This window comes from Lagopus leucura, unplaced genomic scaffold (genome assembly GCF_019238085.1).
Source record: "Lagopus leucura isolate 7727_CA_CO unplaced genomic scaffold, USGS_WTPT01 Super-Scaffold_100159, whole genome shotgun sequence".
Classification (NCBI taxonomy): Eukaryota; Metazoa; Chordata; class Aves; order Galliformes; family Phasianidae; genus Lagopus; species Lagopus leucura.
The window spans coordinates 30,777,720-30,921,898 of NW_024962335.1; the positions used below are offsets into that span (position 1 = coordinate 30,777,720).

Consider the following 144,179-nt stretch of genomic DNA (forward strand, 5'->3'; position numbering starts at 1 on the left):
GGATTTGAAAAATGCAGTTTAGTAGCAAGCTTTTAAACAAGACTAATTGCCAATTTTTGTTGGAAAGAAAGAAGGGGCCAGTAAGTTTGTATGGTGGTAATGACTTGTATTTTAAGACTAGACGAGAGCTTTCCGACCATCTAGTCGGACCTTTGAATAGCTAGGTCACAGTATTTCACCCAGTAATAGACACATCTGTCCCAGTAACTTCCATCTTGAACTACAGCAGATCTTTAGAAAACTATCACCTCTCAGTAGAGGGCATATCACAGACAAACTGTATTACCCACTGCTTGGAACAGCTGAGCAGAAGTCATCACTTTGGGCTTCTTTTCTTCATTCTGATTCTGACTCACTGTGTGGTCGTAGGAAAGTCATTTCATTTTCTGATTTCTCCATTTTTCCATCTTCCACAATGAAGAAAGTAATATTTAAATGTCTCAGAGAGAAGGTGGTGAGATGTAATAAATTATTTGAGAAATGCTTTGAACTATTCGGATTAAAGATACAATTCTGTAAAAGTAAAGAATGCTACTACTATGTATTCAAATTTGAAAACTGATTACTTTTCATGATGTGCTTTCTCTCCACTTATGTCATGTTAACAGCTAGCATGTAACAAACCCGGTTCTGCAAAGTACTGATTCTCACAGTCCACTTTTAAAATATTTTAGAAAAAAAATGGAGTAAAAGGTTGATTTGGGTAATTTCATTCAGCTTGTTAATATTTTTTTCTCATGGAAAAGTTGGTTTTTGTTATGACCAGGTTTTGTCATAGTTTCCTTTGGATAAGGCAGCTTTCAGTGGGAGTCTCTCAGGGACACAGAAATGGATCCTTTTTGGCTGTCCCAAGATCCAGAAGGAAATTACTTTCTGGAGCACAGTAGCTACCTCTCTGAAAGCAGTGGGGCAGTTTGCACTCTGGACTGTCAGTTTGGCTGTACATTCAACAATACAGAGTCCCATCTTTCAAGAGCACGATGGTAATGATTGGCACTGGCATGAAGAATAATACAAAGCATTACAGAGCACTATGCCTTAAAAAATATCCATCATCATTCAACTGGAATATCTAGATCTTTTTTTTTTCAGCATTACTTTTACACTTCGTGGCTTTATCTTCTCTGATAAAAATATCTGCTTCAAAACCTGATGCTACTCACACTAGAGGTGCAAATGGCCTGAACATACCTTGAGTATTCACGTGGTTCAATTTGGCATCTTCGTGTCTCTCAGAGATTGTTATTTCACTGACTGCTTCAAAAAAAAAAAAAAAAAAAAAAAAAAAAAAAAAAAAAAAAAAGAACAGGGTATGCAGTCAGTAGTAGTGCAATTTTAGTGAGTTGCTCAGCACAGTAGAATTAGCCTCCAAACGACCATCACGCTGAAAATCTTAGAGATGATGGGGACACCAACCCAGTGCATCTTTGCTGCTGGCCCATCCTGATTCACTTGGATATTTCCTGTGCAAAAGGTCACAGTTGGGGCACAGTGACTCTAGGAGTGTTGTCTTAGTGAGGATCATGGAAGAGATGGAGAATTCACTGATGTGATGAATGTTGCAGTGTGGTCAATCACTGCCACACATAGTGACTTGCAAGGGAAAAAGTATAGAAGGAATTATCAAAAAATAATGGTAAAACTTTAGACTTACAGAAGTAGTAAGTTGGGATCAAGGGAACTATGCATCTGGTCTTAAGTTGCTTTCCAAGGTCTATACAGCCAGGTGCCTTAGAAATAAAATTTCTACTGTAAAAGCCTGTGTTCTTTCTATCTGTGTTTTTCCAGCCAGGTTGAATTAGAAGTTCAAGCTCTTAAAGCCTTAGTAGTGTTAAGAGAAATTTGTGTAGTGGTCTGGGAGGTCTTAGGCTCTGAATTCTGGTCACAGAACAGAACACTATACTGAAACCCAAGTCTAGGAATGAGCCATAAGCTCCCAAGGTCAGAATAAGTGACTAGGCTCTGTCCCATCTGGGTGGGCTGAGCTAACAGTAGAGGAAGAGTGGATCAGATTGTAGAAGTTGCACTGACAGCCTAACACAGATGAAGTCAGTCTTCACCAGTTGAGACTGACCCTTTGTCTACAAACATAAGAAGAGAAAGAAAACTTTGTTACTTTTTACTTTGACTGGACATTCTTTAGCAAGCACAAGAAATAGTTAGATATCTTAACTGCATTTATGAGTGCTTTAACACCTACAGCAGTACTGCCTGGCTCCATACAACAGCTTTAGGAAAAGCAAAGAAATGGGGTCAAACCCATTAAATAACAGTTCTGATAGTTAAATAAGCACAAGTAGCATTAAAGGGCTACGTGCCTTTCGCTGTGCAGACCTAAGCCAATTGCAGTCAAAGAATGTCTCCATGCAAGAGATACTGATGCTTCTTGGTTCTGCGTGGAACATCATACAGAATACTTCTGGGGCAGCTGGTGGTGGATGAAAAAGGTAATCTTTTATACTACTGAAAACTACTTTTTCAGCACAACGATGATTCTTGTGAGAATGATCTGTTTGCAGTGATCATTTCCCATTTTTGACTGAAAAGCCCAAACCTGAAAGTTTTAAGACAATACATAAAAAATGCGGGACTTCAATTGTATTAGTCATTTGCTGGATATTGACATTCTCCATCCAAGCTCCATCCATCCCCTCACATCTCTTCAGCTCTCTGTCCAATTGCTGTCAAGAGCAGAGTCACAACTTGAGCCATAGCTTAAGGTTTTTGTAAAACCCTTTGTTTAGAAAAATATCTGGAGGAAAATAGATTCTATTTTTAAAAGGAAAAAGAACTGTCAAAAAAAAAAAAAAAAAAAAAAAAAAAGGAGAAAATGGAATAATTGAAAGAGAATAGAATAAAATAGTAGAGGTACCATAAAACCTGCTCCTTAGCCATTTGAGAGATGTCTCCTTATAAGCCTTATACTTTATCACTGCATTTGTATATTGCTTAATCTTTACTTCACTGCTTTGAGTACTGAAATTAGACATTAGACATCTGGTGATGATAAACAGATGCAAGACTCTCTGTGCAGCTTCTGACCTGGCTGGAGAGCAGCATCTCTGATTTAGAACCTGGGTTGGCATGGTTTTGCATTCTGAGAAGTTTATTTTGTCTCACAACAAAACTGTCAGGAAAGAGATTATTTTGCACATAGCACGTATGACATCCAGCATGACTAATTTTGGTTGGCCTTGCTAGTTTGGGTTATACAAAAATAATATGTATGATTTTGTTCACACTCAATGTCTTCTAGCAGTTTAAATGTGGTTGTTATTAGCAAGGACTGAAAAAGAATGAGGAAATGGCTTCTAAAAAATGCCTGTTAGCAGTGAGAATCTCTTGAGCTGACGAGAGATTAGACTACTCTCAGGAGTTTGATTCAGGACGATGTTAAATGTATGATTAAACACCCTACAGACCATGAGTTTAGCAACCACTTAGATACAGTAGACCAAATTAATTCCTGGTGCATTATAGTACTTCAACGGGGTTGTACCAAGAGGTGAATTTACAACATGCAGACACTGCTGAGTGAGAAATCCATAGATGTACAATCAACATCATGAAAGTACTTACAATTAGATTTCTTGGACTGTTTTCCTTTTTGGCGCCACTGACCAAAAATACACTGGAACACAGCTTGTCAGCAAGGGTTGCAACTATAAAAATATGAAGGAATAAGAATTAAAAGCCTTTAGTCTAAGTGACATTTTATTGTGCAACTCTTCATCAGTTCTGAGTGTAAAAAGTACCAGAATTACTTTTCTCTATGGCTCACCTTTGTCACAGATAATGTAAAACTGTAAACTGCCACATAGTAGTAATTCATTGCTGGCTCACTGTTGAGCCAATATCATTTCCCCTTAGCCTCTGGCACTGAATGGCTTGTGAACGAGGTTATTCATATTGTGGTGTTGGGACAGGACATGGAAAAAGGAAGTGAGTGAGAACGGTAGTACACTGAGGGACAGGTTTCCTCATCTACCTCCTGACTTGTCAGTTGGTTGCTGCTTGACATATGCCTCATATTTCAGAGTATGCCAAACTGCTATAGAAGTTCTGACAGAGGATGACAGTGGCTTTCCTGAAACCCCCTCTTCCTCTGTAGGGACAACACAGGGTTCCTGTAAACACCACCTTAAACAGGTTTTACTCCCACGGTCAGGAACTGTGGGCAGTCAATAGCTCCTGTGTGGGCAGCACTGCAACATCAGCCTCACAACAGCAGCCTAGGGAAGCACACTGCTTTCAGCCTGAACTGATGCAGTGGAGCGCTGAATTTTACTCCCTTCTGTGTTACAAATACGGAAATTAGCATTCCACTAAGCCTTCATAAACCAATGTGGAAAGTGAAGACCATTCTGTGTATTATACAAAAATGTGAATGTTACTACACAAATAGATTTACATCAGAGTAAGACTATTTGCTGTACTATGTCATATTAACCTAAATTCAGTAATCCCATTGAAGCAAACTGTTGGCTACCATGTATTCTTTTAGTCTGGAGAGGAAGGAATTTATTTTTTACTGCACTCAGGCTTGTAGGTAGAAATCCCACAAACCTTTCCAATACTGGAGAGTAACTGTTTTTTCTTGTATAACAACATGCTGCAGCAGATGGCCAGGAGTAAGTGGGAACCTTCAGGGCATCCATATGGGAAGGTAACTGGACAGCTAACAAAACATGGCAGCATTGATGAAATTCTCTTGATACTCAACAGCATTTATTCCCCTGTGACAGTGCTACTGATCTCGACAGAATTAGAAGCTCCAAAGCATTTTGCCAATGATGTGTGGCACAGAGCTCTTGATACAGATGCAGTCAGCTTTCCACAAGCATAAGCCACCCATGTAGCCGAGCCCACCACGAACATGCAGGGTGTTAAAAGCCCATCATGTTGATTAGCTCTGAGCTGAAGCAGCCAATCATTTTGATCTCCTGGCAGTGTGTCAGGCAGATGGAATATTAATCTTCTGAAATATCATACCCTGCAATTTATAATAATCAGGGGACTGATGATAAAAATCTAGACCGATATTAGGGAAAATGGGCCATTTAATAATCTGGTTTAGGCAGACTTAGATAAATGGGTAAGAGATTCCAGACATATTTGAAGGCTTTGAAGGCACCAAGGAAATAATCCATTTAATTCAATAAAAGTCCAGTCTGAAATTGCCTCATTTGCAGCTTGCTTGACATTTGCTGAAATTTTTGGTGCCAGTACAATAAAATTGTTCTCACAGTACAATTAGAGCACTCAGTGACATATTATTGAATGAGGCATTCAGTGTCTGACTAAACTTTTTGTCTCCAAACTACAGACATAAAATGTTTTAACATAAATTGGACGTGAGAACTGAATAGCAGTTTAAATGCAGAGACCGGTCAGGGTTCCTCTAACTCTTTTAAGAGCATCCCAGGCTGGATTCTCCTTGCATTATAGAGGTACCAGATGACTCCTGCTGTGTTCTACACTATTTCAAAATCACACTGAAGAACTGCAATTAACAGGGTATTATTTTTCAGATGAATCGCTACTGACACACAGTGACACCTCTGTCCAGAATGGAAGCTTGTTAGCTATCTTATAAATCACATCACCACAAAAGCAAGTGGTCTGCAGGTACATGGCACTTCACACACTGTTGCTCCCCATGCAGTGGCTAGCTGGAGGACTGAGCTGTGACACCATATTAAACTGCCCAACTAGTGTTTATGACTTTATTTATCTTCCTGGACCAGTGTTTGCACTGATGAAATGCAACCCCTGATTGGACAGTGAAAGGGAGTAACACAGATCTTCTTCAACAACTATGCCTGTAAAAACCTTACTAACAGCAAGGAAGGAGTCATGATCCACAGCTGATAAAAGTCAAGAGCTTAACATCTCACACAAACACAACACAATGGACTTCCCTTTTACCTGTTCAAGGCACTGGAGACAAGTATTTTGTTAATATTGCTGCAGCTTGTCTGAGAAGTGACATCCGAATACGGCTATCTGGAATTGTACAAAGCAGAGGCCACACACAATCGCTTACCTGTTTTTTGCTAATGCAGTGGTTTCACATTAGTTTTCCAAGCTATTTGTTCTCAAATTGGTCTCTTGCTTTACCACTGAAACTGAAACGCAAATCAGTATTAGTAATGAAAGCCAGGAACGTGCTGAGTTTAAAATCAGGGCTGTTTGTTTCTTTCAGGTAAAAAGAATAAATTGAATAAAGATTAAAGAATTATTCACTGAAGGACAAAGATGACAAGGAACAATACAGCTCGTTTTATTTACCTAAAAGGGAAGTGCTCCTGACAGGGAAGCCAAGATAGACGGATTTGCTTTTACTCAGAAACACTGTCCAATTCTTGAAATGCCAACAACGAAAAAAAAAAAAAATCAGGAAGTAGGAATGTGGTCTAATGTCAAACAAAAGATGTAATTTCAAGCCATGAAACAACAGATTTCAGTGGAATGGCACATCCTTCATTTGGTCTGCAGATTGCACCACACAGCTACAAACAAAGGAGTCCCTAAAACTTTGTGGGTGGCAGCACAAAGGAGGCATAGAGACCCTCTGGATATATTACAACATGATGGTAGAACTCTGTTTATGAAGTCAATCTTTCATTCTCTGCCTTCAAATGTCTACAGTTATTCCTCTCCTCAGTTGTACAAATGGATTATTTGGACAAGACTAACCTGGGCCACCACTACAGCGCTGAGGCTGAAACTCTGCCCCTTCCTGGGGAACTGAAGCAGAACAGTGATGTCTGCAGCGCTTGCCTCCCTGCCAAGGGGCTCCTGAAAAGCAACTTTAAAAAGTGATGGCTACCCACTGGTATATTCTGCTCTTGCTGGCTTCTGACTGCTCCCACTCAAAGAAAGCAAGAGGGTTTGCAGGATGCCTTACCAAAGCCTCAGTTTCCCTTCTGGGGATCGCTTCTGTTGATGGAAGGAGGCTGGCACAGAGCTCTGACATCACTATCTTGTTAACAGGAAGCCACAGGAGTTAAAGACCACCCCACAGGGATGTCAGTGACGGGAGGGGCTGAACAACTGTACAGAAGGACTCAAACTGTTTGTCCTTAAGACATGTCAGCCCCTCAGCCACACTCTTTCATATAAAAGAGCCATGAAACTACACTCTATTTGTCCTTATTCTTTCTTGATACTCCTAGGTACTACCTGTAATTTCATTTTATAACTTTTAGCATTCCGCAGAGGCATAACTCACGGCCTTCCGAGATACAGTGATTAAATTCACCAACAATGAGATTTCTATCTTTCATGGAATGTTTTTGCTGTCACACATGGCTCATAAAATGTTTCATCAGAGTTTTCTGTCATAATTCTCAGAGGAAGATGAAACAATTTAAAATCAGAATAATAGAATGATGGTGACTGCAGTGTGTTGCTGGCCTGCTGTGAAGCATTATTTCTTAAGTAATTAGAGCTCCATAGTCCATCTTAGGCTTTTCTGTGCTTCACAAGCACTGGTACAGCACTGCACCCTGCTCCAACACTAACATAAAGATAATAATATTTGCAAGACTAGTTCACTAGGCAAGACGTGCTGTTTAAAAAAATATATCTCAAACATCATCTTCATCTCAGAAAGTGACTAAATGGATCTCAAAATGCACATCACCATCTGGATCAAGAAAGAATTATTTTTGGTTAGCATTGCATGCCAGAGAATTGCTGGGTTATAAACAAAACTTAACATAAATTAGCTATCATAAGGAAAGGTCAGGAAAAAAACAAACACTTTAGACAGATGTGCTCCTGTATTCCTGATCTTTATGCTTCCAATACAAATAAAAAGAGATGGCTGTAATTTGTAGTCTCAGATATTTGAGGTCAGAAGCACAATAAAGAATGTGTAATGCAAATTTGGGTTAATTGCTCTATCTGATGCTGTCAGAACCCACAGCCTATTGCAAGTACAATAATTCACTTGTTGGTTGCATGGGCCAGAATATTATCTGTAGATAATATTCTGTAATTCTATAGATACATTAATTAGAAAATTCAAAAACCTACCTGGTGGTTTCTCATTCTGACAGCATTTGACAGCTCTGTTTGCATCAGCCTCAGGAGACCATTGAGTCCATTTGGAGTAAGGCACAAGACAATGCAGTGGATTATTTGGGGCTCAGCTGCAGAGCTGTGGTGACATCCTATTTTAAGAAAGAATACAATAGCTTCAAGTGAGTGGGGGGATTTGACACTTTCACAGTGACCAAGGCAATTACATTTTGTATCTGTCTCTCTTCGGTTTTCAACCCAATGGTAGGAAAATGCCTTTTGATGTTGTTTTTAGAACAAGTGAACAATAGTAAATTATCTGGAACACTCCAAACAGCAAAAGCCAAAATTAATATGTACTTGACCGGGTTGCAGAATTTTGAGGCTGAACTTAATAAGGCCAGGCATTCATCGCTATCTCTTCCCCTTCTACCCACCCACAAAAAAAAGGATGTTCTGATGGGTAGAGATTGACAGGATTGACAGAGTGGAGCACAGGTAGGGAGTTAAAAAAAAAAAAAAAATCCATTATGCCTTAATAAGACATTCTTATCATGTTGTTTAATCAGAATTGGTGATCTCACTGAAATATTCTCTGCAGTTTTAAGTTTTTCAGGAAGTAATATATAAAAACACACTCAGCTAACTTTAGAAATTGCCTTCAGAAAGAACTGCACAAATATTTTGATTAGTCACTTCAGCCAGCGTATTCATAAGACTACTAGCAGAGGTGTCAGTGCACGCAGTCTTGGTCCTGCGGCTGGAATCCGGTTGACCATCCTAGTGACGCTGCAGTTGGAAGACAGCTTACTTCTTCACTGTGTTGTCTAAACAAGGCTGCAGGGAGTATAGTTAACATGTTTTCATAGCTACTTTAAAACCACAAGTTTCCTGAATAATGTTGTACACTTTGCATTAATTTGACACAGTTTGAGTTATTGTTATTAAAACGCACGGAAATTGCCTTGAAGAGTTAATTAAGATGTGTCTTTCAGATGAATACAAATTTAGGATTAGTTTCAGTCTCTGAAAGTTAACAGTACCAAGCTTAAAAAAAAAATTTAAAAAAAAAAAAAATCAGGCTAGCAAAAAGCAGCAGAGCACAGCAGTGTATCTGCAATGCTATCAGACTGCTAGACAGCTACTACAAGCACAGCAGCTGATGGATTTACATAATTTCAAATGTAAAAAGTCATACCTTTATTCCAAAGAAGTGGGACGGCATTACAGCTGTTAATTGAACCTCATGACACTGCTAGGAGTCAGTAAAATGTGAATGCCTGTTTTGTAGATGCGTAAATTAGCCCATTTATCACTTAATATTTGAATGCACTTGATCAGGGGAAGGTGAACAGGAGCCTTACTATCTATTGATTTTAGAGGATATGGTTTCTCCAGAGGTTTAGAGAAGGTGAATTCTATTTCAAAACAATGAAATTGCTTGGAAGAGTAAAGACTGTTTAGTCTTTTACATTTTCCCCAAAAAACTCAATATTCTCCTTCTAGTGTACATAACACTTCAAAAAATGAAATATATAGGTTTAGGAAGTATGAAATAAGCTTCTGCTTCTCTGCTCTACTTGCCTACTAAATGTTTCCAAGAATCCTTCTCCTGTAGATTTAATTAAAGATAACGATGTTTAAACTACCAATCAAATTTCTAGTCAGTCATTCCTAGAAGCAAGGAAGTAGCACTACAGCATGACGACATATGCCTGTAACTTCCAAGGAAGGGGGAAAGACAGATGAGAAGAAAGCAAGTTGAACGAAGTAAGATCTCAATTTTCAGAGAATTTAGAATATCTCAAGTTTATTTGCTCTAGATGACAAAATTCTGTCAATAGTGGATTCTGTCAATAGTGTCACTTTTTTCAAAAGACAAAACACATTGAAAGAATAGATGGAATGAAATATTTTGTGTCGTACAGACTCAGTGTCGCACTCAATAAAGGTTAGTTTAAGATGACTGCTCTGTGAAGTCAACAGACATGTCAATGAATAGTAAAAGGACTGGTGGTGTCTCTAGCATATGGCACTTCTTAGAACTGTTAAGGAAGGCCTGATCTTGTAATTCAGTGGGCAGAAAAGCAGCTGAAGCTAAGTGGTCCTAAGGCTTTCAGCTCTCTGCCCACTTCCCATCTGTTCCAAAAAAATCAGGACTCAGCAGAGAATACATTGCAGAATAATCATGTTACTGATCACACAGAATTACGTGGTGCCTCCCTTATTCTGACTGCAAAACCTTTGAGAAAGCAGAGCAGATGCTGAACAGGTAATGGAAAGGGACAATCAAAAATGTTGGCAGAACTGTAGAAGCCTTAATGTGATTGCCGACAACATTACAGCTGTAAAACCTATAAAGACAGGCGTAATTAGATCTCACATTCCAGGCAGAAAGCTGAGTCCTGCGCCACCTAAAGTGATGCTTACCTCAGTTCTCTTCAGCGGTAGTTAGTCATGCCTTGGCTAGGTCAACTTATCCAACTTCCTTTAAAGCATAATGTCCTGACAGCTGCTAGGAACAGGATATCTGACATGATAGGTATGGCAAATCCTAAATTCCTGGAAAGGCCTCCTTTGAGCCCACTCTTTGATATTTCCTTTCCTATGGAAATGGGCAGAACTGTCAACATCATTGGAAAATGCAATTAATCCAGGGTGAGGAGATCACTGCCATAACAAAGATGCAGACAAAATCGCTTTTTCTTCTCAGCATATCTAATATTCAAACGTCCTGGCCAAGCAGTAAGTTAGGCTTACGAGACTGAAGCCAGAAATGTTCCAAAGCTTTGCACTTGACTTTGATTCCTACTGTGAAGTGCTACGCTAATAAATATCTGATATATAACCAGGACTTATTCACTGGAAGGATCCCAAATTGTTCTTCATGCTATATATAGGAATAACTTCATATGTCACTGAAATGTGGTTACATCTGAAGTGAAAGGGAGGGCAGAAAACAGAAATATTGCAGCAATGATGTGAAAAAAAAAAATCTGTTAATTTTAAAGGCAGATGAATTGTCATTTCTTGAGCCAGAATCAGAGCCTTTGAAGCCCACTTATTTTACAGAATCACAAAATGTCTTCAGTGATGCCCCAGCATCAGGTTTCTGGCTCTCCGTTACTGCTGAAACACAGTGATCCTGTGCAGCAGCTCTCTGCATTTGTTCTTTAATCATAATACCATTTTAAAAAATATAATTGCAAACAGCAGGAGGACTTGGCATGATGCTATCAACTCCAAACAGAGAAGATAAGGCAGCACAGAAGGAAAAACAGATAATAAATTACCTGGCAACAGTACCAATAGGACATCCCAGTAGTTCTGGTGCATTGCAGTCACTAATACATTCATCCTCACAGCAGCCTTGTAAAGATAATCAGTTGTTCATAGGAGGAGCCAAAGGCTCAGGAAGGCTCACGGTCTCTGTACATAGCAGCTGTTCTTCAGTCTAAACTATAGTGTCATGGCCTCACCAAAGCCTCCATGCAGAGGCTGTGGGTTGGCTCCTCTCTCTGACTACAGTGTGAAACTTGGACAAGTTCCACCAGAGTCTGGAAACTCAAATCCTTGGACCTAAAAGACTCTAAGAACATCCACATGGTCATAAAGTATGGCCAACAGTTTGGTGGTTACTTTCGGCTGTCGCTGCAGAATTTGTGTTCTAATACATCTTCCTATATGCTGCTAGGTATGCTGTGCCCAAGCTGTTTATCATTCATTGACCATGGAGCTGGAGCTCTCCTTTGGTTCTTTCACAAGACTGTACACTCCATCTTACCCCAAAGCTGCTCACCATAACTGCTGGCAGAGCAAATAAGCATCTCCAAAGCAAAAAAAAAACAATGCTGATGTTGGAGAAAGAAGTCAGTGACTCACCACAGCTTTACAGGATGAATGGATTAACTTCCCTGGTTAAGACTAAAAGTTGCCCATAGGTGCAGGACAATTCTCTTAATTAGCATGAAAATTTCTCAACAGAATAGCATTGTTAAGGTGCACTGAGAGTCGCCTATTTCCCTAGAAAGACCAGGAGCAAAGGGCAGCCATAGCACCTGGTGGGCAATGAGCTTATCAATCAGGCAATCTCGCAGTGTTGGACACAAGCAAGCAGAGAAGGGTGGTGACAGCAACTACCTAGGAAGCACTAGGAAAGGCAACAGGCCAGGTAGGTCCAAGGTCAAGCTAGGAAATCCAGATAGCACAACAACACAGCACCTGGTCCGAAGGCCCAGCTGGAGCTGAAGTGGGCAGTGGATGCACGAGGGGGCTCCAGGCAGGACCTGTCAGGGCCAACAATGCTCAGGTGCTGCCCTGGAGCAAATGAGTCTGTTAGCCTTCTCAGGGCTCTGGCAGGTGTTTTGGTTGACTTGTTTCCTAAAGAAGAGTGTTTTTATCAAAAATCTGAAAGCTTTTCACACAGATCAATTTTGAATTTTCTTGATAAGGGGATTAAAAAAAATCTATGTGGGTAATAAAAATGCACTATAGTTTTTAAGGCTGTTACCTTCAACAGAATTTTACAAGGGATAAAAAATATTAAAAGAAAAAATTCTAGATAGAAATGATGTGGGCACAAAATCTCAGCTGAGGCACCAAGAAGAGTGCAAGATCTTCCATTCCTTTCTCCACAAGACTAGATGTGGAGCAAATGAACCTGTGAGAACAAATCGCTGAAAATCCCCTTGTCTTACCAGGAGTGTTGGATGTGCCACACTGAACCTATTAATTGACTTCTCAAAGGAAAGGAGTGTTTTTGCAGATAAATGATTCTGCAAAGGAGCTGAGAAATCTTACTTGGGATTCCTCTTGTGAAATGAATTTCAGAGGCAGGCTGATACCTATTTTGGAATAGAATGGAAGAAATAAATGCTGTTCCCAGTGATGAGATGCCTCTTCTGTAGATAAAGCTAACAGTTGAAAGTGACAAATTCTGTTGCATTTAAAAAACAACGAAAGGGAAATTCTCACATTTCTCTGAAGGATGTATTTAAATTAATCTGCTGACTAAATCTTCCTGGCTCTTCTGTACTGCTTTTATTTAAATCATTTCTGCCTCTGGTTTCTAGCGAGCTTCTCTAAAAATACAGGCAGTACAGAAGTTACATGTAGTTGAGTTTAGTGAATATGTGGCTTTTCGAATGTCCTTCAATATTTGCTTTTTTTTTGCCCACAACACAACTTTCAGGGTCATCTGGTTATGTGAAAATGGAAAAAGCAAAAAGAAGTAAGTCTTTAGCCCCTATTACTGCAGAGAAACATTTCAAATATATGAATTGTAAAATCTCACAAGCCAACACACAAATAAAATGAACCTTACGCTTATTAATTTTTAAGTGTCATGATATTTAAGCCAATCACATAATTTTTGAGTGTGTGTGCTCCATGATATTTGAATGTCTGGTTTGAAAATGCTGAACTTTATAGTACTATTATTTCCTACCTATTTTATATTTATATTATTGAGGCGTAAAATTCCAAGCTTCAGCAAACTAGAATGCTTTCTTGTCCTGGGGTGATAAATCCCCTCAAATAATGAAAATACTGACAGAACTTTAACTGTACTGTCTCAAATGAGACATAATGATTTTTAGCTTCTAATTAAATGCATATTTCTTTCAAAATCAGCTCTTACATAACTTGTAAATCATTTTGGTGGCAGCTCAGAGGGAAATAAGGGGAATGTTTACATTGGCAATCTTTGTCTTGGCAAGAAAAAAAGAATTTTTATCTGAACATAAGATACATAAAATACATATACACATATATTTATATATGCTGTGTAAAAGAGTTCTTAAAAAAAAAAAAAGGGGGTGGGAGTTGGGGAGAGGGAAGGGAGGGAATCGTGTCACTTCAAGTTTGCAGACAAATTAACAGGTATTCTGCTGCCTCCCTGTGGAGGCTGGGATGCCTTCATCTACAATTTCTCCTGAAACCAGCATCAAGCATAAGAACGTTTTTTTAGTTCATCCCAAGTTGCAAGAGTATTTTTAATTATATGTCTGGTTAACGAGTACAAACATTACAGTGCATCAATACAAATGAAGGCTCAAGGATATCAACATATTGGCCAGCCCACGAGAGGAAATACCGTGGAGGCATAGTCCAGTCACAGGTGGCTGCACAGTCCATGAGCTCAGTACCTGGTGCTGGACTAGGAGCTAGGGCTGCAGTCTGAGTGAGCACTAAGAATAAAAAAATGTATATATTTCTACTGATTTAACCCCAAATTTTCTCACTAGAGGGTAAGTGTGGAACCAAGGGAAGCAGTAAGCTGGCATCAGTGCTGACTTAGGTGGGCTCCAACTGCTATAAAAATGTAATTTCTAGTTTGGGTTTTCCTTATCCTTGTAGGGCACAGAAATGTTTCTGTTCCATGTCATTTCTGAGGGAAAAACTATGTTGACAAGTAACTTGGATTCTTGAGAGTGGAAGACAATACTCATTTTATAGGGAGAAAAAAAAAAAAAAAAAAAAAAAAAAGAAAAAAAAAAAGAAGAAGATTAAGTCCTCTGGTATTACAGTGGAAGGGTATCTAGAGCTGAAGCCTTCTGTGGGGAGTGAAGTTGTCCTGTCCTGGAATGATCAGTTCATAGCAACTACAGAAGGGAAAGAAGATGGAGCATCAGCTGCGCTTCTTGGGAATCATTCCAGGAGATATGAGCCACTGTTGATTCAGCAAGCACTGCCTGCCAGAATAAGGTCATGTCAGCAGGCCAGCATTACCCTGTCCTTTAGCATTGGAAGGACTGATCACTTTCCACAAGATCTTTGCTACTCCTTGTCTCATATGTCTATTTCCTAAATTTCTTCAGCAACACAATTGCAACAAAGTCTTCACTGGTCTTTCCACTAGGAAGAAAGTAGAGAAGATGATGAGATTCCACCTCATCTGAGCCACTTGAGTCCAACTATCCTCTGAAGAACTTCTCCTTACTTACAAATTAAATTCCCCTGAGGGAAGACTTTTCCCCACTTATCATAAAGGAAGCTTCTTGATTTATGTGCCTCTAATTAGAGGGGACTAATAGCAACCTGATACACAAGAAGCCTGGCAACAGTGTACTGACTCACAGAGCATACCTAGGACATCATGCCACTGACTGCATTAGCTTCTCTATGAAGCTTTTCCCAGGAACCACGATACAGCCAGCCCACAGGAGTTCAGGTCCAATGGAAAGCCATGCTGTTTTCCCCTGCCTAGAGAACAGCCTGCTGTTCAGCCCTAGCCCAGGGACTGCAACTGACTGAGATCGCTGCCTCATATTCAAAGTGTTCCAACAAATCTCAATGAAGACACCAAAACTGGAGAAGACCCTAATGCACATTTTGCCAACAGTTAATAAAATACCATTAGGAACTGGTGTTACCAATACTTTCCTACAGAAAATTTCTGCCACATATTCCTCATATGGCTCTAAACATACAAGGGAATGCTCTGGTCTATAGACCAGGAACACAGATCATGAGATACCCAGTCTGGAAAGTAATTAAGGAGACGTTACAGCAACATCACTGCAGAAGGAGCTTCACCTTCAAATATTTTACAATCTACTGTTTTATTAGCTTTAAGTGCTGCAGCAGGCCAAAGAGTTATCAACTCCTACGAACATAAGATTTTCTTTTTTGGAGCAGAGGCACAAAGAGCCTCAGTCTGTACTTAACTCCTTGTCATACCTAACTGTGCTGATGGGCAGACATTGATTTCCCTCTTTGCTTCTCCCTTTCCCTGATCTGTTCTTGGGTCCTATGAAGGTGGCACATTCTCACAGTGAGCTACTTTTTCTCTCTTGGGTGGCTACATGTCAGGGCAGACCTGGTCAGTCCCAGAGCAGAGTTTTTAGCCAGTGACCAAAGACTTCCTTCATAGCCCTGTTTAGCTCCTAATTACCAAAAGTGCACATAGGACATGGGGTCTCACCTGATTTACACCCTGTACTGATTATGCAAATTTACCCATCCAGACCAGATGTCACTTGAGCAAGAGACAGCAGCTCCAGCAATGGCTCCGTTTTTCACTTCATGTAACTATGGAAGCTGGTTGGCAGGATTTTTTTTCTTCCTTTCTGCCAAGCTTCTCACTTTTTTTTTTTTTTTTTTCTTCTGCTGAAAGAAAATTTTGGTTTGCAGATTTTGACTTAAAAAATGAAACAACTTCCACAAAAGAGCAGACACTTCAGGGGAGGATAAAGTTACTTGAAAACCTAGGAAAAACACCACTACCATTCTTAGTACTACTTTTAAAAGCAAACACTTTTAGCATTATTTGTTATCTTATATCTGTCTTACAGAAGGAAAATGCTTTGTGAAAAAACTGGATTTTTAGAAGGGGTTTATTCCAGTTCTGCGCTCTCTAAACCCCTTCTTCTCAAAAAAAAAAAAAAAAAAAAAAAAAAAAAAAAGACATAGAACTTGAAATAGAGTGTGTGGGAAGAAATGTTCTGTCACCATTTTTCTTCTTCTGTAGAAAAAGAAGAATCAAACAGTAACAAAGTTAAGTAAAGAGCAAAACCCCCTACTTTATTTTGTTCTCACTCTCTCTCCTTTACCAAACAAATAAAAGCTGGAGCTGGAACATAACCTTCCCCTCACATTTCAGGTAAAACAAGGGAGGCAAATCCCTTTCATAAGTGAAAAGATAAACCATGAAGAAAAATGCTTTCTGATGTTTTCAATTGCTCACTTTTACACCTGCGTGTAAGGAAAAGGATACTGTTAAGAAACAGGAATTCTGCCTCCTTTGCCAAATAACACGACTATTTTGAGGAGTCAAAGGTTTCTTTGACTTTTTCTTTTTCAAAATGCTTGAAAGCCACCTCAAAAACTAAAGTAACAATTCCCTACATTTTTCAATGCATCACTAGTAACTAACGAAAAACCAAGAAGAAAATCCCATCTAATGACTGCTCGATCAATCTACTGAGCAATGTGTTCAGCTATCTACTGGACTCGCTCATCACATATCAAAGCGCTGCCCAGATCCAGGTGTTCCTTCAGCCTGTGGCTGACGGAACAGACCGCCTGTTCAGCTTTCTCACCCAACTATTCGTAATAACAGGCGTACGAGCTGGGGCTCCCAATGCCCTGAGCGGTAGATGAGCTGTTATGTCCCAAGGAGCAGGGCGCATCTCTCCCCTCAGCGCGCCGCCAGGGGGCGCTGCCGCCGCTCGCCTCGACCCTGCGGCCCCCGACGATCTCCCGGGCCCCCGGAGGGAAAAGGCGACGCGGCTTCTCTGGTGTTTGGCGCTTGTTAACGTCAGTCGTCGCTGGCAGGCGGCGGGCCGAAGGGGAAGGAGCTTCTCCGTTAGCTGCAGCACCCATCCGGGCGGGTGTCGTGGAATGGCGGGTGCAGCCCCTCGGGCAGGAGGCCGTGTGCCCCCGCTGGTCCTCATGGCAGCGGGAAGAAGCGAGCCGGGCTGGAAGCAGAGATGGAGGTGTCCGTGTGGAGGAGCTTCTGCCCGCCCCCTCTCTGCATACACACACGCATGCTTCCTGGGTCAGAACAGAAAATAAATATCGTCAGGACCTCTCAGAAAATACCGTTTCAGTGCCTCTCTCCCAGCTAAATACCTTGAAGAGTCTGTTTCCCTCCCAGCCCCTCAAAAATATCCCAAAACCGAACTGCCCAAACCAGCAACAACGAAGAATGCCAATACCCTGAACAGCATTAAGACGGGAAATACCTTAATTAAACGAGTTTTATTTATGGATTTTTCTTAGTTTTGCCTTAATCCAGGGCATTAGAAAGAATGTATAACGGGAAGACTTCTGAGTTGCCACCGTGCTGCAGGAGATGAAATTCTGCTTTACTTCAGAAATAATTAAGAGCAGCTATTTCTGAGTTCTGGTTGAAACAGGTTTTTGTTTATGTTTTAATGAAGAAATGACATTTTGACACCAGGCTGAAACAGGAAACAAGTTCTGTGAGTGCTTCTGACTTGTTTTGAAATAATGATACACAGAAAAATGGAAAGGGGTATAAAGCTGGGGAGGGATGGGTAGCTACGAAACAAGGGGAAATGGCTTTAAACTGGAAGAAAGTAGATTTATACTAGGTTTTAGGAAGAAATTCTTTACTGTGAAGGTGGTGAGACACTGGAATTGGTTGCCCAGTGAGGTTGTGGATGCACCCTCCGTGAAAGCTTCAAGGCCAGGCTGGATGGTTGCTTTGAGCAACCTGGTCTAGAACTAGGTGTCCCTGCTTATAGCAGGGGGTTGGAACGGGGTGATCTTAAAGGTCTCTTTCAACTCAGGCCATTCTATGAATCTGTAAAATAAGCCTATGAAGGAGATCCTTGCATTTTTTCCCAAAGTGAGAAAATCATTCATTAAGTACCAATGTAAATAAAATTAACCTGAACTTAATGAACAGTATTAGCTTTTTTTTTGGAAGTAGCTCTCAAGTGGCACATTTCTGGTCAGTCCCACCAGTTTTGCTGAATGTGATAGTTTGTAATGTAATGTTTCAGTTTCACCGAATGTTCTGTTATTTCTTAGCATTATTGTCTTTTTCTGCCTAAATAAGAATGCATCAATTGTGAAAATGGTTATTTTGAACAGCATGGTGGAACATAGGCTTCTTTAGTTTCTCTGCTTTTCCAGCAGTACATTTCCATCTATACATCTGTGTGTGCAGGTGAGATTAGAGGTCCAAGGAGCTTAGCTGAGATGGGTAGATAAAGAACTCCTGGTTCCTATCTTATTTCTCTGCTACATTAAGGCTATGCTTCCATTGCAGCATAGCAAAGCATGCCTGTACTCCAACTAGCTTCAAGCAGCACTACTTTTAATGACTTCAAGCCACTCTGCAAAGAGTAATTGCTAAATTCTGCATAGAACTACTTGGAATTTTTGTTTCATACCTTTCCTGAAATAAAAAGTGGTGTTTAAAAGAGAAAAAATGTTGACAGAAAAATCACCCAAAGCACCAGTGTTTTTTCAGCAGAATCCCAAAGAATCATCCAAGAGATTAAAAACAGTGAGTTGAATGAGTTTATCTTCCCCCATTCCTTTTAAGTAATCATGTACCTAAAACAAAAGAATGAGACCTGCATAAAGGGAGATACTAAAGAATCAAGGCTGCTTTTTAACTTGCCTTTGATTTTTGAACCTTTAGAATTTACATATCCAAACTATTTTCTGCAATCACAAAAGCTGAACACCAGCCTTTTTTGAGGGGGCATAATAATGATTCCAGGAGCTGAAGCTACAAGAAAAAATGCTATGTATTGTGATGAGGTGGCAGCCCTTGTGAGGGGATGCTTAGATGGTGGATGCTCAGCAAAAGCTGTGGCATTACCAGGCTTCAGTAGCTGCAGTTGAAGGGACAAAAAAAACCAAAACAAAACAAGGAAGAGAAGACAGACGGGGTCAGTGTTGCCCTGTGTTGCTGGTGACCTCTGTCACCAGCTCATGGTGACAGGCCATCACCAGCTCTTCCCCACAGAGTGCTGCACTGAAGGAAGTGGCCCCTGTGCCTTTTGCTTCTTGGCTGCTGTTCCCTAAAATGCCTGCAAACTTTGGAGTTATTTAAAAGCACCATTGCTTTCAGCTGGGGTTGGGGACTGCTGTTGGAAGAAATTAATACATTATTTAATTTGGAAAGCATACTAAATTCCGTTTTTAGTTCATTACACTTCACTCCCCAGTGAAAGCAGCCATGTCATTACAAGTAAGATTGCTTTGATATTTACCTGTGCTCTGAGAATGCCATTTCTCAATCTTACTGAAGACGACAAGCAATAATTAGGAGGGGGAAAGCTGTCTGAGGAATAAAGGATAATAACAAAGGCAGCATTGCATCTGTTGTTAAAATACTGAAATAAAATAAGACTAGGCTTGTACCTTCCCATTTTCTTTTACAAATGGTAAGGATTTAACTCCGATTAATCTCGTTTGGTGTTGTCACCAGCTTCTTTCAATGAATGTTCTTGCCAGGTCAGGGTTGGGAGATGAAAGGAATATGTATGTTAAAAAATGTGTTTTTAAAATTTCTGTCACAACAGAGTTAAAATCAACCAGGTATTGATGCATGCTTCTTCTAATGAATCACATACTACGCTCATCCATTGCTTTTGCTGAAATGCGTGGACAGAAGAGAAGATACTTTCTGTGCAGTCACAGGGAGAGAGAGGACTCTCCTACCATAAGAAGGCAGCACATTTCAAGAGAATAGGGAATAGGGGGTACAACAGACCAGAATCTTAACACTGACTTTGTTATGTTCCATGTAAGAGGTAAACAGCAGTACTCCTCTGCGACCCTGTTCACTTCCTATCATTTGCCATAACTGCTTTATCATAACTCTGTGTGCAGTGACTGTTCTTTGCCATGGGTACACATAGTGCTTGGGATGGCTGAGTTTTAATGCCAGCCTAGGCTTCTGTAATACAAATAATTGGAAAGCTTATTGTACCTTCATGCTAAAGACAGTGCTTCTAACAGAATCATGATAAATGCAAAACAATCTTTCTCATTTTAACCAGGTCTCTTTTTGTTCTGTCAAAGCCACAGACAAAGCAGGGAAAAAAAGGTAAAAATAGTACGTTTAGTTTTGCATTCCTGGTAGGGCTTTGATGACAACCACACACAGTGTATTATATATACTTCACTTCCCAGCTAATAACATAAACCATTCATTCCTTTCCAAGACTATACATTCCAAAAATGTTTCATGTATATTTAATATACTGATTATTTCCTCCATTCCGTTACTAAAGGCAAATTAAATATACCTAATAATCCCTTCTATTTCTATAGACCCTTTTATCCAAGGGTCCCAAAGCATACCCCAGTTGTTAATTTGCCATGAAAAACACCCTGCCATGAAGCTGTGAGAATAAATGATTTTGGTAGCTGAATCTAATATACTTTTTGGTTTCAGTATGACCTACAATTACTTCTGGCTTTAGTGAAGGGGAAAGCGTTCCATTTCAAGTGAAAGGAAACATTCTGTTTTACCTAAAACACTTTCAGAGCATTTCTGGAAAAATGAGAATTTGGAGAGCAGTAGTGAGGTTCATAAGGAATATTGTTCAAATAGAGTCTGTTCTTTGCCATTTGCAGTTTGGTAGGGTAGTTGGGGAGAAAAAGTGAAAAATAAGACCCATATCCACTGTGCTTTCTAAGAGAATTCTCTTCAGGCAAAGCTTTTCCCAGAACATGGAAGATGGGTTAACTTTCCTAAGAGCCAGACATTGTGGGCTGTGAACTAAGGGTTGCCCCACAAGTACTTGCAGACAAGACACTTTAAGAGCACATCTGAACATTGCATCAAAGTCCTTTGTGTTACAACCCAAAGCACACACTGAATCTCTCTTCTATTTAGATGTATTTTTGCTTGTTCCAGTAGTTTATTTCCCTTCTTTTTCCCGTTCCTCTTAGAAAATGATTTTGTGGAACAAAAAACCATTCAGTTTTCTTCATCCAATTCCCTTTTTTTGTGTGTGAAAGTAAATCGAGGCATAAAAAGACTGTGCTACTCAAGTCACTAAACTCAGTGTGAGTTTTAACATTAACATCAGTGAAAGCTGGATGGCATTCAGAACCATTTACTGGCAGATCTGAGACTGGAGCCCAGGAGTCCCCACTTGTGGCCCTGTGCTGTGACCTTGCTGCAGCACAGATGCCTCAGCGCAGCTGCAGAATTAGCAGACTTAAGTTTAGTTATACTTCCATTTGGATAGCAGTAAGTTGTATGCATGTTCTAGATTTATGTAGTTTAACACTGTGAGAAGTAATGGAACAAAATTAAGAAGTAATAAGGAAAAATGTAAACAAATAATAACAAAGAAGCTGGAAATTATTGCCTAATATGCACATAGAATGTAATATGGATTTGGTTTATAAAGCCCCCAACTTTGTAAGATCTTTTGACTAAGCTACCCTTCAGTGGATTTAATTTTAGCATGTGGTGTGTTTGTAACATGTTTAATATCATTTTCTCTCAGATGTCTGTGATTTGGTAAACTTAAAGGTTCATTTATCTTCTAATTCTCCAGAGACGTGACTGGAGCCCTTTTGTTAACCCAGCACAGTAAAAGTGCTGAGGAAGAATCAGATCCTGTCCCATGGAGCTTACATGGACACTATAGCTCCATCTGATTTTCTTTAGCCCTAAATTTTATATACTTATCTCTCTTATCTAAATTTAGACAAAGCTAATTCTGTAATCCATTACAGTAAAATCCAAACAATGTGAAGGTTACAATATGCACATAGACTTCAATATTCAACACTCAGTCCCATTTCTAGTTCTACTTTCTTAGTATGACTTAAAAGCCCCAAAACAATTAGACATTGAAAGGATGTTTTTACACGAATGTCTTTTTGTCTATTTCAGAGGGTTCATTCAAATCTCTTCACCTGCTACAGCTTTGGAGAGTTGCAGCGTACTGAGTTCTTGCCTTTGAAAGATTTGCCTTGGTGGTACTTAGTGTAGATTCTTCGGGCTTACAGATTTGTTTCAGCAGCTACCCATTTTTATACTGTCCTGCATCCTTTTTGCTTTGTGGTTTGAATAATATCCAAAGTTCCATGTCTTGAGTGAGTCTTTTTTTGTTGTTGTTTAGTCTTGCTTTTATGAAGTAGCCAACTGTGCTGCCAAATTCAAACAGTTTGAGCCTTGCAGAACCTTTAATAGAGTGCCTAAGTTGTGTGTTTAGACGTTATTAAAGCGCCTTAATTTGCAAATTGGTCTGCCACTCATGAGAACTATATGTTGAGAGCTTACCACTATGCAAAATGCAGACACAGATGTGACCTCTGCCACCAGCATCCTTTATTCTTTCAACTAGAAAATTATGAAGCTTCTCTCTATATATGCACTGATATAGAATTGTTTTATCAATTTTCTTGTGGCAAGTTAAAAAATCCTCAAACCCACAAGCTAGTAGAACTTCTTGAAAACAGTTTAAATATGTGATTTTGCATATGTAAAGGGTACTTACATTGCTTTCTTCACAGAAGTCTTATTTTTACATATGATTGTCTGAATAACAGAGAAGATCAAAACTCCTGATGCCACCTATGACTTTACACCCATGTAAACTTAAGCGAGGTAATGCCTATAGCAGAATGCATGATGCCTCATAAAAGGTATAGTAGGTGAGGCAATGTTATCAGAAATGACCGGGTAACACAGTGAGAAAAAATAAGCAACAAACACTAAGAGTTTGAGATAAATACCATGTCTACAGACATTGGAAACTTCTTTTTAGGCTTTTTACCTGTGCAGAACTGTGTGTTCTCAGGGTGCACATACATGTGTCCCTCCCAAAATACCCTAAATTTTCCAAATGGTAGGAGTTCCAAACTGAAGAACTGAATTCATACAATTAGTGAATTCAAGTGACCTGAAAGCCTACAATTACTCCTGCTGAGGAATAGTATCACGTAGAGTAAGATCTTTTTAGCTGTCAAGTGTCCATCTAAGAGACCATACCAAAACCACAAAAAATATTTGTGTCAGAGATTGCTCTTCCTTGGACACCAGTGAATGATGAGATGTACGTATCCATAAAGCACCACAGCAATTTTGTTTTGATATTTAAGGAACAATGTTTTGGACATTAATGTTACAAATGTCAAAGTTGCAAAGAATAGAGAAAATAATGGAGTGGAACTGAGGAGTGACCTGAGGGTAAGTGAGACTGCAGGGCACAGCATCCGCAACAGTGGTCTGGGCATACAGGTTTGCTTAAGGGGAAGACAGAAGGGAAGGAAGATGGTCCCTACAAGTTTGTAGGAGTAGGATGTCTGCTGATTTCAAGCTGACATACATCAGCAAATGGAAGTACCAAGTGACTAAGTTATAAGCAGTCAGTTTCTGCTTGGTGTGAAATGAGGAAAAAGCAGAGATTTAAAGTGGGAAGGGAAAAGAGAGCCTGAATTACAAGACTGGCATGCAAGGACTGTGGCTTCTAATGTCTTAGCTTGGAGAAAGTTGAGTTTGTAAATGCTGAAAGAGAACAGACTAGTATTTGTGACATGGCAAGAGAAGAAAATTTGACAGAATACCCCTGTACTTGGGTAGCATGGGCAGGAAGGAGAAGGAATGAAGTGCCAGACAATGGTCTGATAGCTGTGAACCCACTATACTAGTTTGGCTGCTGTTTCTTTGTTATCCTGTCTCTGCATGTAATGTCTTTCATATGATTAGCAAAAGCAGCTACAGCACCTCTGTTCAAAGGGAAGGAAGTCAAGCATGGGACATTCCTCTCAAAAACAGGAAGGCACCTAACTCGAGGGTACGTTAATCATCTAGAAATACTACCAAGCCCACCTTTGCTAGCAGGCAAAGGATGATTGCTTTGCTAGAAATGGAAAAGAGGATATGCAAAGAAGAGCCGCTTAAATTCAGTAGCAAGAAGACCATCTCAGGTACAATTTGTGAAGAGCTGCAGCATTAGGAGACTACCATGAGATTAGGGATTGACACAACTTCCACTTGGACTTGAGTGCCAGAAGCAAGTGGTCTAAGTGCAATGGTGGAGATGTATGTCATATGGCACGGGTCATACCAGGGGCAATAAAGCAACCAAAGCAGAAGGAGCCAGCTGAAGAACAGAGCCTGTGGGAGCACAGAACAGATTTAGAACGATCAGGGTTAAGGATAAGGGAAATGGAAAGTGCTGAGTGTTCATTTGCTCTATACCACAGGAGAGTGCAAAAATAAGCGAAGGTAGATAAAGAAATGAAATTCTCCCTGTAAATAAAAAAAAAACAGTTGAAAAATAGAAATTAAAAGGTAACACATGAAGCAGAAAGGGAACAGGTATTTCAGCATCAGTAAAAAAAAGAAAGAAAAAAAAAATTCGGATCTTATTCTGAGAGATAATTTTTATACGAAAGATGGAGCAATACCTGATGTGAGAGCAGTTTAAGCATAGCAACAAGAGCCAAAGTTTTCACTTCAACACCACGGGTAGGATCATCTGCCTCTTTGATGAAGTAATTCAAGTAATTCATTTGAGAAACACTAGGTCAGGCATGAGAAGTGCAGATCTGAAATACATGTGGTATTTTCTCTTACAAGACAGTTTTCAGAAGTGCAAAACTGTGTAGTTAGCATTCTCTATTATTATATAAATAAGATTGGCTTGCCCACTTACACATAGTACATTTAACATGTTGAAGATGAATTGACTCAGTAAATTCTCTTGTCATAGAAAATAGTGAGAACAACATGTAGATGACTCTGGAACAGTAAGAGTTTGTATTCTGAATGTTCCAACATATTTGACACATTATTTCTGAGGTTCTAACATCACTGGCATGAAACTTTTCCAAGCTAATAGTATCATATTTCATGCTTCTGGCACCGAACAAAAATGTTCCTTCTGTGGACTTTCCTCTGCCCCAGACTCTGAAATTCAGTGTGCAGTATACACCTTTCCTTGTGCCAATAATTTCCACCAGAACCCCGAACTACTCTCCATTTGCAACTGATAAGATTAAAGGCTGTATGTGCTGAAATATTTTCTAAGACATGACAACTATTCTGGCAAGTAATACATGTGTTACCTCTTGCCTGTTGAGTTGCAACTTTGCAAGCTGAGGGCATTGCAGGTAGCTCTGGTTAGGAGAAGAAATTGGAATAGAATCAGCTCTTCCTCTGACATCAACATGTTTGACTAGACAAAGGAGGAGTCAAATAGCATGAGAACTGTCTACTCTCATAACTCAATCATCTGGCACATTATTCAGCCCTACAATGCTTCACTAGCATTGTTACAACAACAGCATGCTCCCATTGCTTGCTCATTTTACACTTAGCTTTTTCTGTGTTTTTCATACATACAAACTGCCCTCCCTTCAAACATTGTACTACAGACCTTGGTTGCACTCTCTAAATTCCCGAGCAGCTCTCTGTATCTTTGATTCCTGGACCATGAGTTTTGGATTGAAGTCCCAACACTTCTGCTGCATAGTTTCATGAGGGAATTTTACAACTTCATATAGCTTACTGGAAGTAAAAGGCAGTAATTAGCATAACCAATGCAGCTCAAAAACACATCTGTTACTTACTCATCACTGCTGATCAGAATAGGCCAACAACTTTAAGCCACTTCCAAAAAGAGTCTTCATAGAAGAATGACAAAAGGTAGAGATAAGACACCATCATGCCTTTCCATTAGGATGTTCTTGTGTGCAAACAATTTGCAAACCAATTACACTTCATTGCATCTGTCTTTGGAGCTTTCCACTCCTCATGCAGATTTCTTTCAGGCTACTCAGTGACATCACTTACAACAGGCCCTGAGCAGTGCCTGCTGTGTGAGTGGAAGTTGCTGAGGCCTCCATGCTTTGTGTCCTGGTGGGGTCGGGGAGGGCCTTGTTACAGAACTAGCTTGTGCAGTGTTGAGTCCAACAGATATTTTTTCAATTTTCTGATGGTAGATAGGGAAGGGGATAACCTTAACCCTCGAAAAACTGTCATGCCTAATGGAGATAATATTTCAAAGTCTGAACCCCAAATTATTTTCAGTGATAGCGCTTGCATTCTCTTCAGCTCTATCTAAGGTCCCATACAAGGTTTATCCAGTTTAAGGTTTCCGATCAGATCTGGTTCAAAAGCAAAATTTTTGGTTCGGTGGAAGTTTGCTGGGGCTTTTAGGATTTGATTTCAGTCCAAATCTAAGTGAGATATTTTCAGGAATTCTTCTGAACTGGAAGTTCCCCAAACCATTCAGCTGCTCAGTGATTATTACAGCTAAAACAAGCACTGACTTCACAAAGCAGTGATAGGGACTCAAACTCCTAGTTCCAAGTAGTTCCATCTGTGATTTGCTCTGTGGGGAGGACATGATAGTCTCCAAAATTTGCCAGAAACTAAGGAATTGTCTTAGATCCAGTGAAACTAAACAAGACTTGAGAGGTTTCTAACACATAATGTTTATTTCAGTGGCATAGTTGCTATTGGAAAAAAAAAAAAAAGTCTGATCGATGGCATTCCCCATCCCTCCAGTGAGAAACTCTTTCCTAGTCCACATGCTTAAGCTTCCCTTGAATCTGAAATTGGTTATGTAGGAGGGATGGTGGACTCAGCCTTGTCCGAGCACAGCCCTCAGACTGGGGAAGTACTCCTGGCTCACACACAAGAAGAATCAGTATTATGTAGTCCCAGTTATCAAAAGCTGTATTCAAATATAGCCCTGCAAATACAAGGTACTTCAGTTTCCCCTTTTGGACTTCAAAACTTCTTACTGACCAAAAGTGTCATTACTCTACAGGAGCATCAGGCAGAAGGCTTGCAGAAGTCTCTAACTCTCAGCCAAGAATAAGGAACACTAGCCCACACTCCTCCAAGTTTAGAAGGAATAAAAAATGTTAATTCTTGCCTCTTGTTGAGAAGAACGTCAGCTGAACTGCCAACTGAGATGGTAGTTATTTAATAGATTTCCTGTAGTTTCCCAAATCTATGATTCAAAATTTATTCCCTGACTCATATATGACTCACACAAAAATCCCAGACCTAATTCATTCTCTCTGGTAGAGTCTGTTGCAATTCATGTCTGTCAAAGAAGGTAAGTGCGCCACTAGCCAATGGGGATCCCAGGACCATTAGGGCAGAGGCCTCACTTGCCAGGACCCACCCCACAGCACCTGAAGGACTGAACAGAACAAACTCTGAGAGCAGTCAGATCCCACAAAGAATCCAGATTTTAAGGCACTAATATGGTGATGAAGCAGATCTAAAGTCAAGCTAGAAGTTCTGTCCTTACGTCAGAGCTAAAATCACGTCCAATGATCTTGACAGAGGTCCACGCAAACAAAGCTGGTTCCAGATCAAGGCAGCCCATGCATTAACGCCCAGAGCGAGCAGAACCCCAGTATTGGCCTACCACTGCTGCAACACAGCTCAGACAAGGAGTAAAGGCACAGAGCTGAGCTTAGATAGAGCTTCTGGTCCCAGGAGCATGGGTGGAAGCCACTGGTGAAGATGGTCAGGGCTACTAAGGCCTGGCACTGCACTCAGCGCCCTGACAGTGCTCAAACGACGGTCATGTCAAGCAGATTATAATTACTAGTTTTTATTGAAGAGTATAAGAAAAATCTGCTAGGAAAAATAGTGCCCCACAGAGATTTCCCTTGTCTCTTAACATTTTAGAGCACTTTTTCTACATCTATTTTGTAACTCTTGCAACAGAAATTGTATCATGTTATAAGCACCCAAATATCCAGCTATTTACAAATGCTGACATTACACTACAGCCTTCTTTTTCAATTGATCTAAAATTAGCCAATAAAGCTTATCACCTACTGCTTTCTTCCCATCTTCTATACAGAATTTGATGTCAAACTCTGAGCCATTGCACTCTGAATGCAGAGGTCTCACTGAGGTATGCTAAAGGAGAGACTGTATTTCAGGATAGCTGTTGCCAATTGCATAGTGCTCTGGAATCACATTCTTTCTGTGGGAATGACTTGGTTTCTCAGGAATACTTGTAGCCACTGTTCCACTGGATTTGAACTTCTGCAAGATATAGAAAGTGGGGAAACCATCCCAAACATGCTAATTCCTATGAACAATCAATTATTTGCTCCTTGCTTGTTTATACTGGCATTTGGAGTCAATTGCACAATGAAGCTACATAGACCAAATGTCAGTAGCAATCCATGCTAAGCCTGAATCCATGCTTTTGGGTTACTACAAACCCACTGCACTGCCATTTTCCAATCTGTTGTTGGAATGCATTGCCCTTCTGGTTTTGTATCCAAAGAACTACTGCTGGGATGCCTGCTCCACTATGATCACAGCATCTTTCCATACAAGTAGTTGTGAAAATATTTTATAGTTTGAATCCTTGACAAAGCGTACAGTAGTTTTTCTCAGGACAGTTTAGCCACTGACTTTTAATAAACTATCATCCTCTGAGGTGATCTGCATCTCTGTATCAATATGTAGTCCACAATCTTTAGCATTTTTGTCTAATTGAAAATGAAGTTTGAAGCCCTGATAAGTTAACACACACACAAAAAAAATAAAAAAATCAGAAGAACTTTTTCATCTTCATTTGCTAAATCACACACTGACCACTGAAATAACATTCTTTTCCTACCCTTTTTATGCAAATGGCATCTAATATTATGTGAAACACACAAATAAACCTCCTCTAGTAGGATTAAAGTCCCATAGAACTGCACATCTGGTCTTCAAAGACTTAAGAGGAGAATTTCCCTCCTTACTGTTCTGTGTGCCAGCACTAAATTCATTCTTCTTAAAATAATTCCTACTGCTTTGGGTATGGTTTCAGACCAGCAGCTTAGGCTGATCCTGTCCTATTTGTAAAGATATCTAATTTTGTTCAAAGATACTAGCATGTGCCTAGGGTATTATCTAGGTAGAGTGAACAGGCCAGGAGGAACTCCAGGCCAAAGCCTTCTCTAGTGGTATCTCAAATGTACCTGCTTATTCTGAAAATCAAAGGCCATCACATTGAAATGACACAAATATTGTCTGCAATATTGGCATTTTTGTCATCGTCTGGGCCAATTTCTATTGCCAATCTTTGCTTAATATTCAGCCTGAAAAATCAGATTAAATTGTTACAGGGTCTGGGGAATCACCTCTATTCATGGTGACTCAGAGAAAGCCTTTTAAAATGTTCAAGGTAGTACATACACAGGAAACTAATCCTCCATCATTATTTTTCTATCGAGAGTTATTGTTGATGCACAAGAAAATTCAAGGTTCAGTTATGTTATTCTGGCATGTTTTTCCATGTCATTTGTGGCTTCTTCTTTCTTTGCTTGATGGCAAAAACAGATGAGGTGGGTGTTTGAGGTGCTGGCTCTCCCCCTCATGGCCGGGAGCTGACTTGGAACACCACAATCTCAGTCTTTGCTGAATCAAAGAGAAAATCATGATGCTTATCCAACAGGTCTTTTGGGGCCGTATCAAACTGTATTATATCAAAGCAATTCTAACAGAAACCTTGAAAATCACCCCTTTAATGTTCCTCCTGCATTCATTCACTCCTGTGGTTTTACATGTTTACAGTTTAAGTGCATCACTTTTCTTTCCCTTTTTATTGTTCATGACATTTTAGTCATATTATCAAACATAAAAATTAACTCCTGCTTCAGACCTACTCGAATCTTAATGTATCAGATCCTCCTGCAAACTTTATTTAAAAGCTGTTTTCAACCAAAGATTCCTTTGAGCACTTACCATATCATACTGCATTTATTATTGCAGAACTGTTAGTTCACGCTGGCAAATTACTTGCTCCACACTACCAGATCTTCAGTGAATTTGGCAGAGGCTGGATTTCTAAGGTACCACCTGTCAACTAACAGTCACTATTAGTCACCAAAATTGCATAAGCAAACATTTGCTTGAAGTCTGCTCAGCCAGGCTGGCCTAATGATTGTCAAATTTGAAGCTACATCTATTGTGGTCAGGAACAACCAAATTCCCATTCTTGCCGCTCAGCTACACACTGGGGAGTTCCATCTTTCCCCTCGTTCCTGGCTAGCTGTGTAATAATCTTTCCTTTTTTTCCCCCTTTGCATTTATTTAAACTATTTATTTGCATTACTGTAAATTTTCATTGTTTTATAAACCAGTTGTGTTATTTTTGATAGCTTGAAAAATTAGACTGTCATCCCCTTCCTAGCATGTATGCTAGCAGAGCTGCTTTCAGGGGTCATGGCAGTCAGTTCTCAGACTCCTTACCAGCATTTGTTTCCTGTCCTAGAGCACTGCTGCAACGAGGGAAAGCTTTACGGTTAAACTCTGTTGCCTTTCTGCAGGCCTCTAACTTCTGCTTTGCTTTGGTCTGAAGAAACATAAATAAATTCATGTGCTCATAAATTATCTACCACAGAAGTGTTCGGTGATACCTCTGCATTTCTACAAGCCTCCCTTGTCCTCTGCAAATGACTTGAGGACTGATTTCTCCCTCTTCCTCACACTCCACTATTCTCTGACCCCCCCACAGTCCTTAAATCCAAAGTGCAGGACTTCCTCCAGGATCGGGATATTGCCATCTTGTTCTGATGGGTGAGTTGTGTAATGCCATTCTAATTGTGTTACATCTTCTCTGTTCCTTATCTAGCTGTCTCCTACCAGGGAGATCATTCCAAGATCATTTCACGGAGATCATTTCAAGGAGAAGCTAATTATTTCTTTTATGCTTAAACTGAAGGTGCAGCAGAAGAAGAAACACTTGATGCCTTTCAGCAGGCTGCAACAGAGTGGCTACTTATATGTTGGCCATATCATCTTGCTGAAGGTCAAACAGTGCGGTCACTGTAGTGTTAGGAAAGGAAAGGAAGACTCTTTCCTCACGTTTTTTTCTAAATGTTAGATGCGCGCTTCTCTTACCTCTGAATTTCCTTGTCATGATGGGTTTATTTGACTGCATTGTGTGCTTCTGTGATTTAATTGTTATGTTATTAGGGTGAGTAAAATAAAGCTGCAGCTTTTCTTTTGCTGTATTAGTGCAGTTTAATTACATTTGGGAAAGGCGAAAAGGAGAGTGGGAGCTTGCCAACATTAATGCTGTCTGTCATTCACAGCCCATTGATGACAAGGAGTTGAAAGCTTGGCAGTTACTCTGGTAATCAGCAACCTGGCTGATGACGAATGGAAAAGATTATGTGAAATTTCCTGAAAGAGGGAAAAAAAAAAGAGTTCTCTAAAGAAATAAAAATACAAAACAAGAACAAAGGGCAAAAAACCCAAACCCCATATTCTAAATCCTACAGTAAATTCCTTTTATAATGCTTACATGAAAGACACTACATGAAACAGCTACAATTAATGAAAAATTCCACTACTAAACAGTTTTTAATGTCTATAAAAGGGATCTGTGTTCCTAAATTAGAAGCACAAATACGTCCACTTGATTTTTGTTAAAAGCAATTTGGAAATGGACGTTTCCCCCTGAGCTGAAGGATACGTATCACTGATAAAAAACAGCAATGAAACACCTTTCCTCACTGGAGATGGCATCTCAGTTACATTTGTTGATTTATAGCGTGGAAAGCAAACTAATCTTTAACGCTGTTCCAAACATGTAACTCCTGATCTTTCAGAATATAAATGCTTTTTGTTATCCTTTTTTATTCACTCCACTTAATTTTTTCTTTTTAATATTGGAGAATGCAGAGATTTCATCTTACTATTAATAATATTAGCAATCATTACTGTTCAAGCTTTAGAATTATTTCCAGTTCTCCAGCTTCCAACACGGTAGTAAACTCCAAGACAATCTACAGTAAAATGCAACTAGGAACTACACTGGTGTTTAAGAAAAAAGGAGTACTTCTACGGTACTTATGTAGTTTTGCTGTGACCCATATTGTGGATGACTTGTGACATTTCTCACTTGTCTTAATTAAAATTAAAAGCAGAATATTATTCTGAAGCCTTCTTTATTTTTTTTTTTTTTTTTTTTTTTGGATATACCTACTCACTTCACACTTCTCGTAATCGTGTTTCAGGATTCTGGACTTAGGTCTTCTGTTTTGCTTGTGATGGGGAAATTAAAAGGTCCTGTGCTATCCATACTGTTATTAGACTACAGTTTTAAGAATAAGAGAAGCCTGTAGAATTGGTCAATGTGCAATTGTTTGCTTGGTATGCAAGCAGTTGTGAGCCTTTTCTCTCTCCTATTTTGTCAAACAAATTCAGGCAAGAAAAAAAAGTCTTTTAATCATGATGTCAGGCAACTCAGGCAATTTGAAGTTTACCAGCAGTAAGTCTGACTCTGCAGGACTGTGAACAGGGAATATCTCTTTCACACTGTCAAACAGATACACCACTACGCGTGGCTTCAGGCTTTTTTCCCCAGGCAGAGTACCGTAGTTCCATATTTTATGAGGAGTAGGAGGGAATACCTCAACAAAATTGAAAGATCACTGAGGTTTACTGGAAAATTACATATGAATGAAAATGATTTGACTGATATATTTTGTATTTAGAACTAGCTACATATTTATTAGATTAAAAATGTAATGCATATTAAAGACCTTCCTCCACTCTAAAAAATGACAATGGAATATTATTGTCATGCATCAGACCCAGTTTTAAATTTCTGTGGAGAAGATGTAAAATTTAGGGGAAGAAAAACCATAACATGCTTTTTGTGTTAGCAATGAAGTTCTGCTGCTCAAGTAACAGGTTTCTCCATTGCCTGAGAATGACAAGGTAAGGCTACTTTATGGACAAGGCCTCCTACATATGCTACATATCCCTGTGGTAATCAGGTACGACTTGATGTTCTTCCTTATTTGCTGGGGTTTTACAGTCATAGTGCAAAGCAGCAGACTGCATTTACACTGACTCACATGCTATGTATTCAAGAGTCCTGGCTAGGAGCACAGTGAATGTGTAGATCAGCTGTACTTGCCAAATGCAGTAAATCATATATTTCAGGAAAGCATCACAGGAGCCCAGCACAGACAAGCCTAGGAAGCACTGACATAGCAGATATGTGCAAGCTAGCTTTGCAGTGCATGTGCAGGAAGTCTGATATGTCAGACAAACACAGAGGATGAGCACTGGATAACACCAGGAAGAATGGATTGACGATGTGAGAGCTAGAGGCTGTCACTCAGCACTGGTCTGCTGCTCCTCTTCCGAGGTGACACTGTACTGACAGGAGTCTGTGTGAACCCTTATCTGTAAAAATCAAACTACTTGAGAATCAAAAAATCTTAAAGTAGATCAGATTCATTTACCCACTGAAAAATGGTTAAGTACAGATTTAAATTAAACTAAACATAAATGATTGTCAACTATCAAAAAGGCAAATGAAATACAAAAATTCAGCAGAAATAAAGGGATGCACTTTCACACAGAATTATCTTTACTATCGATTTATACCTTCCTCCTGCATTCTCCCAAACTTCACTTGCCCAATGATCTTTCACTTTAGATAAGGGGATCACATCCTCCACTATTATTTGAAATTCATTTTGTCAGTTGCTAAGTAAGTAAGGGTTCACATATAGCACTTTGTCATTATAATAAGAATCTGAAAATAAGATACATGAGTTCTTTCACCTTAACGTAATGATCTCTTTGTACAACCAATGGCAACTGTTTAGAGGTTCTTTGCATCATTATCTCATTAATTTGATCAAAATCCCATTACAAGCATTGTCCTAGTATTATTCCAGCACACTTCCATCCAAAATTCATTTGCTGTATTACCTCTATCTCTTCAAATTATATTTGATATTGCAAGTAACTTAGATCTTACACTTGCTGCCATGTACTGACATGAGTTAAGACAGCTAATCAAAAAGATGTTTGCTGCTGAAGTTTTGAAGGTGATGCCACTGAATTGGCTGAAGTCACTGGATAAGCAGATGGAGAAGGATGTAACTGATGCAGGAAAGCAATTTTTGAAAGCTGCAGTTTATTCCGCAGGCGGGCTGAGTATCTTTGTTTCAATCCATTCAGGGCGTTCTGTTAAGAACTATTTAACTCAAAGCTGAAAAATCAACGCAAGAGTAGAAAAAGTAAGATTGCCTATTTTTTTTCTGTCAATCTACAACAATCCCAAATATGAGAGGATAAGATCTGCTTTCACTAGGACTGTGAAGGTGATGGCTACCAGACATTTCCCATTGAATTCCCATTCATTTGTCATTATTTCAGCTGTTTCAAGAACTATTTTAAAACGCAAACATGCTTTTGAAATGCATCAAGCACACTTAAGGTAGTCTTAATTAATGGACAATTTGAAACTATGCCACATCAATTTTATCTGAGTGTCAGTTTTCAGGCAAGCAGAACTTGACAGAAATAATAAATAAGCAACTAAAATAGTAAAGTATTCACTATAAAATATTCACTATTTTGTAACAATAGAGGCTAAGAAATTAATATTCTGAATAAAAGGTTTAAAAGCTAAAATGGAATAATATAATGTGTATGAATACAACGCAGTCTCTTAGCTGAAGAAGAATCAAAATAGCCAGACTTGTTAATAACAATCAGCTGCAAATTTATGTATATGTGTTCACCAAAAAAAGGAAGATCAGTTACTCTTAGGCAACTAAGATTTTTAAAAGCAAAATATTTTAATTACTAACGCCATTTTTTTCACTTGTTCTTTTAAATAATAATTAAAATGAAGGTTTTACTTCAAGCCATCTCTACCGTATCTGGAACATTTTATCAACAATGTCAATATTAAAGACAAAAATAAAAAAAGAGCATTACTTAGCAAGCACATTTCTTTCTTTCTCTCTCTCTTTCTCTCTCTCTTTCTTTCTTTCTTTTTCTGAAGAAATTTATTACTCGTATTTCTCATGGGGATCTTACCCAGCCTCTAGATTTCCAAAAATGGGTGCCTATAATTACTTTTCTAAGCTTGTATTCATGCATCTGAATAAGTGCATTTATTGTGAATACGTTCTGCAGCTTCTAATAGGCCCTAACCATTAGGCTGATCAAAAAATTTTCAAGCACATTTATATTGTTGTAAAAACGCTGACATGCAAAAATGTAAAATTTCAAGATAAATATGTTTTGCCACTAACAGAAATAGTGAGGGAGGGTTCTCAGGTCCATTTATTTGCTTTCTGATACAGCCTGGCCTCCTCTCCACCCACAGATAATGGCTCAGTGGGTAGCGGAGGTACTCGCCCCCTGTGAGAGCCTTGTGCTCCAGTTTGGCCTCTGCTTTGGAAATAGTTTCACTATTGAGCTGGTCTTTTTTTTTTTTTTCTTCTTCTTTCAGAAAAAAACCCTCAAACGCTGTCTGTTTCATTCTTACACAAAACAACTGCCCAATCCCAGTTCTCTTTTAAGGAATGGATGTTTTCCAGCACACCATTTTTTCAGGGACTGTTCTATTAGTGATAAAGTCACCGTGTGTGCTAAAAGCAGACATAGCTCACTAATTGTTGCTGGCCATCCAGCACGCTTCCTCCCCTGCTAGGTGAGACAGGAGCAGGCGTGCAGGAATTAAATTTATTCTTGGAGGGATTTTAAAATATTTCATTTCAGAATCACTTGACGACTGTGCAGCAAAGCCCTTTACATGTAATTTGCCTCTCCTCGATGTATGCGTTTAACTCTCCTACTCTCTACTCATAATATCATAGGAGTGCAATATTATATATTTATGATTTGATGATCATGGCCTGATTTTAAAGCTCACACAAGCCGTGCATGCTCGGTGCCTCCGGGAGCCGCACCGGGCGCAGGCAGGAAGAGGGCCTTCCCCTCACACCCCCAAGTTCCCGCTGCCCCACCAACACCTCCCAACCCCCCGCTCTCGGCCGCGGCGGGGAGCGGCTTCCCCGACCCCGAGGCGGGGGGCGGTAGGGAAACCCCGGCCGCCGTGAGGAGGAGGGCAGCGGGCCAGGGCCGGCAGCCGCGGACCCCCGCTGCCGCCCGCTCTCCGCCTCACGGCCGGCGCGGCGCGGCCTGGCTGCAGGCGGACCCCCCGATCAACTTCCCCCCGCGCAACGAAGGGACGCGGGGGCAGCCCGCACGGAGCTCCCGCCTAACCCCCCCGCTCCCCAGGGGCTGCAACAGCTCTGCCTCGGGGCGGGCGGGCTCCGGCGTGCCCCTCGGGCGGAGGGCGTAGAGGCGCGGGGGCGGGCCGGGGGCCATGGAGTACCGCGGGCCCCGTGCCCAGCCGGGCAGCTCCGACCACGGGCCGGGCCGCGGCCGCTCGGCGCTCCGGCGGCGCGGGGCTCCCCGGGCGGGTGGGGAGGAGGGGAGGGCCGGCGGTGGGGGATTCCTGGCCCCCCAAAGGAGGTGGGGGAGGCGGGGGAGGGGAGGCGAGGGGGAGGGGAGGCTGGGCTCCCGGAGAACGAGACGGGCACTCGCGCAAAATCCTGCGGCTTCAGAGCAGCCCTGGCGGGCAGGGTAAGTGCTCTGGGGAGCGCCCCTGCCCCGAGGGGTGGGAGCGGGGAGGGATCCCGGCGGCCGCCCCGGGCGGGGTCTGCCCGCGGCTGGGGCGGGGGCACCGCGAAGGGCCCCACTCCCCGCTGCGGGGTCGGTTGGAGGCGGCGGGGTTCTAGCCTCGGCGCTGCCTTCCCCGGCTGGGGACCGCGGAGAAGGGGGGATGGGTGTGCGTGCGCGGCCGTGCCAGGATCTGGATCCCCCCGCCTGCCCACCCCCGAGCGCGTCAGGGCTTCGCCTCTCCCAGCCGAGCCTCCCTGCGGCTTCTCCGCGCTCCTTAAAAAATAGATACGTATGCCCCGAAGCCGGAGAGAGTGAGGCGGTCCGGCAGGGGGAAGGGCTTTCCGAGGAGCAGGGGCTGCCGAGAGGTGGAGGGAAGCGCCCCGCGGCTCCCCGCGCCCTGCCTCCATGCCGCTCTGCCGCCGCTCGCCTTCCGCCGGGCCGGAGGAAGGGCTGCGCGAAGGTAAATCCGGGCTGTCAGCCGCCGAGCGGAGCGCTGCCCGCCCGGCCTCCGCCTCTCTCCGGCCGCGGGGCTGAGGGGGGAAGCGGCCGCGCTCCCGCCGGGAAGTTACTTTGTTAGCGAGTTCCCGCGGAGGCTGCGAGCCGCGGGTCGGAGGGAGGGCGGCTCCGTCGGCCACGGGCAGGTGCGAGGGCACGGACCGCCCAGAGGGAGCCCTGGAGCAGCGGGTGCGGCAGCTCGGCCCGGGGAAGGGGCGGTGGGAGCGGGAGAACTTTGCGGGGTGGTAGGAAAGGATCTGGTGACCTCCAAAGTTTTGTTCCGGGAGGAGAGCGTTCAGTAAGTTGCTCAGAATTCGTGCTGATCTTCGTGTCGTGCATCTGGCTGCTGCTTGGTACCCGGCACGCTCCGAGCAGCGGAGCGAGGAAGAAAATAGAAGATTGAAGAGAGTTAGGTAAAGGGTTCGTTGATTTTGGTGTATTTCACTGTTTTCTTTATGTCTGCGTTTCTGCGGTTTGCACGTTGAACCAGCAGCATGAAATACATTTTTAAATACATATATTTGTGCGTGGCCAACATAGGAGATAAGAATGAGAAACGTGCAGAGAGGGGGCAGGTTTCAGTTCTCTTTGGCAAATGATCAGTAGTTGAAGGTTTCTGCGTACACCACACATATCTTGATAATACCTTAATTGAAAGATCTGCTGATAACGTCCAGTATTGATAACCACTTCAACTTCAGTTAATGCCTAATGAATTTAGAAAGTAATTTAGGCTACAGAGCAAAGGAGCTTTAGTTATTCTGGATAACTGGGCAAGATTATTAAACTTTATGATAAGCTCCTGGTGAAGTGAGCTCAGTTTCTCAAGAGAGTATCAGTAGGTATTTAAAATGCAGGACTGCATAGAAAGTGTGTATGGCTGGGATTTGGCTTCCAAAATGAGTGCATCTTTTGAGAAGACTGTTCAGTAGTCATTACAGGGCTGTAACGTGTGCTGGACCTGCGCGTGTTAAACTGTGCCGTGATGTAAATTTGCTGGCAGTGTAGGTATGTATTTTTTTATTTTGCATATGATTTTTTAAATTATTATTAAATACGATGGCTATCCTGTGTATGTTACGTAAATGAACTGATTGATTGTAATCATTAGCCACAGAATTTAAATGGTGTGTTTAAACAATTACAGCTTTGCTTTTCTCGTTTCCTTGGTTGTCTCAGGCTATTTGAGACAGAAGAATTTTAAAATTTCTTGCTTGTACACCAGTCTGCCTCTTCTCTGTGCTTTCCTTCAGTCTAATTTAAAGCATTGTAACTGCTGTGAATACCTGTACAGATTCACATGAAGAAAAGCACCTGTGTTAAAGATAAACAATTGTTCCTGTTAGACTAGAGCAAACCCTTCGTGCCCTGCATGAAAACTTGTTAAAGTGTTATTGTAGGATGCTGTAGTATTAGTTTGTGATACCAAACAACAAACAAAACCAGAGAATGCACAGATAAAGCTGGTGCTCTGATCTTTGTTTAAACAGGTCATGGTTTTTCTTTAATGCTGTGTGCTCATTACAGGAACTGTCAGCAGGAATGTAAAGCGGACCAGAGTTCTGATTTGGAATACATTGCCTATTCTGACATTGATGTTTCTGCTTCTTGGGTTAATGATTATTGTGCCGTTTGTGATCATATTTACCTAACAGAATTCATTGTAAAGAATTAGAAAAAAAGTGCATATTATGTCCTCTTAGGAAAGGAATGTGATTGGATTTGCTGCCTCAGATGCAGTCCCTCTCACCTGAAGACTTACACAGGAATGGGCTTTTCTCTACTGTAGTAGAGCATGCAGTGTTATATGGAGAGGTTTCTGTTTTTTATGTCAGCTAGAGTTTTGCCACTGAATTATGAGGAACCTCAAATTCCCTAGAACCAGCTGACCACTTAATTGATGCAGATACTATCTGCGAGAAGAAACAATCAGTGAATAAAAACGTGTATTTAAATTTGAGGATTTCGGTATTTTTGTACATGAAATCAGTTTTCATCTCAAATGATTAATACACATAGTGGTAATTCCCTGCAGTTCATCTGATTCCTGTTAAACTGTATTTCAAAGAATTGCAAGCAGCCAGATTCAGGGAGGATATGTAAAATAATCTGAGGGAAGAGTCTTTCCGCATGGTACTGTTACATTAAGATGTATTAGGCTGTTACAATGTACAGTTTGAGGTCTCCTGAGAAGACCAAGGGTAGTGGTGGAAACTGTCATTTGCATATACAGCAGGTTGGGTTTTGTGAACGTTGTCCATGGGTGAGTTGGGTCTGTGCTGCAGTGTATAAAAGTGATATGGTCTCTAATCATTTCTAACTTAAATACACGTTCCTGTTTCAATCCTGAATCTTCCAGGTTTGTTTTGAAATATAAAACAAGGCTATTAATGTAAGGGAGTCCTTTAAGGACACTGGACTGTTACTGTGTGACTTCCTCTTAGAAGGTCATCCTTAGAGGCTAATATTATTATAACTAAAATACATGTGAATGCAATGCTTGGGTAAGGTTACAGAATGACAGTCCAGTGTAAGATACATTGCAAAAAGGAGCAGAGCTCTTAGTGTAATGACTATTCACCAGCTTCTGCAGTGACCATCTCCGGAGGGTGAAGCAGTTCATTCTCTTGTGACTGCTCACTGCTTGACCTCATTGTTGAAACTGTCAACAAGTGTGACAGTTTTGCTGTGATTTGATGTGGCAGTGGGAATTATATTAGGATAAACAAATAACTATCATGCTGTATATGTAGTAACTTGCAGTTGTAGCTGATTTGGTCTTCGTTATGCTAACCTAAATACAGAATGTTTCACTATTTAAAATACCAGTATTTACCATGGGAGTAAAATTGGGTTCATAATGTCATTTAATTGGTCATCTTATTTAGATTTTCTTTTTTAAGAGTTGTAATACATACAGTACATTTCAGTTGCAAGTATTTGCCACCTACTGATTATGTCTTTTTAGTTTATACATTTCTGCTAATAAGATTACTGTATTAAACATATATGACTTTTTTTGCAAGCTGTTTTGATGCAGCATGCTCTCCTGACTTTTCAAGTTCGGTTATGTACCATGCATGTATTCCAGCTTCTCTTACAGCAGGTGAGGGTCTTGCCATTCAGCCAAAGACTGGAGCCAGCAGAGCAGCTGTAGAAGCAGCGTACGAAGGAGACCAATGGTTACTGATTTATATGACTGTTTTTTCTTTGCCTTATCTTAATTGGTCGCTTTGCTCAAGATCCCTCTTTGCCAGCTCTCAGTCGCTTTACTTTGTGTTCTCTCTGGCTCAAGCATCCTACATAGCACTTAATTTTCTTTTTTCCTCTTCTCACCGGCTTTATCATACCTTTTTTCTTTTTCTTTTTCTTTTTTTTTTTTTAATTTGTGATACTAATCCTGCTTATTTTTTCATTGTCTTCATAAATAAATGGAAGGAATGTAATGTTCTGTCGTTGCGTTGATCATTTTTTTCTACATTGCTGTATCATTTTTTTCCCACATCCTTTGTTGAGTTTTGGTAGACTGTAGTCTCTTTGGGGCAGAAGCTTTTTGCTGCTGTTTGATTGTACAGTACTAACGTAGTTTCTCCTTGGATTTCAATTGGTTTGTGGACACTCGTGTAGCAGTAAATAATAATACTGGAACTATGTCTTGTTTGTGTGACAGCCTTCCTTCTGGTTTTGCGGTAAACCAAAAATATGTTGCTCAAAGCTTATCTTCACAGTATCACTCTTCTGAGATATATCTCAGTTTTTCCCTCAGCACATGTACTGAATCCCTAGTGTGAGTTGGTTTTGGTAAAAGTTCAAGATACCTTGCCTGCTGGAGCGGGAGGAGGATGGATTAAGACCCAGCTACTGCCAGTAGTTAACCAAATAGTAAAACCTGAATACTTAGTAGAAGATCTGACAACAGCAAAATACGTTCGGGCTTTACCAGATTGATCAAATAAAAGGTAGAAAGAAAAAGAAAATCCAGGAATGTATAGTAGTTTAATTTCACTGCTTTGATGTTTTCCTCCTAAATATTTTTTTTCATTTTGATCTCCCTTTACTTTTCACCACTGGCTTTGTTTTAGCATCTTTTAGGTCAAATGAGGATTTGTAGTCCGTCCAAATAAAATTGTCAAAAGAGTTTTTTAAACAGCCAGCAAATGAGGTGATGCAGTGTGTGTATGGCTCAGAGCCACAGTTCAGCAGCAGCTGGTCCAGCACTTTGCAGTGCAAAAGCTACCACCTGAGTTACCTCAATTGGAGTGAAGTGCTGTGGATGTGCTGTCTTGCTGTAGGTTTTCTCCTGATTTTTGTTTCTCTCACAAATAGCCTCTTCAGTTTTAGGGAGAGCATTGATTTGCAGCATCCTGTTGTGGAAGAAGGCACTGTAGGACTGGGTCTTCCTGATCTCCAACACTCCGCCTCAGAGCTGTGTACCTGGGGCTTCTGTGTTATCTATCCTCTTTCCTTAAAGGAAGAGATTTAGTTATCTTTGTCTCAGTTTCCCATGGAGCTTGGAGGGGGGGCTCTATGTGGGTGTGACCTCGTGTACAAGGAGTGAATGGTCCAACTTCTGTGTTATTTTTTTTCTATCAGTCCTGGGGAGGGTACTTGGAAAAACAAACAGGGCAAACCCACTGACTCCCTTCCTGGACGGTCAGACAATCATCAGATAATAATCAGATGTCATGAAGGATTTCAACTGAATAAATAAAGCTGAAAGATTGAAACGTATAAACAATTAAAATAATAGGACAATGTACTTAATTTTCAAAGTTTTGTGTCCAAATATACATATATATATATATAATATATAAAGCTGTTAAAAAGATTTCTTGATTCCTTTTAATAAGATTATCCTTAAGGTAGTATCACTGAAGGTATATTTACATGTGAGCTGTTGTATATTCTGATTTACACATGTTTGCACGCTTGTACTTTGGCATTTCATTCATCTTCAGCTACAGGTATTAGACTCTTATTTTCCCATTCTTGCATATTGACATAGAGATCAGCAAACTTTCAAGACTGTTTAGTGTTAGTTTTTTTCCTGAAATCAGAGGGAAATGTCAGCAACAGAAATTCATCCAAATCTGATCAATGCTGCTGGACAAAAAGGGAAGACTCTGTGAGCTGTCCTGCTGGCATCAACATGCCTTTGTGTGAAGCAGCAACTCTGTCTCTGGCTGCCCTCACAATGTGGGAATTGCTGCCTGTTTTGCTGTCTGCTACTTCGGTCCTCAGCCACCCTAGTACCAGCACTGTGCACTGCTGGCCCATGGGCTAATCCTGCTGGTGGAGGACGCTATTTTTGAGTGCTTGCTTTAGAGTGGCTTGAACTGACTGCTAGGCATTTAGTATTAGGCTTTGTTATATTCTGATAAAATACTGGCATCGGAGCAAGCAAGCTACATCATTTGGATTTATTCTGCCCTCAGGTGTGAATGACCCAATCAGCTAAATTCTGTGCATTTATATGCTATTTCCATGGAAATTAGTTTGGATAAATTCTGTGGCATAGGTAACTTGAATTTGACCTGGTGATGCTTGTCCAGATAAAGGCTAAGAAATTAATGTTAGGCAGTTCTCACAAAAAGGTAAAGAACAAAGATCGTCAGTTGCAGATTTAAACCAAACTCTGTCTTCTTAAATATATTTCAGTACTTATATATTCATTTTCTAAGCAAATATTTTAAGAGATTCGAGAGCTTCGTCAGATGACATGCCCAAATTGCAGACTGAAATGTGGAATCAAAGCACCGCAATCTTAGTTTACTCCTATTGAAATGTCTATTTTTGGTAATGTTTCCAGATATCCTGTATTTTAGCTTTATTTTTGCTTTTTTTTTGCTTTTTTTTTTTTTTAAATTAAGATGAGTACTGTCATTTTGGGACTTGTAAGTTTTCTTGTATGAGCTTGGGATCTTCAGTAGCATAGCAGATTTTGAAATACTACCAGGGATGAGAGCTAATTTTTTAGAGTGAAGAATGAGTTTTGTGGCTTTTAGATATATTTATTTAAAATTTCCTTCCTTAGCGGTAATTACTTAAATAGATAAGCTATGTTGGCAGATATTTTGGGATAAATAGAGCAACATTGAGCAAAGCAGTATATTTTTCAGGGAAAAGATTTTTCCTTAAGAGAAATGAATTCATGTAAATATTTTATTCAAATATGATGTTTAATATGTTCAGGCAAGACTGTATGTAGGGTTACTCTAAAACATTTAGCCTTGGCAAATGTTTAGCCTGTTTGTTGATCTTAGAGTGTTGCAGTGTTTAAAATGCATTTGGTGTATTGTAAAGTCAACGCTTAAGAAAAAGACAAACGCATATTATTAGTGATATTTTTAAAATTTAATTGAATAAATTAACTGTTATTTGTATAGATGAGAACTTGGTTCAGAAAATGATACTCCCGATAATCCCAAATAAAATAAAATTTTCATAAATAGAACATTCAGTCATTGTGATTTTGTTAAGCTTGGTAAGTAAATTAGCACATGTAATTTCAAATCATACAATCATCATTCAAAATAAGACAAGCTAAGAAGGTTTTAAAGTGATAATTGTTTTAAATCAACACAGTTACATTTCATAGGCAAATGTCTAATTTTGGTGTTTTCTGAATCCATCCGTCTCTTTTTGTGGATGCCAGGTCAGAACTTGGACACAGAGTAGATACAGTATTTCTTCTGAGGAAACTCCAAAGAAGTGAACGTAAGGGCGTATTTCCAAAAGACAAATTATCTAATTTCCTACTTGCTTTCTCTATAAAATATTTGCATGACAGTTAAAGCTAACAAGTACTAGCAAATAGTGTTTTTTATTTATGAAGTAATGAGAGAAATGTGTGTAATACTTGTGCTTGAGAGCAATGGAAGAAAACTAATTTGGAGTAAAAGTTCATTTCAGTGACGAATGTTGTCATGCTGTGTTTGACAGGTCATTGTAATCAGCAAAGAAGAGGAACAATGTAGTTTTGCATGGTGAGGGATAACTTGGAGGATTTGTTTTTATTTTTTCCTAATGCATGTTAAGGCAATTATAATTACAGAGAAATAAAAAGTCTCATATAAGTAAACGAATCTTTTCACATTACGAAACAGGTTGCTCTGTGACTTGCAGATTTGCAGTTAAGAAATAGATGGTATAAAGGAAGAGACACCAAAGCATTCCTTGATAGATGAAATACAAGATTTGATAGATCATGCGTTTCTTCTCATTGAAGTTGGTAGGATTTTGAGGCATACAGGTAATTGAGAATTATGTCTGCTTTTTCTGGTTATTTATCTGGGAGTAACTCTGACATCTGGTGAAAAGATACAGTCACGGAAATGAGTATTATTTGATAACTGTTAGCAAATTTAGGTTCGCTAGTGCAGAAGACCATCTCAGATGTGTTCTTTAAGATGGTCCCCTTAATAAATTACGGAGATGATTTAGCTTCTTCACACATCTTCTGAAGAGAGCTGAAACTGGAAGGTAGGATGCTTAGGATGTCTATCCATTGAAGACAGAACATAAGAAAAAGTTTCTAAAAATGATGACCAGAGCGTAGCAGAGCATATGTGCTCTAGTTAACAGGTGAGCCATAGCAGAGAGGCATTTTAAAGGTTTTATTCAGATTCTGGACCTTTAGACAACAAGCCCAAACATCAATCAGTATCCCTACATGTTGTGCCCTGAGAAGCAGACGAAGCAATGTATTTTGCCGCCTCCGGGCCCTCACAGAATTAACTGGTGTGCTCGTTCCACTTTTATTCTGGTGATAAACCTGCTCTACAGAACTCATTCTAATGTACACATCTATTTGCTGCTTAACAGCAGGGATTTCTTGAAACATGTGACTTTGATGTGGTGCTACTCTTTGGTCGTGGTCTCTACTGAGCAGATCTGAGGCACAAAGGCAGCCCGGGGCCTCGTGCCAGGCCTGGTGCTTGTGCCAGGCCCCTGCGTGTGCCGTGGATCGAGGTCTGGAGGCTTGAGGGCTGTCGCCTTGGCACGTTGCACCAGAGCTAAACTGACGTTTAGGAAAACTAACAATTCTCAAATGCTGTCCTGCTTCTGGACGCTAGCAGGGCTAGCTTTCCAAGCAGGATTTCTAGCTCCCTGTATTCATAACATAGAACTCTGGGAATTTGGTAAGGGTTAAGGCACCGTAAATGACATCACACGTTATAAAATGACAATTCGGATATCCTTGAGGAATTTGTTGGTTTTTAAAATTTTGTTTCATACTCATTGTTACAAGTTACGTATATGTAAAGCAGTTGCCTTGGGGAAAGGAGGCTTGTAGGTGCATATTTCACTTTAAAACATTGCACTTTCACTTGTTGACTTTTTAAATGCAATTGGTACAAAAAATTGTACTCATTTAGAGGGCCTAATAATCCCATCAGTAGAAGTGACATGACCATAGAACCTACGAGTGTCTCTATGATGATGCTGCCTTCACTTCAAAGTCCACAATTGTGTTAAGAGCATTCAGATTCCTCATTTGTCAAGTGAATTTGCTTGGTCTCTTAAGGGAAGACTCGGCGGTTTTTGTTTGCCAGGACTTGCATTTCATTTCAGAAAATGAAGAGAAGGAAGAGGAGAATGTATCACTTTGGAAAAGCTTTTATCTGCAGAGTGATTTGCTTGGCTCATCCTTTCCCACAGAATAATGTCTTTTTAGGATTGTTTCAGCGTTCATTTTCTGATGATAGAACTGGAAATAGCAGCCCAATTCCATCGATTAGTATGGACTATGTGAAATGGATATTTTCAACAGGAAAAAGAATAGTTTTCACCCTACTTCTCATAGTAATCACTTTACTGGATCCATTATGTTCACTTATTACTGGACAGTCTATAATAATCTGTTTGTGTTGGGGGGAGGAGGGATTTAAACCAAGAAATAAACATCAGTAGTTTGTTATCACAAAGCCACTGGGGGTTTTAAGAATGTTACTATGACAATTGGTACCACTGCTGTTGAATACTCTGTGGCACTTTCCCTCCCCCCATTTTTTAAAAATAAAGAGCTTGCTTCTCTTTGTGTAGAGGATGACCTGACAGCCTGTGAAGAACAGTCTACCCTCAGTATAGGGGGCAGCCTGAACTCTGAGTAAAGCTCTAGGAGGGGTTTCTGCTTATCAGTTTCCAAAATTACCAGTATTCAGTTTCTATTGGAAAGTGTTCCCGTGACAGGGAGTTGGACTAGATGGTCTTTAAGGTACTTCTCACCTCAGACCATTCTACAATTCTGTGATTTGCACAAGAAGCACGTGTGTGACTATGTGGTCTATCACAAGCTCTCATGTGCTTCGTTAAGGTGGTTTACTGCTGTTGTCTCACTGGCTCTCCCTGAAAAAATATAGCTTTCATGTTTTATAGCTGCATGAAGGTGCCTTTTTTTTATTACTGCATTTTATTTCTTCATTGCGTCCCCAAATCCCAGCTCGTCATACTCTGAACAAAATGTGTTTTCTTTAGCTGCCTCTGCCACTGACCTAGTACAAGCTTCTCTTCTTACTTCATGGTATCTCACTGTTGCTGATGCAAAATCTGGCAGCTTCCCTCTTCAACTTTGTTGCTGTGATGTGCTCCAGCCATGTTAAGCCTTTTGATCACCATATTTTTTGTATCCTGGCAAAGTTCTGTGCTCAACAGGTAACTCCATCAGAGTTTTATTTCTTAATTTGTAGCTTCTTCGTTTTTATCATCAATGTCATCATCACCATCAGTATTTTATCTTGATTTCTAATTATTGTTTCAGTGACATCTGCTTGAGCTGTGTTGTTCTTAAGTCTGGATTCTTATATCCTATTTCTGGAATAATTGTCAAGAAGTCTTGGTATTGTTTGTAGGCTTGAGACAAAGAGTAGATGGTAGCAATAGAGATGATGGAATAAGATCTGATGAGAGACAACGGACAAGAGAATGAGCTGGAGGATGAACATAGAATGAAACAGAATCCGGGAGTGAAGAAGTGAGATTAAAATAAAATACTACCCTGGAGTGGAAAGGGAAGGGAAGGGAAGGAAAAGGGATGGATAGAAAGGCCGGAGAATTGATGTAAAAACAAATAAGCTGGCTCTACTAGAAATTTCCAGGCTGAAAAAGTAAGAAAATCTTAATGCGTTTTTTTGTTTGTTTTTGTTTTTTTGTTTTTGAGAACTTAATTCTGCAAATGACTTAAATATATGTCTGAATTGAAGCACCTGCCTGGTCCAGTAATTCCTCAGAATAGATGGTGACCCATATAGTTTATAGCCTTATGCAAAGCCTGCTGAAGGCGGTCTAGCAGTGTCCGTTGTATACAGCGGGCTTTGGATCAGGCTTCTGAACCTCTGAGCACGCATTTAAGGAAGCACCTGAAAGATAATGCATGGAGAACATTCCTGACATCAGTAAGGAAATGGCGTAGCTGGTTTAATAGCTTTTTCTCAGTCTGTGATTCTAACAGCCAGGTTTGTGATATTTATTTTAGTATTCATGTTCTTGCAGTCCTTTTTACATTTCCCTGTTTTTCTCTGGCAGACATCCCGCAGCTCCATAAGTCTGGGGGAAGAGGATGGTTAGCACGTTGTTGCTGTGGGGATTTGAGTCTTAGTGCTTTGTGTTGGTAATGCTGGGCATATAAATTTTAAATCTTGCATACTAGAGATGCAGATAATTATTTCCCCGCTACATTTCATACTCTGGTCTAGGCAAGAAAGAAATTTCAGAATATTAAAAGAAGAGAAAGTTATGATTGTGGGGACCATTGGAAATGGAAACAGCAAGAGGGGTGTAATGGATGTAAGTCTAGTTATCAGTCAAGCTAGAAAAAGACAGCTTGTTCTGTTGAACACCAAGAATGTTCGTAGTCAGCCAACCACTTATGCAGGAAAGCAGCCCTAGACTGAAAGGTAAGGTTCAAAGACATCTGTGTATGTTTCTGAAATGAGCTTGAATGAAGCTTGCTATTGAATTATGCTTACTGATTATGCGTGTTACAGTATTTGATTTTTGTTTAGCATAAGCTATTCATGCAATTGCTAGTTATCTTATTTTTATTGCAGTATCTGTCTCTTTTTTTCTCCCCACGCCCCTTGTCTTGGATGCTTTTTATGTGTCCAGAGTTGACACTGGGTGACTGTCGTTGGGCAGAAGACTTAGCAATGCTGTGGTCTCTCTCTTTCTTTTTTCTTTTCCCCTTAAGTGAGACATGCTGCCTTCCAATTTCCTACATGTTCATGTGGTGAACTTCTTGCTGAATGTCTGTGGCTAGCATCCTCACAGGCTTGCCTAATGGTGTGATTCACATGCTCTCCCATGTGCAAGGATTGATTCCCTGCTTAAAGGAACTCTTCAGCACTAAGTGGTGTATTGGTGGTGCGCTTGCCGTGCTTAGTTTTTGTTTGCAAACAAAGTGGAAAAAAACGTTATTTTGAATTAGTTGGTGTTGATAAGCACTGATTTCCCTTCACTTGGAAAGAGAAAGCAGAGCTTAAGAGTTGACATTGGGGTGCCAGAATCCATCTGCTTCTCCTTTCCTTTGATGTATCACTTGAGAGCAATCGTAGAAGACAGGACTAAACAGAAGGGTAACAAAAACATGTCTCAGCTGCTTTGGGCACTGAGAGTTTCCTAAGGCCAATGGGAGATTCTAGGTCCCATCGGGCAGTGCCTTAATGCCTTTGCAGCTTCAGTTCAGCTATGTCTAAGGTGGGCGTGAGCCTTGAATTATAAAACACAGGGTGTTTTTTAAGGTAATCTGAAATCCTCACATGGAGCTGTGGGCTCATATATTATTAATCATACTGGAGAATATTTCTAGAAGTCTCCAGTCCTAATGTTTTCTCTCAAACACAAGTAGGTTCACTAGGAGCAGTTTACCCCCTATAAAATGCCTGACCGTGCCCATTCAAACTTCTTTACAAATGCTTCATTTGTTACAGGAAGCTCCTCAGGGAGGATTCTTCACATCTGCCATCATAATTTCTTATTTCCTAAGCGCTGCAATTTGTACTTGATTATTCTTACAAGAATCGTGCCTCCCTTCCCTCCCCCTGCTCTGGCACATTCCATTGTGCTGCTGCTTGTTCGTCTAGCCTGCACAGAGCATCTGAGAGTGTTTAAATCCAAATTTTTCTTTGCTGTTATTCTATCATTTCTTTACCCCACTCACTTCTGGGGGGGGGGGGGGGGGGAGGTGGAGGAGGGGCAGCTGCTTTTTTATTCTCTGACAGCTTTCCTGCAGGTTGTTAGCGACAGCAAGTTGTCATCATTTTGTAGCCATTCAGCAAGTAACAAAAACGAGCTGAATCTCTCATTCCAGTTTTCTAAGGACAGAGTTTCCCAAAACAAAAATACACCACCACTTCTTGGAGCACTTAACATCTCCAATAGATAGAAGGACTGAAGCCCGGGTTTTTGAAGATACTTCGGTGAAGGTACTTTGGTACTTTGGATACTTCCCACTAGAACTGAATTAGACCTAAGTACCTATAAATAGCTTTAAAACTTTGAGTGACTATGAAGGCCTTCCTCATCCATCACTTGGCAATGGTCCCATCAGAATGGAAGTAATTCATATCAGCAAGGTCACATAAAAAACCTGTAGTTCTGCTTTTCAGAAACTGCTCATATCAGACGGATGGCTGCATTCTACCATAGCTTTTCTTGAAATACAGCTTCCGAAGCAGATTACTTATATTTGCTAGAGGAAAAAAGCCCTTGCTTGCATTAAAGTAAATATTTAAGGCAGACAACTTTTAAAAAAGACACAACATTATGCGGCAAAAATACCCACCTGTATTCCTTATAATCCATTTTTTATTAAAACTGAGAAATAAAAGTAAAATTCACAATTTAATTGCTTTCTGCTGTTTCTAGGGGATACTCTTTACATTCCATTTGGTTTCACTTTGCAGTTCCTCTACCCCATTTTCAGTGCTGTTGTTATAGACATATGTAACCTTCAGAGAACATTTATTCCCAAACATAAAACCTCTATGGATTTTACTTTTTGATATTTAATAACATTTACCTGTGTGTTAGCCTTCAAATCACTTTTTTTTTTTTTTTTTTTTTCCCCATTGAATCCAGATTTTGGGGCTAGTGCTAAGAAGAGAATGTGTTTGAAATGGGGAGGTTGTCATATATATATCAGGAGGTCCTCCAGGGTCTGCAGAGCCAGGATCACGTGTGTGGAAGGTTGAGTTTGTTTTATTCCTTGGGATTTGAAGAACAACCATTTGTGTTGCATCCCATTATTAAATGGCATAGACCAATTCTTAAGAATTGGTAGATCTCATTCTTTTTAATTAGATCTCATTGTAGTCACTCACGGATGTGTATTCAGTTTTAGGTTTGGGGTTTTCTTGGAGGAAGATGGGATATAAGCGTTCAACAGTTCAATCAGGAAAAAAAAAAAGTAGATGTGTTGATGAGACATTAATATTTGACGCACCATTCTGTTTTAGATCTGTATTAAATGTCTGAAATATTTGAGCAAGTTGTCTCCTGTATTCTGTTGCAAGCTTACTTCCCCCACCCACTTTCCGCCCTCAACTGAAGTATGTTCATCAGATTGCTGAATTGGAAGGGTTTGTAATGAATTCTTTGAGCTCTGCCTCTTCCTCCTTACTCCCTCCTTGATTTTCATCTCATAATAAAGCAAATCTTAAAACAGATTAACTGTCAAATAGTTATGCTCCATCTCTTCCATCTACTTTTAGGTTTTCCAAAGAGAGGTGTGCTGATTGGATAAGATGTCATGGTCTTCTCCCGTCGATGTAGGAAGATAGCAGATATGATCGCCTGAGAAAGCAGAGCTACCCAGTGCAAGCATGGCTTTCGCCCAGTCACACATTATGGCAGCTAGAAGGCATCAGCACAGTAGACTCATAATTGAAGTGGATGAGTACAGCTCCAACCCCACACAGGCTTTCACGTTCTACAACATTAACCAGGGACGTTTTCAGCCCCCACATGTGCAAATGTAAGTATTATAGTTTTGTTATTGCTTTAGCACAGCCTTCTGAATTGTTATTGCCTTGTCAATGTGGTATTTGATGGACCAGTCAAAAAGAATGCAAAGAAAACTGTTTTGCTGCCTTTCTAATAATTACTATAATGATACAAAGTCAGTCTGTTTGGGAAGTATAAGTACTTTGATAGAAAGATCACTCCACCAGCATAACTTTAATACATAATAATATTAAAAAAATAAATAAACATCAAGCCATGGTAATAAAACAAGAAATTCTACAAGGCTGATACTTTCTGCAATCTTAATAGTTGTTTGCATTGTGCGCTTGCCTATTGATGGAAATAGCTGTTGAAATACCAAGCTCATATCTGTACAACAGATATTGTTTGGTTAGTTATATTGCAGACATAGAAGGAAAAAATGACATCAATAAGTAAAATGGTGTGGGCATCCATCCGACAACTTACTTTCATACCAATGTGCTGAAGATGCCAAGTGCTTAAAGAGTAATTAAAATAATGTGTTTGTTTCTGACTTCTTATATAATGACAGCATCAGTAAAATTAACTGCTCTAAATGATTTACTTGTAATGTAAAGTGGAGAATTATAATTACGAAATGAAACCTGCCATAAAATTTAAAGCCAGAAGGAAGAGCAAAACAGTAAAGCTATTACAAATAAATTAAGTATAAAATTCTACTGTAAAATATTTTTATAGGGAATAAAAATGTCTGCACCATTTTATTGTGTTTATTAAAGGAAAAAGCAGCCTTATCTGTAGATGAGAAGACTGGTGTTCACTTTTTTTTTTTTTTTAAGGAAAGTTTTTTTTCTTTTACGAAGTCTGAATAAATTATCCCCTCATTCACATTTTTGGTATTTAATATGAATTTATAATTTCCAGACAGAGACCACGATTTCTGCAGTTGAAAATGTCAGCAGTTATGAGTGGTTGAATGCTGTGTGTCTGTTTAGTGAATGCTTATGTATATTTTTTGGCATAAATAGATACTGTGTTAAAAAAAAATAATCTGGAGACCGACATAGAGCAGGGTGATGAGCAAACACTTGCTTTTTGGGGGCAGTGTGTTAGCTTGTAATCTGTGTTGGGGTTTTTAGGTACTATTGAAATGCAAACAGTAGAATGAGTTGAGTGTCAGCAGTGGGAAACATCTTTTGTTTATAGAGTTGGCAAATGTTAGTAAAAGCACAAACAAACAAGTGTGGGTTCAGAAGTACTTTTATAAATGAAAATACTAAATGCAGGTTGCTTTATTTGTTGAAGCTTTGCCATTCTTCATGTACATTCAGGAAGTTCCTGGGCACTTGTGAACTTGTTCTCCAGATTTAAAAGCTGTGTTTTGTTGTGCTGAAAATGGGTTATTTATTAGAATCACAGAATCACCAAGATTGGAAAAGACCTCCAAGATCATCCAGTCCAACTGTCCACCTACCACCAGTATTTCTCACTAAACCATGTCCCTCAGAACCACATCTAAATAATTCTTGAACACCTCCAAGGATGGTGACTCACCACCTCCCTGGGCAGCCCGTTAAAGCATCTGACCATCCTTTCAGAGAAAAAATTTTTCCTAAAATCCAACCTGAACTTGCCATGGTACAACTTGAGACCTCTCGTCCTATCACGAGTTACGCAGGAGAAGAGTCTGACCCTCGTGTCGCCACAATCTCCTTTCATGTTGTTACAGGAAGCCAAAAGGTCTCGCCTGAGCCTCCGCTTCTCCAGACTAAACAAGTATCCACTTGGTACTTAACAATCCACAGCTTGAATTTCTAACAAGTGAAGAACAAATCATAGTACCAGAGAGCTGAGAAAATCATCTGCATGATACAAGTTCAGCACCTAAGCAAATAGTTGAAAATAAGCTATTCTTAGAAAATTGTTCCTTAGGAGAATTTAGCACTCTCTTACAAATGATTAACACCCTTGAAGAAGCCTGTGCACATAGGTTAAATAAATTAAAATGTATACCACAATCCCACCTGCTCTTTTCTTGGTACAGAAATCGTAAAGAATGTTTTTGACTACCAGCAGCATTGCTTTTGCTTCCAATCGGTGAATAGAACAGTGACAAAGAAGGGGCAGGTATATACAAAATATATTTACAAAGGTCAAAATACCTAGGTTGCAGCCAGTCGTAAACACTCTCCAGATAGATCCATTAACATTTGAACTTGTGGTAAAATACTTGTACTGCAGTTATTTCTGGTACTCATCTACTCAGTCCAGCTCTGGAGCTCTTCTTTGGTCCTTGGTGCAGTTCTACTTAACTTTTTGGCATACTGACAGCACTCTCCTAACCCCATCTTAGTCCGTCATTCCCATGTTTGTGAGGTGACTGGATTGCTGCTGACAAGAGGAGTGGCAAATTCTGACAGTGTTCTCAGGTTCATCAGTCACTCCTAAGAAGTTCCCTTATTCTGTTTTTTGGGAACCTCCTCTAAAGTCTGGTCTAAAAACTCACTGTTCTTATCTGTTGATTTTTTTTTTTTTTTTCTATGAGGTTTTAACTTTGCTTTTCAGTTTCTTTGCAAGTTTACACGTTGTTTTATAGAAAAATAGCATTTTGGCAAAAATAATCAGATCTTTCTTCCTCTGCTTGTGCTGCAAGCAGTGCATTGGGTGTTGGTGTGACAGCTGCTGTGGCAATGTGTTACCCAAAAATATGGGGATCCAGCCTTCAGAAATCATTTCTAATACAACTTAGATGCATTTTTGAAATTTGACACATGTTTTTACCTATATATGGCCTCAGTGTGTGCATATCACTTCAACATGAAAATGTGCATCTCATTTATTTGTGGGGTTTTTTTTTGTAGTATTGGTATCTTTTCTCCATGAACATTATCTGACCCACTGCACGGGCTCTGAAAGTTAAGTGTACCTCAGCAACCAGGAAAATGCTGTCACACCTCCCCCCTCCCTATCCAAACTATAAGAAACAGCAAATGTATTGCACACTTGGTTTGCTGTGATAAATCCCTTGTTTTTCCATTTGGTTCTAATACAGGGAAATACACGCTACCCCTGAGGAGGAACTCTGTGAACTAAATGCAGTACCCTTCATGCAGATTGCACCTTAAGACAGCCCTTACTCAGTAGTCCAAAACCCACCATTCTCCATCTTTTGGTACCTCCCCTCACAGTCCATAGAGCTCCCTCTGTGGCAGCTCTCATCCCTGGGAAAAACAGAGGCATTTTTAATACCTAGTTGCAATCATCTAACTGCAACTGTTTGAGGTTGTGACCTCTCATACTCCTTAACCCCCATCTAACTCTTATCTGTGGCCCTCACACAGCCTACATACTCCCTCAGCCATGCACATCATGTTTGCAGCTTCTGTGTCTCGGGGTCCAAATGTTTCACTTTTTCAGCTGAGTTTTCCAGTTTCTATTATGCGTTGCTTAGATGTACCACTGACGTGCGCATAATGCTAGCTGCTCATTGGGTAGGATCTGATTGTGGCTGGCTTTTCTCCTTACTCACATTTCATTATTTTCTGCTCAGAAACGGGAAGTTTGGAGAGTTGAAAGGTACTCATAATGGTTTCTCCAGTATTCCAGTAAAAAAAAAAAGTAACAAAACCACCTCACAAGTAGCTGATGCTTATTGTGCTGGATTCAAAACAAAACAAAGCCACTCCACTTCTTCCTAAAACATGTAAGAAAGATGAATACAATGTAATTTATTCAAACTGGATTTTTTAATTACAAAAAATAGAATATTTTACATGTATTTGATATATATGAAGTCTTAGATTTTATCCATTTATCATGTGAAGTTGTCAACAATATCTCAGTTTATCCATCCAGATTTAATAGAATTCTTCTTTCACTTAGGGAAAAGATTAGAAATGATTATCTTATGTCTCTCAAGTAATAATATGTCTTTGGGAAATTTACCCAGTAAACCCAGGGGCAGTATCATTAGTAACAAAGATCTCTAACTTTTTTCTGTGTTTCTTTATATAACAGTAAGATCCTGAATTGAAGCACAACCAGCAAGGAATATATTATATATGGCAATAGCGAACAAAACTAATTTTGATTTTCCTTTCAGGATAACTGTTTTAAAAGTAAAATAATCCAGAATATTTCTGTATGCCTTTCTGGTTCCTGGTGACATAAATATAACTCTTGCATCTCTGACTTTTTGATTTTATTCCACCAGAATTCCCAAACTGGAATAGCAGATATGGTATAGCTGTATACGATACATTTGCTTTTGTATGTTCTAACAAACTATAGCTTGAGGGTAAAAAGACTGAATGAGCTGGAAATAAGTATGCCTCCCATAGCAGAGAGGTGTTCTCTGCTTTCCTCTTCTATTCATAAGTTGTAAGTCTCACCAAACTTGGTCAGATTGTTTCTTTTTCTCAGTTCCAAATAGTGAGATTGGGTTCTGAACAATGCATACTCACCCCTCACAGCATCTGATTTCTTTTAGTATAATTAAGCCCAGAAAGTTACCACATTTATCCTGACAATAGTCAGACTTGAACATACATTTACAGCTGTTGTCGGGAGGATTCTTATCTTGCTTTGCATTAACAGACTGAAACATATCTCCAAAATGTGTTAATTAAATTTGCTGGAATTATATAACTTGCAGAAAAAAAAAGTTATAATTAAAAAAACGCATTTAAAATGTATTTATGTATCTGAAATGAATCTTTTTCCCGTGTACCATGTAATCATATTTAAACAGTGAAACAGAATAGCACCATTCCTTTGAATCTCTCGATGCCTTTGATTTATTTGTAAGTATTTGTTTTAGAGTTGCTGCCACAGTTCAGTCTCTCTTGCTTAATCTCTTTAAATTAATCCAACAAATACTGAGAATGTTGTGATGCGAACATCAAGAACTTTTACACCTCCCATTAGCGTTAGATTTGTTTTAATAAATCCCTTCCATCAGACAGATCTATAAGACTGTGTAATCTTTTGTAAAGGTAAAAATTAGTATTAGAATTACAAAGTAGACGCTGGAAGTTCATAAGTACTTTATAACCTTGTTGTGATGCATTTCCTGCAGGGTTGATCCGGTGCCCCATGATGCTCCCAAACCTCCAGGGTATACTCGATTTGTCTGCATTTCTGATACTCACTCGAGAACTGATCCCATCCAAATGCCATATGGAGATGTGTTAATACATGCTGGTGATTTCACTGAGCTGGGACTTCCTAGTGAAGTAAAAAAATTCAACGAGTGGCTAGGTAGGTATTGAAATCTGTGTGCATTTGAAAGTAAATTTGTTTACTGAATGTATCTGCCCCTTCTGCCTCCCAGTAAAAACCACCACGCAGTCAGGAATGATGAATATTAATTTGTCTTAAATTTGAATGGCAATGAGCAAGAATCAGATATTTCTTTTTCTTTTTTTTTTTTACAAGTTTTTTTTTTTGCATTTTTTTTTTTGCATTTTTCCAACGGAGCAAATAAGATTTGAGAGACTATTCATCTGTTCTGCCTTCACACTCTCAAGTGTACATTAAGCAACTTCGTGGTGTTAGCAACAATTTCAGTCAGTAGGCCTTTAACGATTTACATAAAACCTCCTACATACATTGTTATGGCTTTGCTTCCCTGCAAAAAAAAAAAAAAAAGTTGTTGTGACTGAAAACATTTGTCTGTTTAACCCTGGAGGCTTATAGTTTTTTTATCTGGGGCTCAGCTGCACCACAGCAATGAATTCCAAATAAAGCAAAACGTGTGCCCGTGGTTGCTGTCTTGGATGTAGCAGACCAGATGTAGATGCCTTCTGTAGGCAACTGTTGGCATTGTAACTGAAATTCTGTTCCACTGGGCAAGAGAGTGGTGATTTACATGCGCTTCTGCAGTGTTCTGTATATTCTAAAAAAAAAAATGTCAGTGAAAACTGGAAAGCATTTCACTGTATCCAGACAAAAAACCCAATCGGTATTGTTTAGGCTGCAGCGTAGATACCTTAATTTAGAATAAAAACAAATTCTTGCTTCTGATACTTCATTATCCAAAAAAAGGGTCAGAGGACTTGGGAAGTGGAAAGACAGAGTTTAATGGGTTTTGGTTTTTAGACTGATTATCTTCCCTCTAGTTTATCTTTTGTGCACTGTCCTTTTTTTTTTTTTTCCTGCATGCTACAGCGTTCCTCACAAAGAATGCACAAAGCTGACAAACACACATAGGCTGAAAACGGATATAAAAAAGTCAGGGCTACACAATTTCAACAAATATTTACCAGCAAAAAAATCATCAATTAAGGCCGATAAACATTTATTTCAGCTTGGAAACCGCATGACATGCCCAGCATGAAGAAATTGCATTGTTCTGTGGTCACTCAGTTAGGAGCAGCCTGTGGAAGTCTCATACTCTGCTATGGTGCCCTCTGCTCTTCTCGGTCCCCAAATGGTCTGTTGTGCAACCAAAAGCAAATTTGAATCTTATTTTGTAGATCTCTATCGTATAGTGTAACAATGCACTGAAAACAGCATATGAAGATGATGCCTACCATATGGTTAACTATTCTAAATAATACTTATTTTATTTGTCTGCTAGTGTGGAAAAAAAATGCCTTGGGACATCACTAGTGAGCAAAGACAGGGCTACACACATTGCTTGCTGCACAGTTTTTGTGTCCTTAGTTCTCCATCTGCCTCTCTGCTGGTCATAGCTGTACAGTGTTCTGAAGAAGTCCTTAAGCTAAAATCCTCTCAGTTTAGTTGGGAAATTTCCCAAGGCATTTCTGTGATGGTCCCTTCATCATTTTTGTTCCAAAAGAAGGCCTAATTATCTGACTTTTCCAAAGTCTGATTTCATGGTAGTGTATGGTTTGGGAAAAGGTGGTCTTTGCATTTTGAGGTGTACTGTTGCCAGAGCCTCTCTGGGACTGTCACGGAATTAACTAGATCAATCTATGCCCGTGACAGGGAGGCAATAGGCCCTTGGGCCCCCCTCCGCCTCCACAAGATGGGAAGGAAAAGGGAAAAGGATAGGAGATGGGAGCTGGGCTCGAGGAAGGAAAAAAACAGTGGCAACGATCTATGGAGGAAAGCTTATTTTACTAACTATGATATCGGAATGCAAGATAACACAATTTAATACAATCAAATTGAAATTGAGTCAAACAAATCAAATAAAATAAGAGAGTTCCTGAGACCAAGTTGAACCTGAAAAGCTTGATATGGTTGGAAAGCACCCACTGCAAGGCAGTAAGAGACCGCCCAGCCAGGACGGGCCAGATCCCATGACTTCTGCAACATACAGGGACTGGTACCTGGAATTGGAGCATTAACACTTTAACTCCCAGTGCACTACATGATGTTATGATGTAGAATACTGAAAACGAGAAACCACAAAACCATGACAGGGACATGCATATTTAACAAGTAAAAAACCATACATACATACATACATATATATATATATATATATATATATATATAGGCTTATTGACAATTTGCAGAAAAAAATATATATTTTTTGAATTAATTCTAAAATATCCAGTAGAATAATAGCTTGGAGTTGGTATGCAGGTTTCATTTGACTAGCATTAAAGGCTTTGTTTCAGTTAAAAGGTGTAAATTTTAATAATTATGCTCAATTTGATTTCAAAATGAAAGCATTAGCTTTTATTTTGAAAGGTTATTTTGTTTTAAATGAACAACTTATGAATTAATAATGCACTGAATGTTTACAAAATCTGTAGTAAATGATAAAATGGTTAAAAGCCTTCTCTTTGAAAGGAAGATTTTTCCAGACTTTTTGCTGGTAGCCCGTGTTGTTGGGAAAGGTTCTAGTCTGTGACAGTTTAGATTTTTCTAGATCGTTTTGCAACTATAATGCCCACAGCCTGCCCAGCCTTATCCTTCTTCCTTGTCTGAACATTTCACTGGTGTCTTGAGAAAACAATTGATGCATTGACCAGGACTTTTGCTTACAGCCTCATTCTTAACTGTCACCACCAAATTTCCTTGTTTGTTGCTTCTTCCCATACCAGAGGACTGGCTTTCCCATTTGGTTATTTTGTTTTGTTTCAGTAACGTGTCTTCTGCAATCAGTAGATCATAACCTATTTATTAATGCCTCAAAATAAAGAGTAGAATATTTGTTTGTTATGCCTTCCCTCTGCTTCCTCCAGGCAGTAGGTACACACCCTACTTCTGCTGTTATGTGAGCATTTATTCCTCCCTTATGGCATTCAGTTCTGTCACACCCCCTTGGGTCTCTGCCACTCTGGTCTGTCAGCCTGTTTCATCTTATCAGGAGGCCCTTAAGCAAGTTCAGATTTTATCTTTCTTCTCTACATAAAATTTCTGTGCCTTTTTGATGCAAAATATATTTTACATTAACATCATTAACTTCCGTGGAGCTTATGCTTCTATCAAGCACATGCTCAAGTGTTATGCTGATAGAGGCACATTGGGCTGCTGAGTCATACCCTAAAATATGTTCTTTCTTTTTTAGGCTAACTGTATGTGGGTACACAGGAAGGCCAGATGATATATCTCTGCAGCCCATCACTGCCTTTGTCTGCCCCTCAGTCTCCTACTTTAAACTTTCAATCCTCTCACTCCTGTAGCCCTTTTCTGCATTTCATTTCAGTTCTTTTTGGTGATCAGTTGTTTACTTTCCCTGGTTTTGTTTTCTGAAGACTCCTCCATTTTTCTCAGGAAGGGGTTTGAGGTTTTACCAGTAATAGGTTGATGCTGAGCTCCGAGGGAGAGAAAAAAGGCTGGTGATAGCTGAGCATGCATATTTTCCCAGCTTTCTCTGATAGGCAGTCCAAGGACTTCCTGGACCACACCATTAAATACACATATAGTGTATTTAATAGACATATATAGTATGTGACTGTGTGAAGAACTTTGCATATTTTGAACTTACCATTGACTAGTTTCATTTGGTATTTCCTAATACTAAATGAGGCAAGTGAACAATTCCACTCTTCATTCTGCTCCAGAATTTATAGGCTCTTCCCATATTTACCCTTTCAATATTTTTCAGGCTGAAAGCTGTTTAGAAGTCCTTAGATGCCTTTGATCATCTTTGTCTTTCTTTGTACCTCTGCTTGTTCTTTATTATTTTAAAAGGTGGAGAGACTGGAATTGCACGTGCTCTGAACACATCACAGATTTATACCCCAGCATAACGAAATTTCCTATTTTGTTCTCCTTTTCTTTCTAATGTTGTGAATTATTGTTTTTATTTTTGTTGATGACTGAACAATGAGATTTCATAAAATTGCCTACTCTATAAACTATTTCCTGAGCAGCAACATCCAGTTCAGAATCCATCACTTACGAATAGTTGGGATACTTTTTCCAGCAGTTACATTATTCTGCATGAATTTCTGTTCTGTTTCATCTTTCCTGTTATTGCCCAGTCGTGCAGTACTGTCATGTACTTTTGTAAGTCAGATTTCCATTTTGTACTCTTATTCAGGGTAGCTTAGAAGAAGAAGGGGAAAGGCTATGAATAGTCAAGTTTATAGAGTGGTGCTAATGAGGTCATTTCCCTCCCCTCTTTTTTGCTGAACTGACCTTTCTCCTATTTTTATGATTCTCTTTTCCCTTTTGCTGCTGAGTTTCTTTTCTGACTGTATTTTTCTTCCAAATTTGCAAATGCAGGTATTGTGAATCAGAAAAAAAAAAGGAAGAGCAAAGCATGTATTACAGTAGGTGCAGTTGGAAGGCCATGAAGGCAACAAAACTTTGTAGTGACATTTTAAGGACGGATCGTGTGACAGCTTTGGACATACACTGGTTTTCCAGTATGCCCAGGGGATTTTAGTGGCATCACTTTAAACAGCTGAAAATTATTCAGGGGAATTGTAATAAATACAGATTAGTATGTAATCACGGCTAGATAAGGTGGATTATATTGTAAGGTGTGTCATGCTTCGTATGCACTGCAGCTATCCGTGTAGTCAGATATTTCATTATTTTTGTTACTTAATCTCAACCTGCATATAAATCAAATGTGCTGTGGGACGAACACAAAGACAAGCTTTCCTGCACTCATCAGATAATGAGTCTAAAACCATCTCTATTTTGTGCGTCCCATATTGTTGGCACTGGAAATTGCTTGCTTGGTTCAGTTGCTCTTGCAATTCACTTTGCTAGAGTCTGTAATATCATTTCCAAATTTTGTATGCTCCAGGACCCGCTGTCACTTTCAGCTTGTGAGTAACTTTCCTGGAAGCGTAACTGAATAGCCAATCTGCAGTGTACGCTGCAAGCATACTTTCATATTCTCTTTGAGAGCTGTTTTTTGTATGTGGATTGAAAAGCTTACTTAAACCAGCACATTTTATAGTGCTCATTGTTTCAGTGTGTTTGCTTGGGATTTTCCAATGTCAAAAACACTCTTATTGAAATTCAAATGTAAGCTAAACTTGAAATAAAAAAAAAAAAAGAGAAGGTGGCTTTACGTTGTAGTGGAAAACAGTAATTAGCTCTTCAGACTATTTTCCTGACAATATTAATCTTGCTTGTGTATCATACACACAGACCCACAAAAATTAATTAAATTATTTGACATGCACTTCTGAAACGGACCTGGGCAGACTCAGTTCAAAAGATATCATTTTTCTTTTAGACCAAAAAAAAATGTTGTAGAGTGAAAATGTCTGCCCAGATTTAGTAACTACCAGCAGTGGAATTACTTGTTTCTGGTATTACACCAAAGAACAAAGTCAGCTAATTTTGGTCAATAAACATCATCCCTCTTTTTAAATTCTTAGTAAAAGATATTCAAAAAAGCTTAAAACATGAGGCTTAGTTTTACTTTTGCTCATGTTAAATCTTGTGAAATGGTGGCAATTATTTATCTTCCTCTCTTAACAGGTATTTTGTATTTTTAAGTTCAATAATACTCACATTTTAAACAGATTAAAATTGTGTTGAAGAAAGAAAATCAGCTTCAGAGCAGGAAAAGAAATTAGAATTTATAAATTGTAGTCATGCCATTTTGACCATCGGTAATTACACTATTTTTATGTTAATGTAGAAACCTCTTGAAAGAAGTATTTAAGCACAAATTATCTATTTACAAAAGAATGGCTTTGGAAATGCTGTGAAAAACATTGAGCTGTGTAGGGATTTAGAACAGATGTCATTTTTAAAAGACTGGGCATACTAAAAAAAAATCATTTCTTAAATGTATAATGTCTCAGATGCGTTGTACATCTAAGCTTCAGACAGTGTGGCACAGAAAAGTGTACTGCAACACTCCCTTCCAGGATTTATCCAGTTCTGGGGGTTTCATATATCCTGAAGACTTCTGAACGTTAGACTGGGAACTAGGAGTCTCAAGGAATATTTAAGCTACACTCCTTTATAGGGAAGATGTGCCAGAGCAGCTGTTTTCCAGATTTGCTCCTCATGCTAGTGATGAGAAGCTGTAGGAACCCTAGGAATGGTAGATGCTGAAGGAGTTTTCCTGCATTCCCTCTTTCCAAACACACAAATGCTTTGGGGTTTCTTTTGCACTTTGTTCTTAGATTGAGTGTGCTGCTTTCCACTGATGGAGTGGAAAGTAGTCAACCTTCAAGATTCGGAGCCCTGCGGATGGCTCATGTAAAAATGTCCTATGAATTTTGTAAATAGTGAGATGTCTGACTCCCAGTTTAAGTAAGTGGGTAAAATTACACAATGTTATTCTGGACTAGCAGACAAGCATCCCTTCAGAAGGGCAGCGAGACCCAGAAGTACATAGAGCAACCAGGGAAGTGAAAAATCTGGAATATATTTCTTCAAACCCGGATTGCCCCTGACTGAGATATTTGAAGGAGCCTGTGGAAGGCGGGCAATCAAATTCGACTTAGTCCTCTTTTAGGTTTGACAGCCTCTTCATCGTTCCCCCTTGTAAAATTGTGAGAACGATGCTTGATGCACCTACTACATGAACGTGTTGGAGGATTAATTATTCTCAGTTCAGCACTTGGAACACCTATTGCAAAGCACTGTGCACAAACATTAAATGTTGTTATTAGTGCTGTGCACCTCATCCAGTGACGCAACACGCAGCTCCACGTAGTCTTCCCTTGCAGAAGGTGACAGCTGGGAAATAGCAAAAGCACCTCTATGGGATCTGAAGATCTGAGCAGGAATCTGTATCAGTGCGCAGAGACATCTATGCAGGAAGCTTGAAGTACTTTTATTGTTATTTTTCAACATAGTTCTCTATCTCCTTTGCATTTGTTGTCTCCAGATACATTTTGTATACCAAAACTACAATATTCTGAAAGGCTTAAAACCTCAGAAAGGTATATTGTTTAAAGTAAAACTTTTCCAGAAGATAGAAAAAAAAAACCAAAAAAAACAACAATTTATGAAAATGAATGCCATGATTTGTATAGGTGTGAATTGGAGTCCATCAATCACCATAAAGTAAGGGAGCATATCAAGGAAAGATTCAGCTTGGGCAAACCTTGCAGTTGGGCAATTTTCTCTGCATCTGTTACTGACCACTAGTGGACAGAAGGTACAGAGCGACAATGTTTTGACCTGACTCCACTACAGCTGCTCTCAGCGCCTAGTTTACAGCATGCATGGGTTTGGTTCCACATAATTACTCGGCTAAAACAAAGCCACGTTTCCTTTAGAAGTAATTTGGGCCAATTATTATTATGTGCATGTGTATAAAACACAATTTATCAAAGAATATAAGTTGGAGAATTATCCAATTTTGAATTTTTCTTTTAATAATTTTTTAATTCTATTGCCTTTATCTACTATTTTAAGAAATCCTGGTTTGCAGATGTGAGCATTATTGTATGTGTTTGTTGTTCAAATGCTTGATATAATTACTGGCTTTTACAATGCAGGAATGTCTTGATCTAGCAGGTTACAGATGACTTAGGAAGGAGTGTTCATTTACAATGTTATTCCAGATTACACACCATACAATAAGTATGTTAATGTGAATTTCCCAGACATCAGCCCCAGTGTTTAAACACAGAACTGTCAAAGAGATGCTAAAAAAGCAATCTGAGACAGTTATGCAGTCTTTTTACTATATCACTCACTGCTGTGTTCTAAAAGGTTGAAATGAGAGGGAGAAAGCATTAAGTGGGCACTTACATGATTGTCACTGCTTTTAATGAATACTAAAAATTCTGCTTGGTACAATACTGGGAGAGAAGCAAAGCACATCTGCTCTTCAAGTTTGCTTTTTATCTCTTGAAGTTGCGAATTGGTAACAATTGTAAGCAACAAAGGAAGTCACATTGGTAAAGATGCCTAACCTCTTAGTGCAAGAGGAGCCTGGAGTATAAACATCCTGCGTTTGCTTTTGACGTATTTGCATTGTTTATCTAATATAAGAAGAGGAAGGCTTGCTGATAGAATGGAATGAACCTCTAAGTACACAAAATTCTACTTCCAACGAACTCAGATGTGGGGAAATGGCAAAGGCACATTGTTCAGTGCTTTGCATTACGCAGTTTGTAGTTCAAGTGACAGTCCCCCAGCATTTCAAATTATTTGGTAGAAATTATGTTCACCATAAAAAGGACCTGCTGTAGTTTACAAGTTAAGAATTGCTGTAATGATTTTGTAACTGGTGCATAAAAACACAAAAAATTAGATGTTCAGTTGATTTTCTTAATTAGTAATCTGCAGTAATGAAAGAAATAAACAAAGATGTTACTAGCTAAACAAATATATATGTACATTCTCATTCACACTGTATTACCAGAGCTATTATCAGATTCTTGTAGTTAGCAAACAAAGGCTAAGAAACTTTCTGAGGAGGCCTTGCCACAACTGACAAAATCCCTACATACCTAGTTAAGAAGCTGCCAAGGTAAAGACACCTTTTGGCTACACCTAAGTTAAGTATGATATCCCAGGCTTTTCAGTAGTTAAAAAAAATCTCAAAGAATAATAAATTAGGGCTGCTCCAAAAGTAATGCTTGCTATTTTATTAAGTTGGCCCACGATGTCAGAGGCAGATATCGGTGGTATGGCAGTAGAAGTTGAAGCTTTCTACCTATATTTCATTGCATTTTGTTGTTGTGCGACAAATGGGAGCAGAAAGGCAGTCTCACAGAATGAAGTCTGACATGGAAGTGCACATGAAACAAAGGGGCGTCACTGAATTTCTCTGTGCAGAAAAATGGTTCCCAGTGATATTCATCAACACTTCCTGAACATTTCTGGAGACGAAGCAGTGGCTGTGAGCACAGTGAGGCAGTGGGTAGTGCATTTCAGCAGTGGCAACAGCGATGTGGAAGTGAAGCCATGTTCCAGAAGACCATGCAGATCTTTGTGAGCATGGCATGCCAGCTCTTTGTCATCGCTGGTGAAAAAGTATAGTTAATGGTGGTAGCCACTGCTGAAAAATAGTGCTTTGGAGTTGAGATTTTCCTCTATCAAGTAGTGTTATTGTGCTCTTTGTATTTGATGTAGTTTCCATGGAAATAAATAGGAAGCATTGCTTTCGGAGCAACACACATGTTTATTCAGGAGATTTGGGACAGATTTTCTTGTGTGATGAGTTGCTCTGGGAGTAGAACCACTGCTGCCTGGCTTCTTAGATTTTGTCTTGAAGATTTTCTGCGGGATCTTAGGGCATCTCATAAGAGTTGTCATCCTTCGGAAGCCTCTCTTCCGGATTGTACATGAGTCTTATTAGGCACTTACTTCCAGGAAACTCAAAGGAACGTAATTATTTTTGAGGCCTCCACTCCTCTGCCTATTGTAGTAAATGACTTTTAAATCTGGTGGGCATTTTCAGAGGGATGCTGAGAAAGGTACAGAATTGTAAGGTGCAATGGTTTTGTATTTGTAAAAGAAAGAAAAATATACCCTTTTCTGAAACTACTAAATCAAGTGCATGAAAATGCGACTCTGGCATTTTTCTGCATACAAAAGAGAATTGTAAAAAAAAAAAAAAAAAACAGAAGGAAAAATGAGGAAAAAAGATAAAGAATCATGTAGCAGAGAAGGGAAAGGAAAGAAAAATAATCTGTTAACTCATGTTTAGATAGTGGCTGAAAGAGTGGGTCATTGCTTGGAGCTCCATTCCAAATTGGCAGAAAGCAAATACTGGATGTGTCCTAAAAGAGAAAGCCCTGAAACCCAGGACTGAATTGGAGCCAATGTGTTTCTGACAGAATTTTGATGTCTAAGCATTTCTGTTGATTCCAAATCCAAATAGGATGAAAAGATTGATTATGGAGAAAAATACTCTTTTATTTCTCACAAGTTAGGCATTCCAGGAGAGGGAAAAATTATTTTGAAGAAAAAAAAAAAAGTGAAGTTTTGCTTAGAAGTGTAATTTTTATTCACCCCAAAATATTTTTAAATGACATTTTGTTTCATTTTGTTTCCTTGGTAATGTCAGAACCATAAAATGAATTTCCAAATATATCTCATTTCATCCAAGTGGTATTTTAATGATTTTAATACAGAAAACTATTTAGGCGAAATTCTCCAACCAGTCTAGTTGTATTTCCTCTCCAGGCTATGCAGCTATTTTAGCAGAAGCTTTTCAGGTGTGAAGAACTCGGTAATCCCATGTCTTTGGCAAAATCACTTGTCTTGATTTGACTAATCAAAATAAGAAATCATGAAAAAAATACATATTTTCCCCAAATTCATAACTTTTTTTTTTTTAAATCATCTTTGACTCCCATAGCATATGTTCTTGCATGTGTTTTTTGGCACTCCTGAAGGGCAGATCTATTTCTTATATGCTTGCTGACTTATTTCACAGGGGAATGAATTTTGTCCTGGATATGTGTGCAGAACTCCTGTGACAACCATAAGTTTTCTTTAATATCTTTGTATGCATAGAGTTCCTGTGCTAAAATGAAGTTTGCTACCTGCCCACCAGCAAAGCCATATGCTAGCATCAAATGTTAATTGGCTATCAGTCGAGTATTTAGTCCTTCTCACCTGCTAAATGGATAATGCGAGAAACTTATACAGAAGTTAATGGAATATACTTTCTAGTCCTTGTTAAATTGCTTGTTTGCTATAGATTTGTTTCATTAGAATCACATGGAATGAGTATCTAATTTCTTACAGCATTGCAGGCTCTTTGAAATTCTCATTCGTTTGCCAGTGTAGACTTACAGACACCCAGGATGGAGGGGACCTCAGATCATCCTGCACAGCAGCCCTTATTCTTCAGAAAGGGTCCCTTGGCAGTAAAAGTGGGAGCTCTGCTTTCAGCTTCTGCCATACTCAGACTGATGATGGGATGCACCGCTCCCACCTGAGCTCCTAACCCCATCACTGGAAGGATTGAGGAGATGCCCCTGGGGCCCCATCTCCAACCATTACCCCAGAGCTCTTGGTCAGCCCTGTATGCATTCAAAGCCACTCTGATGGTATCAACGGTGGCTACGTGGCTGAGTGGTAGGAACTTGCTTTTTAGTGTATTACTGTTTTTGAAATAAAAGGGGAAAACAAAAGGAAAAAGGAAGGAAAACAGCAAATCAAAATGCTAGCCATTGCCTTTAGTAAGGCTTATTTTCATGGAATCTGTAAAAGGAAGAGGAAGGCTGCATTGGCTAGTTTGTAGCTACTGCTGTCTTAGGTAGGAATCATTCTTGCCAAGCCATGAAAGCTTTCATGACTGTGAATTCAACATTCTTAGCTCAGCTTGTTCAACAAGGGACAGAAGGTGTGCCTGAAGTTATTTATACCCAGCTTGCCATTAGTACCCACTACAAGGTGCAGGATCAAGCAGTCAGCCTGGAAGAATCTGAATTCAAAACTAGTGACGCAAAAAATAATAGATGAAAAAGTGGTTGTTCTCAAACTATGGGCATGTATGAAAATTCCAGGCTACTGTGCTGTGTACTCTTGGAGAGGTCTTGGTCCAGCCATAGTCCAAGCCAGAGCTATAGAGTGTGCCATAGTCTGTGCCTAGGATTGGAAAACCATGTGTTTGCGTTGGGAGGATGTACTAGAATAAAAAAATACCAAACTATTTAAATAACAAAATATAACGAGAAAAAGTATTATGCTGTAGGTCAGGAGAAGGAAAGAAAGTTGCTATTCCAAGGTAGTTTTCAGGTAAATATCAGATATTGATAGTATTTGGTGGATCTTAAGGCCGTAGAAGGCACTCAGAACATTAAAAATTTTTCAGGATTGCATTCACACACCACATTGGATTGTGTTTCTACTACCGTAAGGTAGTGGCGCCTTTGAGGTTAATGGTAGGGGGATTGTACCTTTAATGCACATATGTATAGTATTCAGTGCTGACTTCTGCATGTGGACTGTGAGTACTGGTAAATATTCGTCATACTAGAAAGGCAGGAAATGTATATAATCAGTACTGTGATCTGAGAGCTGAGGGTCTTATACATCTTCTACGTATAGTTCATGACAGCAGTGCCCAGCCAAGAGCAAGGTTTCAAAGATTTCCTTCTAAGGTTAAGTTTGTACTGTAAGAGCGCTTGGTGTGAAGCATGTTTGTAAGTCTTCTAAGGACAAAATTGAAACAAAATACTGTTAAATTTATGTGCAAGCAGAAAGAATTACCTCAGTGTGTTAGACAGAGGGTAGAGAGAGCTAGTGGAGACAAAGGAGAGAAATTGGTTCAGCAAGTTGCTGCCTGGTATGGAATGAAAGGAAAAGAAAGAGGAAAAAAAAAAAACCTGAGCTGCAAACTCATCAAAAACAGAATTGTTAATTGAAAAGCTGACAGACCTGTAACTACAGCAGTGCTGCTGGCCGCCACTATAATAAATGTAACTGTACATTTAGAGTAATTTGCTAATTTGCCTATGTAACACCCACAGACAGCAACATGACATAAATACATTAGTGGAAGCAACAACTATAACCAGCTCATACAGGTTCTTGGCTGCTAGATGGATGGATCAGATGAGCTGGAAAAGATTTACAAAACAGAATAGAAATGGAATTGTTAACAATGTTGTGGCATGCTGGATTTCTTTTTTTTTTTTTTTTCTCTCCTTATTTTCCTCAGAATGCTTTAAGTCCTGTAGATGACCTTACATTATGCAGCACGTAAAAAACATTTAAAACTTGTGTATGTGTGCACACAGAAATGTGGAAATGGAATATACATCTGCAAAAAGTGAAGCATGAAGCATTTCAGAAACAAAAATTGCAGTATTTACATTTCAAGAAGTCTTTCACATGAATAATTGAGTCTGTGTGTAATAATTAATACCCGAACAGAGTTTCCCTTAATACATTTTCTAAAAGCACAGATGTATTGGGTCCACAAGCGGGATGGTAAGATCAATTTTCCTAATAATAAAGTCAGAAATGTCTGAAATGAATACGAAGGAGTCATGCAGATATTTTCATTCAGAAGACACTGAGTTCAGCCATTTATATACGTCTCTGGGCTAGTGTTTCCGTTCTCTCCTCTTTCTGGAGCTCTGAATCCCACTGTTGGATTTTATCTTTCATCCTACTAATGCCAACTCCTACCACACGTATGGACTGGTGACATAAAAACCCTGTAGATTTTCTCTCAAATGCACATGAAGCACTCAGCATAAGTCTTCTAGGACAGGTGATCCCTGCTTTATGGGTAGAGTCCAGCTGATAACCAAAGTGGAGTCAGGTGGAAGGGTTCTCTTGCAGTATTGCTTTCAGGAGAAAACACGTGTGGGGGGATATGTACTCTTGCCTTAGGCAGGAGGTTGCTGTTAGGTTTTTCACTAGCTGTGAGTTGTAAAATATTCTTAAACATGAGTCACTTTAAATTATAGACCATGGATCCAAGGAAGTCAGTGAGAAAATAGAGCTGTGAAAAGCTAGGAATCTCTGGGGGATGTGGAGTTCTGACAGTGAAGCTCAAGGCCTGTCCTGTTTGAAGTCTTGGTCTTCATATTGGGGCAGGGAGGGCAGCAGACCCATGGGTGACCCAAGCCTTTAGTCAGTGAGACGTTGTCAGTGCAAGCTGGCAATGACCGCAGGGCTAGGGAATGAGAACTGGGATAATTTATTGAGCATTGTGGCTGGTTTCCTTTGAACCCTAATTTCTGTCACTGAGTTGTCATGGCTGTCACAGTAAGTGATACTTGCAACGCAAATGGCAATTAAAGGGAAGTAAATACTAGAGCAGAAGTCTGCAGACTGTTATTTAAGGATGATGAGTTGAAAGTAGTTTCAACACAATAATGCTAAGCAAGCTAAATCGTACTGTGCCCTGAAGAAGACAGCAATGTCATTTACCCGAAATCACCAGGAATTATAGTAACACTGAGAAGGAATGTGCTCAATTGTTTTGACTATGTGAGCCTATTATAGGAATCGATAATAGTTTGTGAGTCTGCCTATTTTCTTTGATCGGATTTTCCATAAAACAAGTAATTTGTTTGTTTTTCACTGTTTTAGGTAGCCTGCCCTATGAATACAAGATTGTGATAGCAGGAAATCATGAATTGACCTTTGACCAGGAATTCATGGCTGACTTAATCAAGCAGGACTTTTACTATTTCCCCTCTGTTTCTAAGCTGAAGCCAGAGAGCTATGAAAATGTACAGTCTCTTCTAACAAACTGCATCTATCTTCAAGACTCTGAAGTGACCGTGAGGGGATTCAGAATATATGGCTCCCCTTGGTAAGCAGGTTTTATAGCATACATTAAAAAATATTGTTGATTGCTATCGCATCAGCCATTTTGTATGCATTCAGCCATATTTGGATTGCTGTGTTAGGAAGAAAAGTAGTACTCAATTTGATAAAGTTTTATATATTGTCTTGTAATGAATCACTCTTGTGACAAAATTATATGCTTGTACAGAACGGGTATTGTTAATAAAAAAATGATGGGGGAAAGATAGAGTACTACTCTAGACTCTTACCCAGGAGCAGTTCTTTAATATAGTCCTTGCAGATCTTTTTCTGTCGTAAAGTCTGTTTTCAACACTTAGTAAGTTTATATAATTACAGGTTAATTTTATTGCCAGGATAGATTCTTTTGACAGTTTCTGTCCTACAGATGATATTTAAGGTTCATTAATGTATACAGTAGTCATGTAAAGCAGCAAGCTTGTTTCAGTATTTGTTCAGGTTTTTTTTTTTCCCTTTGCATCCCTCAGAATCCTACTTTCCTTTATACAGTAGTAGCTTTCCTCAAGGTACAGCTGAGCTTTAAATTAATTAAAATCAGCAAATTAGTTGCAGCCTAGTATTTCATGGATTTTGCTATACTTTGTGAACACTTAAAACTCCTTGAAGTATCAGAGATAGATAGGCCTTGGCTTCCTGGCCCCCACCTTTAACCTCTCATGTGCTTCTTCTGTGTCACTGACATTACATTATAATGTTATTTCTGCAAGTAAGATTATAAATTAGGTCTTTTATGAGCATTCCATACACATTTAAAATAAGTTAAAATTTATTTTAAAAGGCATGTTTTTAAGAAAATATATTATTCTTCCTTTTAAAATCACATCAGGCTGGAACATAGCAAACAAGTTGTCAAACCTGATGCATATACCCCAGTGTGAATTTTCAGTGTGAATAAACTGTGAAATCTTTTGGAATTTTTTTTTAATGAAAACTGGCATTTTCCCATTTGGTTACATGAGATGGGCATTCATTTTTTCCAAGCTTATTATTCTACATTTTTCTGTATTAAACAGCTTCCCTCTTAACTGCACCCTTCTCTCTTCTTTTAGTCCTCCAAATCTTTCTGTTGCTGGTTGTTTTTTTGTGTTTTTTCAACCTTCCCACCTGCCTGCTGTGTTGTAGTTCATCTTCTTGTGTCTACCATGTATTCAATCAATATACAATTCACTTCATTTTCCAAATTGTTAGGGAAGATACTAGATTGTATAATTCCCAATATTAACTTCTGAGAAATGCCACTTGGCATCTCTTCCCATTTTGATGTTCAACTGTAAATACTGTAATTATGCTCTGTTTACAATATGTCTGGCAACTTCATATCTTCATTGCAGTATTCATAACCAGGCACCATATTTCTAGTGTCAGTAATAATTTTCCAGGCAGTAAAGTACCAAAGTCTCATTAAAGTCTCGATAAATTAGATTAAAGCAAAATACTATCTATAAAGTAGCACTAAGTATAGGCAAAAAGAAACATTTGAACTTTCTGGGTTTGATTAGGTCTGTAAAAATCTGTCGAAAAAACCTTTTTCCACCCACCAAACCATAAATGTTTCTGTAAAATATGATCTGTTGCTTTCCCTTTGTGCATTTATCCTGTGATTTTGCACAAATTTTCTAGGCTGTCTGGCATGACCCATTGTTCTTGAAAAAGATCACTTCTCATTTTTTCATGCATTCATTTAGATTTACTGTCATACTTATTTTTCCAATTCTGTAGTGCTTTGGGTTATATCTTAGCTTCTATGGTACATGCTTCACAGTGTTGCTAACTCATTTCCCACCCTGTTATGGTCCCAGAAGGTAAGAGTTGCAGAGTCTTTGAAGATCTTGACTTATATCATATGGGAGAGAGTCTTTGTGATGAAAACTAGGCTGGGAAAGCTTTTCTGACAAAAAGACCTAGTGCCCACAGCATTGCAAACAGGTATCTTCCAGAGACATTAAATTATCCACCATGTTATAAAGGTTGAAAATGCCTCCTAGAATCTGACAAGTGTAGTGGGTATCCACTGATTCCCTTTCTGCCTGCTAATTCTACCAGTGGTCTGTGGAGAATGTCTGTGGAACTGGGATGATGCTTAAATCTGCCTTTGCATATCCCGTGTTGTCTGGTTTCCATAGGTTTGACCATCTCTGTTTTCCCCTTTGACGAGATGTTTTTTCTTTTTGCCATTTTAAGCATTCCTGCACCAGCTTTGTTGAATTAGGCCTGACATTATGCTCCTGTTGTTTCAGCCAAACTGTTCTTTTTTTTGTCTCTTTGTTACTATGCAGTGCATGAAGCAATGTCATGTCTAATGAAAACAGCAGCAATAACAATAAGAAGTAGCTCTAAATCATTCTATCAGAAGGATGCATGGAAGAAAACTTGGTAGAAGTAACCAAGTTCCATCAGCAAGGCCTCTGGTCAGAAAACTTAGGAAGAGATAAAGCTGTTGTGTGTGGGTTAAACTGCCTGTCTGCTAAACTGAAGGCTGAGTACAAGTCTGTGCCTAATGAGCACTACTGTTCTTCAGTATTTCTTTTTGTTTCTGTACCTCATTTGCCCAGAAAAGAAAGGTGTTTTCAGAGTCTCTCTGGGAAATTAATATTTCTTTATACATTGCAATAATGATAAAAACTAAAAGGTACAGAACATTGGTGAACTTTTTGTGGTGAATCTTTTATTGCCTTTACATTGTGAAGCCAGTCCTTTACAAAAAGCTTACAAATCCAATAAAGACTTCAAAATTTAGAGTTCTTGAACCACTTAGCTCAATAAGAAAGCTAAGTTTCATGCAGTTGCTTGCTCAGCATCCTAAAATGTTTTCTTTTCCAGCCTTGAAAATATGCATATAGCTTTCTTAGAGGATTTGTTTAATTGGAGAACTCCCAATTAGAGTTTCTGTTTGTTGTACATGCATAACTCTAATTAGAAGGTGAGCTATGTAAAAACTGGGGCCCCAGGTCCTGCCTTTCTGTTTCTGATTACAGCCCTGACCCTCAGTCTTAATTTACCCTGTGTAAAAATAAATGCAAGCTACAGATATCCCTCCTTTATGAAAAAGGCTGGTCATTGTAAAGTACTTTGAGAGCCCTGGAATAAGGTCTGAGTGAATGCCAACCGGTATTAACTGAGTGTGTTTACCTGTAGCCATCTGTATTTTTGTATGTGACCTGTAGAGAATTAGATTATATTTCTGGTTAAGATGTTTTAGTTGCAGAGTAAACCTTGAAAGCTTGATTGGTTTGTATAACGTGCAATTTTCTAAGGCCTTTTAAGTAGGTACCAATTGTATGTAGTTAAATATATTCTATAGCACTTGGATATTTTGACCTCTAGTATTATCTGAAACTCAGTGGTTGTTTTTAATTGCAGAGAAGAAATGGGACACTGTCTTGTCTCAGAAACCAACGCTATAACTCTCCTGGGCTTCAGAGGCAAGATTTCAGTGCCACGTTGAACCTCTACTCAATAACAAAAATGTAACTGCCTTAAGCATTAATTACACTGGTAGTATAATCAGGCAGGGAGCAGCCATTTTGGTGCCAATACAAAAGCTTTTGTTTGAAAATATTTGCAACACAACAGACTCTAGGACCAGGGGACTATCAGTAAATACAGTGAGGGAGAGGAGCATAAAGACATGCTTCATCAGAAACTTGAGAATACCTGGATTTTAAATATATCCAGAGAATCTTGAGTTTTAAGGGTTTTCTGTGTCTATGTTTGGCCAAGGAATCTGGTGCTCTTCATAGTGCACCACACACTATCAGTTCATGTGTCTGGATGAGCAAACCATGAAGCAATTTGCCAGAGAGGTTTAATTTATTTTTTAGCAGTGTTTAAAATAATAATGTATAGATACTTATGCAGCAAGCAGGAACAACAGGGAGGTGGCAGAGCACCCATGCTTAGGTGTTTCTAAGTCTTAACACAACAGTCATGGTTGACCCTGTCTAGTGACTGTTCTTGCCTTTCTTGGAGTGGTAGGTTGGGCTGAAAACTTACAGAGATCCCTTCTGAGCAATGTTGCTGTGATTGTAAATCCTGCTGTGGAGCTAGAGTGAGGTATGAGTGTTGATACCTGAAATGAACTGGTATTAAAATGTTAACGCTAGGAAGCTTTTCCCTTGACCTCTAACTGTCAACGAGCAGTGGATAGTCCAGACAAATGGTTTGAAAGTCAGGAAGCCAAAATAACACTAGAAGTAGGCATTTGTGGCAGAAGTTCTTTTCTGTGTCATCAGACTGAGTGTTATCTGCATGAGGATATCATGCGTGGACTCATATTAATTAATGACTAGCGAACATTATAGGTCTTCAGCTTTCCATTATAGTTCCTTACCTCCATAATGTACAAAAACATACTATTATTGCAAAGGTAGGAGTGTTAGCATCCAGAATTAAGATAAAACCCACCTGTGCCTGTGTACTGCTAGCAGTTTTAATTAGTCATACACTGAGTTTGCACAAGATTCGTTCAGTGCACAAGATGTGTTGTGCTTGCTGAATGGGCATCTATGGATTCTGTGCTCATTATTTAATTACAATCATTTATTTTTACACGGTGTTAAGGTGCACGTATGCTTTGTATTGTCATGAGAGCACCTTGCTGAGTTTCATACTTGCAGGTGTGATCCTGAGTGTTGCTACATCTGCTTCTCTGTTGCATGAGGTTCCAGTAGTACCAGGCTGAAGCATGGCTGGAGCTTAACAGACTCTGCTGTGCTATGTTGTTTCTGTTGAGCTTTTAACAACCCAGTGAGTAAATAACATATCCCTCTGTTCTACTCTTGCATACCGTAACTAATGAGAAGACTTGAAACTGAATGAATTGACCCCTATATCTGGCAAAGGTTATACTGCTGCTGCCTTAATGTCTAATATTGCATCCCTACCTCATTTATTGGTAAAGTATACATTTGCAGAAGTTATTTTGTGTTTATGCTCTGACCTTGTGGAAAATGGCAGGAGTTTCTATTTAAAGGTGGACTATTGTGCATTAATGGCAAGGTAAGAGTATGTCTTTTACTTGATGTAGCAGGAGAAATGTAAGTGGCAGAAGGAAGGCGTCTTTTTCCTAGCCACTGAATCTCCATAATGCTTCTAAGCAGCTGTACAGAGCTGTAGGAGAAACTTCTGTCATCCTGTCCTAAAACAGGCATATAAAGTGGCAGGAGAGCATTTTATCTCTTTTTGCACTGTTTTTCATTTTCCACAATGTGGCAGAGAGAGCAGCAATCAAACTCTTTTTCCCAAACATGACCATTCTGTTATTCTAAGTGACACGTTGTCCTGGATAGCTTTAAAAAGCCCTTTTGGATGAGATTGCCTCCAGACTCATTATGCAGAGAGTGGATTTTTGTTTGGCTTTGATTATCTGGAGGAATCTATTTCTTCTGAGCAGACCCTCGTTTTTCTTTTTGCAAAATTACTTTTTTTTTTTTTTTTTCTAGTGTCTATGTATTCATATTTCCTTCTTCATTTTTTTGTTATAGCCCATCTGGAACTTGAGAAAGTTTTATTTCTATCAGGGAAAACGGAAGAACAAAGATTAGTATCAGCCTAGAAAGTCATTTGTGGCCATTTGTGTTGAAGTGACAGATGCCCAGGCAGGACTCTTGTTTTTTTTTATAGCTTTTCTCTAACAGGACGCTGATTAGATACAGTCCTCATGTGTTTACACAGAGGCCAACAGCTCTCATACAACATTTCTGTTCAGATAATGAAAACCTAATGAAGAGGGTTAGGGGTGTATGTAGGGGAAGTATTTGTTCTGTTCATTTATTGTTATTACTGAGCATCTTGGGTCAAGGATGGAAGCTCTGCCTATGTAATTGTAAGCTGTGTAAGTGTAAGGCACATTGACCTGTCAGTTGCAGCAGCCATCATCTCATCCAGAGTAACCTCAACAGGGCCTTATTCTCAATGTCATTCATCACCCCACTTCGGTGCTAAGGCTGGAAAGCTGTTCCAGCCTCTTGGCCCTTTCTTCAGTGCACTGCAGCTGTCTGTACTGTTATGGCATGCAGCCAAGTGCCCTTGTTCAAACTGTGTAGTCCAGAGTCATCAGTAGTGCTTAGCTACAGGTGTGTAACATCCTTTTATTCTTTTCCTTGACCAATTTGGTTTTTTAGTTGCAAAGTAGGAGACTCTGTTATACTCATTTTCAGACTCTGTTCTCACATGTGTGCACATGGGAATGAGCATGTTTTGGACAGGAAAATTGGTGAGCTCCATGCAATTGCAGTAGTTTCAGAGAGCATGCAAAGGGCAAAAGGAGGCAGGCTGATTTTTATTTCACATGGAGTCTAGTCCATTCATAGCCTAGTCTCTTTTTCAGTGCCTACCTCCTCCATCTTTTCAAGAGTGGCTTATAATAGTCGCTTTCATTCCTCACTGAACCCAGTTTCCATCAGTGAAATAATGTAACAAAGATTTATAGATTCATTTCATGAGAGGGACATGCTTTCATTTTGCCAGTAATGAATCATCTCATGTTTACTTTGCCAGACCTTGTACAAATCTTTACAGTCATTGAGGTGAACATCAATTAAAATGAAGCTGTATTAAAATAAAATATTGACTTCATTTAACATAATGCACCTCCCAAGTTGGGAGCATGGCTTACTCATGACAAAGCAGCAGCAATGCAAGATATTATGTTGCACATTTCATCCTCTGTAAAATACACAGAAAATAATCACTGTTCTTCTGCCTCAAAATGACCACTTTGATTTTTAGTTCTTATTTCCCCTTTCATATCTATGAAATAAACTATTCTGTATCTTGCTTGTGATGGAAATACATAGTGAAGCATTATTGGACAATTTTTCTAAATAAAATATCTGATCCACATTTGTTCTCTCCTTTCTGCACTTCGCTTTGTTAAAAGATAAAAATTCAAAGATCTGAAGTGCAATTGCTTACATACTGGCCTGTAAAGCAGTGAAATACTATGCAGAAATTCTGGCAGATGTCAGAGTAAGTAGATTTTTGAGCAGGCAGCTTGTTGTCATGTCTGGCTGTGTCAGTGCTAAAGTTTACAGAACGCTGGGTGTGGACATACTGCAGACTGCTGGGTTTTGATTGCTCAGAAATTTAATAATGGCGGATATTCCCTGTTTTTGCAACTCAGGAGCTATTTGGAGCTCTTTCTTTATCAGTGATGAGGCAGGCAATATAAATGAATAATTTAGGTACACAGACATAGCTTGTGAGGAAGAAGAATGCTGGCTGGGAGCAGGAGTAGTAGGCTCCACTTCTTGTTTAGAACTCAGGCATCTCAGGTTTCAGAAATTTTGGGGAAGATGTTGGCATCTAAGCCTTCCTAATGTGGCTGTGTGATTATGGTTAGAATGCTGAAGATGTTTTATTTCAGGCATTCAGTCAAAGGTAGGTAAGATGTGACAGATGGGTAAGAAATGGCAACGTGTTCAGAGGAGAGAAAGCGAAATTGATCATTCTGTTAAAATATATTAATTACAGTCTGTGGCACATAGATGCAGGTTTAATTGTATTTTAATGGAATGCTCGAGTGATATTTTTATTTCCTTTTCTGTACTTATCAGAAATTGTTTTCCATTTTGGAAAGTGCTGCTTCTAAAAACACTTAAAACTGCAATTCACTGTAGTTTAGTTTGCAACATATGGGAGATCGTAAGAATGTTTTTTTTTTTTCCTGCAAAATGGTTTTGATCTATTAAATTCAGCTGTTTAGGGGAGGTGGTGGGGAGAAATGTAAGATGTTGAACTCTTGAAGTGTAAAAGGTTTGCCAGTGACAGAAAGAAACTGAGACTTAAGAGTGCATTCTGGCTGTTTTATCATCAGAAATAGATCACTGAATATATATATGCTTTTTTTTTTACTAAAGGTACTTTGCTAAAATTGGTGCATTTTGCATGGTAAATGCGATCTGGCAGGCGTTCTCTTTGCATGACTTGGAAACAAAGGAAATGTGTGAGTGCCATTCAGTAGACAAGAGGTATACAGGTGTCATTGTTTATATGAGCAATCGTAGAATTGAGGAGAGGTCTTTTAATGAACACTGCAGTACAAATTAAGTGGCAGAAATGAATTAGCGACGATAATTAGCACCACGGAAAAAAAATGTATATGAAAAGAAACCAAGATTTCTCAGACTGAAAGTGAATTTTCTGTAGCATGTTGAAAGAACATGGTTGTTATTAACTAAATAAACTCTGCCTTAGGTTTTGTGAGTGAATGAGAGTGTAAATCTAGTTACACCTATCATAGTTCATAAATATTGTCAAAGGGAAACCAATGTGATGAATTCTAATTGTTATGTGCTCCTAAGAACTTTTCCATTTCCCTTGGGATAGTTTTTTTAGGCGATGGCAGTTTGAAACAGCCCTTTTTTCTTTTCCTGTTAATGAATATTCCAGAAAAAGTTTTCTGTCACTTATGATTTCTCCCATTGCCAAAGGCTAAGGGGCCTGGAACAGTTCTGTCTTTGATGGTCAAAAGAGAAGAAAAAAGTAAGTCAGACACGGTTCTGTACTGCTTACTTCACATATTATGGATATGGATCAATCCTCAAACACTTTTCACCGTGATCTCTTGCAGAGTGAGCTTCGTCAGTTACGAATCCAGAGGTCCTTTGCATCCACTCTACATCTGTACAGGAGTGCAGGACGTGGCTCTGTATACTTGTGTGCATGTATGCTGAATATAGATCAGCAGTTATGTTTATTTCCCATAACATTGCTGGGGAAGTGCTGTTTCTTATATGCATTGTGTGGCTTTGTATTTCTGTTTTTTGAGTGGGGATTTGCATTTGCTTGTTTTGCTGCAAATGTTTCTAGCTTTAGTTAAATCTGAGAGCAGTTGAAAAATATATTGCTTTAGTTTAATTAGCTTGGTAGAAAAAAGTCTTTTCTTGGGCAGTAATTATTAGTTGTATATTATTAGAATGAAGTAGTTCACGTTCAGTTACTTAGCAGAAATAATTGAATCTTCTGATTCAGTAAACTAGCTCACTTTGGATTCAGCTGGTTTTTAATTTAAGACCTATAGAAGAGGAGACCTGTAATCTCACTGCAGGGAATTGGCTTCACTTTCCTGCAGTTCATAAACCACGAGAGTGAATAGCAATCCCCCACAGCAGTTAGTTTTCTCTTTATTCTACACATTTGCTTACAAGTTTAATTTTATGAGACAGAGCCGATTTAAAACTTTAAAGTGCTTTTTTTGTTGTTGTTGTTTTGGCACTTTTTTTTTTTTTTTTTTAATTTTAATTTTTTGCTTGAACAAAAGGCCCACCAGCCCAATCTGTAGTCTGGGCTGGAGTCTCAGACAGCAGCAATTTCAGGATGTTTCAAAGATGTAAACACAGTTGGGTACTGGATGGGCCCTTTGGCGATGATCCAAGAGAAGCACAAATAACTAACTACTTTGGGGCGGATCCGCGTGGAGCTGATTCTCAGCTGGAGTAAACTGGCAGAGCTCCACCAGCTTCTGAGCCCTTTATGTGGAGTGAGAATCAGCTTCCCAAGTTCACAATCGCTTTCTATGCATGTGCTTTCCAAAGGTTTTTACACAATAGGTGTGTTGTGAAAAATTTTGTTCATATGGGCTTGCTCAGTTATCTTTACCCCAAAAAGAGACAGGAGAGTCTTCAGCTTGCTTTATTCAAATGAAGCGTGAATCCATGGGGACAGCCCTCCTGCAGGGTCTCTCAAAGTATCAGAGGCACAGCCCCCCTTTTTTCCCTATCTCCAGACCACATTGTTACTCCACCTTTACTCACTGGCTGAAGTACTCGGAGGTTAGAGACTTCCCAATAGGTCAAATACATCTTCCCCCTTGTATGTGCCCTCCCAGTGTATCATACATCGCATGTGTAACTCTAATTCTAACTCTACATCGCATGTATAACTCTAATTAACTCTTTATGTTGCCCAGGGTGGGGATGTTAATATTAATTAGTGTATTAAACCTATGCAGTAAGTCCAAAGTTCGTATGTTCAAGTTCTTGGTTGAGTATTGTAGCTTCTTGTTTCAACTGGTTCTTCTTGATGAGCCTTGTTTGTAAGCACAGCAATCGAGCACAGAGAAATTTGCAAGCCTCTGCGCAACTTGTTTGCAAGGACACTTTGTTCAGAAGCTTCTTTCATCTCAGGTGCATTGCTGCACTCAGAAGTAGATGCTGACTTTACATTGTGCTCTAAGGAGGTGTGGTATGCAGAGCTATTACACTAACTGTAACACAGTTATCTCAGTTCTTTCTATTATTCATGACCAGAATTTAAGAGATAAAGGAGTCCTCTGCCATTTGTTGTGGATCTGTTTAACATTATAATCCTTCCTTTGGATTTGATGTTCAATAATTAATTTTATTTAATAAATTAGCACTGTTTAATATGAACAGTTTTCTTCTCCAGTAAGAATGTAGAATGAATTGGAACCAGTGTTAAAATGGGGAGCTGTACGTGTGCGTGCCTCATATTTCCAATTATGTAATTGACATCAGATAAGTGTATGATTTTTTTGTAAGGATACCTCAGTATTCCTAACTAGATGAATGAACATGAAGGTGTTGAAGCTGTACATTTTTGGCATAGGAAGTTCTATTGCAGCAGTTGTTTTCCCCTACAGTAGTGTAGAGAATTTAGGACTGCAAGAAAGCATTAGCTTGGAAATTTAGGATTACTTGAATGTTTTTCACTTCAGGTAAGAATAAGGCATGTGGAGCATCGTTATGTGCTTTTTAAAACAAGGAATAAGTTCATCTGTTGCAAAATTGAAAATGTTAAAAAGAATGCACTTTGTGCATATGTACGCATATGTTGTATTAGTGTATTAGGTTTGAAAGCATTTTCATGCTTGTTTAACTCAAAACGGTTTTCAATTTATTTTTTTTTTTAACATGAAAAAAAGAAAAAGGAAGAAAAGAGGGAAGAACTGGCAGACAGTTAGTCCATATGGCCTAATTACTCCTAGTATTTTGAGAAAGGAATGCAGACCTGGTGAGTTACTAAACTGAGAAGTGGCTACTGTGAGGGCCTTTTTTAACAATTCTCAGTGCACCTATTACCCATCCTATGTATTTGAGTCATACTTCATGTAAGAGAGTCCCTCCACGAGCTACACCGTAAAAAAGCTGAAGTATAGTGTCTCCTTTTGGAGGGATGTTCCATCTTTTTATCTAGTTGAGTTCTGTAAAGCCACAGAGAACTTCAGTGAAATCCAACTAGCCAAAAGTGTGGAGAAAGAACATGTTTCTTTAGCTGTCTAGTCATTAGATAGTGCAAAAACTGTAGAGATGCCATGCATAGGTGAGGCTTCAATTCTTTCTGTTCTGACTGGTGCATTGGTGGCAAGTTTTGTATCTAAAAAGAGATCATGGCTGTACTGCGGACAGAGGGTCTGTTCACTCTTCCTCCCTCTTAGCCACTGTGATTCTCAGTTGCCAGTATTGGAAGTACAGACAGAGTAACCTACCTGTACCTATATTTTCAACGCTGGGAGTCAGACTGCGGGAACGGACTCAAAGATATCAGAAGTTAAACAGCGTCGTTCTGCTGTAAGTCCATAATACCATGCTGATTGTCCAGTTAGTTCTACATCTGTACCTCTAGCATTGAATCTCTTAGCTAATTATTCCGAATGAACTTTTAAGTTTGTTTACAGGGTCTATTTTATTATTTAAAAAATGTATCAGATGGGATATTATCTTTTGGCTCCTAGAAGAATGAAATAAGCAATTTGTGTTTGGTGCTGGCATGTTTTAAATTCAGTCTTTCATTAATTTTTCTCTTTACCTGTTATCTTCTGTGTTCTCGTTATGAAGATAAAGTGCATTTCATTTTATTTTTCATTGTTTTGTAACAGATTAATGTTTAGAAATGATCAGTTCCTATTAGTCACAGCTCATTCTTTTTTCTTTCCAGTCAGAGATGTATGAAATCCTTTGCTAAACAAAAGATGAATGATTTTATATGTAACTCAAATCGCAAAAGAAATAATTACTGACAAAGGGCCACATTCTGATTTTACACTTCTTTCCTTTTGTGAAAAAAGTCATATAATTTGATTGAGTTTTGAGATTTACAACCTTGGATGCAAAGCAAGTAAGGCAAAAAACCAAGAACGCAGCAGTCTTTCCAATAAAAGAAATATACTGGAAATATACTTGTGGCCAGCGGGCTGATGGAGGATGCAAATTCAGTTTGCTGCAGAGCCCTAAGTAACACTGTGCAAGGCATTTAGTGCCTCAACTGAAGTTCTTAGCTTATTTCCCCTCCCTGCCGCTTTTGACTTTCCACCTGTAAGCTGTACTTGGTGGCCATGTGTTCCAAAGGATAATCATCTATGAGATTAATTGTCATTTGCATTTAATAGACATAAGTAAGGAGGCCTTGGCTTTCACTAAAATACTGTGGTTCTGCTGTTAAGAATAGGTGAATCTTAAGTTTCTTTTTTTTTTTTTTTTTTGCATAATTTAATCCTTTCCATGCACTGCTCTCATCTCTCATTCCTCTCCTCTGAAAATATACCATCCTTGTCACTTGCACATGAAAGCTGGTCCTTATATGAGTTACCTCATAACTTCTGAAATCCACTTTTTTTTCACATCTCAGTTATACTGTTAATGTAGCAGATGCCATAATAATGAGCGCTTGTTGAGAGCCTACAAACAAACATGCCTTGCTTGTCCCTGCAAGCACCAGTGGTCCAATTGCTCCTTTGGTTCCTGTCTGATTTAAATGGTCCTCTTTTGTCTAAGAGGGAAAAAAAAAAAAAGACAGAACAATGCTAATTCACAACTCCTTTAAATGTAGAAACTGGTGCCAAACACATGCACATATTCACACACACAAAAAAAGGTGACCTTTTTTGAATTCTGGATGGAGAGAAAACAGTGAAAAGCCACCAAAATAATGAACTGGATAGTTACTGAGGGAAGGCTAAATATACATTTAAAGAGATTGATTAAATTCAACTAATGCAGAGATGGTGAGTGTGAAAATATGAAGGATGTGAACTGCAAACAGATAAGGAAGGTATATGGTATAGACATTACTGTATATCCATGTTCTCAGATCTGTCGTGAGCAATAACAGGTTAAATCAAGAGCAGGAAGATTCGGTTTATGTGTGGTTCTACAATTGCAATGAGGGAACAGAGATGAGAGGATTTGGTCCATTCTTTTCCCACTCAGCTTCTTTACAGGCACTGGCCGCTATCTGCTTATTTTCCTATGAGAGCCGTTGTGGAGAAAAGACTGAAACAAGTTGCATGTGTTCATGCTGAACCACTGAAATTTATTTTGTAAGCGAAGGAAGTCTAGTTAGAGATTTTGCCTTTCAGCTGCAAAAAGGCTGTCTGTAGGAAGCTTTATAAAAATGAGAATGTGTAATGATTGTGTTCTAGTTATGTATTTTTTGCTATTCAGGTGTACACAAGATGTTACCCACTGCTCCCTTTGATATGCTAATGGCTATTGAGTCTGTTGCCACCCATAGTTCTCTGTGGATTTTGGACTCTGTAAGGGAGTTTTCCCTTGAAGTCAACAAGACTAATTGCGTGCCTACTGGTGGCAGGATTTGTCTTAAGCAACCGGACAGCCTAGCTGGAGCTGCTGCTGTAAATCTTGCGGCCCTGAAATTCTTTTTGTGGCTTGCACTCTGCAGGCACTAAGGATGATGCTGTGCTTTGAGTATTTTTTCTAACTGCCCACTGGCTGCTTTCCATGGTCATTTGTAGTTTATGACTGAGTACCATGTAGAGAAAGGAAAAAAATCTGTTAAGTTAAAACATTTAAATAGAATCAAGGTAATGGAGATTTACCACCTTGTTGCATGCAGTAGAAAAACGCATGTATGTAGATAGTTTTTTGCCAGTCAAGTATCCTGTTCTGTATTCCCTTGTATGTCTGATGAGCAGATTGAGATGTATACCAGTGGTTTGAAAATTGAAAACCTTCAGTGTTCACATAAATTACAGGTCAAGTCTTAGTAGTGCATCACTGCCCTTTACAGTAAATCACATGTAAAACTAAGTTATGCCCCATTTAAATGACAAAGGAATTCTTGGACTACACAGTAGCTCTTTCCAGTAGTAGCTGAATAAAAGAAGGAAAAGTAATAAATAATTAAGATGGTAATATGTTTGACCACTCTTTTTTTTTATATGACTTTTTTCAGTTATTATTGTAACAAAATTGCTCCTTTCAAAGACAACTAAAGTGCTAATGATAGCTAAGAAGGTCATTCATAAGAGGTTAAATTGGTTTAATTAGTATTTATGAGAAGGTTACTATAAGAGTGCAGGAAGATGTTAAGGGGTTAACCTATAAGAGATTACATTGTAGTCAGTGTTCTGTTAAAGTTTGAATTAATTTTTCCCATGGGTTTTTCACATTCTAATTTTCAACTAAATGAGACATCTGTTTCAGAAAAGGAAAATTTGCTATGGTTGTCATAGCAACTATCATTCTGTAAGAAAATTATTCCAATGGTTACTTTAGAACAGAAAGATAGAAATTCAGTACATAAAGCAACATCCGACTGCTAGCACAAATTCTGATAATTCAGCCCTTTTTGTATGGTGGATTATTTGACCTGTAAAACTTGTTCATATGTTTTTAACATAAGGTTAATTGTGCTGTAAACAAATTTACTTCCAATATATTTTCCCCCGAGAGTCTTATGTGTAGACAATTATTATTTTTATCATAATAATAATGCTGTTGAATTTCAGTAGGAAATGGAGAGACTGCAACTGTTCCATTTAAGAAGATAAGACCTAAATCAAAGTGCATTTCTACACATGAGCATTTCACTTCAGAGGTGAATTATATTCATGATGTATGTCTTTAATTGCCAAAAATGTTTTTTTTTGGTTGTTTTTGAGAATAGGAGGTTTTCTCTTTGATAACATACAGCAGATCCTTTTCTTTATAAAATGTGAACCAATACTGAAAAATAATTATAAAAACATTATGCTTTTCATCAGCAAGTACTAATAAGGGGATCTGGAAATTTTGTGCTTGATACTAAGACTTCAGCTTTGCTTTCAGGTACCATCATAAATGGAAATCTTAGACCAAGTTATCTGTGCATGACATCCAGGTCACAGGCTTGTTAGTAGGTATTTGAGGAGATTTTTTGTTCCTACTCTGAAACTTTGATAGCTGTTCTGCAATAAATTGTCAGAAGAGGGGACCTGGGGGTTTATAAAATCCTTGTGTGCGTATAAAGATGGTTTGGCTTTGGGGGCGGGGGCACTGAAGTGCGTGATTTTTCTTCCTTCTCTTGAATAAAGCACTCTACTATCCTCCACTTGAATCCTTCCTTGGACTCCCGATTTTTGCCTGAAACACTTGGGCCATTTCTTTCGATCTTGGGATTGTCACAAAAGACAGCCTAATGGCAAATCAGGCAAGTTCGAACATTTTCCCTTCACAAAAGAACAGCTCCAGCATGCATAACTTACAGCCCCGCAGCTCGGGCGGGCGCGCTGCCGGCACAAAGGGAGGCAGGGACAGGGAAAGTGCTGCGGATCTTAATAAGCAGATCATGCCTATTCATAAGGGGAAACGGGCTCTTAACAAGCCGCGATGTACGGGCTGGGCCTAGGAGGGGCAGGTTGAGGCCCTCGCGTCTGCATGGTGCCATTCGTAGTCGTTTGGATTTCAGCGGGATTAAATTGCGTTGTCGCGACCTGTGACGGTCACGATTATTTCTCTTTATAAATGCTTCATTGTGTGCTTAAAATAACGATTCTGGAGGTTGTTGACCTTCTCTTCGGCAAATATTGATCTTTCTCCTTGGGTTCTTTACAAGGGAGCAGTCAGTTCCTCTGTGCCCAGCAGGCCGCAGGCTGTGGGACGCATCCTGACCCCGCATCCCTTGGGGACATGGGGACTGCGTTGTCCTGGGCCACGGGTGGGAGCAGGGGGCTGCAGTCACCGCGTCTCAGCTGTGACTGAAGGCTAAAGAAGGATCGACTGACTGACGCCTCGCTTGCCTCTTGATTGCCCTTGCAAGTATTTTCTGTCAGAGACTGGAAAACTTGCTCTGGGCCTGAATACAGTTTGCCAAATAGTTGAGTATGTTCATCTTAGTGAAGGAAGCTGCTTGTCAGTAAAGGCTTGAAGTGTGATTCCAAGGCAGGGATGGGGAGTTTGGAAATAACCTAACCTCTGTGTATTTTTATAAAGCCTTCCACTTCTGGAACATTGAGCACCTTGCAGGCTCTGGTTTCTTTATTTTAACAGCATTTCTGTGAAACAAAAACACTCCCATTCTCTTAGTAATTAGCTGAGCATAAGGATCAGTCTTCCCAGGCCTGGATTTGGTTTGTGTGACAGTGTTGCACATCAAAGTTAGTTACTGCAAAATAAAGCAGTGAATAGACTGTGAGTGATCACCACAGCAGTAGGAAGGGAGAAGTCATGTTCTGTGGGCCAGTTTGTGTTCCTGCTAGGAGGAAACCGTGCTGGAAGCTGAACAGCTAACCAGAAACGTGGGGTTTGAATTGTATGGGTATCTGCAGAAGGCAGCTACCCTGGTCTGAGCCACCTGGCTCAGAACAATGTTTCTGCTGCATTGGTGCTGCTCTTAGCATCTCTTCTTCACACAGCTTCACCTCACTCATTACAACTTCCAATGGCTGAGATATGCTTCTGGTTTCAGTGGCAGATGTACCAAGTTTTTTTTCTTTTTTTTTTTCTTTTCCTTTGTTTTTTTTCTCCTTGGGACACCTGGCTATCCAGAATGCTGTGTGATGAGAAGCTGAAAGGTGAGCTCTCTCTTAGCTGGGGGCACCCGTGGCCTTTGGTCACCTCTCTAGAAAAGCTGGGGCTTTTTTTTAGTCTGTAGAAGAAAGAATGGAAAAGCCCCCTTCTGCTTTTCCTTTTACCAGAATTTTCTTTTCTTCCTGTTGGTAAACCACATTGCTTTATATTTTATCCAGCTCTAGATTTTAAGCTGTTTTCAATAGACATGTGCTTTGCAGCTTTCCAAAAGGAAAAGAGGAAAATATATCATCATGAAGATTGCAGACGTGCTAATTTTTGAAATGTTAGTCAAGCATCAGTAATGGGACAGGATGAATAATAGCTTCATGGGCATTTTCTTTTGTCTTTGCCATACATGATGTAAAATATAGTTCAGAGAATTTGTTTAAAAGATTTCTTTCTGTCTTTTGATGCAGCAAGGGAGTGTAAAGCTTTCTTCAACAAAGTAACATCTCAAAGGGAGCTCTGGTTTATGTGTATGTATTTATAAACACCAAGGCTGCAATTACCATAAACCTTATTAAATCACAGCAGTCTGTTTGTTGTTCTCCAAATATGGATATGGCCAGAACATGTCAGTCAAAAAATTATTTAAAAACTCCAACCTAAAACTAACCCTTCAATTTTATGGCCTAGAATTAGAATATAGTCAGCAAGACATAATTTACCACTGTGATATAATTGCCATGAAATACAGTTTTTTAATCAATGGGACTCCAAGGTACGGATAAATTGTGTTCTGACTGGAAGTGTTACAGTCCCACTGCTCCATGATGAGCCGCTCTATGACTACATTTTAAAAAGAGTAAATGCCCATATGTTAAGAAATCCTAAATAGATAGCATCTTAAAAGCCACTCCACGTACCAAAAAAAAAAAAAAAAAAAAAACCCAGAAAAAAAAAGTATATAAGAAAAGTAGCAGTGTTGTTCTGATGGGGTGCTTCCAACTGGAGAAACGAAACAGCATAGGTGATGTCTCCTTCTCTCTTCTGAGTGGGATTTGTGGTTGTGCCGGGTTCTGACCCTGCTCAAATGATGGTGGGCTACAACTCAAACATGATGAGATTGAGTGCAGAGCACTTACCATACCTAGCTGTCTGAGGCAGGTGTACTTCTAGATACCATGAGAATCTGGCATGCTAATCTGAATGCTAATCTGTAGGTGGGGGTCTTGGTACTCAGCTGTTGTAAGAATTACTGTATACCTGGTTAGAACAATGTGAACTGTGAACATTGTACTGTGTACTGCCACCGAATCTGTTAAGGGCTATGTGGATATTCCACACAAGTTATATCACATTGGTTATACAGAAAGAGAGTTTCACTGCACATACACACACACAAAAAAAGAATGCTATTTGTGTCTCCAGATTCCGTGCTAATAGAAAGTTAATCACCATATTTTACTTAGGTAACCATACATGGAAGTAGCACTGAAGACATTCTCCTCCTCTCTTGGCAGGCAACCTTGGTTTTATGGCTGGGGCTTTAATCTTCCACGAGGCCAAGCATTATTAGAGAAGTGGAACCTTATTCCAGATGGGATAGATATTCTTATAACACATGGACCACCTCTCGGTAAGAAAATATTAGTGCTGTTAGCTGTGAATTTCAAATGATTATACAGTAACTGTTGGCTGTCCTTAGACAAAAAGTGGAAACCTGACTTACGAAAGTCAAAAGTAACATCCTTACCGATGTCAGCAGCACCAGAACTTCAGTTCAGGTTTATGTTTTGTGATTACTGACAATTTATGGTAGGGAATTAAATAACGGCTACAAAAATAAAGCCTTAATAAATTGGGTCTTAATGAGCTTTATAAATAAGTGAGGTTCAGTCTTCCTGCGCATTTGCCCACGGTGCCACTGGTTGGTGAAATCAGTTGACTTGAAGCATGGAGCAGTTTTGAAGAGCAATGCAGGATTACTTTGTAGCACCATCATTCTCCCTCACCTGCACCGGCATCCCCCCTATCTACCATGGATTTGCATGCTGACTTGATTTATCTCCTGCCTCACAAACCCCAACACTGTGGTAGTTGGCCTATCTTTGGATAGGGTTAATTGCCTATTTTAAATACAATACAGTAACACTAGCAGGCCTGCAAGAAACAGTTTTGCATTTGTGTTTTACAAGTAATAAGCGTACTGATGATACAAAGCAAGATGGGAGAAATTTTTTACCTTCTCGGATAACAGTGAAATGATCTGTGTTATTGAAATGAAATTATCACAGAAACTTGTCCTGATACAGTAAAGGCTTTGTTTTTTAACACATTTGTCAACAAATCTAACAGATAGCAAGCTGTGTCTAATGCTTATGTGTATTTAACTCTCACTAATAACTAGACATGGATGTGTAGCATGTACTAAAATGTTTTGCTGCCTCTTACTGCAGAATAGTATTTTGTGTAAGATGAAGGCAGTTGGTTCCTTTAAACCTTTAGATTCTCTTCATTCTTCAATTTCCTGAAGCTAAAATCCTCTTGTCTTTCACCCTTTCTCCTTCTCTTTCAAAATCTGGAGCAGAAAGTGTCCAAAGGGTTTGTGTTTTGTTGTTTCCTATAGAAAGACACGTTTGCATTCCACTGCTCACTAATCCTGGTGAAAGGGCTGCTTTGCAAGCTCAGTTTCTCACAGAGCAGGCCTGTGTGCTGCTGCTCCACCAAACTGGAGTCTCATGCTGTGTCACAGGCTGCTCGTAACCTGGACCTGCCTCATAAAAGTGGATGGCAGAAATGAGTCATATAGACCTTGATATATCTTCTCTAAATGATTAGCAGAGATAATCGCTATGTAGATCCAAGGCTTGCATTGTAACAGTGGATCTTTGACACTGTCTTGTTCATAACTCTCCTGTTTCTAAAATTTCTTCAGGAACGTCAGCACTTTAAAAGCCATTTTTAAAGAGCCTTCAGCTCTTCCTAATATCCCTGTGTCCCTGTTTGAAAACCAATGATTGAAGGAAGAGAGCAAGTTTCACACCACTCAGTTTCAGGCACTGTGCTAATTTAGTCACTTGCTTTTGTTATTATTAATATTATTAGTGTTAATAATAAAAATAAGCCTGAGCTGTCCTCCAAGGATTTTCCTTTTTTCAAGTTCACATATCTATGTCTTTTTTGTATTGATACATTCACAGCACAGAACTCTCTGCCTGAGAACATCAGCTGTTGGCATCCCTAACACTCATGGCAACAAATACATGACACTTCAAAAGAAATTAGCACTGTGCCCAATCTACAGAGCCTCCTTAATGTGTAGCTTTGTCCACAGACAGTATGGGAGACAGGATTTTCCTTGACCCTCCAAGCTAATTATTTTAACCAGAAAGCTGATTATTGTTGTTCTGATCTCAGATAGCAAGATCAGAGCTGTTCCTAATGATCATGTAAAGCAATCAGTTCTCTTGCAAATTCAATTTTTTTTTTTTTTTTTTTTTTTCCCAGCACGGCTCCCTAAATTCTGTCATTCATTTTCTCTGCTGCTTTCTTATTCCTTCACTTCCAAAAAGCATGCATCCTCCTAAACTAATTAATACTACATTATTATATAGATTTAAATTTGCCCACGATTTAGATGCAGAAGCAACGTTAAGAGTTTATGGACTTCTTTGTTTCTAACGAAGATATAATCTTTTTTTTCCCAGAGCTTATAAAATATGGTGCTTTACAAGCACTAATGCTGATTTCTGAATCAGCATATTTTTGTTAGTTTTATGTGTAGTGTAACTTTGAAAGTCCTTTCCCAAAGATCTTCAATTATGATTCTTTCCTCTTCAGAAGTTGACTTCTTTTTTTTGTTTGTTTGTTTTTAATTTAATTTCACCCTTAAGTCTTCATTTCTAGCTGTCTGCTTGATTGTCTGTGACAAAGATTTATACTTTCCTGACAGCTGCAGAAACCTGTTTAAAGTAACCAAACATTAAAAAAAAACCCTAAAATGATCTCTAATTGTTAGCTAGGTGTAATCAATTATTCTTAGTTTGTGTAGTCAGGTGTACATAATAAGCTGCTAACATATGGGAAAGCTTCAGAAGGGTGATAATGCATGTAAACAAAAACATGTTCAACATAAATAATGCTTAATTTAATGGAGAAGTTAATTTTATGGATTTTTGTGAAGTTTTTGAAGTGGAAATACTTCTCCCTTTATGTTCACCGCAGACTTTCTGACAATTAACTGTTTCAAATTGTTGAAGTAACAAAGCCCAAAGTTATAACGTGTTTCCTCTGAAAAAAAAAATGTGAACTGAATCCCTGAAAAACTGCTGGTTTCACTGCGACATCTCAAACAGTTGTTATTTCCTACAGTGAATTTTGAAGTGTGTTGGGTGCATTGACGTGCTCTGTCTGTAATTCAGCTGGCTTTCTCTTTGTACATCCCGTCATTGGCTGCCAAGCACCGTCTTCAAAGATATCTGAATAAATTAGGAGCCAGCGTCCACTATATGACACCTAGTTCACAACTGATAGCAGGGCAAATTTCTATCATTTAGATAAAACCCACTGAGCTCAGTTTCCGGGCACTGGCATCTGAAGAGGTATTTTTCAATGTGTGAACCTACTCTGAAGCTCCAGTAAAGCTGAAAGCTTTTCCAAGAGCCTGAATACTACACTTCTGGCCTTTTAAGCCAGCTGGTTAGATACTACTTAGCCATGCTTGATTGCACCTCAAAAGTAAACATATGAAAACGAGGTCCAGACTCTGCACCTCCCTAACTGACAACAGTTTTCTCAAAAGCACAATATATTCCTGCTGTTGCAGCAGTCTAAGTCAGAGATGCAGAACTATGACAGGCACGCAGTGAGAGCACCAGAACAAATACAGAAAAACAGAACAGTGGTATTTTTCACATTTCCAAATTTGAGCCTGATCAAAAATGATCAAACAATGGAAAGGAAGCAAGAGGGGTTTCTTCCAAAGCCTCTAACACAATAACATTCTTATTCAGCTGTGAAGGAAGCAACACACTTCAGCTGGCAGCAAGTTTATGGGCATAGAAGCAAGTTGGTGTACATTTTTGTCTCATTTTGTTTCATAAAAAGTATGTTGTCATACACATCTGTGGGAGTAAATACAGCATTTCCAAATGTATCTGCTGCACGATGGCTAAGCTTCGTCTGCTATCTGAAGCCCTTAAATTGATTTGACTTGAGGATGCTCTTAGACATGGTCTGGGTTCCTCACCTCGTTGCGCTAACAGAAGAGTCAGTGTGAAAACAATGTCGTTTTATCATTAGTCACACAAATTCATTATATTGGTTGAAGTGTTTCGTTTTAATAACTACATCCCAGGGCTGGATTTAAACAGCTAAGTGTTGATTTAGGTGTTTAACTTTAGAGACTCACTTTGGATATGCAGCTCTTTAATCATAATCGGTCTCTTAAAGGAAGAAGAATGGATGAAGCACTGAGTTTTCCTGCTAACGGCAGTGCAAAAAAAAAAAAAATAGTTTTAATTGTAGTGATTTTTTCCCTTGAAAAATTATTGGCATGAGTTATCGTAGTCCTGTTTCTTCAGATGTGCTTTTATGTTTCCTTCTTTCCTCTTCTACTTACCAAAGCAAACACCATTTTTTGCCACGTCAGTTCTTCTGACTGCTTATGAGAGGCCATGAGACGTTAAATCTCAGAAATGTTTTTGAATACTACAGCAGTGCAGCTTTGCAAATAATCTGTCTTCTTTTAAAGCTTTCCTTTCTTTTCCAAAGGTTTTCTAGACTGGGTACCTAAGAAAATGCAACGGGTAGGATGTGTAGAGCTGCTGAACACAGTCCAGAGACGAATACAGCCAAGGCTTCATGTGTTTGGACATATCCATGAAGGTCAGAAAACATTTCTTTCTGTATGTACTTGAAACCCACAAGCACAGAACTTGTCTGTTTTAACCAGTATTTTTCAACTTGAATGTCTGAAGTAGCACTTTTGGAATTCAGATACTTATTTAGCTGCAAATATGCAGATGAAGTTGGCTGATACTCACATTTCAGTGTTTGTACTTCAGTTTCTCTTTTAGTTTCTTCATCTATAAAATAGAGTGGTGCCTTCTTCACAGTGAGGCTTACTGTGAGTTTTAAAATGACACCAGTGCAGTAGTTGCAGGAAGGGACTAAATATTAAGATCGATAGATTGTATTTTCCTCTGCTGAAACTCTGTGACTTAAGGTAATTCATGCAAGTTCTTTGTGTCTCTGTTTCTGTGTTTTTAAAATGGGTGAGAGTTCTTTAGGGGGTACTTCTGAAGCCTATTCTTTAAGATTGGACAATAAAAGTTGTCTCTCCCTCTCTCTCTCTCTATGAATTTAAAATGAAGAGCAATATCACCACTTACTTGTGTAGAACTACAAAGATGCTTATTCATGTATTTATGTGCTTTGGCAGGGGAAATGTTTTGTAGCCGGACAAAACACGACATTTCTCTTGACTAATTTTTAACTGAAATAAGTAAGTTCTCTTCACAAAGTCAGTAAATGTTAGCAAATGTGTGCTGCTGAATTCAGGAACAGCAGGAGTTTGTCTCCAGGCAAAGGGTATGGTAGATGCCCTCTGCTCCAGAGGAGTCTGTTCCAGTGCACGTACAGTGGCAGTAAGTCTTCAAGCATGCCCCCACCAAAAGAAACCACTGGGCTGTGCAGAAACGTGCCCATCGGCATGTCAGCTTGTATTATTAGCTACTTAGCTCTTGGCAGTGTTAACTGATTGGCAGGAAAAGGTGCTCCACAACTGCCAGTTTTTGCTTCTGAGATTGCTCCGGACTTCAGTGTAGGATATCAGTGGGTTTCAGCAGTGCAGGAATGAACTAATGGAAAAACTGGAGTAACTGGCACTCTGATACTTCTGCTTTTGCGAAGAATTATTGCCTTTCACAAAAAATCCCACTTGGACTTTCTGCTTGGAGTCTTGACCCTGCTAGGTTAAGAGTGGTTAGAGGTGTGCTGCTTTAAAATTGACAGAGAAGTCACTGAGATCATTATTTTAGAGGGCAGGAATGAAGTTCATTCTCTTTTCTCATCTGTGATGACCTGTTAATGTCCAAATTGTTGTTAAAAGTACAGAGCAAACAAGCAGTGCATAGGCAATATTTTTTCCTAATATCTTGCTGTTACAGCAGGCTTTGAGAATCTGTACAAGAGAGCTGGTGACTACAATTCAAACTCATTGTCTTTTCAGAAATAGGCCAAGTGAGTTGCAGGGGAGGTAGGCAAACAGTTGGTGAGCCAAGAAGCTTCAGGCAGGTAAACAAAATCACATCTGCTAAGACCAAGCCCAACTTTGGCTCCCAAGTGAAATGAGTGGCACCTCCACAGTAATGGTATATCATGTGAATTAGTAAGTTGGCACAGCAGGTATCAGAACACAGAAACAAGGTACTCTTCCCATCAACTACCATAATTTAGAGAAAACAAATGGGGAGCTGCATAGCCTGTTTTGCAGTGGGATGGCAACTCTCTGCAGAGGAGAATTCCCACTGCAGACAGGCTGTGCAAACGAAGCTGCTCTTTGTAGAGAGAATGCATGATTTGAACAGATGAGTTCCTCCCTTGACTGGCATAGCTACATCTGCAGCAGTCATTTACTGAATATCCAGGAGGAAGAGATGCTTAGAAGAAATGTTTCTTCCCTATTCCCCCTCTGCACAGCTGTCTCTGCCAAAAAATACCTCTCCACATGGCCTTGCTGCTGATTGACGTGGTGGTGATGAGATGCCTGGCAGGGGCTCCAGCTGAAATACTGCTTTGCCAATTACAGCCAGCGCTTGGTGGAGGTCAAGCCCAAGGAAACTCTGCTGGCAGTAAGGAAAGAGCGAAGACTGTAGTGTGATGAATCTTCCAGCAAAAAGAATGTTTTAGCAAGCTTATTTTGTTCTCTCCAAATGTGTAGCTGAGGAGACAGAAACTCCCAGCAGCAATGCAGACTGTCCTTGGTGCAGCCTGTGTTTTACACAGGACGATTGTTCTGTGGCAAACAGCACATGATGTAAAGAAATGTCTGTGACAGGAACCTGACAGAGTTCTCTTCCCTCCCTATGCCCTAATTATAATGTGGCTTTTCCATGGGGAGTCCAGGAGGCCCTGCATTTTTCAGGGTATTTTAAGGATCTTTGTTTATAAATGCTACAATTAACAGTGCTTCTGTAAGACATGGAATTGCTTTCAGAAAAAACTAGGATCCTATGTACCCAGGAGAGCAATAGTTTAACTCAGTGCACATAGGTCACTCCGAAAGTAATGCCTCCTTTTTTATTTCCGTGGAAACTAAAACTGGTACAAAGAGCACAATAACATTATGTGATAGAGCAAATTCTCAGCTACAAGACTCTATTTTCTAACACAGTCACCACCATTAACTATTCATTTTTGCCAGCAGTGAACAAGAGCCTGCATGCCACACTCATAAAAATCTTCATGGCCATCTGGAACGTGGTTTGTCTTTCACATCACTGTCACCACTGCTGAAATGCACCACCCACCACCTCACTGTGCTCACATCTACTGCTTGGTTTCCATAAACGTCCAGGAAGTGTTAATGATTGTCAGTGGGTACCATTTTTTCCACTTTGAGGAATTCAGTGACACACCTTTCCTACATCTGCACTTTCATGTCAGGTGCCATTTTGTCAGACTGCCCCTCTGCTGCCATGTCACACAGTAATGGAATATTGTTGGGAAAGTTCAACCTTTACTGCCATACCACCATCACCTGCCTCTGACGTTGTGCACCAGCATAATGAAATAGGAGCAACCCTTGTAGCAGTGAATATGTTTCACTATTAACTTTATTAACAGTAAGATTGGTTGTTAGTACAAAAGCCTTCCACTAGCTAATTTTCCCAAAATCATGTGTTTCAGACTGTGAATGCATTTCATTATGTTGATCATAATACTTGCATTTAGTTCAATGAAAGTTTTCAACATGAAGCTTTAGTGTTATCAATTCATGCTTTCATGCTTTCTCCTAGACGTACATGAAAATATTTTTGACAGTGGACAATGTGTTTAATTTTCAGTCCAGGGGCTTTTTCTTCAGCTTTTCAAACAGCATTTCACTGCATTTCTACAAGCTTAAGAACTGGAAGTTTGATTTCCTGCAGATTTAGCTCTGAGAGTGTCTTGAATGTCTAGTCAGACATGAGATGTAGTTAAAACTTTTTCCCTACTTGTAAGACATTCTGGAGGTGTTTTCTCCTATGGAAATGTTACAGTGTCTGGGGGGGGAATTCACCTTGTCTGTCAAAGAATGTATTAATGAAGTCATTTTTCTCTTCCTGGGCTGACATTTTACAATCTTTCCATCACATTTTATTGGAATTAGTCATCAAGATCAAACACATGGGGAGAGGTTCCTACAGAGACCAAGCCCAACCATGTGTATATGCATACATCCTCCCCTTGGTCACATCATCCTTTTTCTCCATCAGTTGCTTAAAATATTTACAAAACAGCACGGAAAAAAAAGGTAGAAGAAGAAAAATTGCCCAAAATTTTTTGCATGGATGTCTGCAAATCTAAATGAAGTATTTTTTTTTTTAGTGCTGAAACTGTCTAAGTTCTGTCTTCCAATCCCTTCTAAAACTGGAGAGGTTTGAAGAAAACAGCTTTTCAAAGAGAAATACCAATGTTTATAAGGAGGTTTGGGGGGCAGGTTGCCAGAGATGATAGCCTCTATCTAGTGAGGGTCAGTTTTTGTTTTCTTATGCTGTAAGGCAGAATGTTCTACTGTAAAACAAAGATGGTATTCATCCAAGAGACTTTCACATTTTGCATTAAGGTAAATTTTAAACACCTTCTGAATAGTAAACGTGCCAGTCATCATTGTTATGTGATAAAGATAAACAATAAAAATGATTTAAAGATGAATAATAAGAGTAATTAGAGCTCTTCTTTTTTTGTAGGTTATGGTGTCATGGCTGATGGAACTACTACCTACGTGAATGCTTCTGTGTGCACTGTGAATTACCAGCCACTAAATCCACCTATAATTATTGACTTACCTACTCCAAGGAATACATGATTATAATAAAGGATTTCATGTTGTGCCCAACACATTAACAACTTTATATTGCTGGCTGAGAATCCCAATAGGGAACTGTTCAACAAGAAAAGTCCTTCTTCTCTTTTTCCTGCTAGCTCTTCACAGATAAATCTGAGTGACAAAAACGGATGATGAACAAAGACTTTTTGGTGCCAGAAACAGATTAAAGACATATCACCATTAAAATGTTTGTGAACACAGAAAAGTGAATGCATTCCACATCTATATACATATACATCTCTCTCTCTCTCAAGTAGGGACTTTTGTATATACCGTACATTATATTGGACTAACTAAAAGAACAGTGTCTTTCAGGGGAATGTTTCTTCAAGAAAGTTTGCAGTTTAAACAGAGTTTAGACTAGGATTTCCTCATTTCAGATGTTTCCCATTGAGCTCTTGATAAAAGTGATGTTAAAGATGTTTTCCCTTAACACAGGATACACAAAAGATGCTTCATAAATGACCAGCCACAAGAGGAAAGCTATTATTTCAAGCCTTCCAGGTCTTGAGTCCTTGCATCTATTCCAAACCAATGCAATAGAGGTCTTAATTCACTGTACTGAAATGAAGTTTGCTACATCTGGCATTAAGGGAAAAGATGCATATTGCCAGCATGTTCTAAACAGCTCAAAATCTAAGAAGGGAGAAGGGAGACTGTGTTAAGTGCAGTATAAACTCAGGAATTTGAAAGCTGGTTTCGCCTGTGGGGGAAAAAAAAAAAAGACATTTCCCTTAAAAAAATGAAGGAGTATAACTGTGTTTTCATATGGTAAGGCAATGCGTGATTGTCTGTAAAAAGAAAACAAAAACAAAAACAACACCCAACAACCCATTGGTCAGTATTGAAATTTTAAATGAAACCCACTGGGACTATTTGTTTAAAACTTGTTGCTGGTATATGCAGCCAATAGTGAGATTTCTGTTTTGAATTTGGCCCATGTCAGCTGTGACTGAATGTCATTGTGATCATTTTGTCCTTTGGGAAACTGTATGGACCTCAAGGGGGAGGGGGAGGGGTCATCCAAAGGTGGGGTTTGGGCATTCAATTTTTGGATAGCTGTGTAGTAGCATAAGTGCAGTGAGTGATGAGTACATGCCAGTGGGTACAGAGCAGAGCTTGCCTCACAAAGAGCTTGCCTGTCATGGCCATGTACCCATTCATGGGCACTGTTGAGGGAGGCCCAAGACAAAACCATAAACCCAGCTGAAATCTGTCTCTTGTGCTGCGTGTAGATGCATCCAGGCAAAGTCAGGAGCTGCTGGGGATGGCTAGCACCAATCCTAACTGTGCAGCTTTCCTGCAGGTTAGCAGAGGTGTGGAGTCTGCTGGGATTTCCACACAGTCCTGGGCAGAAGCTAGAGAACTGTCTACAAACTTGCAAAAATACTTGCTCCATATGTGTCCCACAAGAAATGGGTTTCTGCCTTGAACTAACACCTCCATGCTCAAATCAGCATTTCTGCCTGGATGGAGATCATTTAACTGCTGGAATCTGAATGCTGACTTTCAGTGTTTGGGGCTGACTGCATTTACATATTAATCTTGTTTACACAAATTAGGCAACTCATCTCACTATCAATACTGGATTGTTTTCAGCTCTGCGCACAGCTCCTATGTGCACACACACAGTGGGTGGTAGTATCGGTTACTTTTTGCCTGATGTATGGATGTGAAGGCGAGCTTGGTGTAGCGGCTGCATCTATATCAAAATTCCTGCTCTGCCAACCCAGGCTAGCAGCCACAACTCTAAGGGAGGCAGGCAGAAATGCTGCATTTTGGGGGTTTCCTGCATGCTCATCCAGTGGATGTTGGAAGCTGTGCAATTCGAAGCCAGCAACTGATGTGCTGTGGGTCCACTGACAGCAAGAAACATGGCAAGCCGTAGAGCTGTCACTTCCTGGAGCGGCTGTGTGACTTAGGATCTAAACTGATTTGCTGCTTTTTCCTGAAACAGGCAAACAAGCAAAAAACAAACATAAAAATGAGCAGGGGTTTCCTGGAGCGAACAGTTCACAGCACAAGAACAGTCCGCCACTGAATTCAGCTGGGTCTACTTTTTGTAAAATCCATTGGGGTAGAAATTGCAAGATCAGCTCCTAACTCAGCAAAGACTAAAATTCATAGCTTAATGTGAACTCCCACCATCGTTGGGAAGATGAACAAGAGCATGCAGTTAAAGTGTCTAATCTAGTCACAATTTGAGCGTTTTGAAACAAACGTGGCAGGAAATTGGCTGTATGTTAAAGAAGTCTGAAATGTTTACATTCACTCATGGCACTTAAGATGCTAAAATGCTGAAAGTGGAGGGAAGAGGTCCTTTTATTGGCCTCAACAAAATTTCTATGTCGACCATAAACTATTCTCTTAAAAATAATTTTTCCTAAGGTATGTTCAAAATACTGTGTATTTTTATGTGAAAAAGATATGAAAGCAGCTGTTACTTCAAAATATCATTTAAACTACTTGAGGTATGAAAGCTTAAAGGTTATTTAATCATTTTGGCATAACTTGATTGTTGTTGTAATTTTTGGTCAAGCATGTTAGACAAATAAAGTCTTAAAAGAAACAACAAAACACAAGGCTTCTTTATATCCCCATGGCGCACTCAATCCCAGGTAATAGAGCATCTGCTCTGCAGCTGTGGGAGCCAGCCTGAGGGTACTGAGTTGGGGTATTGAAGCTGCCATCATGAATGGCTGGGGGCAGCTGGCACAGAGCGTGGGGTGTCCCATGGGTCATGCAGCCGACACAGTGGTGGTCACTATGATATGACCAGCAGGGCGTGGACTTTGTCCTGCTCTGTCCTGGTAAGTCTTGGTCTTCATTGTCACTTGTTCAAGCTGCATGCTGCCCTTTGGGAGTGTTTAGTGAACTGGGGGACGGACAGTTTGAGTGCTGGCTTATGTCTGTACAGACACAAACTATACAGGTTTGTGAGATAAACATTCTTATTTTAGCATTGTGAACACCATCAAAAGCCTGGATTTCTTGCCCCAGCTCCAATCTACCCCAGGTGAACAAGGCCATGAAAGGGAAGGTTTTGCAGTTTTGGAACTGTCAGCTCTGTTTAAATTCAGGGATGAGCTGTCAAGATGTTTCCCAGCCCCGTCCCCAGGGCTGACCTTCACCGCTATTTATCCAGGTAGGATCACTCCCAGAGGTGTGCTGGTGTGTATCAGTAATAACATGCGTTCCCATCATTAGGCAGAATTGTTACAGAGATAAATTTCAGTTCATTTCAGTGAGGACTAGGAGATATTGCTGCATGTCAGTGAAAAAAGGCGAGATTATTTTTACCTCTCTCAGGCACATACGGCTGGGGATGTGAAATGTTCCTTGGCTACGAGGAGTGAGCAAGCAGTGATGCGGCACCCACCAGAGCAGCTGCCTTTTCCACTACCCACCACAGTACACCCCGATCTGGGGAGCTGGATTTGGGAAGTCAGATGCTGCTGCTTGTGAGAATCTGAAGCTAGAGAACCCCAGAACTTCTCTGCCCTTCAAGGAGAGTTCCTCAGGGATACAGCAAGCCACCTTCCTGGAAGAAAGGTGGAAATCCCTGTCTTGCTCAGCAGGACCATGTATGGAGACTGGAGGCCGTGCTGGGCAGAAGGCAGTGCCAGCATTCAAGCATTGCTGCAGCAGGCAGCTAGAAGGGACAGGGAGAAGCAGTTCATCTTCTGCAGACTCTGAGCATGCTGACAGCCAACATAAGTGTTTCAGAGGAAGGAGGAACAAGATACTCCTTTGAAGGCAATTTTTGGAATAGTCTGCTCATGGGGATGTTTGCCCCTCTTCATTTATTCTTGTTTGTATGTGAATTTCTCTCTTAAAAACTCGTATTATTGCTCACTGCTAATGTAACTCACATTTAGCAAAGATAACTGCAAATGTCCTGTCAGGTACATTGCTGTCCCTCTCAGGAAACTCTCTGCATCTGAGATTTCAGAGATATTTTAGAACAGCAAGCTCCCTGGGTGATGATGCACTGTGCATTAGAACAACAGCATTTCGTTTATCCCTGCAAGAGTGCCGCCACTCGACTTTGTTGACTGTCCCGTTGTTCTCTTTTTATGTGAAAAGTGTGAATAGGAGTGCTTATATGTACCTGCTTTGGACCATTTGTTATTTTGTATATTTCCAATACGTTGCTTTTTCCTCACTTTGTCAGAAAATTTAAACAATTTCAAATATTTCTAAACCTCTTTCTGTCCTATCCCAGAAAGGCTCTCTCCCTTCCCATGTGTCCTGTGGGAGCTGGGGAAAGCCAGGGACTCCAGAGGACCTCCTGTCCCTTCTCAACAGAGCTTCTGGGAACAACGATTCTTTCTTCTGTCCTGATCTTCATCTAACACTGTTCATTTGTTTAGGGCTTTTTGATAACAGCAGGTATTTGCAGCCCAAAGTGAAGGACTGTGGTGAGCTGCCTATGGTCCCAGATGGAGTTTTCCTTTAAAGAGATGGCAGCCTATCTAGGCTCCCCTGGTTTGCACAAGCACCATCTATTCGAGGACACATCCACGTGGGAATCCATTTGTGTCTCTGTGGAATCCCTTTGAGTCCATGTCAGAATGTTTCTGCGGCCTTTCCCCTCTGGGCCCCTCCCCTGGCCCTGGTGGTGCACCCTGCAGCCCTCCTCTCCTCAGGCCTGCCAGTGGTGCTCCTGGCTGTGGGGCCGGGCACGCTGCTGTGAGGGGCTGGCAGCAGAGGGATGCCTCAGGGCTCCCATCCCATGTTGTGGTGCTTCCCAGCATGTCCCTTGCTCATGACCCTTTGCAGCCTCTCAGGAACTGCTCTTTGACAAAGGTCTACATCAGGACCTTTGCAAGTGTCCACACCAATTATATCAAGGAACCTCTTCTTGACAGGATTTTGATGTACCAAAGCTTTCAAATAGATTAAAGGAACAAGCTTTTATTTTCCAGAAACTGACCATGTTTTATTTCTACACACAGCAAAGTTCATTCTCTTCTAGAGCACGACAAGCCGATGCTGAGCAGAGCAATTAACCTCACTGTCAGCCATCGGGCCTGTGCACAACATGCCCTTGTGCTCCTGCCATTTGCTCAGCCTCAACACCACCCAGGTCTGGTCAGACAGCAGATGGCTTCTGGCACTGGAACACTGTGCGTTGAAGGCCCTGTTCCCAGCCTGAAGCCAGCCTCATGCCATGGGCCTCACTGGGGAATGGTGATCAGATGGGCTTGCTGTTTTCATTCAGTGCTTTCTGCTCTGGGGATGTCATGAGCCTTCAGTGCACTGATGGAGTTGTGCTGCAGAAACAATTCTGGCTGCCTTGCATGGCAGCCCATCTAGCAGCTGCTGCTCCTGCGAGGGAAACATTCTTAGGCTAACAGAGACCTTCACCCCTGCCTAACAGCTTGGGACAAAGTTTCCAGAAATAATAAAGTTATGCAGGATAACACAATTTAAATTGATTGGGCAATTAAACCTTCATTTGTATTTCTTTTAGCTATTTTATAAGGCCTTTGCATGGTGCAGCTGCTCTGACTGCATCTGTTACCTGATGTTTTAAAAGGAAGGGAAAGCTGCTTTGCATGGACACGTGTTGGCTGCCAGTCACCTTTCTTTTGTCACCAAGCCTTCTGCCTCTGTCCTCACCACTGTGTGCCAGTCACTGGGGGGCTTCATGAGCAGCCCCCAACATGGGTATCCCCACTCCAGACACATCTGTCTCTCCAGGGGCTGGAGTGCATCCTTATACACAAAGAAGAGGAGGTCCAGCGGCAGGATGGCTGGTTTGCCCAGCAGAGATGAGACTGGATAAGGGAGGTTCCAGGCACTCCTTTATGTCCCACAACAAAGGTTGTGCCCCTGGGGCTGTGACACCCCATGTTTGCCACATTACTGTGTGATTTAGATCCCATGTTTGGATTTCTTGAAAGAGTACATATTTATTTTAATGGCACCAGAGGCATTGAGCATCATCATTTAAATATACTGTACTTCTTCATTTCATTCATTTAAAAAGTCAGGATTTACATCAGGCTGCACTTAGGGAAAGAGCTGGGTTGGCTTAACGGGGTGCTTCCAGATGCATTGCTGAGGGCAACTCCTTTCCAAAATGAGCTGGTAATGCTGATCACATTACCCTGAGAATGTCAGCTTGTGGAGGGATGGACCATGTAACAGTGGCCAAATCACCATCATTACCATCATTCAAGTCATGTATTTGCTTTCAAAGTTAGCAATGACTGAACACGGCTATGGCATGAATAGTGAAGAGATCTGTGAGGAGCAGCACATTAGTTTTATCCGATGGACAGATGGTCTTGCCTTTGAGCCCACAGTCAAACAGCAACGCCTTCTCCATCAGCTCCAGACAGAACCAAGAAGCCCAGAAGGGCCGAGAGGGGCAGGTCCTTCCACTAAGGGTTAAAGTAGGTGCTCCACAAGCTCACCTTAAGCTGAAAGACATAGACATGGAATTGTGGAATCACAGCATGGCTATGGTTTAAAGGAACCTTAAAGACCATCTACTTTCAACCCCCCCGTGCCATGGGCAGGGAGGTCATCCACCAGCTCAGGTTGCTCAGGGCTCCATCCAACCTGGCCTTGAACACCTCCAGGGATGGAGCATCCACAATTTCTCTGTGCAGCCAGCGACAGTGCATCACCACACTCTGAGTAAATAATTTTTTCCTAACATCCAATCTAAATTTCCCGTCTTTTCGTTTGAAGCATTACCCCCGGTCACTACACTCTCCGTTAAGGAGTCCCTCCTCATCTTTCCTGTAGGTCCCTTTTAAATACAGATGGGCCTCAGTGATGTCTCCCTGGAACCTTCTCCAAGATGAACCAGATCCCACAGCTTTTCCTCATAGGAAAGGCGTTCCAGTCCTCTGACCATCTTCATGGCCCTCCTCTTGAACCACTCCAACAGCCTATATCTTTTCTTGCGTTGGGGACCGCAGACTTGGGCATAGTACTCCAGATGGGTCCTTACAAGGGAAGAGTAGAAGGGGACAATTACTTCCCTTCCCCTGTTGGCCAGGTCTGTTTTTACTCAGTCCAGGATGCAGTTGAGCTGCAAGTGCACAGTCTTGGCTCTTGTTGAACATTTTGCCCACCAGAACCCACAATTCCTCTCATCTTATGTGTCTCGCCTGTTTGTGAAGTGATGATGGCTTTTGACACCTGGATGATCTAACAGCATGCTTGATGTTCATGCTTATCCTGTAACAGAACAAGCAGTGCCTCTGGCTTGCTGTCCATCGTTCCCACCAGAGACCTTGGGAATTCGTGCTGGGATTGTTGGGAAGCAATTTTTTCCCACATACATCCAGCAGCATCTTCTTTCCTCACCCATTATTCTTGCAGAGTGTACATAACTGTGTTTATTGTTTGTTCAGAAAGAAATAATAGCTCTGAAGTGCTACCTATCCAGTTTGTTTCTGTGAATGCCCATAATAATAATTAATCATACATATTATTAACATGCGGTCAAGAGACTTGTCAAAACTGGAGCTCTCGAGCGGTAAATAGAGCTCAGACAATTAGCAGCCACTGCTTGAATTGAGTCAGTGTTTCTCCCAACACAAAAGAAAGTCAAGGAAGTAATAAATAATGGAAACATAGACAATACACTCAATAAACTATGATGAAGGCACTTCATCAACTGCCTGTAGGACTGTGTCAGTGTACTGCACGAGTCTGCAACGGTTGAGCCTGTTGCATTATAGATGTGTTGACTACATCATTAATGCTGCCCTAAACTTGGAAATACTGTGCTCATGCTCTCTTCTGTGTTAGAAGCAATTTTATTTCTTAATTACTTTCAATTCACCCGCTGCTGAGCATTTCCTGTTCCTTAGTACAGAGAACTTCTATGGTGCAGATTTTAATCTGAAGTGCAGGATCTCAGCTGGGCCCTGGGGCCAAGCATAGTGACGGGGCAGGGGGGGACCCAGCTGGTTAGGATAGGTCCTCACATCGTGTACAGACACACTGCTCACTGCAGCTCTGCTCTGTTAAAGCAATGCCCTTCCGCTTACAAGAAATCAACCCTTGCTAAATGAATCAAAGGAAAAAGGACAGCAGCAACAGATAGGGTATGGTTCTTCCTAATTTTGAAGCTAGTTTTATCTATTAAAACAACCGAAAACTCAAAACACAGAGATTGGAAGAAAAAAAAATTTGAAAGCACGTGACTGACCAGTGCTCCCAGACGCAGTTGTAATGTTCTGTGCTCCCTATTGGCTTCATTTCTGTTTCTGGGCTAAAAAAGGATAGTGTTCTCTCAAGAATGTTGTCCTGTTGACCCCACGCTCGCATTATTGGCAGTGGTTGTGTTCTGTGACTGCATAGTGTTGGTCTAAAAATACTTCACTTGAATTATCAGGAAGTCACAGCTCACAAGTAGATTCAAAATAGAAAGCCAGGTTGTGTATGTTTTAATAAAGACAAAATAAGTTTTTATTCATTGAAAGTTCCCTATAAATGTAAAAGGCAATTGCTTCTCTTGAGTCTTCAGAGGCTTCACAGCACCTTCCGCACTCTTGCTGGCTTTTCCTTTCCTGTGCACAAGGCTGCAGAGCTCTTCCCACAAGAACAGGGAAGAGCCATTCCTGCTCACAATAGCAGGACTGAAAAACTGAGGTGAACCAGTGGTAGTCTAGGTCAATAGCCATTTTTCCAAACACAGATCCCTCAGCCTGCACTGAGATGCCAGGTGCCCTGGACCCTTCCCCACACTATGGCCCTGGGCTGGGCCCTCACCCCATATGGCAATGTCTTTCCTGTACTGGGAAGACTAGAAGAGGAGGCATGAATCCACACACAGACTCTCCAGTTCTAAAAAAACAGAGGAACATTTATTGTTTTGGTTATTTTGTGGCTTTAGGGTTTTTTTTTGTTTTGTTTTTATTTAGTTTTCCTTTGTTTTCTGTTGGATTGTTTCTCAATTATACATCTTTTTTTTTTTTTTTCTATTTTTTAAAATCTTCTGCTCTTCAAGCTTGAAAAAGTTCTTCATGCTGAACATCAGCCTTCCTCCTGTCACAACTAAAGTCTTCTGCTTCTCCACAAAAACAGTGGCTGTTCCTGCTGCCCTTGGTCCCTTGGTGACACCTTTGACACCTCCTCATGTCCCCGGGCAGCTCAGGTCCCTCCACTGGACTCCTCCTGTTGCCCCGCAGCAGTGGCTCAGAGGCTGCCAGTCCCTGGCCTTCCTTCTTCCTCTCGGTGAAGAAGAGATGAGAGGACTTGGGAAGGGACGGGAGGTGGGGACGGGAAGGGTGGGTTCAAAGGAACCTTGGCTGTCAAAAGAAGAATTCACAGGAGATGAATGTCTCATGTGAGCCTGCAGAGAGGTCTGACAGCTGGGGCTGTATCAGATAATGATAAACTTACAGGATGGGAGGATCAGGGGTGGCATCGAGGCGGCTACCTGCCGGGAGGTGGACCGGACCTCAGGCCACTCCAGTAGTAGGGGTGGGCTCTGGGTCTGGCTCTCCTCTGCCACTTCCCAAGAGCGATGGGCTGATGGTGACTCTGCCCTGATGGAGGCGGATCCACCTCCATGGGCTCCTCATCGCTCTCGGGAGGGTCCACCTCCATGGGCTCGATGGTGTTGAGCCTCTCCATTAGCCGCCTCTTCTTAGGAGGATGAGGATCCATTCTGCCTCCTCGGAAAACAAAAACAACCACTCGGCTCTTGAGCTCTGTTCAGCCACTGGCGCCACTCGCTCAGCAACTGGGGTTCTGGGCCCAGGGTTCCCCGTTTCCAAGGGCTTGGAACTCTGGGCTGTGGGACGATCTGTGACATCAGGAGGCCATGGTGATGCCATTCTTCTCCATCACGGTGCCATGGTGACCAAATGTCAACGGTTTGCAGGCCGGTTTGGACCGGTTCTGTGACTAATGGGGCACGGACTGAGTTTTGAAGAAGAGAGGAAAGATGTTTTTGTATAGGAAATAAAAATACAAGAGACCGAGATATACACAGGCTGCTCTGAATTTAACGCCTCCTATTTGCTTCCATAGACACTGCAGCAGATACAAAGAGGACAATAGCACTATCTGAGAGCAAATTGTCAGTACCAAACACTGTTTTCCAACACAGTCACCACCATTAGCTGATTTGTGCGTGATCTGATCAAGATGCTCTTCATTTTGTAATGTGACAACTATGCATGGCCATGCAGAATGTGGCTTGTCTTTCATATAGCTGTTGCCACTGCTGAAATGCATCGCCCGCCATCTCACTGTGCTCACATGCACAGTTTGGTCTCCATTAACATTCTACAAGTGTTAATGTATGTCAATTGGTTCCATTTTTCCACTTGAAGGAACTCAGTGACACACCTTTGCTTCCTGAGCACTTCCATGTCAGACACCATTTTGTCAGACTGCCTGTCTGCTGCCATCTGTCACACAGCAGCAACACGCAATGGAATACTGCAGGGAATGTTCAGCGTTTACTGCCATCAGCTTAAAAATACACATATGTATGTATTCAAATGTATGTATTCAGTGTTTTCCTTACAAATATTGTAATTACTTCCAAAACAACCTTCAAGTGATTGTGCTGTTTCATTGCAACTGGCAATTTTAAAATCAAGATCTGATGTATATCTACAAACAAAAATTAATTATGGAAGCCCCATTCATTAGGAACAAACTAACATACACTCACACGGGCGCTTTTGGCTTAACTTTGAATCAGGCCTTGGCTGAACAGACAATTTTGTAGAATGATCACTGCCCAGGTACTTCCACACTGCTGCCTTGCTAGTGCTGAGCAAACCCATGGTACTGAGGAAAATGTTTTTTTATGCAGACATTTCACACTCTAGCAGGCAATTAAAATGCAAATTACAAATGTTTATTAGAACTGTTTCAGCATCTATTCTAATGCATAAGATGGGAATTATGCATAGTGCATGGAGAAAGATGCATTGCTCCTCAAGTAGAATCTGAGTTCCACTCTAGGCCTGGAAATAGCTGGAAAAGCTGATTCTGATCTGATTCTGATCTGATATGGTGGAATAAACACCCTGAAGTCAGTGTAGCTACAAAGCTTTGTTTAGTGAAATGAGAATTTAACTCCATAAAAGTACTTCCATTGAAAGCAGGTGCAGAAGGGGTATCCATAGCGTAGTGAAACTTCTGCATTACACTGTTTTTCACTTTACCCTTATTTTTAACCACAATTCAGGGATGAAGACAGACATAGCTAAAGTAAGGCTCAAACACACTGGCTGTGCAGCCTGGGGTTAACCTTGTGGCTAAGGGGCCAGTTACAGAATTTCTAGTTGAGCAACACCTGCACAGGTTTGGAGGAGCCACCAGCAACTGGGCATAGCACCAAGTCTTCAGATGCTTTGTTAAATCAAATTCCAGAGCTCAACAAATGCAGTTAAAACTCTTTTGCAACTTTTGACTTTCCTGCTTGGTAGGGCCAGGGAAAGAAAATGGCTGAGCACAGTGCTTCTGTAGCCCCATGCAGCACCCATGCATATCAGGAGCCCACAGTACCTCCCAAAGAACTGCTCTTCTTTGGCTGTGCAGTGCCTGAACTCCCCAGACAAGCAGTCTGGGAGCTGCTCTATGCACTTAAGTGTCACCTCCCAAAAAATGAACCATCAGCCCTTAATGGGCAGGACCAGAGCCAGGTTTTTTAAGGTGTCGAGTCTGGGTATGTATGCTGGCACTTCTCCTTCCTACGTCAAATTCATAGTTGCCCCATTAACATTCAACTCAGTGCAAGTTATTGTTGAAGACAACTTGCTTACCTTTCCTACTTAAAATCTAACTACATCAAAGACGAAATCTGGATAGTCCCAGAGCTGTGATGAGGTTGTTTTTACAGGTATTTGAGCAGCGTGTTAAACCTGCTTATTTGAAGATGATGATATTTGTATTGTTGCTAAGAATTCATGCCAAGCATAATTTTGGGGCGTTGGGAAGGTATCATATTTGCATATTGATATAATACAAAATTCTTTTTATGTCTCCTTTCATAGCATAATAATGCTCTTTCCACTGCATGACAGCTTTTAGTACAGAAAAATACAAAAACAGAAGAAAATTATTTTTTAGAAAATGGATTTTTTTAAATCTGATTTTCATATTGCCATGTTTGGAGCATCCTTTACTGCACATGACCTGCTGTATATCATCCACATAAAAACAGTAATTGCACAGAGATATAGGTACTTCACATGGTAATGCCTTAATCAGACAAATCAAATGACTGGAGGAGTTTGATTTTTTTTCTAAAGCATGCTCTATTTCTAGCCTTGTGTGCCTGTAGAAGATGGGCTTTATGAAGCTCTTCCTTGTTCCTTTTCTTTTCAGTCCCTCTGATTACCTTAACCCCCTCTCTACTCTATTTGTTCATCCTCTAAGCACAGAAAGACTTTGTTTCTGGTCCTGCAAGCTCCATAGAATCATAGAACACAGAATTATTGAATGGCTTGGGTCGGAAGAGACCTTAAAGACCATTGAGATCCAACCCTTGACATGGACAGTATTACCACCCACTAGCTTAGGCTGCTCTGGGCCCCATCCAACCTGGCCTTGAGCACGTCCAGGGATGAGGCATCCACAGCTTCTCTAGGCAGCCGGTGTCAGAGCCTCCCTGCCCTCTGGGTAAAGAATTTCTTCCTAACATCTAACCAAAATTTCCCCTCTTTTAATTTGAAGCCATTCCCCATTGTCCTACCACTGTTAGGCCATGTAAAGATGGCTCTGCTTCCTGTTTAGAAGCTGCCCTCAAGTACTGGAAGATCACAGTGAAGTCACCCTGGAGCCTTCTCTTCTCCCAGACAAACAAGCCCAACTCCCTCAGCCTTTCTTCATGGCAGAGGTACTCCAGCCCTCGGAGCATTTTTGTGACCTCCTCTGGACCTGCTCCAGCAGCCTCGGAACCCACTCCAGCAGCTCCAGAATAGAAATAGCTGCCACAAAGTCTATGAACTTCCCTCTGCTAACTGTTTTCCATCTCGTTTTCCTTTCCCTATTTGCTCATGCTACCAGCAAGCAACTCTTGTGCCTTGTGATTCTGCCCTGCCCAGGAAGGGCCCTCTTGAGCTGCTGCCTGACCCAGGTCAGGCCCCAGTGCTTGGCAATGGTGGCCAGTGGGCCTGGGACAGGGCTCAGGTATGTGCTAACAAGACAATGCTGCTGGTGTCACAGGAGCTTCAAAGTGAGAGATATCCAAGAGGAAAAGAATGCAGTGAAGGATATTCCTCCTTCATTGTCTAATTAGATACAAAATTCATTTTTGTTTTAACTTTAATTGTCTGGAAACCCTATGGGGTTTGGCTGGCACGAGTTCTTCTGTTGTGCAGGCTCTGGTGGTGCTGGCAGTTAGTGGGTGCTGTGGATTGGATGCTACTCGAGGGAGGCTTCCACCACAGCACACATCTCTGAAGGTTTCCTTCTGTCAGTGGGTTTTCTGAACAGGTTGATGGGTGATCTGGGAGGAACACGAGGCCTCTGTGAGGTGGCAGATTGACCAGCAACTTCAATCTCCTTCGGTTAGTTTATTTTGTTCAGAAGTGGTTTAAATGGAACTTAAAGTGCTGTTAAAGCACTGTTGAAGGAGTAGACCTTCTCTACCCTTGGCGAATCTCATGCCTCTGGTACAGAGCAGGTCCCCAGCAGTAATGACATCATTCTGGGGATAGAATAGCAAGCAACATGAGGTTGGGCAGAAGGGCTGTGGCAGGAGGCAGATTGTGATGCCCAGCCAAACCACCCCCATGGATCCTTGACTTTAGTCCTGTAGCCTTTCATGAAGAAGAGATGCTGCTCCAAACCCCGTTGTGGCCCTACCTGTGTTTCCCTCCCTGAAGGCTGCTCCTGGGATGGCAGAAAACAGGAATCAGTGTCCTCTGCTCAGCAGTGACATTTCCTCCCTTTGCACTGCCGTTTTTTATTTTCATAACTGCCTCAGTGATTACGTGTAGCAGCAGGGGACTGTTACCAAGGGATAATACTCAATCCCACTGACATTATCTACCTCTTAGTGGAAACAAATGGGATGCCTGCCAGCCTGCCGATGCTGGATGACTGGCCATTGTTTCTGGGGAAGGGCTGCTTAAAAATCTCTCTTCCATTATAAAGTTGATCCATCCAGCAGTTTGTGATTTTAATATGAAAAATTACCTTGCTTATTTTGAAATGCTGGTAGTTGAAATTCACTTTGTTTTTTTGAGGCTGGATAAACAGTTGACAAGTGCCATCTCTGCCTTTAAAAACTCACTAAAAAAACCAGCATGATTTGATTTGTTCGCACAGCGAAAAGATTGTTCTTTAATCCCTTTGGAGTTGTTGTATTTGATACTCCTGCCAGTGGAACTAATGAAAAATCCTCTGGCACGACATGTCAAGAAGCCCAGGAATGTCCCTGGCCACAGCATGTCTTCTGAAGATGGCAGGTACCTTGAAGGTGGCAGAGCCAGGGCACAATGCCCTTATCCTTTCACAACATTCCTCCTTGCCCAGTAACAGCATGGGGATGGAGACCTTATTATATTTGGTACAAAACTGGATCCAATTGTCAGATAGAAGGTGTTGGTGTATTTGAAAAAAAAATACACAAAAACATAACCATCCAATAATTACTTAAATAGTTTTGTTGTTTGGTTTTGTTTTTTGTTTTTGTTTTTTGTTTTGTTTTTTGGCCATCATTATAACAGTTCAGTGAAATCCACTATTTAAAAACTAATCATTGTAGTATTTGTGTTACAATTTTAGGTGTTCCGAACAGCAATTAATTCTTTAATGAGTATGAATGATTAATTCAGGACATAAACTGCATGAAATAATAACAGAAATTAAATCAGGCATGCTGCACCTGATTAGGGTTGGGGGAAAAAGTTGCTATTAAAGAAGAGAGCAGTTTGTGGATTCACAACAGTTACAAAAATAAAACTAAAAGGCCAGACTAATTGGTTCTTGTACAGGGCTAAACTGAACCCCTTGTGGGATCAAATCAGGTGCTGAAACACGATTTCCTGCTGCAGCCTGAGATGACCTCAGACACTGGGACATTCCTGTGGGGCTGGCTGATGTCAATGCAGGACCACCTGGAGATGCCCAGTGGGAACGTCCAACATGCCACAACAGCTATGCACCGAGGCCTGCCCTTTTCAGTCACTTACAGGTATGTGTATCCCTAAGATGCACTCTTTTCCAGGAATGGAACTAGGAATTTTTGTATTAGCTTAGTATGGGAGGACAGCCTTTAATAACCGTAGTCACAATCTCTTCTGTTAATCATCTAAGTATCAATTACAGGGATTTACAGATAGCCATCAGTTTTGAGGAAAAAATCTAGCAAGTATTCTTTATGTTACCATTTCAAACACATCCAATGCCAAATGTATTTATTTTATGTTGGAGTATCCTAGAAGCTATATGAAAAACAATACAGAACATCTACACCTCACATCCACAGGTCTAATCAGAAACATCCCCAGTGCTTTCTTTTTCTGTAAATCTCCTGGAAGCTCAAAATGCAATGAACCGTTTTTTCATAAAAACAGACATTCATAGAATCATAGAATGGCCTGTGTTGAAAAGGACCACAATGATCATGTAGTTTCAACCCCTCTGCTATGTGCAGGGTCACCAACCACCAGACCAGGCTGCTCAGAGCCACATCCAGCCTGGCCTTGAATGCCTCCACAACCTCCTTGGACAACCTGTTCCAGTGCATCACCCTCTGAGTGACCGCATTAAAGTGATGGGCACTGGGAATCTTTCAGATTCCTACCAATGGCTCACATGTTCACTAGAAACAATAAGAAAAAGAGGATTATGTTCTTCCATTTCCTTTTGACTTCCATATATTCATGTGTGTGTGTGTGTTTTGTACATGCTTCTACAACCACACAGCTTGCTCTTTCTTTTCCTTTATTAATACTGTTAAACTTTTTTCTACTTTGGAGGAAGAGTGATGCCAAATAAGTACAGGTGATAAGGACAGAACTCTTCAGTGTACCAGTGAATATTAATTCAGGAACCCAACAGTGACATATTTACCTAACAAGTCTTCAGATCAGGTAATTGTTTAGTTGTTGATACAATGCCAGGAAGCAAGCTCTGATGATCATATGTCCTTTAATTATCTCAGAAGTTCAACAATCAAAACAATTACTTTTTAATTTCCTTCCCAAGATCTGAGTATCTCACAAGATATTCAAACAGAATTTTGCTATTGGTAATAGCAAACAGTAGCTATTGGTAAATCTAACCAAACGGTTCACTTGCAATTTACTGTTTAATTTATATCTGTAGTCTAAAAAATAAAACCTCATGACTAACACTAGGAATCTATCTGCAGTTACGAGCCAATGCTCGTTGGTGCCTTCTTTTCTATACTGTTGACAGATGTAGAGGAACAGTTTTAATATAGTAAGGTGTGGTGTCGACTCACCGTTGGCATCTTAATAGCCATTCCAAATTAATGTCCTTGACAAGACAAATATGACACTAAGCACAGGAAAAAGAAGCACTGCAAAATGGGATGATTTTTTTTGAATAATGATGGCTAATATACTAAAAGTAATACATTTGGAAAATTACAATTGAGGAAATTGAATAGTATGCCTTGTAAACCTTTTTTACTGAAATTAGAGTATGCCATTAATAAAATGTGTAAAATTGAAAAGAAGAGTTTTCTTAAAAGAATAGCTCTTGGAGATGTCTTAAGAAGCCTTATTTTGACAATGTTAATTGTTGCTTCTTTTTTGATAATTGGATTATGCAAAATTAATTCTCTCACTATGTAGATCTAATCCACAACACAGGACCACTCTGTCAGAATTTTAAAGTATTTTGAGTTTTCTAATGAATAGATACAAAAAGCCATTCTCAATTAATTTATTAGTTTGAAATTTGAAATTGTAAATCCATCACTGTCTTTATCTACAATTTCCTGCATTTGACCAAATCCTACTGTAAGAATGCCCGGAGAAAATCATTGTAGGATATTTTTGAAGATAGAGTTTTATCATAGTATTCCAAAATGTTAAACAGCTCTTCTTCCGATAGGTTGATTTTGTATTCATGAAGAACCTGTAAAAGACAGAAGCAACTTTAAAATTTATTGTTCCTTTGGTGAGGAAGAAATAAAAACAGTTATGCTAAAATTTCTTTACAAAACAACTTCATGATTTAGCCCTGTCCTATCTTAGGTTTCTGAGAATACCAGAAAATCAAATCCACTTTCTTATCTTTGACTTCCATGTCAGTATTTGTTCCCTGGGATACATTTCTGAAAACCTGTGTATACAAGGGGTTTCATCCACGATCCCAAACAGCACTTGCCTTAAGGGGAGCACTGGAGATGGGGAGCCCCTATGTGTGTAGAAGCAAATTTACAAATAATGCATGTTTAGAGGGCTTTAAGTACTATTAGGAGATGGGATGGAGAAATGGAGTGTTTTCCTTTGTATCCTTCTTGGATGATCTACAGTCTTCACATCCAGGGAAACAGAAGGAATAACACTGTCACTCAAACTGTGCAAACCCCAATGTACGTAATAATGCCCACATGTAATCCATGTTTTTCACATTAATTTCTGGGCGTTACTTCTGGTTTCACATGAACTTGAGAATTTGGGCCCTGCCAGTGACCAGCAAAGCCATTAGTGCTGGGATGCCACACCACTAATCACTGGCTTTCTGGAAAGATCTTATTGGTTTGCAACTCTCTCCTAACAACTCAACATCTGAAGTTGCTAATGGCCCTGTGCATTTAGTACAGCCGTAAATAGCAGTGTTGCTGAAGTTAGGAGGGTGCTAATTTCTCCATTTCAGTAAATTTAAGTTTCCTAGGAAATAAAGGGTTCTGTTCCTTCACAAAACACCTTACATCTTGTCAGTGGCCGATTAACACCTTTGTAGCAGTATTCTGGAACTGGGGATGGCTTCTTCATCTAAGCCTATGAGATATTGTATTTATTTATTTGTTTATTTTAGCCTAGCTTAGGTCATGTTAAAGACGCTTGATTTGCAATTGTTGACAGCGCTTTAACTTGGAAAGATAATCATCACAGTCCTAGAGGAATATGACAAACTAACAGGTCTGATCTTCATTCCTATTCCCCTAAGCCTGATATCCTGAGGCAGTACCCAGGCAGGCAAAAAGCTGTAGTGACAGCCAGGGAGCCTGTGGCATGAAGATTGTATAGCTACAGTGGTGCTTCTCATCCCTCAGTCTTCACGTAGGGACTTAGGTTTCAGTTACATGGCTGTGCCAGGAAATATCATGTTCCCACCAATACTAAATAAGTAAAGATTTACAGAGGAGTTCAGTGACTGGTATAATCTAAAGAGGTTTAGGCTGTTCTTTGCAGTGCCAGGCAACAAGCTGGTTTTCTGCAGCTCCTGGGAAGGCGAGCTTCAGAATTACACCTCACGATTACTTATTGCATGTAAGCATTTGGTTGCTGTGATTGAGCATCCTGTCCACCAGTTTATCAGTTCTTTAAAGCAGTAATAATACCAAGGGGTGTCTCAATGCACGCAGCATTAAATGAGTTTAGGGACCCATCATAATTTTTTCTTGCAATTGAATAGCAAATATTCACAATTCGTCTAGAACACACTGTGATTACTAATCCTAAATAAAACAATGAATAAATAAAACAAAGAATGCACTGAAATTTGTGAAGATTAAGTTGAGTAAAAATCAGAATCCCCATAGATCTAGATGAAGAAGCAACTATTAATTCCAGATGCAATATACATATATAGAATACAGAGGTATTTGCTATTTGAGGGGATACAAGGTGCCAAAATATTTGCAGAGCTTTTGGATCCCTCCCCTAGTACAAAACTGTGCTTCACACAAAAGAGCAAAGAGAGAAACCAGTAATAGAGATTCTTAGATGTGGACCGCTTGGGCCCATTTCACATTCAGAAGGGAACACACCAGTTGGAAGTCCACAGGATCCTGCAGCTACTTTCCACAAAGGACTTGTTTGGTTCTGCCAATACCTCTGTTCTTATGCATTTGTGAAAGCTCTGTATTTAAAGATTGTATAGCAGCAGACTGCCCAGAGAAGCTGTGTATGTCCCAATTCTGGAGGCATTCATTGCCAGGTAGGATGAGGCCCTGAGCAGCTTGAGCTGATGGGTAGCAAACCCACTCGCGGCACGGGGTTGGAACTGGGTGGTCTTTAAGGTCCATTCCAACCCAAATCATTCTGTGATTCTATGATAGGGACTAAGATTTTCTCTGCTTTATTTATGCTGTTATAGCAGGACCCTACTAAGACCCTCAGCCTGAGAATGTATAATCATATGTGGAGAAAGATTGCCACAAGTAATAGTCAGAGCTAAATTTACAGAGGGAAGCCAGAATGACATTATATACTATAGTTCGGTACCATTTTCCAGAAAATTTTCAATCAGGAAGCTCACATTAAAGTACTGCAATTTTCTGACTGTTAACTGCTCAACACAGCTTACTTGTCTGAAATCTGCAACATTTAACAGTCCAGTACGACTTTCGTCATAGGATTTAAAAGTGCGCTTCATTGGTCTCCAACAGTGCAAGATCTGGGGCTGAACTCTCAGCATTGTGCTGTAGAACAACACAGATTGTGGTCCAGGACTCATCTGTCAAAATTGGATGAGAAAGACAAGCATTAATACAATGGACACAACGGGGCAGAACAATAATGCAGAATGAGAAGGTATCGGAAAGTAGCGCTGGCTTAATTGGCGAACTGGCTGCCAAGCACTTGTTTACAAATTATTGCAAGATACTGTTTACATAAGATAATTTTAACCTATGACATTTTAATATTCTTGGAAAGTGCAGATGGTATATTTACTTAATCACTGTCAACGCCCTTACTGTATTATTTCAAACTGATTCTGAAGTCAGTGTTACTTCTTCTCAGATCTGTGTTTTCACTTGTGTTACGCTTGTCCTTGTTTCAACTCCCTCTTTCAGGCATTTTTAATTCCCTGCAGCGTTCATTTTCCAGAGTGAAATTTTTGCTTTAAAATGACTGAATGCATAATCCAACTATGGGGGCAGCATGTGATTTAAGAAAAGCAAAACCCCACTCTACGTTCTTCCCTATAGCTATAATACCTTGTAGTCAGTTTTTTAACACCTCTGCAGTTAAATAACTGGAACATAGACTTAATTTTCCTTAGGAAATGTCTTTCCTTGTTTTGGCCTGGCTAAGCTCGTTACATGTTGTACGCTGAACACATGTGATCTGCAGAACTAGTACTGTAGTACTGCCATGAATAAGAGACTTTGGGAACCCAAAGTCAGCAGGCCACCTTCAGGATCTGAATCTGCTCTGCTGTCCTTTTCTTTCTTTAGGTACATCTCAGGCTTCTCCTTAACACTTGTCATTGGTTACGTCACTTATGCCACTTTTGTGCCAGGCACACGTGACGCTACAGTCTCTACAAATGTCTCATTGTGAAGGAAACAAACAGAGGATGTTATACCTCTTTTAGTTGGACACAGGCAGACACAAGCAGACACTGTATTGCGCCTGTATGTGTTGTAACAGGCATGGTAGTGAGATAACAGCACTGATCTGTGCTCATGGTGCGTTCTGCCTTCAGAATATGTAGCTGAGGAATGCATGGATACATGAATAATGCAATTTCCAACCCCAAATACTGAGTACTCTTGTGGGTTGAAATAAGGGAAGGAGCTTTTTACAGCAAATGCAACTTGGGTTATTTTCATAGCATGGAGGTTTGATGCTTCCATGAAGCCCTAGGCCATTGATTCCCTCAGGCTTTAGAGAAAGAACTGTGCCTATGACATAAAGGAAAAGTTTATTATTACTATTATTACCATTATTAATTATTATTCCTTTTGATGTGCATCTGTCTGCTTATTAGATGGAATGGGGTGAGCAATCAATGAGGAAATTTCACTTTGAATATTACATTATATAAAGATGCTCAAAACATGGACTGAGACCTTCATTGCATTTTCTGAACAGGATAAATAAAATAAAAGTGATTTGAGACAACTACATAAGGGACTCAAAAATTCCTTCTTTATCTACTCCAGTATTCTGGGATGAAATTTTACAGCATCAAATTTGTGTATAAAGGAAACCTTATGTAAGTTAATGAGGTTTTTTGATGCAAAACTTAATAGTTCTACCTTACTGTCCCTACTGGTAGTGAATACTTGATAATTCCTAATGATACTCTCTTCATACCTTGGTAGCAATCTGTTTGTTTCACATCTGAAAACAGTTCAGTAATGTAATTTCTCTATAAAATGCTGCTACTAACCATATCTAAACTAATTAGGCACAGTCAAAAACAGCTCATTTGAATGAGCAGATTTGGATTTTGGCACTGTTCCTACTACATAATTTGATCGGGACACTATTACCAATGCCTTCCTTCTGGGCCTCTACAGCCTGTCTTCTACTCTTCTTTTCATCTTTCCTGTCTTAGATCACTACTATAGGTATTTGTCACGTTCTGCCTATACGGGCAACAGCCTATGGCTAATTGTTTTGCTGGGCCTGTCTTTCGAGGAATAGGTACATGTTAGGAGGACAGCTGCATGGATACAATGTGCTTGACCAGTCCTGGCTACAAAATGATTTTACTGACTGGTAACAGTGGTGCCTCCATACTTTTCCTACAAGGCTGAGCATGGGGCTGGCTGCTGAATGACAGCCATCCCATGACACATCCACAGCACTTTTTATTCCTAAATTGATTTTTATTTAGTTCAACAAAAGCTATTAAAACTTCAGGTCCTATGTTTTCTCCTGGTAGTAATTATCCAAATTTTAGCACATTTAGCCAATTTACCATCTAACTTGGGTACACGGGAGCATGATCACAAGGAGTTAGATCCTCAAACTGAAGGGGATACCAAATGAATACCAGAAATTAACATCATGGGATTAAAGAAGAGAATGCTGGAATACTCTGTCACTGCAGCTGAAACTGAAAGAAGTGTAATTTTGATTTTTATAAGCATTGTATGTACCGGTTTTTGTGGCTTCGGTATAATCACTCTTTGTAGCAGTGTGCTTTTCTGTGGTTTTAACAACAAGATACAGCTCTGAAAGAAGTCATAGTATGCAAATTTTCCATTTTTCTTGATATCGTATTTTGTTGTTATTTGGTTGATTTCTTCTTTGCTTAACTCCAAATGGAACTTCTCTGCTATATCTGAAATAATAAAGAAATGCAGAAATAACATCTACTTTGTCACTCATAAAAATAGACAATCACGTATTGTGTTCACAAGTTTTACAGGGATACGTTGACATGCTCACTTTCAGTGACTTCTGCATAAATATATTATTATACAGCCATTGCTATATGCAGGTATATACATATGCCTACACTTCTAGAGGTAGCTGTTCACACTTCACAGGGCTTCAGCAGACTAATAACATGCTTCTTTGATTTTAAACACACAAGAAGTATGCCTTGATACTGAATGTAATTGATTTTCTGGTAAGCTAACATGTTTTTTCTACCCAGGACTTTACATTTGATTACACAAGTGTACACTGTCTTACTACACGTGTGGATGGATGTCCTAACAAAAGCACAGAACACTCTCTCAGGAAGAGTACACAACATAAGAGCAGCGTAGCTCAATTTGTCTGAGAGTAAAATCCAGGGTCCTTTCAAATCAACAGGTATTCAGCTGTCGCTACCAGAGAAACCAGAAGCACATGCAAGATCACAAGGAAAAGACTGGCAAAGTTATTAAAACATCACCAGGTATAATAAGGGCAGTGTACTTGGAAGGTGAGGAAATAACTTGTCTACAAGCCAAAATTATCAACAAGCAAAGCCATGTACTCCTTTTCTAAGTGGCAACTAATTCTGAATATGAACAGGATTTTATTGCACCCAAAGCTACAGTAAGCTGTTCTGCCCTGCACTAACAGGGTGGGATCTGGAGCAACCATGCAATGAATGCCACATGTCTGGAGGCCGATAGCCAGAGCACCAGAAAGAAAACAGAACACATCTGAGAATGAATAAAGCACTTTTCAGATGGTAACGAACCTAGGAAGTCGGACAGTGGGATTTCTCCTATCTTGCTGACATCCTTCTCTTGACACAGCTTCAGTATGTCTCTCCAGGAACACTGGATATTCTTTCTTATCTTATTTTCTATTTCTTCCCAGTTAGGGACAGGTGCAGAACAGTCTGCTGTTGTCTGAGGATGGCTGGATGCTGATGTCTGAAACCAAGAGATAACAGTAATTTTTCTACCAAGTCTTACTGATTTTGTAGGTAACCAACTAGATGACAAATCCGGATTCTGGCCTTCCAGCATTGAAACTAATGCACCATCTGAACCATTTCTGATTTAAATTGTTTTTGCAAAACTGTAGGTAAAAATATTAGAAAACTCTTAATGTTGAAATGACACTATTTGCTTACTCAGCCTTGACCACTTTTTTAAAAAATTCATCTTACTTGTAAATCATTTACAGTTTCTCCAAACTCTTTTTTTTTTTAAAATAAAGAACAGATACTGTATTTAGAAAAGCTGTGTAATACCATCTTAGAACAAAATAATCACTGAATAATGCAATAACAGTGCTTTGATTTCTTACTGAGAAAACTCAGTTCTGTGGTCTCACATGCAGAGCCCACAGAAAGAACAGTGTGAGAAGATGCCAGTGCTTAGTGTCTTTTTGACTGCTGCCTCAGCAGTACTTTGTGTGAGCTGGATGTATAGCCTCAGCCTACGTCTGTATGCTGGGTGCACAAGCCATAGTTATGCTCCTAGGTCCAACAAATATTCTCATATTTTCTGAGATTTCCCAGTGTTCCTACAGGAGTCTCACTGGTGCAGGATTGATGAGGACTCACACATTTCCATGCAACGAATGCTACAGAGAAGAATCTTAATAGGTGTTCAGGCTGGCTGGGTCTTCCCAACAGCCATACATTCTGGGAGACTTACATTCCTTTCCTACGGTCTTGCACCATCCAATCTAGCATTCACAGACAGTAATGAGAAATTTTCCAGTGCTTTCTCTGAGAACTGGATCGAAGCATGAAGGACGCATGCTAATAGCCTGGCTTTTCATGAAAGAATCTACAGTTAATGCAATAATTGAGCTAGCAATGGGCCTATGTTTAGATTTACCAGCTGTGACAAGTTGTTTGCATCTTTAATTTGCTCAATCTGTTATTTCTTTTTCAGTAGTTAAACATCTCTATGTAGAAGTAGTCAGAAAACTCAAGCATTTTATAGGACCTTAATAATTTTAATATTTTATTTTTCTTTTGTAGGTTTGGTCATAGTCAAAGAACATGGTACAAGCACGTGAAGCTCCACAAGTGGATATCAAATATTTTTGCCAGTGGAGGGGACCAAAGCGCAGTACTAACATAGTAAGTATAGCCAGGGATGCCAAAGTGGAACAAGACTACTCCCTTTCTCATGAAATTCTCTCATCTGTCTTGGATCAGTGGTCTTCATAGCAAGTCTACCAATCTGACTCCCAGCCATCAACAACTATAATTTGGCATTTGCCAGAAAGCAGAGCAAAACCACAAGAACGTTTTGCACAGGCCAGCAAACTGCAACTACCACTCCTGCCTGGCTTTGTCAGGCAACCACTTACCTTTTTTTATGTTGCTTTGTTGCTTTTGCAGCTGTTGGACTGTTGAGATTTGGGCAGTTCACTTTGTTCTCAGAAATGGGACTGTACTTAAACAACAAAAGAATTTTTGCCATCTGATGTTTTGCCATCTGATGGAGATGTCCAAGGTAATAGCAGGGAATGCTATTGGTATAAATTGATATGTATGATTTGACTTCAGGGGAGTTACTGATTAGTAACACAATTATTTTGCAAGTAACCCCATTCGTTTATTAACAGGCTTTGTGCCAGATCTCAGGGGCAATCAATAGAAACACTGGCACTAACTTCCAAAACTATTATTTTCAGTCTATGCACAAGAAAGGAAAATTGACAAAATTCATAAAACAACCATACTTACACTCTTCTGCCCCACTAGAGAAGATGATGTCTTGGGATGCTCTGGCTGAGAAGATGCACAGGTAACTGGCTTGGTAGAAGTCTCAGGACAGGTTGCACTGGGAGTGGTTGATGACATTGCTACATGTTCTGAGCTGAATTTCTTAAAAAATTCCTGATATTTCAATCATCCACCAACATCAACATCCACAGTGTTCCAAAGATTTTCAAACTGATGAAGAAAGATAACTGCTGTAAATGCTAGCTTTAAAAACCGGAATCCTCTAAGGTACTAAGGATATGACAAAGCATATTGAAAAGAAAGGGAGAGGATGATTTGGAACAGAAGGAATCCTAGGGTCCATCTTATTACAAAAAACATTAAAAATCACAGCTTCTCTACAGAAGCCTGAGCAAGGCTGGGAAAACAATGAAAAAGGGATTTCTGCGGGACATTTTTTAATTGAATTTGGCCCTCGGTGTACGTTTAGACTAAGTCTTGTGATTAGACACAGAGATTAAGCTGCCATATAGAAGAATAATGTTTTATCATGAGATGTAAATCAAATCCACAGTGCACATGTATCCTAGCTAAGTACCATTGCGGCAAATTTCTCATGCTATCAGCTACACCTAAGTTCTACAACCATCTCAGTAGGCCACTAAGGTTCTTCAGTTATTGTATTTGCATCAACAAATTATTTCACCCTGAGGGCATAAAGGAATCAGCAGGAAAGAATATCGCAGAAAATCTTTACAGCCTTTAGAATCACATATAGTTATGATAAACTGCTGAGAACCGTATCTGTACAATACAGACAGCCTACAGAGGTTCTGGGAGCAGCTGCTGGACTAAAAGCATATGTGGAGATAGGGTGTTTGCTTGGCACAAAGCAGGGCAGGGCAGCCCTGCTCTCTGAGTGATGCATGGCTCTGTAAGGACAAGGCCGGGCTGTTTTCCATTGAACAGCCCTTCATTCCATAAGTAGCTGCACTGAATTTAATGGGACTACTCATGATATAAGCTACTAATCAAAGCAGGGATTATCACAGTCTGCCCTTAAATGAGCTGCACTCATTTTGCAAGTGTTTCAAGAGTCTTCAGTATGCCTTTATAGGGTCTTCGTTATTGATTTTTAATATAAATCTAATTGGGAACCCCAGATTGCTTTTGATTTGATCTGTTTCGGCAGAGACTTAAACCCTAAAGGAAACTAGTCACCTCTTTGATGCATGAGCCAAGTTGCAGTCAAACTTCAAAGGGCAAAGGATACATTTTGAATTTCCTTTCAACTTTCCCCCATTGGCCTGGCTGCTACCACATTATGAATTATAAACAATTCTATTTTGCACTTGTGATTACACTTCGCACTTCATATGAGGATCTCAAAGTGTATTACAAACTTCAATTAAAATACAACAATACCCTGATGAGCTGGGTTAGCTATAGATAGAAACTATTGCAACACTCAACAAAATTTGGGGGATTTGGGGGATTGCAAGTAGTTCAAGCACATCAAGGTAGCTCAAGCAAAGAGGACAAAAGTGCCTGTAATAAAAAGGGGGGTGTCAGTTGGGAAGATATTAATCAACACCCCATTTGCCCCATAGTACTTTTTACGAGAAAGGTCACAAAAATTCAGAAGACCAAGAAGCTAAATTTTAGGAAGAAAGTCTTCACCTGTGACTTGATATAGATTTCAACTTAGCCTTGCTAGCAGCAAACAATAAGTGACTGTCATCCAAAAAAGGATAAAAGATGACGTTTTCTCTGAAGTCACATAGAATATGATTGCTAGTAACACTGTTGTAACAACTCTGAGCAGCTATTACAGCCTGAACAGCAGGGGTTTGGTTTAGCAGTGGCAGTCCTGCACCCAGATTGGAAGGCTCTCCTAGGGCATCTTCATATAGCTATACGTAGGCATATCCTAGGGAGGCCTGTCAAAATCAAAATATTTCTGAACATACAGGGCTTGAGTCTCACAGAGAGGCTGCTGCTTATATAATTGAGGCTCTTCAGGCCTGCTTTTCATTGCTATTATGGATGACAGTTTCTATCAGGAAGTTTTTTCTTAACTTGTCTGAGCTTCTTTCAAAGTGAAAAATAGCTCCTCTGTCCCTTTGCTTTCTCTTGACTGTAAAGTAGACAGGATCTTGTCTGGAGGACTTTTCAGCAGGAGATGCCTGCCTTACTGCTTCCAAAAAGGAAAGAAATGAGATTTTTCGCAACATGGTTGGTGTATGTTTGCTCTCCTGTCTTGGCCTGGTCTCAGCCATATGTCAACACTGGCTCTACTGCTCAGTGCTTCACAGAGATGAGGAAACAATACCACTAAGTTTTCTCTTCTGCTTTTGTCTGGTTTGGAAGCTCAGGATTCACAAAGCCTTAGCAGTTGTGCTTGGTGCCTCACCAGCAGTATGACTATTAGGGCTGAAGCACACAGATCATTTGTTCTTTTATATTATTTATATTATTTTCAAGGGTGAAGCAGAAAATATTTAGATATTTTTTCACTGCTTTAATTTGCTAATTTACACATGCATAGCAGTACCCAATAATACAGAAGACTGTACAATCTCTCTGATGTAATTATAAGCAGGCCCCACTCCTATCTTCAATTTGTAGTCAGAAGTGTTGGTGAGAAATACAGAGCCAAAAAATTAGAGCACGTATCTGCAATGAGCAAAGTACCAAAATAATATTCTGGCTTGTAGACATGCACAAGACTTTGGAGACTGTGTCTTGTCTTTAAGTTTGCTGCCAATAAACACTGACACAGTCAGGCATGAAGGCTGGAGTGCTGTTAAGTAAAACCTTGTAGTCAAGGTTCACTCTCTCTTCTTCATTATTCACCTTGGACCAGCAAAATTCAAAATGAAACAGCATTAGCAAAGATAGAAAATGACTGTTTTCGCTGTAAGCTCAGTAGAAGCAGAATCTTAGGAAAGACAAAAATATCAGGTTCCCTGAGATTAGCACGGGATTAATCAGGTGGTTTGTAGTGCCAGATTCATGTCATGATTCCAGTCACTGGAGCTAAATTCAAGGTTACGTAAACCCTGCTGGTGTTAATTTAGGGGAATCTTTGATTCAGAAAAGTAGCTGAGAGATGGCTGGGCAATGTCAAATACTTGCCCCTTTCTTTGTCCAACGAGGGCAGAACAAAATATCTACTGAGAAAAAGGAATTTGCATTAGATCCCCAGGGAAGTATTCTCTGTTCTGTGCTGACAATGCCTTTTCCCTCCCATCAACCCTGGAAGTGAATTAACTTAAAACTGTAAAAAGAAACTTTTAAAATAGCAAATACACAGATCAGGAGCTGGGCAAAGAAAGCTGCTGCACTCTCCATTCACACCTTCATTATTAGCAATAGCATCTCCATGACCTTGCTTTGGAAAGCCTCTGATTATTACGGTTCCCAGCCACAGTCAGAGATAAGGAAAAAAATAATCTCATATGAGTGTAGCAAGAAATGTTCATGGGATAAGTCTTAAAACATTTTCATTTCTTCCAAACTGCTAAAACTCTATCTTATACACAATAGCATTCAAACACACATCTATAGCCAGAGCCAATTTACCTAGCTGTACACTTAAATTAACAATAAAAAATAAAACAGTTGTCTTACTTGCTCTTCTGTCAGATGCTGAAAATGTTGGTTACAAGTATTCCAGAACTCCTCTTTTGATATTGTGTTACCTTTTGAAGAGTCAATATCTTTAAAATCTCATGCAATCATGTCCAAGCGAGCGGTTGCTACTTCTGGTATCCGTGAGAGGATGCCTCTCTCTGACAGCTCCCAAGAAAATTTAGGCAGAATGACTTTTTGCCCTTCCTCAGTCTAGACAAAACATACACACAGAATCAGTAATGGATCTACTGAATAAATTATAAATCATGGTGTGGCACTCAGCCAGCCGCAGAGAGAGAAGTCCACAGAGAAGGCGGCCTTGGAGATCCTGCAGGCAGTAAAACCTGCTTCCAGGAATTCTGGCTTATACCACAAAAGAGAAAAGGGGCTATGCAAGTAGTTAAGGGGAAAAATAGACTCACTATAAACGTGATCCAACTGGTGACAGGCCAACAAAAGCACAGAATTCCAAGACTGATCTAAACTTCTACAAAGGTCTAAAAAATTGGGTGATCTTACAAAGAGGGCTATTCTGCTAATGCAGAAAAAAGGAAGTGGGCGCTAACTAGCCCAAATATCCCAAAAGTATTCTTCTCATCTGAATAGTTCTTAGCACACAGTGAAAATCTCTTTGATTTACAGGGCACTTCAGTCCTGAAATGAAAGAGAGGGCAATTATTTCCCTTTCATTTCTAAGTCCCAGGTATATTCACTGCGGCCCTTTTTAATCTGGTCATCCACAGTAGGAGTATGGCAGCTAAACATTGCAGCTGAAGACTGCAAAGGTACACAATGTGTAAGGGAAGAGCAGAGAAGTGTGTAAAAGCTTGCACAAGGTGTGCACCGATCCTATTTTCCGTGTGTTGCTTTCAAACGTAATGCCAGTGTGCTGCCTTTAAAATCTAGCACCAAAGCTTATTCCTAGTAAGTAAACTCCCATTATGCATTCTGCAGTGAGAAAGTCCACATCTTGAGTAAATGCAGTAAAAGGTCATAAGGCAAGCAGAGACAGAAGCTACAAAATACAGTTGGTTAGAATAAAGTGCAGAACGAAGAACTGCTATGCTTTTCTACAGACATACCTGAAAACACCAAAAGTTTCACTGTGCATGTGAAAAACTGCATTTCATAAAACTAAACATCAGTGAAGCCTATTCAACATTTGCATTCTGCCTACAATAAGCCTCAGTTTTTAAAATGGAATGAAGATTTACTCATAAAATTAGTCTCAGGAACGGCACAATAATGGTAATTAAAAAGCAGCATCAGAATTTTGAAAAAGCAACTACTTATTTTCAGGAACGGAAGCCAACCTCCCACCCACCAGCACTGTCTAAACTAAATATGTAAAATATCTTGGAAGTAAAGTTTTCCTAAACACAAGTGGTAGCCATTTTTACTGCATGGTGGTAAGAGGTTCTGGTTTTAAAAATGTACTAGTCTGCTTTTGGTTCAAAGACACAGGGACATTTCTTTACAGCACACTGAATGTTGCTACTGTATTTTATACCTCCGTATTTAAGCATATAAGCTTTGCCACCTTCTTGCTCTATGCAAAGCCAAATTCCAAAGAAGAAACAGATGGCTTTTTGGTCCTGAGCTCCTGTTCCCTTGTCACGCCTCACATGATCATTATAACTGAATGAAAAAGAAAATATGTTTCCTACAGAACCGCAAGAAGCCTGCCTCTCATCAGAAAAGACTCCCTTATTTTCAGATGCAAATAACACTTTTCACAATTAACCACGCTTTACATAAAACACATCTGCAGGATAGGTATTACAGCTGCACTGCTCAGAGAAGAAACGCAAGAAGTGGAACTGTGCATGCAGAGCCAGGCCCTTTCTGTCGTCAGGAAACGAAAACTGCCAGGCTCGGTCCAGCACTAGGTGCACCTTCTGCCTGCGGACTACCTCTGCTTTTAATTATTCTAACAAAGCCAAAGACTTAGGGAAAATATTACTGCTGAGCAGCCCTTTAAAAAAATACAGTTGGAAAGTGGGAGCTTTCCTAATTTATTTAGTTTCAAGAGCTTTCTGTTTATTTCATAAGACCTGGTACTCTTTGATCTTAAAATGGTTAGAGAGCCAATTAAAAAAAAATCACTTATACTTCTTGGAAAGCACAGCTCAAAAACTAGAAAACCTTTTATATTAATTCATTGCCTTACATTCATCTACTACATTCAGACAATGCATTCAGTGTATGCCATCAACAGCTAAAATAATCATCTTTGGCTGAAGTAGTGGTGCTGGAGCCTAGACTCTGGCCTGGGCATCTATGTATTTAAATGCCATTTCTGCATCTGAAACAAAGCTTACACGCAGCACATTCCTTAGCTTCTGTCTCACTTTAACCTCATGACTGAGATGGAGTAACAGAATTTGGGGTGCCTTCAGAGGATCATGTAAATCCACTTTCCCCTCCTGCTTTCAGTGAGAGAGATGAGGCTTTTCTCATGGGTGGCTCTATGTAGATCACTAGCTGTTCAAAGCAGGACTGCATTTTTCTTCTTTAGAAAGTTCCCTGCACAGTCTCATGTCCTTTTCTATAAATGGCATAACTATGCTGATTAGTAATAAAAGAAGGCTCCACCACCCACACCTGCTCAGCGAAGCTCCATCCCTGCAGCTCCTTCTTGTTTCTGGGAAATTTTTCTATTAAGAATTAAGATTATAAAGTAAATCAGAACAGGATAAATTACAATTTCTCTGGTCCTGTCACGTCTGACCTCTCCCCTTTCTGGGAAGGTTCAGAAAACAAAGGTCTTGGGAAACTGCTTGTGTAAGAAGCCTCTTGTATCTCCCCCGAAAAAGGATGCATTTTCCTCTTTGTAAGTGAGAATGACCTTTGCCAGAAGTAATCATCCTTTTGACAGTTTACACAGTTGTTGGGGTTTCTGTGCTTAGCCCACGGGCCTGTCCCTTGCCCTCACAACAAGTATCTTCAGGCTGATCTCCATGAACGATGCTCCTGCCTGGTATGCGGCAGCCACAGTTAGTTGCCTGAGTGGGGTTGGTGTGGAAATGCATTTTGTTTGTATACTCAACATAATCAGTAACTCACCAGCCAGCCAGTTCTAGCTCTCAGATTCTGATCAAAAAGCTCCAGTATTACAGCGAGGCTTGTTTTTTATCAGTGGCATGTAAGTGGAGTTGTATTCTCATCTGGCAATGATCAACCTAGCTCCATTAACCTGAGTGCTGATTTAAGCCGGCTAATGATTTGATATCTAGTGTGCAACAAGAGCTTGCAATAATAAATGCAATTATAAATAAAAGATGAAAACTCCATTGGGGGTCATTTTGTAATGCACTATTTTCCTTTTGACCAACAGTTTGCAACAGACATACGCAAGTTTTGAGGTCACATTTATGGGGTAAAACACTCTCTGTAGTGTTTAGCATTTGTAATGGCACATGATGATTTGACAAAGTGATTTAAGACAGTGCTTCTGATTACTTGCAAACTTGATTTTGTCTTGAAAAATGCCACTATCCTTTACATGTAATTAAAATATTATCTGCTGTATTAAATAACCCTAGGTAGAACTGGATAGAGAACTAGGAGCCACAGTGAGAATTCCCTACTCCTCACCAGTGTCTAGCCCATCAGTAGTACATCTGGTGGCCCAATACTGTGTTCCCAAAACCACTACCACTCCTTTCTCTTTTTCCACTTCTCACAGTAAATACAGAGTGAAAGAAAGGCTTTCATTGCAAAGAACAGTTCGTCATTTTAAAATCCTGCTTTCCAGCCTTAAGTGGGTGCATAAGCATCATGAGGGACAAGGGGGAAAGCAGGGATGAAATTAAAATTCCAAAATATGCTGGCTCTAGAGTGCCAGGGTAGTTTGTCTGGTATTTTATTTCAAGAAATGAATTTTCTGTGCTGCTTTGGTTGTGGTATCCTCTAAGTATATTGTTAGACCTTTTGGTTTATTATTTAGAGTGGAGAAGGAGAGGAAGGTACAGCTTCGGGGAATCTCAGCTTGACCTGGCCTCTTCCTTCTCACTGCTGGACTTGACACTTACAGGTTTACTAAGTGCTTGGCAAATCCCTTGGCAGCCCCAACTCCAGGAAAGCCATTCAACAAAAAGCAATTGATCCCATTCCCTCCTCCCTCATACGCAGGTGTGCTGGTTTGCTGATTTTGTGTAAATCCTCGCTGTTGTAGACCTGACCAGAACTCCCTCTACTATTGCTTTTAATACACTCTTTAATTTTTTCCCTTCCTTAACTGAAATAGCTCACAGTGGGGAAGGATGTGTGAGTACATTCTCTTTTAGCGGGGGGATGTCTGATTCCCAACTGTAGTTTGTTTTAGACCAGATTGCATTTTATTATTTTAATACAGAAGAGCTCCACTCAGGTCTCAGGTCTTATTAGTCATTAGACTGGCAGGTAAGCTTATTCCCAGCTCCAGAATCTGGACTTCTACAAATGTCCTCCGAAAGCTCACTGGTGGTTAATAGCATCCCACCCAAGACAATGTCCTCTCTGTCTCCTTCCTACTTTTTCAGCTCTTCTTCTTCATATCTTCTGCATGGTTAGCAGTATCAGGGCTAAGTGACATAACCACAGTTCTTCCTTGCCTGAATATTAAGCTGCAGTCATACGGCATAAAGAATTCACATTTCTATTATTTCTTTTATTTGCAGTTCTATTTTCATGTTGTGTAGCCCTAAAAGCTCTACAGAGCTGTAATTCAGTGGGCATCCTCATATAAACCAGATTAGACATACAGATGCCATAGACTGTATTGTAGAGAGTTAATCAGAATGTAAAGCTTATTAGCATATGTCAAAGCCATCAAAAGATCCATGTGATGCATATAATATTTAGAAACAATTTCCACAAGATTTTAGCATCTCCTCTTATCCAGCTATTTTCTATGCAAAAAACGAAAAACCATTCTAAACCTGTATGGTATTCGGGTTTGTGAATGTTTGCCTTTGTGGTTGTGGGCTTTATTTATGAGGTGCCATGTGAGACAAAAGTCATCCCAGGCTCATACTTTACTAGTTCAGTAAATTTTCCGTACTTTAATGATCAAGCTGCATACTTTACTTGTTACTTTTTAATATACTTCACTGATCAAATTGTATAGCATAATGATCAGTTTTCCTAATGTGCCTGAATGAGTTGCATATCTCATTAATTTACATACATACTTTATGGGCCCGAACTGTAGCCTGTTTGGATGAAGTGAATAATTTAACAACCAGACTTCTCCCTGAGCCTGCACAGGAGCCCTGGAATACATGTGAACCTGAGGTGGGATGAAATTGCAAAGGCATGGGAGATGTGGGGTTGAACCCAAATGGTTAACATGAGATTTGAGAGCATATGGAAGCTGAACCAGTGCTGTGAATCTGGTTCATATTTGTTTTGTCTTTCCAAAAATGTTCCCTTGTGGATTAATTTGGGGTTTTAATGATGGATTTATCCCTTCTACACCAACACAGCATTCAAGAAGAATGTTTGATTTTGAAAAAAGCCACACAGGCTCCAGTCCTGCCATGGACCAAAATACTTCCTGAAAGATGTGGAGGTAGCTTATTTTTTGGTAAGTTGAGGTGGGAGGTACTCAGGGTCTTGGAGGAGTGACTGCTGAAGAGATTTCATATTAAAATGTGTCTTTTCAGAGTTTGAACCTAGCTTGTCAAGTTGTTATGGGAGCTTAGCATGTACGTGGAGGATGAGAATGCATCACAGCAAAACCTTCCCTAGCAAAAGCAGAAATCCCTTCTAAAGTCAGGATGAAAGCTTGCTGGTAAATCAAAATTACAACACAAAAACATTCTGAAAATAATCATATGAGTGTATTTCATGCAATTGGTCCTTGGGCTGGTACGACTTGGTTGAAAGCAACTGAAATTATATGAGCAGAAAGCAGGATAATGGGGAAATGCAGCCCTTTCTGACCTGTAAAAAGTATTCCAATGTTTTTCATTTGAGAGCCATGTGATCTGTTATATCTGCTAAGGCTGCATTTTAATTTCAACAAGCTGAAAACATAAATATTTAAAAATTCCCAACTACTTTAAAAATAACTATAATTAAATGTAGTCCTGCCACCAAGGACAAAGTAACAGTTGCACTACTATAAATATTAATGCTAAATTTACAGAGAATAAAATACATTTAAGTAACCTTATAAAATTTTGAATAAAGCTGCACTTATAATAAGCGCTATTGTAAATCTGTGCCTATTGGTAACTGACTTGCAAAAAGTCTCTAACATGCTAAAAAAGTCTGTAACACAGGACAAACTTTTGGAGCTGCTTGTGGGTCCTCCCGTGTGGAAGAAGTCTGATCCCTCCTTTTCTTGTGAAGCGCTCAAACCCTGGCAGACTTCTGACTCAAATCTGAGGAGGCTAAAACAGAGATCTCACCGGTTTTCCAGCTTCTGCTTTGTGACACAAAATGCAACCACCATGTAGCTCTACACGGATTTGTTTAGCACAACGTTCTATTATTGCCATGGCAATGAAGTGTTAGGCTTTTTATATGGTTTTCCACTGGGTGATGATTATTATTTTCCACATTTTATTTGTGCTTGGAGCATACATTTTTGTAAATGAAACACAGTTACTTCTTAGACTGTAAGATTAGAGTTAGTACTTGCATATTTAATTTTCTTTAGAACTGCCATCTACTTAGTAACAGGCCTTCAGCCCAATTAGAAAGTGAACTGCAAGGTAATGTGATTTGGACACCTGTATATTCATTGTTACACCCGATTCCCACTGGAAAAGGTAGAAGATAGATGGAAGAAACTAAAGGGAAGGGAAAAACTTTGAAATTAAAATAGGATAAAAACTTATTTTACTTACATATTTTGACACACTTCCGTAATTTACAAGTGCAGTAAGAATTTCTGCCTGACAGAAGGATGATGTGAGTATGAACTGAAGGATCTGTTCCTGCAGTCTGCCTCAAGTAAACTGAGACACTGTAGATACAAACCTCTGCCAGAGAGAACAGCAACTCTAATTTGAATTATTCCAGCGTACATATTCAGAGCACCAGAAAACAGTCTGTGGCTGCAGTTGAGATTTTCCCTTTATTTGGCTGATCACTATGTCTGACCTTCTTGCTGCATCCATACTGCTTTTACTACTTGGTGCCAAGAACCCGGTGGGCTTCCACTGCACTCACTTTTCTCCCCATCCTTCACTCCATATAGACAGGTCAGGCATATTTGGGTATCCCACATCCCACGTCATCCTGCTGGGGTGATCTGTCAGCATCTTTGGCCATGCTCACAGCTTGCTGTGTGTAACCCTAAATCTACAGAAGTGCCAGACTTCAGAGAGCAGTTCATAAGGAGATAAGGGTTTTGTGGACCTCAATAGAGATCAACTGAAAGATGCATGAATTTTGGATGCTTAGATAGTCAGTCACTTTTAATACATCTTATCTGTTAAAAAAAATAATAGCTTGGTGGCTACTGTTACCTCTGAAGGGAGGTTTATGTTTTTTAAGAAAGCTCTCCAGTCTACTGTCGGCTCCTTGCAAAGGTTAAGGTTCCTGAGAAGGTTCCTGATCTGCTTGTGTGATAATTTAAGGCAGAAACGGTCAAGCACTTGCTGAAATTCTAGTGTTTTAATTGCTCTGGTGTCTCCTTTATCAACTAGAGAAAATGCCCGAGAAGGAAGAATTCAAAGTATTTAAGCAAATGTAGACAGTTCACAAGAGAAGTCTGTTTTCATATCCATTTAGCAGTTCCTATGGAAATGAGATCCACATGCCTTTCCTTACGGGTGTTTTAGACATGAAGAAACAAAAAACATTTTCCAGAACCTTACTTTGTTTGAAGTTTTCCATTCTTCCAAAAATGAAAAGCAATTGTTGAAATAATCCAAAAATAGCCTGCATTTCTGTGCCACAAGTATAAATATGCAAATAAACAACAACCTGCAGTAAAAACAACAAGGAACCATACAATGGTTCAAATGGTACAAATCCAGACATTCCAGAACAGGCAGTGCTGAAGACAAGAGAGAAAGCGAACAAAAATATTTGAGGTCTGCCTAATATATTTTTAATTAGAAATACTTCTAATGAAATCCGCCTGAGCATATTTGATCTGCCTTTTGTTCCCAAAAAGAGCTCCTAGTACAGCAAATTTATTTTCCTCTGCCTACTCCCAAAAGGACTCAGCAGTCCTTGCTTCTCATTAGTGTCAGCTCATCCTGAAGACTTGTTTGCTCATTTTTCCTTACATGCAGTGCCCAGCCTGTTCCTTGTGGAATATTTCCCCATGTTTCCCTGGGCAAGTAGGCTAGATCCTGCACAGCTGTAGCAGGTGACATACAAGAGAGTAGTACAGATGAGAGGCCAAAGTGTTGAGGTCTGGACAAGTTGTGGGTCATACCCGCTCCCAGGCTGCCTGGATGCTACCAACGTAACCATGCCCCTTCATTCTGTTCTGTCCCTCATTAGTGATACTGCACGTGTGCACCACTCATTCAAAAAAGTGTAGACCATAGCACCTTTCAAAACTTCATATTAATGTCATACTACTCGGCTAACAAGGTCTTGTTAGTGTAATATAGCAAGTTTTGGTTTAGCATTAGAACTGTTCTAAATAATGTGTTTAAAACTGTATATTTTAATGTACATGAAGTGTGCCTAGCAGTAAAGCAAACATCGCTATATCCAAGGGACATTGGATCCAAAGGAATCCTTTGAACACTAGAAAACCTTAAACTACTTGTTATAAGACTTCAGAGACTTGTATTCAGGTGTAGAAATGTCATGGATGGGATGTTCTCTCTTCTCAACTAGCTGGACTCCAGGAATTGTGCTTTCAGATCTGCTCTTTCTAACAAAATACTTTCTTCTACTCTTTTGTTGTTAGAGACCCCCATCATGTAAGAGGGAGGGACTTTTACTCAAAAAAACAGCTCAGAAACGAAGGCATAATTTACTTATTCTTTCATATAAAGGGAGTGAGAAAAAGTTTTGCTTTTCTACAACAGTCTGGCTCTCCATGGAGAAAATGAGTCAATCTTTGCAGTCAGGATAACACCAAATGATATCCTGAAAAATTGAATGAATTATTTGTTTGTACCAAAAAACAATTTTCATCTCATACCTTCAGTAGACAAAACTGTGACTTTCCCTATTCCCAAAGCACCTAGGGCTGACAGTACAAATACTACTGTCCATTTTGAAGCCAGGTGTGTCCCATTAAAATATAACAAACACCAACTTGTGCTATTATATTTATCTGCTTCCTATTTTAATAATGCAGAGCACAGAAAGGATTTTTTTTCCCTTACTGTGAAAAATGCAAAATAATCATGAATACTTCAGTGTCCTGTCCAGTGGTTAGTGGCCAAAAATGGCAAGACAGCCCCAGGAAGTTTACAGCATGATAGGTGTCTCCAAACAACGTGAAAAGAGATTTCTGTAAAGAACTAGCATCTCCCATGGCTCCGTGTTCTTTTCCAGTTGTAGCAGTGACATCATTAGTGATGTCTTTGTTGCAAGCCTGTGTTGTGCTGTCTGTCAGGACAGAGCCCAGAGATTGAGATTTCAAAGATGCAATGATTGATGAAAAGAAACTTCAACCCCCATCACGTTCCCATCAACTGTTTCCTTCCCCTCCCTTGTGCTGGCAGCAGCTTTCCTGTAGCCACACACAAGTGCTCAGGCTTTTGTCAGGCTGAAGCTCTCGACCTGCATCACTGGGCAGGAACACAAGCACTGGCTTTGACACAAGGCCGGCTGGAGGACCATATTGCTGGGGATATAGGAGCAGTGAGACAGAAGCCTGCCCCTAAGACCATGAGCTTAAACTGGACCTGCAGCTGCAGGAGAGATGTCATGGCTTTACATTTCTTTGTGATAGGAATGTTTCCTTCAAGGTCTTTTTGATTATTCTGTTCCATGCTTGAAAACAATCTAACTGTGGCATCAAGAACTATTTACTCTCGAGGCTGCTGCATTTCAGTAGACTCCAACACAACAGTCTAAGTCTACTTAATAGCATTTTCTCATTTAGGGCTTTCAAAATTCTATAGAAAATGGGTTATTTTTATCATCCTCATTTTACAGATGGGAAAACCAGGAAGCTTGCTGCTTGACAGCTAATGTGCCTTATCTGTCTGTGTCAGAGCCAGGAGAGGCCAAGTGCATAAATGCAGATAGCTGCAGAAGCCCGGGTGACAGGTGCTAACTTCTGCAGCCACTATAATGTCTTCTCATCTGATCATATGTCTGCAGCTTCTGTTGCTACACGCTCTTTCATCTCACACTGATAAAGCCACAATGCCTGCCTGCAGTAGCACATTATATGTACCTACAGTAAGTTTCAGCTTAGGAAAATCAACAGAGATATTCAAAAGACTAGACATTCACAGGCCTCCATGCAGTTTACAAAACACCAGAGGAGGCAAAGGGGGTTTGGGGAAGAGGGAGCTTCAGATAATTTGCTTTTTTTTTCTTTTTCCTTTCCAATACTTATCTTCACAAGACCTTGAGGCTCCATTTGATTTGTTTGTTCTGTGGAGTTACCAGAATGCAATCATCAATTAAAAAGTCTGCAGTTGTCTGAAGATGCTGCTCCTACAAAGGCCAAGGTTTTTGGTAACACTCAATTAATAGTAGAATAGTTCTGAAGCCTTTGGACTAGTCTCCAGCCAGGCAGAAAAAAGAGAATTAAAAAAACGCAATGACCACGTGAAACTTACCTTGTACAACAAATCACAAGATGATGCAACTATTTCTTTTATCTTAATTAGGGTCTGCTCTAAGCTGTGCGCTGCAAAGCTTGCAGGTGGTGTGGCTTGCTTTTGTCTCTGTTGGTATTTAGATGCTCTGCCATCATCAATTGCTCTCAGGAAATCAAAATAAGAGAGCTTGCTGTCGTGAATGCTGATTTCTAGGCTAAGGGAAAAACACAGAATGAGATATCAATGATTTTAAGTAATTATCTCACTGTTGTCTGCACTGATTAATTATTATGATGTATTATATGTACTGCAGCAGTGCTTCAGGATATGTCTGTGCTGTCAGTGTATGAATCCTGTTAGCTCCAGCTCAGCCTCTTTCTCGAGTCTAAGCCACCAATCCTATCAATTAAATGCAACTGCACTCCCAGTGAAGATTCCAACCTGTCTCCAGATGCTCGAGACCTGCTTTAGCCTGGGCCCAAGCACACAACCTTCCAGTCCATCAGCATTACTGAGGTGCTTTTGAAGCACAGCAGAGTATTTTGATCAAAGTCTGTGACTGAGCTTGTCATCGCCGATGTGGCCAGAGGACGCAGGTCCTCAGCTGCAGCCTTGCGAAGCCTCATGATCAGTAAGGGATCCTGAGCAGACCACTTGTGGTCAGACAGTACCTAGGAGACCAGCCCAAGGGCTGTGCGGACTGCATGCACGACTTGCTGGATTTATGTCTGCTGAAACATCTGCTAGATCAGGGACACTGGGGATTTTCCTGTTCTGTCACATCAGAAACTGAGTGGGTTACACAGCTGACTACAGATAGCTCCAGGTAACAACACTGAATATATTTTTGCATCAAATACCACCATGGGAAAAGATGAGCTCTTGCATATGATTTTGGCATTTTTTTTTTTAATTTTTTTTTTGTTTGTTTTGTGTGCGTGCAGAGAACTTGAGTTACCAAACTAAATTAATTTGTATTCAACAGTTGATAGTTTCCTGTAAAAAGTCTAGATTTAAGGCAAGTTTCACACATGCAGATAGTATGTGAGAATAAGGGTTATTTAGCACAGAAGATTAAGATGAAATGAGTAGCATAAGCCATAACATGAAAAGCTACTTCCCTGCAATGTCCTGTGACTCATGACCACTTATTGAAAAGACACCTGGTGTATTTGAAGCAAGTACTTCAAACCTGCCTAATGAGCCTGTAGAATTCATTACCACTAGGGATACAATAGCAGCAGCTTGCTTTACCCTTACCCAGTACAAATCCAGTGTAGTCAGCTTACAGAATTTTCTATCATTCAAAGACAACGAAAGTCTTCAGATTACAGTATACTTTGGGACTTTTTCATGCAGGTTCACTGGCTTCCATGAAATGGTTCCAGACTGACTTTAGAATAACCAGCAATGGAGAGGTCTTTTTTTAACAGACTTAAATCAAAACTGAAGATTATTTTCACACATGCATTAAGTAAGCAGCTCCTATGCTGCAAGGAAAAGGCTGGGAGATTTTAGTTTTGCATTACGCTTTTTTTTGGTCAGAATAATGGTCAAGGCATGTCCTAGAGAGCCAAGCCTTGACAGAGAACATATCTCCACTAAGCAAGCCTGATTTTCTTGTGTAAAAATGAATTACTCTAACGCACTTTCATCATCTGCTTCCACAGTAAATCACCAGGGACCAATGCCTCAGCTACCAATCACCAGAATATCCAGTTACAAGAATGTCTAATTAATGGGGAGAGCCAGTAAAACAAAGAGGAAGCTTTATGAAACAGGCTGGAAAAGAAATTAACTATAGACCCCATATCTGCTACCAAGAAAAAAAAATATTCAAGAGCCCTGATTTTGCATCTTGCAGCTGCACAGCACTCCCACATAGTACCCATGTCAAGCTGGCTCCAATATTGGAGACAGTGTGTGGAAAAGGAAATAATCAACACCATTTCAGCTGAGAAATAAATTGCCAAGTGGGCATTAAAATTTTAGTAATAAAACTAAATGCATATGCTAATCTACTCTGTATTATTTAGAAAAGACTATTTTGGATCAAGAAAGGAATAATCTGCACAAAATTACAATGAATGGAGGTGTTTATCATCAAGAGGTCTTTGAGAAAGAAACAAGCAGCAGATTCCTATTAAGGTTTCAATTCATAAAAAGTTGATCACCCAATTAAAGGTGAACTGTAAAAAGACTTTGCTAACATTGTTTCAAAAAAGAGTCTCATTTGACAGGCTGTAGACAAAACTGAGTGCTGCCAGGCCTCTGACCTCTGGGGGGCTGTTTGGGGCAGAGAAGCCCAACTATCCAATGATGGAACAGGTCCTTTGTGTTCCTCAGCCTCTACCAAGAGAATTTTCCACTCGTTTTAATATGCAGAATTAAAAGCTGCATGGCAGCAGTATTGGATCTTTTGAAAGTTACTGCTATTTTATTAACCTGACTTATTTCTGGTTTTGTTTTGAACAGGGTCCCTTTCACCTGTTTGCTCTGTTACAGTGAAATAAATACATAAAACCAGCAAATAAATACGCAGATTCAAAGCACACCATCTTTCTGTAAGCAGCCCTTTCACTCTCGTTACCTGCAGAGCCAGTACCCAACCTAAAAACATTTTTCACCCATATGCAGTTTTAAGCACGGGGCCCTCTCCATTAGCTTTGTCAGAGCTTCTAATATGCTTAACGCTAAATACAAGCTTATGGGTGTGACCAAAGAGGTGCTCACAGGAGATAATCATACAAATCTATTTAGAAGACTGCTGAACTGATCATGATCAGGGTGATGGTTGAATTCTTGTAGAAATCTCTGTGGGGTACATGCTGTTACATAGCCATCATTATTTTTATCCATTTTATGAAAGGCCTTCTTGAAATCTTGGAAGTAATCCCTAAATTTATCCCAGAAAAGGAACAGATGTTTAGTTTAGCTCATCTGTTGAATCAGATGGAAAGGATACAAAGAAATATACAAAATAGGGGTGAAGGAGCAGAGAAGGATTTTGATCTTATTCTTGGGTGGTAAGTTCATATAATTTATTCAAAGAGTGCCAAATGGTTCACAAATAAACCTCATCCCGCCCTCATCCCCATTTAATTCGTATGTGGAACTGTGTGGCTAAAGCCTCCCCCCTGCAAACAAATGCTACTTCAGTGATTAACGGACTCTTCTGCTTATCCAGAACTGCAAATAGAAAATACACTCTTCTCTTTTAGAATTATAGAATGGCCTGGATTGAGAAGGTCCTCAAAGATCACCAAGCTTCAACCCCCAGCTGTGGGCAGGGTTGCCAACCACTAGACCAGGCTGCCCAGAGCCACATCCAGCCTGGCTGTTAGAGCCTGTCCTGATCACTTACAAAACACTTGGCACAGCTGATAAAATTAGGTTGAGCAGCATACTTTCAGCAATTTGAAGCCCCTGGAACTTTGAAATAGTAGGAAGAATGATTTTAACAGAGTCAGACCCGAGCAACACCTGCAGAAGTGCAGGGCCTGATTCATGACCAAGGGAAGAAGTGTAGAGCTTCTGCTGACTCATGGAGACTTTGGATCAGCACCTTAACATTTCTCTGACATATTTACAGCTTCTTACAAATGATTGAATCCAGACCTGAAAATCTTGACTCTTCCTCTCACTTGATTTTTTCTCATATATTTCACTGACATCAGGGACCTTTCGATCAAAGTTTGGAAACCCGAGTAATATCCCTTTCTGTCTTTTGATTCAACAGAAGCGTCTCCACATTTGGGCTCAGGAGGATAAGGCAGGCGCAAATATCTTTCCTTTTTGCATGTTTTCAGCTGGTGCAGTCACTTAAGATTAATGAAATATCAAAACAATTGCAAACTATAGCTTGATGTAGATTACCAAGTATACATAAATTAGCTACATATAATTCAGCATTTCAAAGCAGATACCCTTATGGTAAAAATGACACGTTTTTATCTGAGTAAATAACTACAGCTATACTCCATTTGCTTTGGGATTGCTCTGACAGCCCCAGGGTACAGAGAGCATGGAGCCTGGGTTCTTGAGAGAATCAGGATTTAGAGTATAAAAGGTGTATGACAGTGATAACAAAGTACAGCTGTGTAGCACATGCAATCAACACAACTGCCTCTGTCTCTCAGTGAGCTGGTCTGTGGATCTAGCAGCTCAGACCAGCTCATTCTGCTCCTCGGTAAGCTACCATTGATCATTGAGCATCCAAACCTTTACATCTTCTTTCTGTGAACAAGGGTAACCTGGAACATGCTAAATCTCATCTACTTTTTAGCAGCACGCAGCAAGTCTTTCCTCCTCAGAGGCGTCTGCTCTCAGCTCCCATTGCTGGTGCTGTATTTCTTCTCACAGCATCACGGGATCCTTGATTTTCTATTTGTTTTCAAGAAGTTGTAATTTTTGTACAATCCATACAATAATATTTTCCTTGCCAATTATTTCTCCTCTGAATCCATCCTTTTGAAGTTTACATTTGATATGAACAAAGAATAATTTCCTCAGGGTCCAGGAAGCACCACTGTGTATGCAAACAGCATAAAATGTAAAAAATCTGAATTATTGTATGGCTTCGGCGGGCTGTTAGCAATTTATTTTGTGTTTCAGACCCATTGCACCCTCCAATGTTATATGGACTAAATTGGGAATACTGGGTCTCTCTGCTTAACAAAGTTTCAGCTGTCAATAAACCATTTTAAATACATTCCTCTCAAGTTTTGTGAAAGTATGCATCATTTCTCACCTTCACAAATTACTGAAACTGTTTTTCAATAGTTTTAACTCAGCTTGCAATTCAGGATATTTGAATTGTATGTCACGTCAAAATCCTTCATTCCATACAAATATTTTCTGGTCTGGGATGCTGAACAGTGCACCACTGCCAGACACAATTTCTGGGAATCCATACTCTAACAGATTCAGCATGAGTATATGAAATAACACGCTCAGATGTTAAATTCAATCCAAATGCAATTTCAGGTTAATGCCCAAGTCGATTACTTACAACAGGTGCAGATGTACCGACATATGATGTTTTCTTTCACATTTTTAAAAGGTCTCATGAGCCTCCTGTACTCTGTGAGGCATATCAGGTCATAACATATTGACATCACTCTACTGTTTACCTCTAAACTGTAATGCCACTGAACGCAGAGAGCTGATCTGAGTTGGCTATGTGGGCTTGATGTGTAATGCCTTTGCTACCCAGCAGATGGTAACCTTCATGACGTTCTGTGTTGTGTCACCTTCTCCACAGCTTCTCCCAACCCAGCCCACCTTCTGAAATAGAGCAATCATTGTTTTTAAAATGTATTTCCAGGTGTTAGGTCATTTTCAGTGCTGTTTTCAAGAATAGATGCATTTAATGCTATGTTTTTGATTAGTAATCATCTTTCCAACCTAAACTTTATTGTAAAATGGAATGATTTTAACTAAGGAAAAACACTAAATAGTCACACAATTTTGATGCTTCAGAAGCTAGTTTGTGTGTGTTTTGTTGCTTGTTTGTTTTTGCCGTGGCTAAAAAGTGATTTGTGTCAGCTCTGATCATATCAGATCAATAAATGAATGTGTGACATTTCTTAAAATCCCACAGCAGAGCCAGAGATCTGATCTCTCAGTCAGTACCTATAATAATGGTGTTTAGCAGCACTTTAGAAACACAGGACACACATTTCCACTGATTGATTATTTTTTCAGTGATACTGCCCATAAACCATTTGCTGAAGACTGTATCTATCTTCTACTGGCAATGTATTTTTCAGTTCTAATACTTCTTAATGGTAGCTTTGAAGAGCGTCTTCAAAATTTTCTCCTCATTTTCTTTCAGGATACACAGAATGTCCTGCTGCACTTCTGATATTTTCCTACTGTCTCTTATGAGTGTCCTAACTTGACTAAACAGATTGTCTTCTTTTTTAACATCTTACTGTTCTACGTTTTTCCCGTACCTTTGAATCTTTGATTCCAGACAGTGCATTATTCCTAAACTACTTGGCTGATTCATTATTTGAAGATCCAACAAAATGCTTCAGAAGATTCCTCCTTCTGCATTCTCATATGAAACCTTTGTCTTTCAAAAGTTCAATTTCCTGGAGAATGCACTATTAAGCATACTTTTCTGGCTGCATGCATTGCTCTCTTACCCTGGCTAGCCATTAAAATCACCGATTAGATTCTACTCCTGTAATATTCCAGAAGATAGTCTAAGCTTTTCTACGATGAATTCAGACACTGCATATTGGTTTCAAAGCATGATGTGAATCTTTCCATGGAAACTACAATATTGCTGGTGTTTTTTAGAGCCTCTAAAGGCCCCTAAAGAGTTATCACCTTTTTGCTCACTTTCAAGTATCTTTTTTTCCAGTTTTTCCAGGAAGCAGAGTTGCTTCCTCTTTTTCACATTCTGCTCCTGTTACCATGCAAGACTCAATGCGAAACTTATACTGCAAGGAACATAGAAGGATCCTACGTGCACGTTAGATGGTGCCATTGCATTCAAGTTGGTTTTACTGTTTTGAATCTCCAAGTACCTAATTACTGCCTAATCAGCTTAGGCTTCTTCACCCTCAGATTTAAGACCCTATAGATCCAATATCTCCTAATTAGATCTATAGCTTTCAAGTTTCATTATGTTCAGAAGCCTGTAAATTTTCTAGCAGAGACAAAAATCTAAAATCTACTGGTAGGGTTTCCTATTTTTGAGTTATTGCAATGTGCCACAGCTTAAGAACTATGGCTTTACAGAGGTGGCAAAGGGGAAACAGTAGAGGAGGATGGGTCCTGGGTCTCAGCAGCCCAAGTGACCAGAGAATCAAACCTAGGAAGCAGCATACAGAAGCCTGAAAGCCAAAAACAACTGAGACCAGGCACTTAGAAAAATCACCGTCTTTGTGATTTCACTGAGATACTGATCTCCTCCATCACTGGATGACTGTTTAGCACTGCTCCTCCCATCTTGAAAGGGTGTACTTTTAGGATATAATATCTACATCGTACCTTCATTCCAGGAAAAGGTGCTGGACCCCTGTTTCCTTCTGTGCCATACAGCTAAGTGATAGCTTCTCATCATCACTGCTACCTTCCACTTAAATCTTCCCAATGAAAGGAAAGGCTGGGGTAAAATCAAAACAGTTTTTGAAAAT

The 144,179-nt window shown here is 39.9% G+C and overlaps 1 protein-coding gene and 1 long non-coding RNA gene across 5 annotated transcripts; one reads left to right on the plus strand and one right to left on the minus strand.

Annotated features, from left to right (window-relative positions):
* Positions 1-3,613: 3,613 nt before the first annotated feature.
* LOC122189966 lies at positions 3,614-8,079 on the minus strand. Its single transcript, XR_006182051.1, has 3 exons — positions 8,044-8,079; positions 6,047-6,128; positions 3,614-3,662 (listed from the first exon to the last, which is right to left on the minus strand). It is a non-coding gene; the product is annotated as an uncharacterized LOC122189966 (long non-coding RNA).
* Positions 8,080-36,790: 28,711 nt separating this feature from the next.
* Positions 36,791-97,753, plus strand: MPPED1 (metallophosphoesterase domain containing 1). 4 transcript variants are annotated; one of them, XM_042890118.1, is made up of 8 exons: positions 47,047-47,062; positions 49,716-49,830; positions 51,118-51,380; positions 56,430-56,611; positions 70,718-70,943; positions 89,172-89,287; positions 93,424-93,537; positions 97,605-97,753. In XM_042890118.1, the coding sequence occupies exons 3-8, from the start codon at positions 51,229-51,231 to the stop codon at positions 97,721-97,723; spliced, it is 909 nt and encodes a 302-aa protein (XP_042746052.1). In that variant the 5' UTR covers positions 47,047-47,062; positions 49,716-49,830; positions 51,118-51,228; the 3' UTR covers positions 97,724-97,753. The 4 variants fall into 4 exon arrangements, with proteins under 4 accessions (XP_042746051.1, XP_042746053.1, XP_042746055.1 ...); XM_042890117.1 differs by lacking the exons at positions 47,047-47,062; positions 49,716-49,830 and adding an exon at positions 36,791-36,874; XM_042890119.1 differs by lacking the exons at positions 47,047-47,062; positions 49,716-49,830 and adding an exon at positions 37,115-37,373.
* Positions 97,754-144,179: the final 46,426 nt, after the last annotated feature.

Excerpts from the sequence above, each read along its gene's own strand:
- MPPED1 (XM_042890117.1), top strand. The coding sequence starts at position 51,229 with ATGGCTTTCGCCCAGTCACACATTATGGCAGCTAGAAGGCATCAGCAC. Across the intron at positions 70,944-89,171 it reads AGAATATATGGCTCCCCTTG|GCAACCTTGGTTTTATGGCT; the intron begins GTAAGCAGGTTT and ends CTCTCTTGGCAG. Across the intron at positions 89,288-93,423 it reads AACACATGGACCACCTCTCG|GTTTTCTAGACTGGGTACCT; the intron begins GTAAGAAAATAT and ends TCTTTTCCAAAG.